The sequence below is a fragment of the Henckelia pumila genome, chromosome 3, assembly GCF_033568475.1.
Source record: "Henckelia pumila isolate YLH828 chromosome 3, ASM3356847v2, whole genome shotgun sequence".
NCBI classification, from domain to species: Eukaryota; Viridiplantae; Streptophyta; class Magnoliopsida; order Lamiales; family Gesneriaceae; genus Henckelia; species Henckelia pumila.
Window position 1 is genome coordinate 117,750,723 of NC_133122.1, and position 144,179 is coordinate 117,894,901.

Below are 144,179 nucleotides of genomic sequence, written 5' to 3' on the forward strand. Positions count from 1 at the left end.
AACCTCTGGAAATCTCTCTCTCAATTCTGTATACAAGGAATAAAAATCACTTTCCTTGTATGCTTTTGCCACTCGAATGAATAGCTCGGCAGCTCCTTTTTTTTTGCTGCTCTTGCCTTTGATGTTTTGTGACATGTGGCACATACAAAACACATGATGTGCACGATTGTATAAAGATGCAACTGCATTTATGATTCACTGGTGTCTATCTGATATTATCACCAATTCGTCATCGTCCTCTACTATGATTTTCAATCTTCTTAGAAATGAAGACCATGACTCAGAGCTTTCCTTGTCGACAACACCCCATGCAATAGGAAATTGGTGGTGATTTCCGTCCTGTGCGATTGCTACAAGTAGCACACCGTCATACTTTCCTTTTAAGAATGTACCATCAATGCAGACAACTTTTCTCATGAATTTGTATACCGTAATACATGCACCATATGCCAAGAACATGTATTTAAATCTTTTTTCTTCATCCACTTCTAAATCCATGAAACTACCAACAGTTACTTTCTCAACCATTTTAAAAAATGATGGAAACTTCCTAAAATTCTCAATAGAATCGCCCATCATGGTGTTAAGGGCCAGTTCTTTACCTCTACGTGCCTTGAAGTATGATACTTGAACTCCCTGATTACGCATCATTGTGATTATTGATTTTGGCACAGGTGTAGTCCTTTGACCACCGAAATTTTCAAGCAACACAGCTCACACTAACCCAGAAGTAGCCTGTCGATTTTTTATACTCATGCGCATCAAGTCACAGGTGTGAATGTTACAATATGTTCGAACGTTAAAACATGTTGAGTGTGGATCTTTCTTTGCACCTCGAATCCTCCAAGTACAACTATCAGCAGCACATCGTGAAAGAGTGGGTGCCCGGTTAGCCAACTTGTGGCTAAGGGCTTTTGTGACTCTATGTATAAACAATTTTTTGTTTAATATAATTTACACTTTTATAATGGCATTGACTTTATCTTTCTTCATAATGTTATATTATGATATACTATTGTTGTTTTGATAAAGACCTTGAATATACTATAGTGTATGTAAGATGTGGTAGCACATGGGGATGGCTATCATGAAACACATCTTATAGTCACTGTATATTCTAAACAGTTCCTAGTCAATTGAGCCATCCGCAAATAAGGATAAGGATCGCTCGAGATTGAGACTAGCATTTGCGATGCCGAGTACCACGTTTCATTGTTATGAAACATAGAGATGTTCAAAGCATGCAAATGGATATTCATACGATGAATGATCGAACTACCCTATTCGGACTTTCCAAGTGGTTATCACTTATCGAGTGGATAAAGTCCGTGGTTTTGGTTGTACACCATTAGTCCTTATTACTTGAAACATCATTGAGACTCTATATACTAGTACTGTACTTTGACTCGTTTACCGACTCTATTGGGGTCATCAGGTGTCGGGATTGGGTACAGTTACGACACATATAGGAGTCGATGATTTGTTGTCAAGGATTCACCACATACTCGCGAGTGTGCATATCCTATGCGATCTGAGGAGATATTAGTGTGACGAATATCTGGCCAGAGTACATGATGTGTTTTAGGTTACTTGGTGTTCCTAGTAACACATGCGATGTCACTAATAGATCTCCAAGATGTTATGCATAGTTATCGAATCTCGAACGACTCTCGATGCACCAATGGTTGTTGATTCGATCGGGATATATGGTTGAAGGGACCGTACTGTACGCTAACCAAAATCTACTGGTTCTTGCAGGCACTATCAGTAATACCTAGGGAATCATGGGGCGATGTTGCTAGGCGCTCTTACCATGATTCGATGGGTAAGTCGAAAATTGTTGTTCCGAGTCACAAGGAGTTGTGAGCCCACGGCTAGCTGTATTCCTAAACCATTGAGGATTACACAAGTAATGGATTACTAAAACCCCATAGAGATAGTTAAATTTAAAGAGTTAAATTTAATGAAAGAGAAGTTGGACTTCTTAATTAAAAAGGAGTGGGATTTCCTAAAATGACATAGGGATGAACATTTTTGGAAATCACTGAATTCAGATTCAGAAAAATTATCTGGACTTTAAAAGATGCAGAAATGGTTTTTGTGCACATTGGTAAAATCAGTTTATCAATTGGAGTCACGATTAATTTTATATTAATTTATAGAACAACGGGCTTGGCTTGTTGGACTAAGTTATGGATTGTGGGCCCTAAGGAGTTAGAGTCCTAATATAATTATAACTTAATCTAGTCTAGAAATTATCTATAAATATGTAAGCAGTGTTCAAAATTCATCAGAGAATTCAGTCTAGAAATTTCGAACACTACATATAATTTTCAAGAGGATTTTCGAAAATTCCTCTGTCCCTTTTGGAGAAAATTTGACTTGTGATTTTTGTGAAAAATTACAAATCGAATTAACAGATCATATATGTTTATTCTCTACGTAAAACTTCTGATCGATTTCTAGTGCAGTCAATCAGAGGGTTTCTGTTTTTCATTCGTGGACCTAATTCCGGAGTTAGATCGTGACTGTCATCGGTTCTCGGGATTTACAAGAAGAGCAGATTAAATTCTGTTGGAATCCACAATCAAGACTTTGCTTGACGAGGTAAAAATTTAACTGTGTTTTATTTTTACTTGAACAAATTTAATCGTAAAAGTTTTGATACCCATATATGGAATCGTTCCATATAATAAAATAAAATTTTTAAACTTCCGCTGCACCGGGTATCAATTCTTAATTGATCTGAACACGTTTTTCAACAGTGGTATCAAAGCCAGGTTTCTCAGATCAAACGATTAAATTAATCGATAGTACAAAATTTTTAAGCCTCGATTTTTGAAACAAAAAAAAAATTTTAAAATTGAATTTTAATGGGCAAATCGGGCAGCGATTGTCGCTGCCCGGGGCAGTGAACGTCGCTGCCCAGGGCAGCGATTGCAGCGAGTTCATCGCTGCCCAGGGCAGCGACGGGCTGCCCTGCCCGGGCCCCTCTTTGGGGCACGGGCTGCCCAGGATTGTCCCGGGCAGCCCGGAAAAATTATTTTTAATTTTTAATTAAAATTTTAATTTTTTGAAATTCTAGTTTTTGATCCGATCGAAAATTGTTTTTGATTGGTTCACAAGGCATCGGATCGAATTGTTCGAGTTCGAAAATTTTAAAATTGATTTTTGGATAAATTTGAATTTTTGGAAAATTTATAAATTTTATCCGTGAAATTAAATTTTATAAAATTAATTATTTTGGTACAATTGATGATAAGATATGATATTATGGTTGGATAAGATAAAATATGATTTTATCTTTTAAATTATGATGCCTTTTCATGTTTATCCAATTATTTAATTATTGAATTAATTATTGGATAAAGGATGATCGATTGCCAAGACCAATGTTTTAGGTGTATGTTAGATAATTTACATTTGTCTTATTGTTGTTGGATTTTATTAATGGGCTTGGTTTATAGTCCAATATGATTGTCATATGTAATAAAAGTGGGCCTGGTTTATGGCCCGTTCCCACCCCTAAAAATGTATCCCATATTTTTCATCGAAATTTATTGTAAATTTATTATACTTAGTGGGAGACAAAGATTTGAAGAAATGGTGGGCCCAGCAGACAATGAAGACCGAAAAATGTAAATTGGAAGCTCAATGTAATAGGATTGCATTGCATACTTGCATATCATCTAGGATTGGACTTAGACTCGTGATTGGCAACCACGGGTCGATTAGTTAATGGGATTGATCATCCTTAAATAATATATGATATTATTGATGTATGCATGTTTAGACTAAATTTTATGAATCCCTCAAGCATACATAAATTGCATGATGAGACAAATTTTCAAAATTAAAAATCCCTCATTTTAAATATGATTTAAAATTGATATCAAGATTAATAAAAAGGGAATTTAAATATTGTTTAAATATTCCTACCTTCCATCAACGATCAATGTATGAGATGCTACCAGCGGATACGGTTCGGCTCATATTATTGGGGGGGCCCGTTCGTCGGAAAGCTGTACATTAGATTGACACATGTTGTAAATTGGGTGGAACTCCCATGGGATTGGCTCATATTATTGGGGATCCACATGGCGACCGTCCATCACAACTTAATATTGATGGATTATCTTGACATGTCACAATAAACAGCGTCATATTATTGGTCCCTTATTGGACATGAGGTAAAAACATGGGGGTTACTTTGGAAGTAATTGGGCTCTACTTTTTGAAAATTATGGTTGACTTATATTATTCGGGATCATGATTTGTCAATTGGACTCCATGTTCTCACTAAGGAAAACAGTTTCCCGTTTTCACTAGAGGGTAGTGATTCGTTAAAATAGTGGGAGTGTAATTCATAAAATTAAAATTCGCCATATTTTATGTCTTAGTAAATTAATTAAACAATCATTGATTATTGTCTGTTTCCTTTTCAGTATACTATTACAATGACTTCTCGCAATCCACTGTTTTCAATTCTCGAACAAAACAAATTGACTGGCGCAAACTATACAGAATGGTTCCGTAAGTTGAAAATTATTCTTACTTCGGAAAAAGCTTTCTACGTGTTAGAAAAGCCGCCTTCGAAGGAAGCCCCGGCTAATACAAGTCCGGAAGAGTTGGCCAAACTTGATTTATGGTGGGACCAAGATATCAAGGCCAAATGCTACATGCATGCTTTGATGTCTGATGAGCTTCAAAGGAGATTCGAGGATGCCGTGAATGCTGCTGACATTCACAAGAACCTCAAGGAACTCTTTGGAACTCAGTCAAGGTTGGAGAGGTATGCCACCTTCAGAGAGCTCATGACGAGCCGCATGCGAGATGGGACTTCGGTCCATGAGCATGGGGTGCGCATGATTGGGCTCATTGAAAAGTTGGTAACACTCGACTTGACTTTGGAGCATGAACTTAGCGCGGACTTGTTGCTTCTATCACTTCCTTCATCGTTTGACGGTTTTGTGATGAACTTTAATATGAACAAGATAGAGGCCACTCTTGAAGAGATGGTCAATATGCTTGTCACATATGAAGCCACACTAAAGAAGGATAAACCGGTACTCTTGGTTGGCTCCTCTTCTAACTCTAAGAAAGGACCAAGTGGAAAGGGTAAGAAACGTTCTGCCCCGCCCAAGAAGATTGTACCAAATAAGAAGGGAAAGGCCAAGGCTTCAATTGGGATAAAAGATGAAAAAGTTTGTCATTACTCCAAGAAACCCGGTCATTGGAAACGTAACTGCAAGGAATACCTCGAACAGTTGCGAACTGCAAAGGGTATGTTTTACATTGAAATAAATGTTTCGCTTAATACTTCTTCTTAGGTATTGGATACCGGATGTGGATCTCACATTTGCAATGATTTGCAGGTGATGACAAGAAGTCGTAAGCTAAGGATGGGTGAGACCCAGCTAAGGCTCGGGAATGGTTCTAGACTCGAAGCCAAAGCTATAGGAGACATTTATTTAGTTTTGCAGAACAATTTTAAGTTATTTTTGAGAGATGTTTTATATGTTCCGGATTTGGTCAAAAACATTATATCTATTTCTATGCTTGATAGAGATGGTTTTTCTTGCAATTTTGTGAATGAGATTTGCAATATTTACAAGAATGAATGTTTGATTGGAAATGGACAACTTGAAAATGATCTATATAGCTTAAAATTAAAAGACGTTCCAATTAATTATGTTGATAAACTGGTAACAACAATTAAAAGGAAAAACGATAGTCAAAACCCGGCAAACCTTTGGCATGCTAGGCTAGGTCATATTTCCTCAAGGAGGATGAACAAGCTAGTGGGAGAGGGCATGTTTGATATGTCTGATATTAACTCTCTACCTACTTGTGAGTCCTGCCTAAAGGAAAAAATGACTAAATCTCCTTTCAAAGGAAAACCTGAGCGTAGTCAAAATCTGTTGGATTTGATCCATACAGATGTTTGCGGTCCATTTAGGATTGGTACTAAATTTGGCAACACCTACTTCACTACCTTTACCGATGATCATTCTAGGTATGGGTATTTATATTTAATGAAATATAAGTCTGAAGCATTTGAAAGGTTCAAAGAATTCAAGGCTGAATTAGAAAACAAACTAGGTAAAAGTATTAAGGCACTTCGATCGGATCGAGGTGGAGAATACTTAAGTACCGAGTTTTTGGACTATCTAAAAGAGAATGAGATTCTCTCTCAGTGGACTCCTCCGATGACACCTCAGCTGAATGGTGTTTCGGAGCGTTGCAATCAAACTTTGTTGGACATGGTTCGATCCATGATGAGCTTCACTGAGCTCCCACCTTCATTTTGGGGCTACGCGCTTAAAACGGCGGTATAGGATTCCTTGGCAACCAAAAACAGTCACATTAGATTAAAAAATATGACATAAATGTATAAATCAAAATCTCAGTCTCAAGACATCACAGTGAAAACACACACATGCACTTTCAGTCGGGAAAAGTTTTCGAAATGGTTCGAAAATAATAATCAAGTTTGTTGTGAGCATCACATCTAGGGATATTGACATATTCCTGATGGAACATAGCTTAGGTTGTTATTCTAACTGATAAAAGGATTAGATAAACTTAAATACCTGGACTACAGAGGGGAAATATAATTGAGCTATACACAATTTATCTTCTAGCTTTTGATAACAAACATCAAACTCATGCTTGCACAAAAGAAACACCAAAATTCTAGCAGCCTGCGTATCCTCATAAAGACATATTTTGATTAGGCATTAGAGAATAAGGGGCGAACATAATAGAAACAATAGCATACCTTACTCTTGGTAACAGAATCATTCACATTAATAGCGGGGAAGAGCAATTTTCCATTAACTTGCATCTGGTGCAACCTCTTCACACAAGTAGATCATTGCAAAATCTGTGCCCCTGTATTCAGAGAAACATAATAAAAAATTGTATTTGTTTAGTCGTTTTGAGAGCACATAAGAACATTTTAAGTAGTTTCACTGAATCCTTAACTTTCAAAAGCACATAAACAAAGAAAATGGAATGATAATTGATATTATTATGCTCAAAGGAGTTTTCACAATTCAAGTAAAACTATCCAATTAACTACGAATAGATAATATCGTCTATAATCGTTAAAAACGAATTAACCTTAGCAAGAGTAATCTCGAGTATCCATTCTGATTTCTACTGGCCAGAGAGTCAACCGATGTACCAAAAGTAACACTCCACAAGTCCATCCCTCACGAAAGGTAGCTTTTCAGTATGCCCAGTACTCTTCCACCACCTGAGAAAAAGGCCAATGGCTAAAATGTCCTACATTATATAAACTCAAGATATCAGTATGGTCATGATTGGGGAGATCAGTTTAATTTAAATGGAAATGGCTTCATTCCTCTTAGGTTAGTGAAAAGAAGGCAATCAAGTCCTTTAAGGTTCAAAGTTGAAAACAACACCAGAGTGTTTGACACCACAAATTCTACAATCTTCCTATGTTTATTGTACATAAATCTTTGGAGAAGCTGAAACAAGACTGAAAATTAGCAAGCCCAAGCTCGCTACAAGGAAATCATCAATCCTCAAGATAGATCTACACATTTAATTAATTTAATCCCAATACACAAATTTGTTCTTGAAAATCAATTACAGAAAACATACTCTAGAGATGTAAGTACTTCGATTACCTCTCCTCACTTGCCATTTCTGCACGTGCCTTAAACTTGGAAGAGTTCTCCGCATAAAGATTTTTCTTCTGCTCCATCTTCCTCTGGAGTGCCTCTTTGAGAGGACTGTTGGCAATCCTTTCACAACCATAAATGGAATCGACGTGTACTACTACCACGACCCGAAGGAGAAAATCAATTTCCCGAACGAGATCATCTGCTGTGGGCTTAAAGACCTCTCGACCGACTCCATACGGAAGAAGGCGGCAGAGGTGGGATCCAGCATAAGACAACGGTTTTACGAAACCGTTGTCTTTGACATACATAAGACAACGGTTTTTTAAAAACCGTTGTCTTTTTTCAACAAAAAATAGGCTTTAACAACTGTTTTACTAAAAACCGTTGTTAAAAATGAAAAAAGACAATGGTTTTTCCCAAAACCGATGTCTATTACATGTTGATGAATCTCATATTTCTTGTAGTGTCCGATCCTGTTCGGAGCTTTCGATCGTGCCTTCGGAGCTTTCGATCCATCCAATATCCAATTTATTTAATTAGCATTAATCCTTTAATTACTCAATTAGGGTATGGGCTACTACATTCTCCCCCACTTAAGATATTTCGTCCTCGAAATCAGATCTTAAGTACCGAATGCAATATAGAAATCATAAACATTCTTTATTCAAATCAAACGTTTACAGGCTTTGCAACTGAATACCACTTAAGAATGAAATCAAAACAACTCAGGATGGTCTTCACGCATCCTGTCCTCAAGCTCCCAAGTAGCTTCCTCAGTGCCTCGGCGCTGCCACTGAACTAAAACCAAATAAATGACTTTGTTCCATAAAACCTTATCCTTATAATCCAGGATACGAATAGGTTTCTCAACATTAGTCAAATCATTGTTCACCTGAACCTCAGACCGCTGCAGAATATGAGATTCATCCGCCACATACCGTCGCAACAGAGATATGTGGAACACGTCGTGAATACTGGATAGATGCGGTGGTAAAGCTAGTCGATAAGCCAAATCGCCAATGCTCTCCAAGATCTCAAACGGACCGATAAACCTGGGAGACAACTTGCCCTTAAGGCCAAATCTGAGAATCTTGCGGAAAGGTGACACTCTCAGAAACACTTTCTCCCCGACATCGAACTGCAAAGGTCTACGCTTGATATTAGCATAGCTGGCCTGACGATCCTGTGCAGTCTTAATCCGTTTCTTGATCTGATCAACAATGTCTATCGCCTACTGGATAAACTCCGGTCTCTCAGCCTGTCTCTCCCCCACTTCTTCCCAAAAGAGTGGAGTACGAAAACGTCGCCCGTACAATGCCTCAAAAGGTGCTATCCCAATACTAGTATGATAGCTATTATTGTATGCGAACTCGATCAACGACAAATGATCCTGCCAGGCTGAACCAAAATCCATGACGCACGCTCTAAGCATATCCTCCAAAGTACGGATAGTGCGCTCTGACTGAACATCAGTCTCCGGATGATAGGCAGTAAACTGAGAGTAGTACCCATCACACGCTGAACACTCCCCCAGAATCTAGAAGTGAACCTGGGGTCCCGATCGCTGACAATGCTCACAGGCACTCCATGAAGTCGAACGATCTCCTGAATGTACATCCGTGCCATGCGATCCATAGAGTACTCTCGGCTATAGGCAATGAAATGCGCTGACTTGGTGAGTCGGTCCACCACAACCCAGATAGCATCATAGTTCCTCGGGGATAACGGCAAATGGGTCACAAAGTCCATTGTGATAAACTCCCATTTCCATTCAGGAATAGGCAGACTGTGAAGCAATCCTCCAGGTCATCGGTGCTCTGCCTTGACCTGTTGACACACCAAACATCTCGAAACAAACTGATAAACATTGCGTTTCATTCCCTTCCACCAGAAACGAGTACGTAGATCCTTGTACATCTTGTTGCTCCCAGGATGAATACTCAACTTAGTGCGATGCGCCTGAGACAAAATCTCCTCTCGCAACTCTTCATCCTGCGGAATCATAAGCCTACCAGACAAACACAGAAAGCCATCTGACTGATAATGAAATCCAGACGAGCTACCCTCGTTAGCTAGACAAGCTATACGCTGGGTCTTCGAATAAGACATCTGAGCATCTCGGATCCGCGAATACAAGGCTGGCTCAGATAATATCGCAAACATCTGGATACTCTGCATACCTTTCTTATGCTTGAAGGTATAACCTGAAGTACAACAGTCACTGATCGCACTAGACATCGAACAAGTCTGAAGTGCGGATAGTCGCACCTTGCGACTCAAGGCATCAGCGGTGAGATTAGCAGCTCCCGGATGGTACTTAACTCGCAATCATAGTCCTTAAGCAAGTCCATCCAACGTCTCTGCCTCATGTTCAACTCCGCCTGAGTGAACAAATACTTGAGACTCTTATGGTTGGTGAAGATCTCAAATTTCTCGCCATACAGATAATGACGCCAGATCTTCAAAGCGAACACAATGGCTACCAATTCCAAATCATGGACTGGGTAGTTGTCCTCGTGAAGCTTCAGCTGTCTAGAAGTGTATGCGATCACATGCCCATTCTGAGTCAGGACACAACCTAACCCCTGAAGAGAAGCATCCGTGTAAACTACATACCCTCCAGATCCTGACGGTAATGCCAACACCGGCGCAGAAGTCAACCGCCGTCGAAGCTCACAGAAATTCTCCTCACACTCGGAGGAACACTCAAAATCCACACCCTTGCGGGTAAGCTGCGTCAAAGGTTGAGCTAGTTGAGAGAAGTTCAGAATTAAGAGACGATAATACCCTGCTAGACCCAGAAAACTACGGATCTCAGCAACTGTCGTTGGACACGACCAATTAAGTACCGCTTCAATCTTGCTTGGATCAACAGAAATCCCCTCCCTGGATATGATATGGCCAAGAAAGACCACTCTACATCCAGAACTCACACTTGCTCAGCTTGGCGTACAACTGCTCATCTCGAAGAGTCTGCAGTACCAACCGCAAGTGAGAAACATGCTCTTCCGTATTACGCGAATACACCAAGATGTCGTCAATGAATACCACGACAAACTTGTCCAAACAGTCCCTGAAGACACGGTTCATCAGATCCATGAATATAGCCGGCGCATTAGTCAAACCAAATGGCATTACTAGAAACTCGTAATGCCCATAGCGAGTACGGAATGCAGTCTTGGCTACGTCCTGATCACGGACTCTCACTGATGATACCCAGATCTCAAGTCAATCTTGGAGTAAACTGACGTGCCCTGCAGCTGATCAAACAAGTCATCAATACGAGGCAACGGATACTTGTTCTTCACAGTGACTCGATTCAGCTGCCGATAGTCAATGCACAACCGCATTGACCCATCCTTCTTCTTTACAAAGAGAACAGGAGCTCCCCAAGGAGATACACTAGGACGAATGTACCCCTTGTCCAAAAGATCCTGTAGCTGATTCTTCAACTCACGCATCTCTGACGGAGCCAGACGATACGGTGCTCGAGAAATAGGTGAAGTACCCGGCATCAACTCTATGCCAAACTCGACTTCCCTAGCAGGAGGAAAACCCGGAATCTCATCAGGAAATACATCTGGAAATTCATCCACAATAGGAATGCTCTCTATCCCAATACTCTCAGCGGACAAATCAACTGCATAGATAAGGTAGCCTTCCCCGCCAGACTCTAGAGCTCGACAGGCTCTCAAAGCTGATACCAAAGGCATCGGGGGTCGCGCTCCCTCACCATAAAAAAACCAGCTCTCACTCCCCTCCGGATGAAAGCGTACTAATCTCTGATATCAGTCTACTGAAGCTCGATAGGTAGTCAACATATCTATTCCCAGAATGCAATCAAATTTGTCCATCGCCAGGACCATGAGATTCGCTAACAGAATGTTCCCTTCGAACTCTAAAGGGCAACCCATCACTAGACGCTTAGCCAACGCAGATTGGCCCGTCGGAGTAGAAACAGACATCACTACATCTAGTGCAATACATGGTAACTTATGTCTCTTAACAAAACGTGCAGAAATGAAGGAATGAGATGCACCAGTGTCAATAAGTACAAGAGCAGGTATACCATAAAGCAGAAATGTACCTGCAATGACTTTCTCATTCTCCTCCACTTCCTGATCATGTCTCAGGGCAAACACCTGGCCAGAAGCTCGTGGCCTCAAATGAGAACTCCCAGCAGGCTGTCCCTGCGACCTCTGCTGAACGGTGGGTTGAGAACCAGATCCTGAACCAGAACCAGAACCGCCTCCCCCAGATAGTGGAAAATCCCTCCGGATATGACCAGTCTCTCCACAATGGAAACAAGCTCCAGAAGCTCTACGGAACTTGTCGGATGGATGGTTCTTCTCATAGTGATCACACTTGTCCTTCTTACCGAAACGGACAACACCTCCAGAACAAGAGGAAGAAGTAGATCCAGACTTCTTGAAAGATTGGGCACGGGGACCCAAAGAACTAGCAGGCCTCGACTGAGGGAAAGACCTGTTCCACCGAATGCTGTCCTCCGCCTGGTGACAACGGCTCACCAAACCCTCGTAGGACATGTCGTCGCCAACCACCACACGGTCATGGATCTTAGGGTTAAGGCCCTGAAGGAACATATTATACTTCATCTCTGAGCTATCAGCAATCTCGGGGCAATAGGATAGCAGATCAAAGAACCTCTGCTGATACTCATCAATAGTCATGGCTCCCTGTCGCAGACTCAGTAGCTCGCCTGCCTTCGACTGACGGAGTGCAGGAGGAAAATACTGCTTTTGGAGAGCTGTGCGGAATTCGGCCCAGGTGGCCACTCCTCTTGCCGCAACAAAATGTGCAGAAGTAAACCTCCACCACCTGCGCGCACGTCCATCCAGAAGATAACCCAGGGTCTCCATCTTCTGCTCCTCGGTGCAATGGAAAGTCTGAAAAGTCGTCTCCATGCGGTCTAACCAGTTCTCCACATCCTCCTGAGACTCACCTCCAACTAAGGGCTTAGGACCCATAGCTAAGAATTGACGCACAGTGAAATGCTCGTCGTCATGATGACGATGACGCCGTTCTCTACGAGGCTCCCGGTCGGCATCACCCCAACGCCCACCAATACTGCCATGAGAACTCTGGTCATCACGATTTTCCATCTACAAAAATACCTCATGATGAGACTAAATCCCAAGAATTCTTTTGCATGCTCTGATACCATAAATGTAGTGACCCTTCCCGGATCACCTACTAAACAGAACTTAGGCATGCAATTAACTTAATAAAACAGATATCAGAATAAACTGCGGAACCATAAACATTATACAATCCCTAAGTAAAGGAATCTGTAATTTATCCAAATAATACACAACCAAATCGAATAGCTGTATCAGCCTCAAAACAACAGAAATAAACCTAGACGAAGCTCCAGCCGATCAACCACTGACTAGCCCCTCCTGGATCCACCCTCCTCGTCCAATCGCAAACCTGCCCCATGCAATAGGGTGTCCAGAAACACAGAGTACGAGACATGAGCATAAGACGCTTAGTACGAGAGTATTAGTATACATGCATGCAAAGTGAACTCCCTATAAACTCGAGGTCAAGGATCAGATAACAGAGACAGACCGGGCCCTGGTATGTAGCACGCTGTGCCGTCGCTTCAGGAGGTGGCTCCCATACCATAATACCAGTGGATATGCCGGACCCAAATCGATGGAAGTCCAACCACTAACAGGATAGGGAAAAACCCTACTAACAGACATCTCGAAGGAGATAGCTCAGTATGCAAATGAATGCAGCATAAATCAATGACATATAAATCATGCAGTCACATAATACATGCATACTCAGTCAGGATATCTCGAACAGTACTTCCGTACCTCAAATCAGTGCAAGCTCTACCAACTCTAGGTCCACGCCTATAGTCTGCTCTACACTGCCAAATGATACTACTATCATTAAAGTGCTCTAAAAGCCTTAACTAAGCTATTGCATACTCCTAAATATTTATAGGAAGCAAAAGCTATACCTTCGTCCGTCGTTAGCCCTTTGATGTCGATGCCTTCAGAACTTGGGCACAACTCCGCTACGACTCCCGAATGTCTCGCCGACCTCCGGGCCAAGCCTAAAAAGACTAGAATAGCTCCAAAAGGACTAGAATAGAAAGGAAAACTCGGAATTGGCAAATGAAAGTGAAGCCTCGGCCTTCTATTTATAGACAACGATCGGAACTTTTGATCCTTGATCGGAACATCCGAACCTCGATCGGAACGTCCGATCCTGCCATCGGAGCTTCCGAAGATCCTGATCTGACACGTGTCAAAATATCAATTGTTGACTTCGGATAGGGGTGATCGGAGCTTCCGATCCAACCACACGTCATGCCTGACGTAATATTATCGGTGCCTCCGATCGCTCATCGGAGCTTCCGATCCTGTTCGGAGCTTCCGATCGTGCCTTCGGAGCTTCCGATCCATCCAATACCCAATTTATTTAATTAGCATTAATCCTTTAATTACTCAATTAGGGTACGGGCTACTACATTTTATATGTTTTGAATGCAGAAATGGCTAGACAAAAAGAGAATATGGATGCGAATGCGTCTTATAGGTGGAGGAGCAAGGAAGCGAAACCATGATGTTCTTTATCTATTTAAAAAACTTTATGAAGAAAATTGAATCGAAACTCGGAGAGGATCAATAACCAAAGATTACAAGTGCAACATCAAATAGTGTTGTGTTCATTTCACTTGTTAATTATTTGTTGTTATTTTGTAAATTAGTCTTATATATAAAAACGTTGATGCATTCTATAGAATCATTTGCACAATTAAGTATGATGCAGTACCTACAATTGATATATGTACGAACTAAGTTGTAGTTTCATCATTTATTATAATTAACAAACTATGAAGACTATTTTATCAAGTTATCTTGTCACGTTGCCACAATTTAACCATTTTTAACATTTAATTTTATTTTTTTTCAAACGAGAAAAGGAGAAGTTGTTACAAATCATTTGAACTTTGTTAATATTAATGTTATGATATCATACGTTTGGAAAAATGATATATATGAGATGTACCACATGCTGGTGTTTATTGTACTACAAATCAGCCTTTATTGTACTCCATCGATTGTTAACATGTACCACATATTTTATGAAATATTATGATTCATACTTCAAAATGCGTACATAGTATACCATATATAGTGTATTTGTTACCACATATTAAATAGCCCTATACTACAAAGCATATTTCATTAATACTTCCCATAACTTACAAGAGTAAAGATCAATTAGTACGTAAGCTCGTCGTACCGCACATTGCTACATATAATACCACAAATAACGTATGTTGTACTATTTATTAAGTAAGTATATACGACAAATCATATGTCATTTATAATTCTCATAACTTACAAAAATGGAGATCAATAACTAGTGAATATGCTTGTTGTACTGCACAATGCATATATAGTATACCACATATAATGTATATGCTACTATATTTGAAGCCAATATATACGACAAAGCATATGTCATTTATACTTCTGATAACGTCTTACAAGAATGAAGATCAATAACTAATGCATGTGCTCGTGATACCACACATTCGAAACATGTAATACCACCGATTGCGAGTTTGGTACCCTCAATTAAAGGATACGTTCGACACAATATATTTCATTCGTAGTGTGTATATGCATTACAAAAATGGAGGTCAATAACTAATGATTAACACATGTTTATGTATCAAGTGAATAATTTTATAGTATCAATGATGATTGACACATGTTTATGCATGAAATGGCTAATTTGGTAGCATATATGTTGATTACCAAACACCTGTATATGTGTCTATTGTACATATTGTAACATCTATGATTAAAATAACCTTATGTATGCATCCAGTGTCTTAATTTTACAACATCAATGATGATTAATATATGTTTACACATTAAATATCTAATTTTTTAGAATCAATACTGATTATCACATGTTTATGCATTATAATGTCTAATTTGATAGCATATTTGGTGATTAACAAACACATGTATATGTATCCATTGTATATGTTTATAACATATATGATTAAAACAACCTTATGTATGCATCCTTTGTTCTAATTTTGTAACATCAATGGTGGCATTGGTGCGAAGTCATAAATGTAGTACCAGGTATATTAAAAAGTAGTACAATGGATGAAATATGTGGTATAATAGATGCTATTTGCTGTATGTTGTCATGTTAAATTTGGTACATCTTCAATACATGTTTATCATGGTGGTGTTGGTGCATGATCAAAAACGCGATATCGGTTATATTTTTCAGTAGTACAATAGATGAAACATGTGGTATAATAAATACTATTTGCGGTATGATGTGTTGTTAAATTTGATACAGCTTCCATTCATGTTTACCATGGTGGTGTTGGTGCGTGTCAAAAATGCAGTACCGGTTTTATTGATCCATAGTACAATAGATGGAAAACAAAGTATAATAAACACTATTTGCGGTATGAAGTTTTTTTAAACTTAGTACATCTTCCATACATGTTTACCATGGTGGTCTTGGTGCATGGTCATAAACGCAATACCAATTATATTAATCATGTAGTACAATAGATTGGAATATGAGGTATAATAGATGTTATTTGCGGTATGTTGTACTGTTAAATTTGGTACATCTTTCATACATTACCATGGTGGTGTTGGTGCGTGGTCAGAAATGCAGTACTAGGTAGTACAATAAATGGAAAGGTTAGTATAATCAAGACTATTTGCGGTATGATGTTTTGTTGAATTTGGTACATTTTTTACATGTTTACCATGGCGGTGTTGGTGTATGGGCAGAAACACGATACCAGTTATATTGACTAGTAGTACATTAGCTGGCAAATGAAGCACAATACGGTCTTATTGTGGTATAATTTTATGTTAAATTTGGTACATCTTCCATACATTTTTACCAAGGTGGTGTGTATTAAAAAATTGAGTACCAGAAATGCAGTACTGATTATATTTCACAGTGGTACAATATATGGAAAATGAGGTACAATAGAGGCTATTTGCGGTATTATGTGTTGTTAAATTTGGTACATCTTCCATACATGTTTATCATAGTGGTGTTGGTTCATGGTAAGAAATACAGTACCGGTTATATTGAGCAGTAGTACAATAGATGGAAAAATGAAGTAAAATAGAGTATATTTGCAATATGATGTTGTATTAAATTTGGTACTTCTTTCATACATTTTTACCAGGGTGTTGTTGGTGCAAGGTCAGAAATGCAGTACCGGTTATATTGATCAGTAGTACATTAGCTGGTGAATGAAGTATAATACTGTCTTATTGTGGTATAATGTTATGTTAAAGTTGGTACATCTTCCATACATTTTTACCATGGTGGTGTTGGTGCATGTGTATTAAAATACTTGGTACCAACTATATTAATGTGTAGTACATTAATAGACAAATGTAGTATAAACATGGTTTTACTTGATATAATATTTTGGTGCTAGGTCAGAAACTTAATACTAGTTGTATTGACTCGTGGTACATTAACATATAAATGTAGTATAACATTGGCTATATACATGAAGTATCATTTCTTGTCAAATTTTGTACAAAAGTGCGAGACAATCAACTTATAAGTGGTTAAAACCATAAGTAGTCAACCGACACATATTAACGATTCAATAAATGGAAATTACACATCCATTCTAACAAAATACAGTACCAACTTTTCTATGTCCAATTGCTTCTCACTAAGTTTTGGTTCTTGCTTGTTCATCACTTTTCTAAAATAGGTTGAAGAACATCGTGACATTACATCCTTTCCAATCGACTCATTTCGCTCGTTTTCATCAATATAATTTTTATTTTCAACAATCTGTGCATAAAAAGAAATAAAATAATATCACTAAATATCATCACAAATTTTTCCAAAAATGTGACAAATAAAATAAAACAAGTACAAACCAGCTTTTTCCATGGTCGGGGGAATTTGTTGGTTGGTGAGCTTCCTCGGAGCCATCATTGTAGTTCTCGATCGTGTTATATGACAATCTTGATAAATAAAGAATACTTTTTCAGAAAATAATGAATAGAAAAAAAATTGTTCGAAAGATGGGTAAAAAACATGGACGTAGAGTAAATTATGCAAGTTTTTTTTTCAAATATCGAACAATACACGACAACAAAAAATCGATCAAACAAACCAACACAAATAAAATTCAACGAAAAACAAAAAGTGCACATAAACTTGCAAAATAAGACGATAACCAGAATTTTTATATAAAATAAATTCAAATATAAACACCAAAAAACCAATAACATTATAGGGACTGGATACCATTTTACATTTTCTGCTAGAGATTAATCATCAATTTTTTCAATTTCATATCTTCTGGTAGCTCACAATTTATATTGACAATTGCAGAAAAACTACTTGCAACTTCTACTATCTAAAAAAAAGTAATTATCCAAGGAATTAAGTATCTTTATTAATCCACTTAGATCTTCTAGTCTTCTTGACCGTATGGATAATAAAAGAAATTATATCGATAACCAACAAAAAAATCGTATAAACTTAGCCCTAATCAAAGAGCGACACATTGACCAACACCACCAAAAAAAAAAAAAAGCTGACAAATATAACCAATGATCGTTATATTCATCCAAACTACCCATTTTTATTCCATAAATTTTTAAGGACGAAAGACATTTCTTACTAGAAATACTGATGCCCATACAATCTTGCGACAAAAAATTTGTTCCATTTTTTGCATCGTATATGAATACCAAATGACTTGTAATAATCGAATGCTCAATGCTCATCGCAAGAATTGCTTTTACAATGAACGGGAAGTTTTTCCATAAAAAATTTCAAAAATATCTTAAAGTCACGTGTATGATCAACTCAACATAATTTCATCATGAAGCCTGAATACAATCCGAGGAGTGAATAAATGTGTACCGTGGCAGTGGCTCCACAAGCTTCAGTCGCCTTCGTCGTCCGAGGGGTAGAAATTGTGAAATAGAGGAGAAGAGAAAATTTTGAAGGGCAGATCGTATCGAGAGAGACAAAAATGACATGAAGGAGGGGAGAAAAATACACAAATTGAATGGGGTACCATAAATCAATAAAAAAATTTACTGACACATATCCAATTAATGTACAAATTAATTGAGCCAAAAATAAGAATAAGAAGAAGAAAGAGCACAAACCGGCTTGAAAGCGATTAATGACGATTGACTGCGGTGGCGGCGAGCTACGGTGATTGTTAGGGATCGGAGAGAAGTGGAGGCAAGAGGAGAGATAGGGTGAAACGATCTTGAGTTCTAACCAACGCAAAGACAATCAAATAGAGCTGACTTCGCCGATAGAGTCGGCCGGTTGTGGGCAAAGTCGGCCAATAAATGATTTGGGATAGGGATTTCTCTCTGAGCCGTGAAGAGGAGGGGAGGAAGAGAAATGGGGAGGAAAGAGGAACAAAGGGGAAATAAAATAATAATTAAAAGAATTTATATTATAATGAATATAAAATAAAATAAAAAAGAGAAATGAGTAAAGAGATGAAATAGGGAGTGAGGAAAAGGGATTTGGATGCAAGAGGGAGTGCAGACCAAAATATTCTGATCTAGGTACTGAATTTAAACTTGTGTTTTGGATTAGGGATTTATCCCCAATTTTCCGTTTTATGTATATATATATATATATATATATATATATATTGTTACACAAGCAACGCGTGTGCTGCGGTAACTAATATTATATTAAGTGTGAGACCACGCCAAATTTGTATGGATTTTTTGTTTTAATTTTTTTTTACAATTAATTACTTATTTTTTTTATTTTTTACATTTATTCAATAAAACAATCGATTGGTACAAGCACGTAACGTGTACACAAAAATGGATTATACATGCACGCGTTTCTATTCTATTATATTAAGTGCGAGATCACATCAAATTTATACGTTAGTGTCGATTTTTTGTTTTTTGATTTAATTTTTTTTACAATTATTTAATATTTTTTTATTTTTTACATTTATTCAATAAAAAAACCGATTGTACAAGCACGTAAAAATGAACTATAGAAACTCGCAATGCGTGTAATTCAGTATTAAGTATATAACAAAGGGATCCCTTAATACTAGTCTTCTTCGGCTTAGTTTGAGAAAAGGGGCCAGTCGAGAATTTAAAGATAATTTTAAATATGTTCTTTCTGAAAATTTATATAATTTTTTACTTGAGGAACATGGAATCAAACTTTAGATTTTTTTATTAAAAGAAAAAGAAAAAAAAAAAGACTCTGGTTGCATGTTTTGAAAGAAAATATATATAAAAAAAAACATTCAACCATGCATTATTTATTACATATATACTACTTAAAAAGAGTTAATAAGGATCTCAGAATATTGATAATGGGATCCTAATCCTTTCATTTGCAGCAAATTCAGTTAATCTTGTTGAAAATGGCAATATTATTCCCCCTGCTATTTCTTGTTTTAAGATAATTATCGTCCGCACAGCCTATACAAAGCGCAATTATATTGTCTCGATCGTTGTGGCGACATAGGCATCCCATATTCTTTCAACACTACCCAAGACTGTTACCAAACCTTTAGTTTCTGGCCTCTGGGTCACTTGTAAGTTTGTAACCAAACTTTTAACCCCCCGAAACTTTTCAACCAAAACTCCCAAGTAGAAATCTTGAACATTCACTCCATGGCCAGCTTCGTATCTTGCAATACATAGCGCGCGACTGTACGTTATGCTCTCAACCGGACAAGAACTATCCGGACATTAGGGGCGAAACTATATGGGGGGCTTCAGCCCAGTCTAGCCCAGCCTATATAGTTAGTGTGTATGTATATATATATATATATATTGAGTTAATTATATATATTAATTATTATTTGTAATTAATTGGATTTTTTAATTTATTGATATATATGAGTTTTATTTCAAAATATTTAGGCTTCTAAATTTTGTGTATATATAGATCATTTTATAGAAGATTCAATATATTGAACATTATATGCTATTAAGTAGAAAATAATATCATAAATACAAAGTTAATATATAATTATGTACATTATCAAATTCAAAAATTTATACTTATAAAATATAAAACAATTATTCAACTTATTTTAAAGAGAAATTTTTTGATTCATTAACCCATTAAATTTTCATGAATTTTTTTATAAAATATAATTTAATTATTGAAATACATTCACTATTGAATATAGAACATATTTATAAGGATATTGATATATTAAAATTTTGTGTCATTACTAGCATGATTGATGTTCAAACTTTTTTAAATCATAAAAACAAGTTGAAAGATATATGAATAATAAAATATTAACATATATCTAATATGTATATTGATCCTATGATTTTCATTCATATATTTTTTCATGTAAAATTAGCCCCCTATGACAAAATTCTGGGTCCGCCCCTGCCGGACATCCATAAAGGCCTTGATAAGCTTGCCCACATGCATAACACATGTGAACAATACTCACAACAAGTTCACTATTGTGGGATGTGACACCAATGACTTTGTATACAGAAGAGGGATCAACGGGACATATGCAACCAGGTACTGCAATCTGTTATGCTGAAAATGATTTGGAACGAGCGAGGGTCTTGCTCGGGCTCGGGTATAGGTTGTTGTCAAACTTCTATTCATAAGAAAGTTTGGAGCGTGAGGTGACTCGCTATAATAATTATACTGATATTTGGGTTCTGTCAACAACAGGATAACTTAAATGAACTCACAACAGAACATCTGGATGCATTTCCTAGCTTATCTGTATGTTTTGGCAGATTCGTGTAGCACAAAGCTTCTATCTACGTCACGAGGTTTTATTAAATCAAAGATTCTCATAAAACCGAGCAGGCATTGGTAATCTATGAAGTTTCCTATTTTTGCTCGAATTTTGTGATGTATACGATCTTTTGAAAGCTTTCCCTGTTGCGTAAAAATTTAATTTTCTTGTGGATTAGTACTTATTATATTTCTTTTTCTTTTTTTTTTTGGTAAATGGGATTACTGAATTTCAGTATTATCTTTGTTACTATATATGTTTCTGGGATTGAATCTTGTTCTCTTTGGTTACTTTGTACTGCTCTTGTATCTGGGACTGGTAATTTTGTATGATAATTTGATGTATATTCCATTTTTTGTGAGTAAATGTGCTTAATGTGTAACAATTATGGATTCATCGTTTTCTTGTAATAGCATATCTTTACATGCATTAGTTTAGTTATTTCTTGCCAAATTAAGTTATAGAGATTATGAACCAAATCATAGATCCGTATATTTAGTTATTCTTGGTTATGATTTCAATTCAGTGGGGAACTCGTATTGTTTGAGTTTATATGTGTGTTGCTAGTGCTTGGCTTTGTTCTTGATTCTTTGTTCTTTTTCTGCTGATCGAAATAACAAATAAGCAGAAATAGACCGATGCTTATTTTTTTGGCGGATGATCTGAACTGGATTGAATAAAAGATCGTTTTTTTTTTCTTGATACCCAATATTGAATGAAAGAAATTCAAGTTATAATAACATGTGAGATTGTAGTGAGAGCCGAGAAATCTTAGGTGAAGAAAGCGATCAAATACTTGGTAAATACTGAGGAGTTGAGAAAGTAATTGGCGACAAATTACAACGGTATTCATCATATTTTTTAAGTTCAAGTGTTTCTTTGTGTTTTGACAATGAGATTTGGGTAAATCGTGACTGAGGAGAGCATGTTTTTTACGCCAGTTGGATTATTTTCAGCAAAGCGGCGGAAGATAAATTGCCATATTCTAGGATATCCCTATGTTTAACTAATTGATCGGGAAATTTTAAGGATAAAATTGATGGGAATAAATCTTGGACTAAGTTTTATTTAATTTATAAGGGAAAGGAGAATTTTTTTACGAATCACATGTATTTGGTATTTTTTCACATCAAGTACAGTGTTATCTTGCAAGCTCTCAAAGCTTCGGCGACTTGTCTTCTCAACTTATCTCATGCTTTCTAAAATTTATTTTCTGATTAGTGGATGCCCTACAACAAATTGCCAATGAACTTGGCGCAACATTTTGGAGATTCAATGCTGAGTTATGTGAAGTTGACATGGTTGGGATTAATTTCACAAACTAATCCAATTAAGTGGCTTCGATGGTTAAGTTGATTGTGATCGATTGCAGTTTTGCCAAAAACAATGTCTACCATGTTATAAGAATGTATGGTGCTCAAATTTTCAGTTTCTTAGCCTCTACGTTGATTTAAATGTTCGCAATTATTATCTTAATTGATGCATCTGTGAATGTGAGTTTCATATTGTTAGAGTAGATGTCTTGCAAGCCAAATGTTGGTCAGGGATTTTATTGACTCAAGTGTAATAACAATCTTTATTTTAATATAATTAATCTTTTATCTGACATTTTCTTTATCTATATACTAATGCAAGTTGCATAGATAAAGACCTTGAATATACTATAATAAGATATGAGGTTGTACATATGATGACAATCATGAAACACATATTATTAATTACTGTATATTCTAAATAAAATTCCTAGTCGATTGGGCCGTCCAAAATAAGGATAAGGATCGCTCGAGCTCGAGACTAGAATCTGTGATGATGTGTACCACGTTTCATTTGTATGGACATAGAGATGTTCAATCATACAGATTGGTGCTCATACGATGAGTTCACTGAACTACCCTCCCTCGCACTTCCCAAGTGGTCATCATTCATCGAGTGGATAAGTCCGTGGTTATGGTTGTACACCATTAGTCCTTACGACCCGGGACAACACTGAGGCTATACATGCTAGGACTTTACTTTGACTCGTTTACCGACTCCATGAGGGTCATCAGGTGGCGAGGTTGGGTACAGTTGCGACACATGTAGGAGCCAATGCATTGTAGTCGGGGATTCACCGCTCACCTATGGGTGTGGATATCCTATGTGATAAAATGAGATAATAGTGCATGGAATCTCTGGCCAGAGTATAAGATGTGTAGTAGAGTAAAGTGTTTACCAAGTTACACATGCGATGCCTCTATGTATTCTCAAAGACATCACATCGTTATCGAAATTCACATGCGACCCTCGATGAACCAATGGTTGCAGTTTCGATCAGGATATATGAGATGAAGGGAATGTACTGTACGTTAACCATAATCGACTGGTTCTTGCAGGCACTATCAGTGATACCTAGGAAATCATTGGACGGTGCTACTTAACGCTCTTACCATGATTCGATGAGTTAAATCAGAAATGAGTTCTGACATTTTATTATCAAGAAGTTGATGCATAGAATGAGGCTAATAAGGGTAAGCCTGGACCCACAGCTAGTTGTATCCCTAAACCATTGAGGGTTACACAAGTACTGGTTTTCCTGTTCCCGTTGAGATAATAAATTCAAAGAGTTGAATTTATGATAAACAAATTTGACTGGATCGATAGATAAGCTTTATAAATGGCTAATCAAGGCTTATAGAAATTTTTGAGAGCAAAATTAATTAAAAAAATTTAATTAATTTTTTCAAGTAGGACTTGGAGATAAGGATCCATAATATATATATATAGATATATATATATATATATATATATAGATATATAATATAATATATTTATATATTATATTATTGTGGGACCTTATGTTTATATTATATTATTATATAATATATATTAAAAAAAATGAATTAATGAGTTGTCGGGAGACAACTCATTAAATCACATCAATTGCAATTGGGATTGTAATAATTGAAAGCATTCAGCTTTCTTTCTTCGGCTCGAATTGTTCGAAGTTCTCTCTGCAAGCTCTTCTGTCCAGTCTTCTTTTTGTTTTCTCCTCGATAAATTTCTTCTTCTTTTAAGTGCAAATTAGAAGAGGAACAGGAAATCCGGTCGTGGACCTGATTTGAAGAAAGGAGGAAAAAAATTCAGTTGATTGTTCGTAGTGATTTACAACAAGAGCTATTTTCGAAATAGTTGGAGTCATGGTCAATCTTTTAAGATTGATAGGTATAAATCTCTTAACTCCCTACGTACATTAATTTAAACCATACGAGTGTCCAAGAAAATTTTGAACGTCAAAATTAAATTTAAACTTCCGCTGCGTTTTGGGCACAATAGAGATCCGAGATCCAACAGTAGTATCAGAGCCAAGTTCTCTATATCGTATGGTTTATTTCATGTTGAGTATTTTTAATTTCTAACCGCATAAGAAAATATTACAAAATCGCTTCACCATAAAATTTAATTTTATAGAATTTAAAATATATATATATATAGATATATGTATGTATATATATATTACGATATATATATATATATATATATATATATGTACGTATATAGATATATATTATAAAATATATAGATATATGTATGTATATATATATTACGGTATATATATATGTACGTATATAGATATATATTATAATAATATATATAAGGATATATATTATTATTATTATTATTATTATTATCATATATATGTATAGATATATGTATATATTTATTACGATATATATATACATATATAGATATATATATATGCATTATTGTTATTATATATATTATTATATATATAGATATGTGTATATATATGCATTACGACATGTATATATAAACATATATATATATATATATATATATATATATATATATATAATATAATAATAGTAATCATGCTTTGCATTAAATGCAAAGCATGATTGCCGAAACAGTGCCCAATTGCTGACTGTCCGAATTTAATTCGGGCAGTGTTCGGTCAGTAGGTGTAGGGGTGAGTCTGAAAATATTTCGGGCAGCCTTACACATATACATATTTTTCGAAAAGAGTTTCGGATCCGATTTTATAAAATATTTTCTTATGAAATAAATAATTAGAATGTGATTTTAATTATTTATAGTAAAATGAGTTTTACAAGAAAATCAATTATTATTTAATTAATTAGAAATTAAATAAAGGAGTTTATTTAATTTGTTAATTCATTTAATAATTGTGGCGGTTAGTGATAAAATTACAAGATACATGAAATTGATTAGTTATATAATATGTGATATTATATGCATGAAGGATGATCGAGAGCCATAACCAATGTGCTAGGTGTATGCTAGGATATTTTTTCATGTCTCAACTTGTATAATTTTATTTGATAAAATTAAAGTGAGCCTGGTTTATGGCTCGTTCCCATCCCTTGATATGTATCCCTTATATGCCATGACTATTCAAATGTAAATATTTGTAATAGTGGGAGATCAAGATTGGAAGATGGTGGACCCGATGATCAAGATGATGACATGTAAAATATTGGAAGCTTATGTAATAAGTTGCATTTGCATCCCTACATTTACCTAGGATTTGGACCTTGATCCATGCTTGGCTCGCATGAATCAAATAGTATTGGCAATCGATCATCCTTATTTAATTGTCATATTATGATATATGCGATATATAGTAATATGCATGTATGTATATTATTCGATAATATAGTTGCATGAATCTGGCAAACATACAAAATCATGGCACACGATTTTAAATAAAATGATAAGACAATTTCAAAATTAAAATCCCTCATTTTGAATATGATTCAAAATTTATATCAAGCCATAAAAGTAAAAATTAAAAGAGTTTAATTTATTCTTGTCTTCCATCAACGGTGGTTGCATGATGAACGCTACCCGCGGTCAGTGTCTGGCTCATATTATTGGGAAGACCTGGACGCCAGAAAGCTGTGACTTCCACTGACATTTTTGATGTGAATTGGGTGGAACTCCCATGACTTCGGCTCATATTATTGAGGGAACGCATGGTGACCGTCCACTACGATTCAACATTGATGGGTCGGCTTGATACTCGAAGATAAACGACGTCATATTATTGGGTCCTTATCAAGAGTGAGACGAAACATGTAGAGGTTGCATGGGGATGCAATTGGGCTCTACCTTTTAGAAATTATGATTGACTGATATTATTCGGGATCATAGTTGTCTAGATTGGACTCTACGTGCTCACTAAGGAAATACGATTTCCCGTTTTCATCAAAGGGTGGTGAAAATGTAAAAATAGTGGGAGGAAATTTATAAAATTAATGTCCATATTTTATATCTTATAATTATTTTAAAATAATTAGTAACGATTATCTGTTTTCAATTTCAGTATGTTTAAGATGTCGACACGCAATCCACTTTCTGCTATTCTCGAACAAAATAAGCTAACCGAACCTAATTATCAAGACTGGCTAAGAAATCTAAAGATTGTTCTAAACTCTGAGAGGATTGCGTATGTGCTTGAAAAGAAGTCACCGAAGTAAGCAGCTCCTAACATCAGTGAGACTGAGTTAGCCAAGCTTGAGAAATGGTGGGACCATGATCTCCAAGCTAAGAGCTACATCCTGGCTTCTATGTCGAATGAACTGCAAAGGCGGTTCGAGGATGCTGCGAATGCTGCTGACATTCACTTTCATCTGAAAGAGTTATACGGTGTTCAAACTTGATCAGAAAGACACGCAACTGTGAAAGAACTCATGACTACACGCTTGCGAGAAGGGGCTTCGGTCCATGAGCATGGTGTTAGGATGATTGGGTTAATTGAGAAATTAGTGGGACTCGATATGGCTATGCCTCATGAGCTCTCGACTGATATTCTCTTGTTGTCTTTACCTTCCTCGTTCGATGGATTTGTGGTTAATTTTAATATGAACAAGATAGAGGCCACCCTTGAAGAGTTGGTCAATATGCTTGTTAATTATGAGGCCACAATCAATAAAGAAAAGACTGTTCCGCTTTTGGGCTCGTCGTCTGGGACGAAAAAGGGAGCCCAAAACAAGGGAAAGAAGCGTTCTGCCCCTGTAGTTAAGAACAAGCCTAATAAAAAGCAATACAAGAAACCTGCTCAAGGGCCCAAAAGGCAAAATAAATCAGAACAAGTCTGTTTCAACTGCAACAAGCCTGGACATTGGAGGCGTAATTGCACTGAATATCTTGCCCAGAAGCGTTCTGGCCATGGTATGTTTTATATTGAAATTAATATCTCAATGAATTCTTCTTCTTGGGTATTGGATACCGGATGTGGTTCTCATCTATGCAATGATTTGCAGGTGATGACAAGAAGCAAGAAACTTAGAGAAGGTGAGACCTTTCTAAGACTTGGAAATGGAGCAAGGGTTGCTGCCAAGGCCAAAGGAGATATTATTTTAATATTAAACAATGATTTTAAGTTGCTTTTGAGAGATGTTTTGTATGTTCCTGATTTGGTTAAAAACATTATTTCTATTTCTATGCTTGATAGAGATGGTTATTCTTGTATTTTTGCAAAAGGTGTTCGCACTATATATAAGAATGAATGTTTGATTGGAACGGGTGAATTACAAAACGATCTCTATAACTTAAAATTAAAAGATATTCCATTAAACAATGTCCAAACAATAACAACAAACAAAAGAAGACAAGATAGTCAAAACCCTGCACATATATGGCACGCTAGACTAGGTCATATTTCTCAAAGAAGGATGCACAAGTTAGTGGGAGAGGGCATGTTCGACATGTCAGATATAAACTCTCTACCTACTTGTGAATCTTGTCTGAAAGGAAAAATGACCAAGACTCCCTTTAATGGGAATGTAGAATGTGCACATGGTCTTTTGGATTTGATTCACACAGACATATGTGACCCGCTAAATGTTAGCACTAAATATGGGCAGTCCTACTTCATTACCTTTACTGATGATTTTTCGAGGTATGGGTATGTGTATTTGATGAAATACAAGTCTAAAGCATTTGAAAAGTTCAAAGAATTCAATTTCGTTGATTCACTCATTCCTTGTTTACACAGAACTTGGGTGGGCTTTTGGCTGACTCCTCTTCCTGTTCTATTGATCAAAAAAAAGGGCAGCGCAAGCGCTAAGTAAGCAAAATCCCTTATGTAAAAACCGAGGAAGTAAAGTAAAAACGAACAAGGTCTTACGGTTTGAAGTAGAGAAACAATTGGGTAAAAGTATTAAAACACTCCGATCTGATCGAGGTGGATAATACTTGAGTACTGAATTTTTGGACTATCTTAAAGAGAATGAGATTCTCTCACAGTGGACTCCACCAGGAACACCACAATTGAATGGTGTTTCTGAATGTCGAAATCGAACTTTGATGGGCATGGTTCGATCTATGATGGGATTCACTGAATTGCCTAGATCGTTTTGGGGCTTTGCGCTTGAAACTACGACAATGTTGTTGAATAATGTCCATACAAAGGCAGTGGATAAAACACCATATGAGATATGGATGGGAAAGGTTCCCAAATATTCTTATCTAAGAATATGGGGATGTCCTGCTTCCGTGAATCCATTTTGTGCTACTTCGTGGGATATCCAAAGAACTCTGTTGGATATTATTTCTATCATCCAAAAGAAACAAATGTGTTTGTTTCTAGAAATGCCACCTTCTTGGAGAAGGAGTTTCTATTAGATAGAAAAGGCAAAATGATAGAACTCGAGGAAATTCGAGATACACCCACGACTGTAGAAGTTGAACTCAATCTCCAACAGCCAGTAGTTGAATCACACATACCTAGAATGTCTGAAAGAATAATCAGACCGCCTGCAAGATATACGCTTCTTCATGAACAAGGCCATGATGAGCCTAGTGATGGACGTGATCCACGAAACTTCAAAGAAGCAATATCTGATGCTGAATCATCTAAATGGCTTGAAGCTATGTAGTCCGAAATGGACTCCATGTATTCGAACCAAGTATGGACTTTAGTAGATCCACCAAAGGGAATTGTTCCTATAGGATGCAAATGGATTTACAAGAGAAAACTTGGGGCAGATGGGAAGGTATTGACCTTCAAAGCAAGACTAGTGGCAAAAGGCTATACTCAAAGACAAGGAGTTGACTATGAGGAAACCTTTTCACCAGTCCCTATGTTCAAGTCAATTAGAATATTGCTAGCCATAGCTGCATGGTATGACTATGAAATATGGCAGATGGATGTGAAAACAGCATTCCTCAATGGAGACATTAAAGAAGAAATCTATATGTCTCAACCTGAGGGTTTCACATCAGTGGAAAGTGAGCATAAAATATGCAAACTTCAGAGATCGATCTACGGTCTCAAGCAGGCATCTAGGAGTTGGAATCTCAGATTTGATAACACTATCAAAGAGTTTGGTTTTGTTAAAAATCCTGAGGAACCATGTGTGTACAAGAAAGTTAGTGGAAATGCAGTGACATTCCTAGTACTTTATTTTGATGATATCCTCCTCATTGGAAATGATATAGGATTATTGCAATCAACTAAAGTATGGTTAGCAAGTAAATTCTTCATGAAAGACATGGGTAAAGCATCCTATGTATTGGGAATACAAATCTATAGAGATAGATCGAAAAGGATGTTGGGGCTCACCCAAGTCACGTATATTGATACCATACTTAAAAGATTCTCTATGGAAGAGTCCAAGAGAGGATACTTACCAATGTGTCAAGGTGTTACTCTATCTAAATCAATGTGCCCTAAGACTGATGTAAGAAATAGAGATGATGACACGTGTTCCCTATGCATCAGCAATTGGTAGTATCATGTATGATATGATCCCAACGCGTCCTGATATAGCATATGCTTTGAGTGTTGCAAGCAGATATCAGGCTAACCCTGGTCCATTGCATTGGAAAGCCGTGAAAGATATTCTTAAGTACTTGAGAAGGACTAAGAATTTGTTCATGGTTTATGGGGGTGGAGAATTAAAATTAGAAGGCTATACTGATTCTAGATTCCAATTTGACGTGGATGATTCGAAATCGACTTTTGGTTTTGTATTCATGCTTAATGGTACTGCTGTCTCTTGGAAAAGTTCCAAGCAAGACACAGTTATGGATTCCACCACTGAGGCCGAATACATAGTAGTATCTACTGCAGCCAAAGAGGCAGTTTGGATGAGGAATTTTGTCCAAGAGTTGGGCGTTATTCCAAATGGAGTTGATCCAGTCCCGGTGTACTGTGACAACACTGGTGCCATTGCTCAGGCAAAAAAACCAAGGTCTCATCAGCGATCCAAACACATACTGAGGAAATTCCACATCATTCGGGAGATTGTGGGAAGAGGAGACATATTAATCGAGAGAGTTGCCTCTACAGATAATGTTGCTGATCCACTAACAAAGCCCTTGCCAGGACCATTGTTTGAGAAGCATCGCGAAACAATGGGATTAAAACTAATGAGTAGTTGGCTTTAGGGCAAGTGGGAGATTGTTAGAGTAGATGCCCTGCAAGCCAAATTTTGGTCAGGGATTTTATTGAATCTAGTGTAATAACAATCTTTATTTTAATATAATTAATCTTTTATCTGGCATTTTCTTTATCTGTATACCTATGCAAGTTGCATAGATAAAGACCTTGAATATACTATAGTAAGATATGAGGTTGTACATATGATGACAATCATGAAACACATATTATTAATTACTGTATATTCTAAATAAAGTTCCTAGTCGATTGGGCCGTCCAAAATAAGGGTAAGGATCGCTCGAGCTCGAGACTAGAATCTGTGATGATATGTACCACGTTTCATTGGTATGGACATAGAGATGTTCAATCATACAGATTGGTGCTCATACGATGAGTTCACTGAACTACCCTCCCTCGGACTTCCCAAGTGGTTATCATTCATCGAGTGGATAAGTCCGTGGTTATGGTTGTACACCATTAGTCCTTACGATCCGGGACAACACTGAGGCTCTACATGCTAGGACTTTACTTTGACTCGTTTACCGACTCCATGAGGGTCATCAAGTGGCGAGGTTGGGTATAGTTGCGAAACATGTAGGAGCCAGTGCATTGTAGTCGGGGTTTCACCGCTCACCTATGGGTGTGGATATCCTATGTGATAAAATGAGATAATAGTGCATGGAATCTCTGGCCAGAGTATAAGATGTGTAGTAGAGTAAAGTGTTTACCAAGTTACACATACGATGCCACTATGTATTCTCAAAGACATCACATCGTTATCGAAATTCACATGCGACCCTCGATGAACCAATGGTTGCAGTTTCGATCAGGATATATGAGATGAAGGGACTGTACTATACGTTAACCATAATCGACTGGTTCTTGCAGGCACTATCAGTGATACCTAGGGAATCATGGGGCGGTGCTACTTAACGCTCTTACCATGATTCGATGGGTTAAATTAGAAATGAGTTCTGACATTTTATGATCAAGGAGTTGATGCATAGAATGAGGCTAATAAGGGTAAGCCTGGACCCACAGCTAGTTGTATCCCTGAACCATTGAGGGTTACACAAGTACTGGTTTTCCTGTTCCCGTTGAGATAATAAATTCAAAGAGTTGAATTTATGATAAACAAATTTGACTGGATCGATAGATAAGCTTTTTAAATGGCTTATAAAGGCTTATAGAAATTTTTGAGAGCAAAATTAATTAAAAGGGTTTAATTAATTTTTCCATGTATGACTTGGAGATAAGGATCCATAATATATATATAGATATATATATATTCGATATATATATATATAGATATATAATATAATATATTTATATATTATATTATTGTGGGACCTTATGTTTATATTATATTATTATATAATATATATTAAAAAAAAAAGGAATTAATGAGTTGTTGGGAGACAACTCATTAAACCACATCAATTGCAATTGGGATTGTAATAATTGAAAGCATTCAGCTTTCTTTCTTCGGCTCGAATTGTTCGAAGCTCTCTCTGCAAGCTCTTCTGTCCAGTCTTCCTTTTGTTTTCTCGTCGATAAATTTCTTCTTCTTTTAAGTGAAAATTAGAAGAGGAACAGGAAATTCGGTCGTGGACCTGATTTGAAGAAAGGAGAAAAATCCAGTTGATTGTTCGTAGGGATTTACAACAAGAGCTATTTTCGAAATAGTTGGAGCCATCGTCAATCTTTTAAGATTGATAGATATAAATATCTTAACTCCTTACGTACATTAATTTAAACCATACGAGTGTCCAAGAAAATTTTGAACGTCAAAATTAAATTTAAACATCCGCTGTGTTTTGGGCACGATAGAGATCCGAGATTCAACACATTTATCATTACATTTTCTAAAAAATTAAGCACATAGTACAAGTTATGATGGGTTAGTTGCAGCAGGTGACATCATACCATTTTAAATTAAATTTGTCATCTTTGGATATTTTTCATTTTGGATTGGATAAGATTTTGTTGGTTCCCCAGGAGTGAATATATACATGTGCATGAAATCCTAGGTGCTTAATTTTGCAATTCTCAAATCCTAGCTGATTCAAGTTTTTTTTTCTGTCTGGTTTTCATTTTTTTCCCTTTATTTATGTTTGAATTAAAGATATAGACCTCTGTTTTCATTTTTTTTTTCATTTTTCAGTAGAGATTGTATGCACATGGCCTGCACACCACCCTCAAGTTTGAATTTTTCTGGTGAGTTTTATACTTTAGTACTTTCAAATTAAGAAGCTTCAGTGTTACATGCTTTTCTTGTCATTCATACTCTTTGATGGAATTCCTTTATTGGAATTTGAAATTCCTACCACGTAGCCTAATTATAATAATTAGAACTAAATTCTCAACTGTGCACCTAGGTAATTATCTTCAATGAATATGGTGTTCTTACGGATCATGGTCTGGCCATGGTGAGAGAACAGGGAGGTTTCGATGCTTGCAATCGTTATGTGAAATATTTTTATCCTCTTGATTGATTGATACTACTAATCCAAAAATGCATTAACCAGATCTGCATCTGAAAACCTTGATGAGAAACCAAACTTGAATAAGTTGTCTATCACAAGAAAAGGAATTATAGGTTTAGAAGCAAGGGCAGAACGCATGGCTGATGCTGATTCAAACTTACAGTTGCTTGGTGTGTAGCAGAACGAGAGAGACAGCTGCAGAAGAGATGTAGGCGCCAAGGACAAGAAGATGAATTATGCTAAGGGGGAGGGTTTTAAGTTGATCAAGATATTAACATAGTTTTATTTTCTAGTGTGCATGAAATGATGATTCAAATTTAGAATTTTGAGTAATTTATAATATTAAAAATTTATATTAAATTATATTTTTGAATTTTTTTTAATTTATAATATTGAAAAATTTTATATTATTTTTTTGGTTTTATATTTGAAAAAAAAACAAGGGTGAAAAATGTTGTCTATTACATTTTTGAAACTGATGTTAATAGTGCACTTGTTAAAAGTGTTGTAAAAGACAATGGTTTTTCACCGTTTTCTTTTAAGAAAACAACAATAGTTTTTCATTTAAATGACAAGGGTGAAAAAATATTGTCGTAGGCTCAAAATAACAACGGTGGAAAATCGTTGTCTTTGACCGTACTTTTAACAACAGGGGATTTAACATCGGTTTTAGTGAAAGAGTGGGTGCCCGGTGAGCCAACTTGTGGCTAAGGGCTTTGATGACTCTTTGTATAAACAATCTTTTGTTTAATATTATTTACACTTTTATTAATGGCAATGACTTTGTCTTTCTTCATATTGTGATATTGTGATATACTATTGTTGTTTTGATAAAGACCTTGACTATACTATAGTGTATGTAAGATGTGGTAGAACATGGAGATGTCTATCATGAAACACATCTTATAGTCACTGTATATTCTAAACTGTTCCTAGTCGATTGAGCCGTCCGATAATAAGGATAAGGATCTCTCGAGTTTGAGACTAGCATTTGCGATGCAGAGTACCACGTTTCATTGGTAAGGAACATAGAGATGTTCGAAGCATGCAAATGGATATTCATATGATGAATGATCGAACTACCCTATCCGGACTTTCCAAGTGGTTATCACTTATCGAGTGGATAAAGTCCGCGGTTTTGGTTGTACACCATTAGTCCTTACTACTTGAGACATCATTGAGACTCTATATGCTAGTACTGTGCTTTGACTCGTTTACCGACTCTATTGGGGTCATCAGGTGTCGTGATTGGGTACAGTTACAACACATATAGGAGTCGATGCTTTGTTGTCAAGGATTCACCACATACTTGCGAGTGTGGATATCCTATGCGATCTGAGGAGATATTAGTGTGACGAATCTCTGGCCAGAGTACATGATGTGATTTAAGAAATGGTTTCTTAGTAGCACATGCGATGTCACTATTTGATCTTCAAGATGTATTGCATAGTTATCGAATCTCGAACGACTCTCGATATACCAATGGTTGTTGATTCGATCGGGATATTTGGATGAAGGGACCGTACTGTACGCTAACCAAAATCTACTGGTTCTTGTAGGCACTATCAGTGATACCTAGGGAAACATGGGGCGATGTTGCTAGGCGCTCATACCATGATTCGATGGGCAAGTCGGAAATTGTTGTTCCGAGTCACAAGGAGTTGTGAGCCCACGGCTAGCTGTATCCCTGAACCATTGAGGGTCACACAGTGTAATGGATTTTTAATTCCCGTTGAGATAGTTAAATTTAAAGAGTTAAATTTAATGAACGAAGAAGTTGGACTTCTTATTTAAGAGTAGAGGAGTAAGATTTCTTAAAATGACATAGGGATGGCCATTTTTGGAAATCACTGAATTCGGATTCAGAAAAATTTATCTTGACTTTAAAAGGTGCAGAAATGGTTTCTGTGCAAATTGGTGAAATCGGTTTATCAATCGGAGTCACGATGAATTTTATATTAATTTCTTAACCTGCGGGCTTTGCTTATCGGGCTTGAACTTATGACTAATGGGCCCTAAGTTGTTAGTGGCCTACATTATAAATAAGTTATTGCAGTACAGAAATTACACACAACAAGGTCACAATTTTCGAAAACCTAAGTATTTTTCTAACAAGTGTGGCCGCCCCCCTCCCTGTCTACTCGAGAAAAATCCAGCCTGTGATTTTGAATTACAGTCTGGTTTAACGGATCAAATTCGTTAATCTCTTAGTAGAAACTTCTGATAGATTTTCTAGTGCAATCTATCAGAGGGATTGAATATCCGTTCGTGGACTTGATTGAAGAACAGTTCGTCCATCAGTTCCAGGGATATACAACAAGAGCAGAGAAATCTGTTGGTGTCCAAAATCTCGATTCGAGATTAAAGGTAAAAATTTTATAATTGTTATTTAATTTTTACACACACAATTTAATCGTAAGGTTGATACCCATTATGGAATCGTTCCATACAAAAATTTTAAACTTCCGCTGCACCGGGTATCAATCATAATTGATCTGAACACCGCGTTCTCCAACATTTAGCCCCCCTTTTAACAATTATTTTTCACCCTTGCCTATGAGAATTTTTTTTGTAGTGTGGTTAAAGATTTTGGTAATAGCAGCCATGCTTTTGTTGTCGAGGAAACCCTCCCATGATTTCCTAATCATCTTTTTTTATGTCAAATCATCTCTTTGTAAGTCCTTCCTTTTACCTTTGTAGATCTAAGGATAAAAATGCCTTCTCCTGATGAGTCAATAGTTAGGGAGTTAGCAAAGTTTGTAGACATCCCCTATTCCCCTGTAGAGATGCCCGGACCATTTGACCCCAAGGATCAAAGTCCGACCCTAGCCCTATTGAGTCTCGGAAGCTAAAATTCTAAGATTTCATAGACTTAGGATTGACGAAGCCCGATTGAGAGGAGAGGTTCGAATATGGTGTAAGATCATGTCTTCTTACCTTAGTCTGGACATGGCCCGACCATCAGGACCAGATCGGGTATGCCCAAAACCTTTGACTTGATGATTCCGAAGCGTCGTGACCAAGCACATAAACCCCCCAAGGGTTTCCATAGTTTTAGTATATACCAAGTAAGAATGGGTCTGAGGTTTACCGTCCCTTATATTGTACAGTCCGTGTATGAATATTTCCATGTGTTTCCGAACCAACTCTCCCCCAATTCTTTCAGTTCAATTCTCTCTTTAGGTGTTCTTTTTAGCATTTTCCAAATCCCCCTAGATGTAGGGAATTTCTGAAATTTATCCAGATCAAAAGAACCATGTCAGTTTTATATATCTATTTGACCCGAGCACCAAATTTTTTAAAGGGAAGTCAAGCTCCCATAAGGGTTGGACAACCAAGTACTTATTTGTTCGGTCCAATCAACCATGGTTATGTGGGATGAATTGGGCCATGAAGTTTAAAACCTCGTCCGTTCCAACCCAGCCAACCCATGATTTTACCAAATTCCTTGCCATCATGAGTGTAAAAACCTTCGACATTGAGAACTTGATTGAAGATGACCTGCTATGCAAGTATGGATTCTGCAAAAAAAAGGATAGAGGTTTTGGGAGATCTGGGTAGGGACCTCTACTCTTCTTAACCTTTCACTCATTCATGTTATGTGCTTTTATTGAGCCTCTTTCTTTTATGTTTTAAAATTTGCACAAACGAAAAGGTAGGCAGAGCTAAGATGCTAGCAGACATACGAGAAGCCATAAGGAGGTTAAAGAGGAAAAAACCTGAGGCTTCCACAGAAACTACCGAGTCCGAGAAGCTGGTGCGGAGGTCTTCAAAGAAGGCCCTAAAAGAGGGTGTCTCGGGCAACTAGCAATCATCCATTCTTGGAGATTTTGAGGCCTCGTCCCAAAAAAAAATCCCCATCGGTGGAGGTCAGATCAACTGTTGGAGAACGCGGCGTTCAGATCAATTATTATTGATACCCGGTGCAGCGAAAGTTTAAAATTTTTGTATGGAACGATTCCATAATGGGTATCAACCTTACGATTAAATTGTGTGTGTAAAAATTAAATAACAATTATAAAATTTTTACCTTTAATCTCGAATCGAGATTTTGGACACCAACAGATTTCTCTGCTCTTGTTGTATATCCCTGGAACTGATGGACGAACTGTTCTTCAATCAGGTCCACGAATGGATATTTTAATCCCTCTGATAGATTGCACTAGAAAATCTATCAGAAGTTTCTACGAAGAGATTAACGAATTTGATCCGTTAAACCAGACTGTAATTCAAAATCACAGGCTGGATTTTTCTCGAGCAGAGGGAGAAAGGGGGACGGCCACCTTTAAAAATTAGCTAGGGTTTTCGAAAAATCCTTGTGACCTGTTGTGTGTAATTTCTGTACTGCAATAACTTATTTATAATGTAGGCCACTAACAACTTAGGGCCCATTAGTCATAAGTTCAAGCCCGACAAGCAAAGCCCGCATGTTAAGAAATTAATATAAAATTCATCGTGACTCCGATTGATAAACCGATTTCACCAATGTGCACAGAAACCATTTCTGCACCTTTTAAAGTCAAGATAAATTTTTTTGAATCCGAATTCAGTGATTTCCAAAAATGGCCATCCCTATGTCATTTTAGGAAATCTTACTCCTCTACTCTTAAATAAGAAGTCCAACTTCTTCGTTCATTAAATTTAACTCTTTAAATTTAACTATCTCAACGGGGATTAAAAATCCATTACACTGTGTGACCATCAATGGTTCAGGGATACAGCTAGCCGTGGGCTCACAACTCCTTGTGACTCGGAACAACAGTTTCCGACTTGCCCATCGAATCATGGTATGAGAGCCTAGCAACATCGCCCCATGATTCCCTAGTTATCACTGATAGTGCCTACAAGAACCAGTAGATTTTGGTTAGCGTACAGTACGGTCCCTTCATCCATATATCTCGATCGAATCAACAACCATTGGTATATCGAGAGTCGCTCGAGATTCGATAACTATGCAATACATCTTGAAGATCAAATAGTGACATCGCATGTGCTACTAAGAAACCATTTCTTAAATCACATCATGTACTCTGGCCAGAGATTCGTCACACTAATATCTCCTCAGATCGCATAGGATATCCACACTCGCAAGTATGTGGTGAATCCTTGACAACAAAGCATCGACTCCTATATGTGTTGTAACTGTACCCAATCCCGACACCTGATGACCCCAATAGAGTCGGTAAACGAGTCAAAGCACAGTACTAGCATATAGAGTCTCAATGATGTCTCAAGTAGTAAGGACTAATGGTGTACAACCAAAACCGCGGACTATATCCACTCGATAAGTGATAACCACTTGGAAAGTCCGGATAGGGTAGTTCAATCATTCATCATATGAATATCCATTTGCATGCTTCGAACATCTCTATGTTCCTTACCAATGAAACGTGGTACTCTGCATCGCAAATGCTAGTCTCAAACTCGAGCGATCCTTATCCTTATTATCGGACGGCTCAATCGACTAGGAACAGTTTAGAATATACAGTGACTATAAGATGTGTTTCATGATAGACATCTCCATGTTCTACCACATATTACATACACTATAGTATATTCAAGGTCTTTATCAAAACAACAATAGTATATCACAATATAACAATATGAAGAAAGATAAAGTCATTGCCATTAATAAAAGTGTAAATTATATTAAACAAAAGATTGTTTATACAAAGAGTCATCAAAGCCCTTAGCCACAAGTTGGCTCACCGGGCACCCACTCTTTCAATCTCCCACTTGCCCTAAAGCCAACTAGTCATACTACGTAGACCCATTGCTTCGCGATGTTTGTCAAATAATGGTCCTGGCAAGGGCTTAGTAAGTGGATCAGCGATATTGTCTGCAGAGGCCACTCTTTCGACAGTGATGTCTCCTCTTTCCACAATCTCCCGGATGATGTGGTATTTCCTCAGTACGTGTTTGGATCTTTGATGAGACCTTGGTTCCTTTGCCTGAGCAATGGCACCCGTGTTGTCACAGTACACCGGGACTGGACCAACAACTTCAGGAATGACGCCCAACTCTTGGACGAAATTCCTCATCCAAACGGCCTCTTTAGCAGCAGCTGATGCTGCAATGTATTCTGCTTCAGTGGTGGAATCCGCTGTGGTGTCCTGCTTGGAACTCTTCCAAGAGACAGCACCGCCATTGAGCATGAACACAAATCCAGAGGTTGACTTCGAGTCATCCACGTCACTTTGGAAGCTAGAGTCGGTATAGCCTTTCAATTTTAGTTCTCTTCCTCCATATACCATGAACATATTCTTAGTCCTTCGTAAGTACTTAAGAATGTCCTTCACGGCTTTCCAATGCATTTGACCGGGATTAGCTTGATATCTGCTCGTGACACTCAGAGCAAATGCTACATCCGGTCTGGTAGATATCATCCCATACATGATACTACCTATGGCTGACGCATATGGTACATGTGTCATTTTCTCTATCTCTTCATCAGTCTTGGGAAACATAGACTTGGATAGAGAAACTCCATGACACATGGGTAGATGTCCTCTCTTGGACCCATCCATTGAAAACCGTTTCAATATGGTGTCGATGTAGGTTGACTGAGTGAGTCCTATCATTCTCTTAGATCTATCTCTATAGATCTGTATCCCTAGAATATAGGATGCCTCACCCAAATCCTTCATCGAGAATCTACCTGATAACCATATCTTTGTTGACTGCAACATCCCTACATCATTTCCAATGAGTAGGATGTCATCAACATAAAGTACTAAGAATGTCACAGCATCCTTAACTACTTTCTTGTACACGCATGGTTCCTCCGGATTCTTGATGAAACCAAAATATTTTATTGTTTCATCAAATTTCTGGTTCCAACTTCTTGATGCTTGTTTTAGACCATAAATTGATCTCTGAAGCTTGCATACCTTATGCTCGCTTCCCATGGATGTGAACCCCTCAGGCTGCTTCATATAGATTTCTTCCTTAATGTCTCCATTAAGAAAAGCAGTCTTCACATCCATTTTCCATATCTCATAGTCATACCATGCAGCTATGGCAATAAGGATTCTTATGGACTTGAACATTGCAACTGGTGAAAAGGTTTCATCATAGACAACTCCTTGTCTTTGAGTATAACCTTTTGCCACCAATCGCGCCTTGTAGGTCAATACCTTACCATCAGGCCCAAGCTTTCTCTTGTAGATCCATTTACACCCTATTGGAACAATTCCATCGGGAGGATCTACTAGAGACCAAACTTGGTTTGTATGCATCGAATCTATTTCCGACTGCATAGCTTCAAGCCATAAATTTGAATCCGCATCAGAAATTGCTTCCTTGAAGTTTCTTGGATCACATCCAACATCGGGTTCATCTTGATCCCCTTCAAGAAGAAGACCATATCGAATAGGAGGTCTAGAAGTCCTCTCGGATCTTCTAGGTATAGGCGTGTCCAGCAATGGTTCCTGAGGTGTAGGATCGTTATTTTGTATTTCGGGTTCTTCTCGAATTTCTTCGAGTTCCATCATCTCGCCTTTCTTATCCAATAAGAACTCCTTCTCCAAGAAGGTGGCATTCCTTGAAACAAACACTTTTGTTTCAGCAGGATAATAGAAATAATATCCGATTGAATTCTTCGGATACCCTACAAAATAACATAAGCTGGATCGACTATCCAACTTATCTCCCACTGTCCGCTTCACGTAAGCAGGACATCCCCAAATCCTCAAGTACGAATACTTAGGAGCTTTGCCATTCCATAACTCGTATGGTGTTTTGTCCACTGCTTTAGTGTGGATGTTGTTCAACAACAATACCGCCGTTTCAAGCGCATAACCCCAAAACGAAGGTGGAAGCTCAGTGAAGCTCATCATGGACCGAACCATGTCCAACAAAGTTCGATTACGACGCTCCGATACACCATTAAGCTGTGGTGTCATAGGAGGAGTCCACTGAGAGAGAATCCCATTCTCTTTTAGATAGTCCAAAAACTCGGTACTCAAGTATTCTCCACCTCGATCCGATCGAAGTGCTTTAATACTTTTACCTAGCTTGTTTTCTACTTCAGCCTTGAATTCTTTGAACTTTTCAAATGCTTCAGACTTATATTTCATTAAATATAAATACCCATACCTTGAATAATCATCAGTAAAGGTAATGAAGTAGGTGTGGCTATATTGAGTCCCAACTCTAAATGGACCACAAACATCTGTATGGATCAAATCCAACAGATTTTGACTACGTTCAGGTTTCCCCTTAAAAGGAGATTTAATCATTTTTCCTTTTAGGCAGGATTCACAAGTAGGTAGAGAGTTAATATCAGACATATCAAACATGCCCTCTCCCACTAGCTTGTTCATTCTCCTTGAGGAAATATGACCTAGCCTAGCGTGCCAAAGGTTTGCCGGGTTTTGGCTATCGATTTTCCTTTTGTTTGTTGTTGCCGGTTTATCAACATAATTTATTGGAACGTCTTTTAGTTTTAAGTTGTATAGATCGTTTTCAAGTTGTCCATTTCCAATTAAACATTCATTCTTGTAAATATTGCAAATCCCATTCACAAAATTGCAAGAATAACCATCTCTATCAAGCATAGAAACAGAAATAATGTTTTTAAACAAATCCGGAACAAATAAAACATCTCTTAAAAGTAACTTAAAACCGTTCTGCAAAATTAAATAAACATCTCCCACGGCTTTTGCTTCAACTCTGGAACCATTTCCGAGCCTCAGCTGGGTCTCACCCATCCTAAGCCTGCGACTTCTTGTCATCACCTGCAAATCATTGCAAATGTGAGATCCACATCCGGTATCCAATACCCAAGAAGTAGTATTAAGTGAAACATTTATTTCAATATAGAACATACCCTTCCCAGTTCGCAACTGCTCTAGATATTCTTTGCAGTTACGCTTCCAATGACCGGGCTTCTTGCAGTAATGGCAAACATCCTTGGATTTTTCCATGTTTGAAGCCTTTGTCTTGTACTTCTTCTCGGGTTCGATTTTCTTGGGTGGGGCAGAACGTTTCTTACCCTTTGTACTTGGCCCCTTCTTAGCAGAAGAAGAGGAGCCCACCAAGAAAGCCGGTTTATCCTTCTTTAATGTGGATTCATATTTCACAAGCATATTGACCATCTCTTCAAGGGAGGCCTCTATCTTGTTCATATTGAAATTTACCACAAATCCGTCAAACGAAGAAGGAAGAGACATAAGTAGTAAGTCCACGTTGAGTTCATGCTCCAACACCAAATCAAGGGTTACCAACTTCTGTATGAGCCAAATCACTCGTACCCCATGATCACGGACCGAAGTCCCTTCACGCATGCGACACGTCATTAGCTCCTTTACAGTAGCGAACCTTTCAGCCCTCGATTGAGCCCCAAAAAGTTCCTTGAGTTGAACGTGAATGTCAGCAGCATTCACGGTGTCCTCAAATCGCCTCTGGAGTTCATCAGACATCGAGGCTTGCATATAGCATTTGGTCTTGATATCATGGTCCCACCATGTATCAAGCTTGGCTAACTCCTCCGGACTTACGTCAGCTGGTGCTTCCTTCAGAGGAGATTTTTCTAACACGTAGAGCATCTTCTCCGAAGTCAAGACAATCTTCAACTTACGGAACCATTCCGTATAGTTTGCGCCAGTCAACTTATTTTGTTCGAGGATCGAGAAAAGTGGATTACGCGAATTCATCGTATGAAATACTGAAAAGAAACAGACAAATATCAGTGATTTTTTAAGCAATTTACTAAGACATAAAATAGGCGAAATTTATTTTATGAATCTCACTCCCACTATTTTAACGATTTCACTACCCTCTAGTGAAAACGGGAAACCGTTTTCCTTAGTGAGAACATGGAGTCCAATTGACAAACTTATAGTCCCGAATAATATCAGCCAACCATAATTTTCAAAAGGTAGAGCCCAATTGCTTCCAAAGCAACCTCCACATTTTTTACCTCATGTCCAATAAGGGCCCAATAATATGACGCCGATTATTGTGACATGTCAAGATGACCCATCAATATTAAGTTGTGATGGACGGTCGCCATGTGGATCCCCCAATAATATGAGCCGATCCCATGGGAGTTCCACCCAACTTACAACATGTGTCGATCCAATGTACAGCTTTCCGACGAACGGGCCCCCCCAATAATATGAGCCGGACCGTATCCGCGGGTAGCATCTCATACATTGATCGTTGATGAAAGGTAGGAACATTTAAACAAATTTAAATTTCCTTTATTTATCTTGATATCAATTTTAAATCATATTTAAAATGAGGGATTTTTAATTATAAAAATTTGTCTCATCATTTTTAAAATTTTGTATGCTTGTCGGATTCACACAATTATGTCTAAAACATGCATACAACTATAATATCACATATTATATAGGATGATCGATTCCATTTCTAATCGACCCGTGGTTTCCAATCACGAGTCTTAGTCCAATCCTAGGTTATATGCAGTATGCAATGCAATCCTATTACATTTGCTTCCAATTTACATTTCTTCTGTCTTTATTGTCTGCTGGGCCCACCTCCATCTTCAAATTTTGATCTCCCACTAAATCTAATGTATTTACAATAAATAACAATGACAAGTAGGGGATACATTTTTAAGGGGTGGGAACGGGCCATAAACCAAGCCCACTTTTATTACATATGACATTCATATTGGGCCATAAACCAGGCCCATTAATAAAACCAACAACAATAAAAACAAATGTAAATTCCTAACATACACCTACAAAATTGGTCATGGCAATCGATCATCCTTATCCAATAACATTTAATTCAAAATTAATTTATTGGATAACATGCAATGGCAATTTAAATTTAAAAAGAATAAAATCATATTTCATATATAAAATCTTATTTTACATACAAAATCATATTTTATCTTTTTATCAAATAAAATTATATTTTATCTAATATATCCATAAGATCATATCTTATCATCAATTGTACCAAAAATAATTAATTTTAAAATTCAATTTAACGGATAAAATATTAAAATTTTCCAAAAATTCAAATTTATCCAAAAATCAATTTAAAAATTTTTGGACTCGAACAATTCGATCCGACGCCTCGTGGACCAATCAAAAACAATTTTCGATCGGACAAAAAATAGAATTTTAACATATTAAAATTTAATTTAAAAAATTAAAAATAATTTTTCACGCGGGCCGCCCGGGACATTCCCAGGCCGGGCAGCCCGGCTGCCCCTAGGGCAGCGACGATCGCTGCCCCTGCCCCGGGAAGCAATCCAATCGCTGCCCGGGTTTGTGCCCGAAAAAATATTTTTATTTTTAAAATATTTATTTTGTTTCAAAAACCAAGGCCTAAAAAATTTTTGTACAATCGATTAATTTAATCGTTTGATCTGAGCAACCTGGCTCTGATACCACTGTTGGAGAACGCGGCGTTCAGATCAATTATGATTGATACCCGGTGCAGCGGAAGTTTAAAATTTTTGTATGGAACGATTCCATAATGGGTATCAACCTTACGATTAAATTGTGTGTGTAAAAATTAAATAACAATTATAAAATTTTTACCTTTAATCTCGAATCGAGATTTTGGACACCAACAGATTTCTCTGCTCTTGTTGTATATCCCTGGAACTGATGGACGAACTGTTCTTCAATCAGGTCCACGAATGGATATTTTAATCCCTCTGATAGATTGCACTAGAAAATCTATCAGAAGTTTCTACGAAGAGATTAACGAATTTGATCCGTTAAACCAGACTGTAATTCAAAATCACAGGCTGGATTTTTCTCGAGCAGAGGGAGAAGGGGGGGACGGCCACCTTTAAAAATTAGCTAGGGTTTTCAAAAAATCCTTGTGACCTGTTGTGTGTAATATCTGTACTGCAATAACTTATTTATAATGTAGGCCACTAACAACTTAGGGCCCATTAGTCATAAGTTCAAGCCCGACAAGCAAAGCCCGCATATTAAGAAATTAATATAAAATTCATCGTGACTCCGATTGATAAACCGATTTCACCAATGTGCACAGAAACCATTTCTGCACCTTTTAAAGTCAAGATAAATTTTTCTGAATCCGAATTCAGTGATTTCCAAAAATGGCCATCCCTATGTCATTTTAGGAAATCTTACTCCTCTACTCTTAAATAAGAAGTCCAACTTCTTCGTTCATTAAATTTAACTCTTTAAATTTAACTATCTCAACGGGGATTAAAAATCCATTACACTGTGTGACCCTCAATGGTTCAGGGATACAGCTAGCCGTGGGCTCACAACTCCTTGTGACTCGGAACAACAATTTCCGACTTGCCCATCGAATCATGGTATGAGCGCCTAGCAACATCGCCCCATGATTCCCTAGGTATCACTGATAGTGCCTACAAGAACCAGTAGATTTTGGTTAGCGTACAGTACGGTCCCTTCATCCATATATCTCGATCGAATCAACAACCATTGGTATATCGAGAGTCGCTCGAGATTCGATAACTATGCAATACATCTTGAAGATCAAATAGTGACATCGCATGTGCTACTAAAAAACCATTTCTTAAATCACATCATGTACTCTGGCCAGAGATTCGTCACACTAATATCTCCTCAGATCGCATAGGATATCCACACTCGCAAGTATGTGGTGAATCCTTGACAACAAAGCATCGATTCCTATATGTGTTGTAACTGTACCCAATCCCGACACCTGATGACCCCAATAGAGTCGGTAAACGAGTCAAAGCACAGTACTAGCATATAGAGTCTCAATGATGTCTCAAGTAGTAAGGACTAATGGTGTACAACCAAAACCGCGGACTATATCCACTCGATAAGTGATAACCACTTGGAAAGTCCGGATAGGGTAGTTCGATCATTCATCATATGAATATCCATTTGCATGTTTCGAACATCTCTATGTTCCTTACCAATGAAACGTGGTACTCTGCATCGCAAATGCTAGTCTCAAACTCGAGCGATCCTTATCCTTATTATCGGACGGCTCAATCGACTAGGAACAGTTTAGAATATACAGTGACTATAAGATGTGTTTCATGATAGACATCTCCATGTTCTACCACATATTACATACACTATAGTATATTCAAGGTCTTTATCAAAACAACAATAGTATATCACAATATAACAATGTGAAGAAAGATAAAGTCATTGCCATTAATAAAAGTGTAAATTATATTAAACAAAAGATTGTTTATACAAAGAGTCATCAAAGCCCTTAGCCACAAGTTGGCTCACCGGGCACCCACTCTTTCATCAACCCATCTTGCCTTCCCTTGATTCTTGTATGGCTGTACCGGAGGTTGCATCTTGAGGCCAATACCAGAGCGGTGCATTATATCCATGGTACTCTTGTGTTTAGCCACTGGATGGGGTAGTATGGGCTCCCATTGGCCCATGGAGCATACTTCACATCCCCTTGGGGTGCCCACCAACCCTTGAGCAGTGACACAAGTACCTCTCCGATATGATTGTTCCGTACTTGTGTAATGACATACATACATGCATCCACACATTTACATTGTTTTAATACTATCATGATTCTTTGATAATATGTATGTACGAACTGTTTTGCTTCGGAGGGGCAGGTTTGAAACCTGACAGTGAAGGCCATCTAGAGGGAGGCGGTGGTATACGTCCTGGAGGTGAGACTTGAGGATGTTTGTTATTTTTGTTTTGTTAGTGTAGTGTCTATTAGGTTTAAAAATCAAACACCGTACCAAATCAGTATGTATTTTGATTTTGTTTTTAATCTGTCATGTTTTGTTATTGTTTGTCATAAACATTTTATCACGTGCCCACGAATTAATTAAAATGATTAATTAACTTGTTTTTGCATTAATCATCTGGACAGGATGAATGGCACTACAAGTACCACTAAGTATCATTAGTGCTAGAGATCTGATGTTCATATCACCTCGCGGTTTTGGGGTAGCTTTCAGTAAGCCTTGAGTACTACTTTGAGTTTGAGTACATCGTATCCTCTAGAGACTGACGGTCAGCCCGAAAGGACTATTTGGACATAGAGGTTATGTTGAGGACTTCCATGATGGATTTTAGTTTATCTTGCCAGGATCATTTTCCGATGACAAGAAGTGTGATCACCATCAAGGACACTGTCACCATCTTGATGAGCACCGAAATTTTGATATGCACAAGTTCGTACAGATAGGACCCAAGCCATTTGTGAGAGGCAAATCTCCAGAGGATGCAGAGAAATAGTTGGAGCGTATGGAGAGCTGCCTCCATGTGTTCCAATGTACCAAGGAGCAGTGGATTGAGGCTGTTAACTTCTTCTTGGAGGGGAGTGCTTTCAAGTGGTAGAATTCCACGTTTGTCCCCATGAAGTTTTTTGTGCGAGGCGTACCTACTTGGGCTGAGTTTCGTACAGAATTTCAGAAGCTGTACTTTCCTCCTGCACTTTTCCAGGCCAAGACCAACGAGCTCCTGAATCTAAAGCAGAAAATATGTCTGTTGATGAGTATGAGCAGAAGTTCGTTGAGTTGTTGCCGTTTTCCTACATATCACCGCTAGTTCGGAGGCCAAGTATGATAATTTCCTCCAGGGACTCAACCAAGAGATTCATGACTAAGTTTCTGTTTGCGACGATCTAACCGTATGAGGGATTAGTGAACCAGTGTCTACAACGGGTGGGGAATAATTTCCAGTGCAATAGGTCTTTTTCTTCTTCTCGACCGGCTATTTCTCTGGGGCCCAAGGCTCAATCTTTCAAGAAACCTGATGCGTCTTTTTATTATTCGAGTTTTGGTGGTGTTTTACATTTTGGGAGGAAGAAAGGTCAGTGTGAACATTGTGGAGGTCATCACCAGTCAAACAAGTGCCTTAGGGCTGCAGCAGCTTGCTTCTATTGTGGCGAGGTTGGCCACATGAATTGAGATTGTTCGCAGCCTGTTGGGGGAGCAGCATGTGGTTCAGAGTATCAGGCTTCTATTCGACAGAGGTCGCAGGGACAGTCCTTAGGGAGCACCAATCAAAAACCTCGTATTCCAGGGCAGGTTTTTGCACGAGCGAAGATCAAGTTTTGAAGGAGAACGAGAAGGTCATCACAAGTACATTTATTTTATGTGGTGTTCCTACATTCATTCTCATTGATACAGGTGCTTCGCATTCTTTCATTTCTACACAATTTGTTAAGCGTCATAGATTTCCGTATGTGTCTCTAGACGTAATGTTTTCTGTATCTTCACTGACCTACCATTCAGCTTTGTCTAAGAGTATAGTCATGGATTGCTCTCTAGAGTTTGATGGTTTTGACTTTTGAGATTGTAGTAATCCGTATCCGAAATTAATGATTAATGGATAATTAATCGAGTGATCATGTTTAAATTAGATAAAACATGATTAAAGGATTTCCAAAAGAGTCTAAGGAGTTCAAAAATTGATCCAGAACAATCAAAATGGTTGGAAAGGTGCCGAGGGGACCGGATGCTCCGAATAAAGTTCGGAGGGTCCGAACCTAGAACGGAGCCAATGCCTAAAGAACGGACGCTCTGATGAGTTCGGAGGCTCCGAACTTAGATCGGAGCTCCGATCTTGTATGGCCAATTGTCCGGAATTAATTCGTTGTTGATGACGTCATTGAGGAGACTTCGGATGCTCCAAAGGTGGATCAGACGCTCCGAAGAAGTGTCGGCAGGCATCCTCAAGAAGCTAGACATGTGGTTGGCTAAAGAAGTTTGGACGGAGGGTTCAGATGCTCCGATCAATATCAAAGGCTCCGAACGTGTGATCGGACGGTCCGATCGCTGTCTGTGTAAGAGGCAACCAAGATCATTTCTCAGTGCACCAATTCCTCTCTTCTGTTCTTTTTCTTGTAGTATTTTAGCTATGTAGGGGATATTTGGCATCCTATTGGCAAGCCTGAAGTGGCCAGGTGCTACGGGGCTAGTAGCGGAGCTATGCCTAAGTTTTGGGACTATCGCCATCAGCGGGCTGACGACGAACGAAGATATATCTTTGGCTTCATAAAGATATTTAAGAGTATGCAATAGCTTAGTTAAGACTTTTAGATCTTAATTATTGATGCATGGGTATTTGCATTGTAGAGCTGATGATAGGCTTGAGAACCTAGAGTGGGACTGCTAGGATTCCCTTTAGTAAGGTACGTAAGTACTAACTGAAATGGCCAGCATGATATATGATATATGTGTTGCATTGTAGCGACCCAACCCGGATCAACTACCTAATCATAGTTAGAGCATAATTAAGCATGCATTTAAAATAAATCACTGCGGAAGGCTTAAAATAAAAACAGACCAACAGAATACAACAGATTAAATAAGCCGATATACAACCCAATCGAATTACAAATAATCTTAAGAGTAAAGACCTACAGCTAATCTTGTTGTCTTCACTGTTCACTGGCTACTCCAAGCTCCTGGAGCTCAATCCTGCACCTAAACCTGCCCCGTAGAATGTCGTGTCCAGACATATAGAAAATACTGGACTAGAGCTCTAAGCTCAATACATAAGCAATGATATATATAATATATGCAACACATAAGTGTATTTAAAACGAGGGTAAAAACAGTACTCAAAGGCGCCATGAATATACAGGGCAATATCGGATAGCAAGTCCGTGGTGCCGCTCCTATATTCACCTACCAACTATAGCGTCTGCCCCACCATCGTGGTCGCTCCTAGTGATAGAAAAACCCAGGGACTGAGTTTCCCCAGACACGAATCCATAGAGAGTAACTCATCACCGATGGAAACTGTCTAGACTCACATCATACCAGATGCAGTCTATTGTAAAAACATGCATGTGCTAAATCCGTAAAACATATAAAACAAGTAGCACATACTCATGCAACACATATAATATATATCATGCTGGCCATCCCAGTCAGTACTTACGTACCTTACTACATGCAGTCCTAGTAGTCCCACTCTAGGTTCCAAGCCTATCATCAGCTCTACAATGAAAATACTCATGCATCATTCATTAAGCTCTAAAATCATTAACTAAGCTATTGCATACTCCTAAATAATTTAAAGAGACCATAGCTATACCTGTGTCCTTCATCAGCCCGCTGATGGCGACTGTCTCAAAACTAGCCACAGCTCCGCTACGACGCCTGGATCATTATGCCACTTCCAGAAGCCCAAAAGGACGCCTATAATTTCCTAGATCTAAGTTAGAAGGCTAAGGAACTGAGACAGAAAAGAGGAGAGGTGCGAGTGAAAATGAAATCTTGGCCCCCTATTTATAGGCGAAGTTCGGAGCCTCCGAACCCTACATCGGATCCTACTATCCGGTTTGTATCCTCCGTTCCTGACTTTGGATCCTCCGAAGTCCCATCAGTGACATCACCAATGACGTATTATTCTCGGACAGATGGCCATGCAAGTTCGGAGCCTCCGATCTCAGGTTCGGAACCTCCTAACCTGGTTCGGATCCTCCAAACCCTCCGAACCCTCGGAACCTTCCCGGCCATTTTGAGTGTCCTGGATCCATTTCTGAACTCCGTTAATCCATTTGTAATTTCCTTAATCATGTTTTACTTAATCTATACATGATCACATTATTAATTACTCCTTAATCATTACTTCTGGATACGGGTCACTACATTCCCCCCCCCCCCCCCCGAAAAGATTTCGTCCTCGAAATCTTGGGTTGAACCTCAAGAACATATTAAAAATCGTTATTGCGCGTCTGGTCGAAATAGCTTTCGACACACTCAGACTCTTGTCTAAATTCTTGTAAGCTCCATTAATGCATAACCGCATTAGCATTCTCCCCATTTAAGATTACTACGCTACTCGACGATAGTCGAACTTTTCTGGAAATAATGTATCACAACACTGATACATCTTCCATCCTAACCACGATCTCACTGATCACGAAGGATACAAACACCCGCTTGATCGAGATCATCGTCCCAAGGAAAAGTCTTAGACTCACGAAGACCAAGTCATAACCTGACTAGCTTACGGAATTCATCGAATCACTAACTGAATTTAACCATTCTAATGGTTCCAAAGGCTCTTATTGCATAACACATCTAGTCAGGAAATACCGATCCCAACACTGTGTCGTGAAGGAACTCTCATCACATGACAATCATGTTACAAAATCCTCCCTTGAACCATTGGTCTGCAAAGTCATATGCATATTCCGCAATGGCAATCATCGCATCTCTGATGATCTACATCATCTCAACCATAGGTTATTCACCTATGAATTCCAATCGATGGACATCCTCCTGATAGTTATACATACTCGCAATAACTGTACACATATCAAGACTAAGGCAAGCATCCACAAATATGATCGACTGGGACATTCCACAGTGCACTGGAATATGGAAACGCTTCCTATTCTGTCTCGAAACTCGACAGTCATTGCACCTGGTATAACTCACCTTGGAGTCTCCGATGACACCATCATTACTAGCTACTTATCATGCATCCGATCATTTTCCATTGCTAAAATGCAATATCCTTGACAAACAGTCTGCATGGATGTGACTCACTGACTGGAAAGAACGAATTCGATCCGTCCCGATCTTGCAAAGTCTTCAATCCCAAAGGAAAACCTCGTTGGCTACTAAGTCGATCATCAACTATCTCAACAGCAACACACACCTTATGCTTGAAACTAGTGATATATCCTGCTAGATCTTGAGAATTAGATCTTAGCTAATGTCGCATATCACGATCAGACAACTGATGTCTTCTTGCTAATATCCATTAGCTCCTCCAACACTCGTCGGATTCAACATTACGGTTTAACAAAAGAACACTTCATATAAATGTTCTGTTGAAACTCTTGATATCTTGTTAGTGGACAACTCTCACACGAAGCAGAAATCTTGATCCCTTCCGTTACTCAGTCCCGAGTACGCGATTACTATCACTAAGAAATAGTCAGAATCAATATCATTCTCTTCTTAGCAAAAGACACTATCCTGGGAAACTACCAACTCCCTTGCTTGTCACTACTGTGAAGTTATCGCCTAACTTGACCATACTAGTCCAATTGCAATCGTCCTCGATTACAGCAATCCCGAATTATACATCTCCGGAAACGCTAGAGACTAAATTACCCAAATTGCTGACTGCTTTGAGATCGTACCAAGTACCAATTCCCTTAAGCACTACGCGACAAAATACCATCCAAAGTATTTCTTAATTGCTACAACCTGATCATCACAGACTGGGCTCGACTAATCGAACTCATTGATTCTACTGTGGCTCACACTTAGCTCAATAGTGAAACTCAAATCAGACCACCACTGATAATCAAAACCTACATGGATCGATCAATAGTCTTGACTCAGCTGCCACAAATCTACTATTACCAAACACTTGGAATAACCAAATCGCTCTGGTTCCAATACACTTATATTCGATGGCCAAAAAATAGCTATTAGTAGTCTATTGGCACCATCTCGCGCCTTACTACTGACAGTTATCTCATTCACTGGACTAATTCTTCCTAACTCCGACAGAGTTAGCCAATAGCCACTAGTGGTCATTAGCACAATTCCCGTGCCACCTTATCACTACTAATCGCTGTCTTGTTCACCCAAGGCGAACATCAAAATGAACTAAGCCCAAGAATTGTTCGTGATCTATCAACCTAGATAATTTCCATCCCCTTGGAATCCTACGCTCAACCTCTGAAAACATCAGACAGTACTTAACGCAATCACTGGACTCATTATCCTTTGCCTCATACATTCGGAATGAACTCCATGGCTCGTCGAGTCAAAGAATTATATCTAATGAATCCCAAAGATTCCTAAAGTCTCCGGACACGCTCCTGATTATATCCCTCGCTAAGATTGTGCAACAATTCAATACTGAGGTTTCTTACCAGGATTACCCACCTGGAAAACCACCACGGCTTCACGGGTATAGGCCATGCTTCCCTCGCGCCTTAAATAGTTCTGTACAATCCTTAGCATCTGATATAATCCATTACTGATGAAATCAATCATCATGGTGAAATTCTCATATTCGAGTCGAAGTCTCGAAACAACATCCCATCCAGGATTTTGGATAACTCCTGTCATAAGGAAATCCTTAATCGTGACTCTTATGACAATCTCTAGTCATCGCTGGTAAGAATCCGTCTACCTACTAGATCGATTCATCTAGCATTATCTTCTAGGTCAAACCTATATGCTCAAAACACACGCTCGTCAAGGAATTCCCTCCAAGACTGATCCTCATGGTAGAAACTCACACAAATATCTCTGACACAAGCCAGACGACATCTAAATCATGATACCAAACTAGGCCTCTACTCCAAGGTCATACCCCTTCGTGACTGTTACCAATACTCTAGACTGAGTAGCCTTCCTACCTCCATCCCCTGAAGCACAAAGGCTCCCAGGTAATCCTCTGAAGTACAAAGACTCCCAGAGTAACACTGGCATAGGGTCGCGCTCCATCACGTCTAGTCATGATCATAGTCCACAACTCTTGGCATATACTCGACATGGCCTCCTGATGAAAACTCATCATGACAAAGTCTCAACCTAAGAAGGTTAACATACTACTGTTCTAAGGAAACAACCTAGAACAAAACTCATGTCCCAAACTAAACAATATTCCCATTCCTCTAGATGAATCACCTCATCACAGGCACTAACTCAGTGATAAGTGTGTTTAGTATGCATTATTTTATAGCATTTTTTGTTTAGTTTGCATGCATTTAGGTTAATTTTGTATGTTTTATTAGTGTCTTTTGTTATGTGTTTGCATTAGACTCACCTGGTTGAATTTTGTAGGAAATTAAGCAAAAAATGGGAATTATGTTCGTCAAAGGCGAGCGCGCGCGAGACCCTTTCTCGCGTGTGCGCCGGAGGAAAATCCAGAGGGAAGCAAGAAGATGCGCGCGCGCGAGCCACTTGCTCGCGCGTGCGCAGAAGAGAAATTCAGAACATGAATAGAAGAGGCGCGCGCGGGCGAGCTCATGCCCCACACGCGCGCCGTAGAGATGTCCAGAGAGTTACAGAGAAGCCGCGCGTGCGCGATCTCTCTCACGCACGCACGCGAGACAATCGAGGATGCACTGTTTGTTTACGTTACGTGCACGCGAGACTTCCTAGGCGCGCGCGCGCGTGCCCGCATAACCTAATTTTGAGTTTTTTTAAGTTTGAAAAGGACTCTAATTGGCGCGGCCGTATAAATAGAATTTTTATACTCTTTTCAAGGACTTTTGATTTTTTTTGGAGTACGGGCAAAGCTTACGGTGGCTGTGGAGAAAATTTCTTCAGAATTTATTCTATTCTAGTATTTTTATTTTATGTTTTTAAACTTGATTTATTGAATCATGTTTGTTAGTGAGTAGGTTCTTTTCTTCGATCAAGGCCACGTGATTGGGCCAGACAGTTTATGTAAAAACTTGATTTGTTTATTTGAGATTTTCAGACTTAATTGATTTTATTGATTATCAAATTTATCTTCGTCTTACAAATTTCTTGGCCAGTTATTTGTTTGCTTGTTAATCGAGTCTAAATCAACAGAGGAGGTCTCGAATTCGATCACTTTGATTTTCAACATAGTGTAAAGCTGACTAGAAATAAAATTCGGTTTCATTATGCGGTTTAGGTGTCTACTCATTCAAATTTGATTAGAATTACGAAAGATTAGTTCATCAATATTTGAATAGATTTGATTGTTCTAGAAATAGACCTTCGAATAAATTAGGAAAATTCCCGTAAATTAAGATTAAGTCTGATATCTTAGATCGATTACTTGTTGCATGAATTGTCTGGTACCTACGTGTGTCCTTGATCGAACTTTTCCCAAATTTTAAGTAATCCAAAGTTTTCTGCTGCGTTTTTATTTAATTTAATTTTATTTGCAATTTTATTCATTAGTTTAAAATCTGAAATCATTTTTTTTTCATTAGTCTAGATTAATTAGAAATAAATAGATTTTGGTAATCATATTATTACAGTCCCTGTGGGTTCGACATCTGGACCTTTGTCCACTTTATTATAATTTGACCTGGTTCGCTTGCCAGTAGAATTTATTCATACCGAAATAACCGGTCAAGTTTTTGGCGCCGTTGCAGGGGACTGTGTTGATATCAGATTTTTTATTTCGCTTGAGATTGGACATTACTTATCTTCTGAATTTCTGACTATAATTTCTTGGTGATTTTCAGGTACTTTCTGTTGTGCATGCATAGAACTCGATCAAGGAAACTACTACCACTTGATTTGGAGATCGAGCGCACACTTAGCAGGATCCGAAAAGACAAGAAATCTTTCAATCTTGAACTAGAGTCAGAATCTAAATCTGAAGTAGAGATGGCAGACAACCGTACTGTATGGGATATCATCCGTCCACCAACTGAAGGTTATGGAACTAGCATAGTTTGCCCCTCTGTTGAGGCGAACAATTTCAAGCTGAAGCCCTCTACTATTCAGCTGATTCAATTGCAAGCTTGATTCGGGGGCTCATCTGTAGAAGACCCCTACGCTCATCTGGAGCGTTTTCTGTCGATCTGCGACACGTTCAAAGTGAATGGGGTAACATCTGATGCAATAAGACTGCGGTTATTATCATTCTCTCTACAAGGAGAAGCTGCTGAATGGCTAGGTGATCTGCCTGCTGGGTCTATTACTACATGGGATCAACTTGTTCAGACCTTTTTGAATAAATATTTTCCTCCCACAAAGATGGCGAAAATGTTTTCAGATATCATCTCATTCAGGCAGAAGGAAGCTGAATCTTTAAATGCTGCTTGGACTAGATTTAAAAAGATGTTGAGGATGTGTCCTCAACATAATCTCACTCAGAGCCAGCAGACTCAGACTTTCTACAATGGGGCTGATCAATCTGTCCGATCCATGTTGGATGCCACTGCTAACGGAAGTCTATTTAGGAAGACACCAGCAGAGGCATGGGAAATCATTGGAAATATGGCTGAAAGCAACATTGGATGGCCAGATGCTAAAAAGGAAAGAAAAGCTGGAGTTCTAGAAGTCGATGCACTAACATCACTTAATGCCAAGATCGATGCACTTACTCATCAGATGGACATCTTCAGCCAATCAAGTGCAAGTCCAACAGCCTGACGAACAGCAAGTATTTGAAGTTGATGCTGCGAACTTTATGGGAAATCAAGGGAGACAGCAGTACAATCCCTACAGCAACACTTACAATCCTGGCTGGAAGAACCATCCAAACTTCTCTTGGAAAGCTACAGATCCTACAGTTAATACATCGAAGCCAGTAGAGAAGAAGCCCTCCTTTGAAGAAATTATGATGAAATATGTAGCTGGTACTGAGACCCGTCTATAGAATCAGGAGGCAATGTTGCAGAAGTTAGAGACACAGATGAGCCAGATAGCAACACAGCTATCAACTAGGCCAGCAGGATCGTTGCCTAGCAATACTGAGAGGAATCCAAAGGATGTCAATGCTATTCAGGCGGTAACTAGATCGCAAGCAGATACTGAAGCAAACAATACTGAGGATGAAGAAGCAAGTGAGCTAGTCAAGGAAAAAGAGCCGGAGGAAGCATCAAAGCCATCAGACTCGATTCCTATGGGCAAGAAAGGTAATTCATCTCACCCTGTTATTAATGAAAATATTGACTTGAGTAAACTTCCCTTCCCCCAGAGAGCAAAGCAACTGCAATTGGACAATCAATTTGCAAAATTCCTAAAGATTTTCAAAAATCTTCATATTAATATTCCCTTTGCAGACGCTTTAGCTCAAATGCCTAGTTATGCAAAATTTTTAAAAGAGATTTTGTCTAAAAAAAGAAAACTGGTGGATTTTGAAACTGTGAAGTTGTCGGAGGAGTGTTCTGCCATTTTACAAAATAAACTCCCTCTGAAACTTAAGGATCCCGGTAGCTTTTCAATTCCATGCACTATTGGAAAATCCTTTTTTAATAAGGCTTTATGTGATCTAGGTGCAAGTATTAATCTTATGCCTTATTCATGTTTTGAAAAGCTAGGAATTGGTGAAGTTAAGCCAACTACTATCTCCTTACAAAATTAGCTGATAGATATATAAAATATCCAAGGGGGATTGTAGAGGATGTGTTGGTAAAAGTTGATAAGTTTATATTTCCAGTGGATTTTGTTGTGCTTGATATGGAAGAGGATCGTGAGATGCCTCTTATTTTGGGTAGACCATTTTTAGCCACTGGAAAGGCATTGATTGATGTGCATAAGGGAGAGTTGATATTGCGTATGAATGATGAGAAATTAATTTTTAATGTTTTTCATGGCATTCGATATCCTGCAGACAATTCTGATTGTTTCAGAATTGATGTTACTGATGATTTGGTTGAGTGTTCTCTGCAGGAACAGTTGTCGGTGGATCCATTAGAAATATGTTTGACAGGTACAACTTATGAAGAGCTTGTTAGTGAGGAAGTTCATGAAGTAGCACGGTATTTGGACTGGAGTCTACCCTTTGACAGACTCATCAATACCAAGATGGGGGAGCTCAACCATACTCCAAAACCGTTGAAGCCATCCACCAAAGAGCCCCCTACTCTTGAACTTAAACCACTTCCTTCTCACTTAAAATATTTGTATTTATTAAAGAACGATAAACTGCCAATAATTTGTTCATCTTCTTTGACAGGTTGCGAGGAGGAAAAGCTGTTGCGAGTGATTCGAGAACACACAAGAGCCATAGGATGGAGCTTGGCCGATATCAAGGGGATTAGTCCAACCATGTGCATGCACAAAATCTTGATGGAGGCAGAGCACAAGACATCGACTCAACCACAGAGGCGACTCAACCCAGCAATGCAAGAGGTAGTGAAAAAGGAGGTAATCAAGCTCCTTGATGTAGGTATTATCTACGCTATATCTGATAGTGAATGGGTTAGTCCAATTCAAGTAGTGCCTAAAAAGGGAGGGATAACTGTTATTAAAAATGCCAATGATGAATTAATTCCGACGAGAACTGTTACGGGGTGGCGGGTTTGCATTTATTATAGGAAATTGAATGATGCTACCCGTAAGGATCACTTTCCCCTTCCCTTTATTGATCAGATGGTTGAGCGACTTGCAGGACATGCATTTTATTGTTTTTTGGACGGTTATTATGGATATATGCAAATTCCTATAGCACCTGAGGACCAACACAAAACCACTTTTACTTGTCCTTATGGTACTTTTACATATAAACGGATGTCGTTTGGTTTGTGTAATGCACCTGCTACTTTTCAGCGTTGTATGATGGCTATTTTTCATGATATGGTTGAAAAGTTTATAGAAGTGTTTATGGATGATTTCTCTGTGATTGGATCGTCATTTGATGCATGTTTATTAAATCTGAAAAAAGTGTTGCAGAGATGTGAGGAGAGCAATCTTGTGCTGAATTGGGAAAAATGTCATTTCATGGTGAAAGAGGGCATTGTTTTAGGACATAAGGTATCTGAGGTAGGTGTGGAGGTGGACAGAGCAAAACTTGAAGTAATTGAAAAACTTCCACCTCCCACGAATTTGAAAGGAATTCGAAGTTTTTTTGGGCATGTGGGTTTCTATCGGAGATTTATTAAGGATTTTTCTTCTATTGCTAAACCCCTTAATAATTTGTTAATCAAAGAGGTGCCTTTTAATTTTTTTGCTGAGTGCTTGCAGGCCTTTCAGATTTTAAAGCAGAAATTAACAACTGCACCAGTGATAGTAGCGCCTGATTGGAATCTGCTGTTTGAATTGATGTGTGACGCCAGTGATACTGCATTGGGAGCCGTGCTTGGACAAAAGAAGGACAAAGTACTTCATGTGATTTACTACGCTAGTATCACCTGAAAGAGTGGGTGCCCAGTGAGCCAACTTGTGGCTAAGGGCTTTGATGACTCTTTGTAAAAACAATCTTTTGTTTAATATAATTTACACTTTTATTAATGGCAATGACTTTATCTTTCTTCATATTGTTATATTGTGATATACTATTGTTGTTTTGATAAAGACCTTGAATATACTATAGTGTATGTAAGATGTGGTAGTACATGGGGATGTCTATCATGAAACACATCTTATAGTCACTGTATATTCTAAATCGTTCCTAGTCGATTGAGCCATCCGTTAATAAGGATAAGGATCGCTCGAGTTTGAGACTAGCATTTGCGATGCAGAGTACCACGTTTCATTGGTAAGGAACATAGAGATGTTCGAAGCATGCAAATGGATATTCATACGATAAATGATCGAACTACCCTATCCGGACTTTCCAAGTGGTTATCACTTATCGAGTGGATAAAGTCCGCGGTTTTGGTTGTACACCATTAGTCCTTACTACTTGAAACATCATTGAGACTCTATATGCTAGTACTGTGCTTTGACTCGTTTACCGACTCTATTGGGGTAATCAGGTGTCGGGATTGGGTACAGTTACAACACATATAGAAGTCGATGCTTTGTTGTCAAGGATTCACCACATACTTGCGAGTGTGGATATCCTATGCAATCTGAGGAGATATTAGTGTGACGAATCTCTGGCCAGAGTACATGATGTGTTTTAAGAAATGGATTCTTAGTAGCACATGCGATGTCACTATTTGATCTTCAAGATGTATTGCATAGTTATCGAATCTCGAACGACTCTCGATTTACCAATGGTTGTTGATTCGATCGGGATATATGGATGAAGGGACCGTACTGTACGGTAACCAAAATCTATTGGTTCTTGTAGGCACTATCAGTGATACCTAGGGAATCATGGGGCGATGTTGCTAGGCGCTCTTACAATGATTCGATGGGCAAGTCGGAAATTGTTGTTCCGAGTCACAAGGAGTTGTGAGCCCACGGCTAGCTGTATCCCTGAACCATTGAGGGTCACACAGAGTAATGGATTTTTAATCCCCGTTGAGATAGTTAAATTTAAAGAGTTAAATTTAATGAACAAAGAAGTTGGACTTCTTATTTAAGAGTAGAGGAGTAAGATTTCCTAAAATGACATAGGGATGGACATTTTTGGAAACCACTGAATTCGGATTCAGAAAATTTATCTTGACTCTAAAAGATGCAGAAATGGTTTCTGTGAACATTGGTGAAATTGGTTTATCAATCTGAGTCACGATGAATTTTATATTAATTTCTGAACATGCGGGCTTTGCTTGTCGGGCTTGAACTTATGACTAATGGGCCCTAAGCTGTTAGCAGCCCACATTATAAATAACTTATTTCAGTACAGAAATTACACAACAGAGGTCACAAAATATTTTTGAAAACCCTATCCTTGTTTTCTCTAAAGTGGCCGCCCCCCTCCCCTCTGCTCGGGAAAAATCCAGCCTGTGAATTTTGAATTTTCAGTCTGGTTTAACGGATCAAATTCGTTAATTCTCTTCGTAGAAACTTCTGATAGATTTTCTAGTGCAATCTATCAGAGGGATTAAATCTCTGTTCGTGGACCTGATTGAAGAACAGTTCGTCCATCAGTTCCAGGGATATACAACAAGAGCAGAGTAATCTGTTGGTGTCCATAATCTCGATTCGAGATTGGAGGTAAAAATTTATAATTGTTATTTAATTTTTACACACACAATTTAATCGTAAAGTTTTGATACCCATTATGGAATCGTTCCATATAAAATTTTTAAACTTCCGCTGCACCGGGTATCAATTCTGATTGATCTGATCGCCGTTCTCCAACAGTGGTATCAGAGCCAGGTTGCTCAGATCAAGCGATTAAATTAATCGATTGTACAAAAATTTTTTAAGCCTCGGTTTTTGAAATATAATAAATTTTTTAAATTAAAATTTTTTCGGGCAAAAACACGGGCAGCGATTGGATCGCTGCCCATGGGCAGCGACGTGATCGCTGCCCAGGGCAGCCGGGCTGCCCGGCCCGAGCCCCTTTGGGGCGCGGGCATCCCGGGAGCGTCCCGGGCGGCCCGCGGAAAAATTAATTTTTAATTTTAAAATTAAAATTTTAATATGTTAAAATTCTATTTTTGGTCCGATCGAAAATTGTTTTTGATTGGTCCACGAGGCGTCGGATCGAATTGTTCGAGTCCGAAAATTTTAAAATTGATTTTTGGATAAATTTGAATTTTTGGAAAATTAATAGATTTTATCCGTTAAATCAGATTTTATGAAATTAATTATATTTGGTACAATTGATGATAAGATATGATCTTATGAAAATATTGAGTAAAATATGATTTTATGTATAAAATTGGATTTTATATGTAAAATATGATTTTATTTGATAAAAAGATAAAATATGATTTTGTATGTAAAATAAGATTTTATATATGGAATATGATTTTATCCTTTTAAATTTAATTGCCATTGCATGTTATCCAATAAATTAATTTTGAATTAAATGTTATTGGATAAGGATGATCGATTGCCATGACCAATTTTGTAGGTGTATGTTAGGAATTTACATTTGTTTTTATTGTTGTTGGATTTATTAATGGGCCTGGTTTATGGCCCAATATGAATTGTCATATGTAATAAAAGTGGGCCTGGTTTATGGCCCGTTCCCACCCCTTAAAATGTATCCCCTACTTGTCATGGTTATTTATTGTAAATACATTAGACTTAGTGGGAGATGAAGATTTGAAGACGGAGGTGGGCCCAGCAGACAATAAAGACAGAAGAAATGTAAATTGGAAGCTCAATGTAATAGGATTGCATTGCATGCCTGCATATTACCTAGGATTGGACTAAGACTCGTGATTGGCAACCACGGGTCGATTAGAAATGGAATCGATCATCCTATATAATATTTGATATTATTGTTGTATGCATGTTTTAGACTAAATTGTGTGAATCCGGCAAGCATACAAATTTTAAAATGATGAGACAAATTTTCAAAATTAAAATTCCTCATTTTAAATATGATTTAAAATTGATATCAAGATAAATAAAGGAAATTTAAAATTGTTTAAATGTTCCTACCTTCCATCAACGATCAATGTATGAGATGCTACCCGTGGATACGGTCCGGCTCATATTATTGGGGGGGCCCGTTCGTCGGAAAGCTGTACATTAGATCGACACATGTTGTAAGTTGGTTGGAACTCCCATGGGATCGGCTCATATTATTGGGGGATCCACATGGCGACCGTCCATCACAACTTAATATTGATGGGTCATCTTGACATGTCACAATAAATGGCGTCATATTATTGGGCCCTTATTGGACAAGAGGTAAAAACGTGGAGGTTGCTTTGGAAGCAATTGGGCTCTACCTTTTGAAAATTATGGTTGGCTGATATTATTCGGGACCATAGTTTGTCAATTAGACTCTATGTTCTCACTGAGGAAAACAGTTTCCCATTTTCACTAGAGGGTAGTGAAATCGTTAAAATAGTGGGAGTGAGATTCATAAAATAAATTTCGCCTATTTTATGTCTTAGTAAATTAATTAAACAATCACTGATTATTGTCTGTTTCTTTTCAGTATTTCATAAAGATGAATTCGCGTAATCCACTATTCTCTATCCTCGAACAAAATAAATTGACTGGCGCAAACTATACGGAATGGTTCCGTAAGTTGAAGATTGTCTTGACTTCGGAGAAGATGCTCTACGTGTTAGAAAAATCTCCTTCGAAGGAAGCACCAGATGATGTAAGTCCGGAAGAGTTGGCCAAACTTGATACATGGTGGGACCATGATATCAAGGCCAAATGCTATATGCAAGCCTCGATGTCTGATGAACTCCAGAGGCGATTTGAGGACACCGTGAATGCTGCTGACATTCACGTACAACTCAAGGAACTTTTTGGGGCTCAATCGAGAGCTGAAAGGTTCGCTACTGTAAAAGAGCTAATGACGTGTCACATGCGTGAAGGGACTTCGGTCCGTGATCATGGGGTACGAGTGATTTGGCTCATACAGAAGTTGGTAACGCTTGATTTGGTGTTGGAGCATGAACTCAACGTGGACTTATTACTTCTATCTCTTCCTTCTTCGTTTGACGGATTTGTGGTGAATTTCAATATGAACAAGATAGAGGCCTCCCTTGAAGAGATGGTCAATATGCTTGTAACATATGAATCCACTTTAAAGAAGGATAAACCGGCTTTCTTGGTGGGCTCCTCTTCTTCTGCTAAGAAGGGGCCAAGTACAAAGGGTAAGAAACGTTCTGCCCCACCCAAGAAAATCGAACCCAAGAAGAAGTACAAGACAAAGGCTTCAAACATGGAAAAGTCCAAGGATGTTTGCCATTACTGCAAAAAGCCCGGTCATTGGAAACGTAACTGCAAGGAATATCTAGAGCAGTTGCGAACTGCGAAGGGTATGTTCTATATTGAAATAAATGTTTCACTTAATACTACTTCTTGGGTATTGGATACCGGATGTGGATCTCACATTTGCAATGATTTGCAGGTTATGACAAGAAGTCGCAAGCTTAGAATGGGTGAGACCCAGCTGAGGCTCGGAAATGGTTCTAGAGTTGAAGCTAAAGCTATAGGAGACGTTTATTTAATTTTGCAGAACGATTTTAAGTTACTTTTGAGAGACGTTTTATTTGTTCCAGATTTGATTAAAAACATTATTTCTGTTTCTATGCTTGATAGAGATGGTTTTTCTTGCAATTTTGTGAATGGGATTTGCAATATTTACAAGAATGAATGTTTGATTGGAAATGGACAACTTGAAAACGATCTATATAACTTAAAATTAAAAGACGTTCCAATAAATTATGTTGATAAACCGGTAACAACAAACAAACTTTTGACATGCTAGGCTAGGTCACATTTCCTCAAGGAGGATGAACAAGCTAGTGGGAGAGGGCATGTTTGATATGTCTGATATTAACTCTCTACCTACTTGTGAGTCCTGCCTGAAAGGAAAAATGACTAAATCTCCTTTTAAGGGGAAACCTGAGCGTAGTCAAAATCTGTTGGATTTGATCCATACAGATGTTTGTGGTCCATTTAGAATTGGTACTCAATATGGCCACACCTACTTCATTACCTTTACTGATGATTATTCTAGGTATGGGTATTTATATTTAATGAAATATAAATCTGAAGCATTTGAAAAGTTCAAAGAATTCAAGGCTAAAGTAGAAAACAAGCTAGGTAAAAGTATTAAAGCACTTCGATCGGATCGAGGTGGAGAATACTTAAGTACCGAGTTTTTGGACTATCTGAAAGAGAATGTGATTCTCTCTCAGTGGACTCCTCCTATGACACCACAGCTGAATGGTGTATCGGAGCGTCGTAATCGAACTTTGTTGGACATGGTTCGATCCATGATGAGCTTCACTGAGCTTCCACCTTCGTTTTGGGGCTATGCGCTTGAAATGGCGGTATTGTTGTTGAACAACGTCCACCCCAAAGCAGTGGACAAAACACCATACAAGTTATGGAATGGCAAAGCTCCTAAGTATTCGTACTTGAGGATTTGGGGATGTCCTGCTTACGTGAAGCAGACAGTGGGAGATAAGTTGGATAGTCGATCCACCTTATGTTATTTTGTAGGGTATCCGAAGAATTCAATCGGATATTATTTCTATCATCCTGCTGAAATAAAGGTGTTTGTTTCAAGGAATGCCACCTTCTTGGAGAAGGAGTTCTTATTGGATAAGAAAGGCGAGATGATGGAACTCGAAGAAATTCGAGAAGAACCCGAAATACAAAATAACGATCCTACACCTCAGGAACCATTGATAGACACGCCTATACCTAGAAGATCCGAGAGGACGTCTAGACCTCCTATTCGATATGGTCTTCTTCTTCAAGGGGATCAAGATGAACCCGACGTTGGATGTGATCCAAGAAACTTCAAGGAAGCAATTTCTGATGCGGATTCAAATTTATGGCTTGAAGCTATGCAGTCGGAAATAGATTCGATGCATACAAACCAAGTTTGGTCCTTAGTAGATCCTCCCGATGGAATTGTTCCAATAGGGTGTAAATGGATCTACAAGAGAAAGCTTGGGCCTGATGGTAAGGTATTGACCTACAAGGCGCGATTGGTTGCGAAAGGTTATACTCAAAGACAAGGAGTTGACTATGATGAAACCTTTTCACCAGTTGCAATGTTCAAGTCCATAAGAATCCTTATTACCATAGCTACTTGGTATGACTATGAGATATGGCAAATGGATGTGAAGACTGCATTTCTTAATGGAAACATTAAGGAAGAGATCTATGTGACGCAGCCTGAGGGATACACATCCATGGGAAGCGAGCATAAGGTATGCAAGCTTCAGAGATCAATCTATGGTCTAAAACAAGCATCAAGAAGTTGGAACCAGAAATTTGATGAAACAATAAAGGATTTTGGTTTCATCAAGAACCCGGAGGAACCATGCGTGTACAAGAAAGTAGTTAAGGATGCTGTGACATTCTTAGTACTTTATGTTGATGACATCCTACTCATTGGGAATGACGTAGGGATGTTGCAGTCAAGAAAGATATGGTTATCAGGTAGATTCTCAATGAAGGATTTGGGTGAGGCATCCTATATTCTAGGGATACAGATCTATAGAGATAGATCTAAGAGAATGATAGGACTCACTCAAGCAACCTACATCGACACCATATTGAAACGGTTTTCAATGGATGGGTCCAAGAGAGGACATCTACCCATGTGTCATGGAGTTTCTCTATCCAAGTCTATGTGTCCCAAGACTGATGAAGAGATAGAGAAAATGACACATGTACCATATGCGTCAGCCATAGGTAGTATCATGTATGGGATGATATCTACCAGACCGGATGTAGCATTTGCTCTGAGTGTCACGAGCAGATATCAAGCTAATCCCGGTCAAATGCATTGGAAAGCCGTGAAGGACATTCTTAAGTACTTACGAAGGACTAAGAATATGTTCATGGTATATGGAGGAAGAGAACTGAAATTGGAAGGCTATACCGACTCTAGCTTCCAAAGTGACGTGGATGACTCGAAGTCAACCTCTGGATTTGTGTTCATGCTCAATGGTGGTGCTGTTTCTTGGAAGAGTTCCAAGCAGGACACCACAGCGGATTCCACCACTGAGGCAGAATACATTGCAGCATCAGCTGCTGCTAAAGAGGCCGTTTGGATGAGGAATTTCGTCCAAGAGTTGGGCGTTATTCCGGAAGTTGTTGGTCCAGTCCCGGTGTACTGTGACAACACGGGTGCCGTTGCTCAGGCAAAGGAACCAAGGTCTCATCAAAGATCCAAACACATACTGAGGAAATACCACATCATCCGGGAGATCGTGGAAAGAGGAGACATCACTGTCGAAAGAGTGGCCTCTGCAGACAATATCGCTGATCCACTTACTAAGCCCTTGCCAGGACCATTATTTGACAAACATCGCGAAGCAATGGGTCTACGTAGTATGACTAGTTGGCTTTAGGGCAAGTGGGAGATTGAAAGAGTGGGTGCCCGGTGAGCCAACTTGTGGCTAAGGGCTTTGATGACTCTTTGTAAAAACAATCTTTTGTTTAATATAATTTACACTTTTATTAATGGCAATGACTTTATCTTTCTTCATATTGTTATATTGTGATATACTATTGTTGTTTTGATAAAGACCTTGAATATACTATAGTTTATGTAAGATGTGGTAGTACATGGGGATGTCTATCATGAAACACATCTTATAGTCACTGTATATTCTAAATCGTTCCTAGTCGATTGAGCCGTCCGTTAATAAGGATAAGGATCGCTCGAGTTTGAGACTAGCATTTGCGATGCAGAGTACCACGTTTCATTGGTAAGGAACATAGAGATGTTCGAAGCATGCAAATGGATATTTATACGATGAATGATCGAACTACCCTATCCGGACTTTCCAAGTGGTTATCACTTATCGAGTGGATAAAGTCTGCGGTTTTGGTTGTACACCATTAGTCCTTACTACTTGAAACATCATTGAGACTCTATATGCTAGTACTGTGCTTTGACTCATTTACCGACTCTATTGGGGTCATCAGGTGTCGGGATTGGGTACAGTTACAACACATATAGGAGTCGATGCTTTGTTGTCAAGGATTCACCACATACTTGCGAGTGTGGATATCCTATGCAATCTGAGGAGATATTAGTATGACGAATCTCTGGCCAGAGTACATGATGTGTTTTAAGAAATGGTTTCTTAGTAGCACATGCGATGTCACTATTTGATCTTCAAGATGTATTGCATAGTTATCGAATCTCGAACGACTCTCGATTTACCAATGGTTGTTGATTCGATCGGGATATATGGATGAAGGGACCGTACTGTACGCTAACCAAAATCTATTGGTTCTTGTAGGCACTAACAGTGATACCTAGGGAATCATGGGGCGATGTTGCTAGGCGCTCTTACCATGATTCGATGGGCAAGTCGGAAATTGTTGTTCCGAGTCACAAGGAGTTGTGAGCCCACGGCTAGCTGTATCCCTGAACCATTGAGGGTCACACAGAGTAATGGATTTTTAATCCCCGTTGAGATAGTTAAATTTAAAGAGTTAAATTTAATGAACAAAAAAGTTGGACTTCTTATTTAAGAGTAGAGGAGTAAGATTTCCTAAAATGACATAGGGATGGGCATTTTTGGAAACCACTGAATTCGGATTCAGAAAATTTATCTTGACTCTAAAAGATGCAGAAATGGTTTCTGTGAACATTGGTGAAATTGGTTTATCAATCTGAGTCACGATGAATTTTATATTAATTTCTGAACATGCGGGCTTTGCTTGTCGGGCTTGAACTTATGACTAATGGGCCCTAAGCTGTTAGCAGCCCACATTATAAATAAGTTATTGCAGTACAGAAATTACACAATAGAGGTCACAAAATATTTTTGAAAACCCTATCCTTGTTTTCTCTAAAGTGGCCGCCCCCCTCCCCTCTGCTCGGGAAAAATCCAGCCTGTGAATTTTGAATTTTCAGTCTGGTTTAACGGATCAAATTCGTTAATTCTCTTCGTAGAAACTTCTGATAGATTTTATAGTGCAATCTATCAGAGGGGTTAAATCTCTGTTCGTGGACATGATTGAAGAACAGTTCGTCCATCAGTTCCAGGGATATACAACAAGAGCAGAGTAATCTGTTGGTGTCCATAATCTTGATTCGAGATTGGAGGTAAAAATTTATAATTGTTATTTAATTTTTACACACAATTTAATCGTAAAGTTTTGATACCCATTATGGAATCGTTCCATATAAAATTTTTAAACTTCCGCTGCACCGGGTATCAATTCTGATTGATCTGATCACCGTTCTCCAACATCACCCTGCCAGCCGCTCAACTGAATTACGCAACAACTGAAAAAGAGCTTATCGCAGTCGTGTTTGCCTTGGACAAGTTCAGATCTTATTTAGTGGGAAGCAAAGTCATAGTTCACACAGATCACTCGGCATTGAAATATTTGATGACCAAAAAGGATGCTAAACCCAGGTTAATTCGTTGGGTTTTACTGTTGCAAGAATTTGATTTAAAAATTGTTGACAGGAAAGGCGCGGAGAATCAAGTTGCAGACCACCTTTCACGCTTGGAAAATCAAGGAGCTAAAACGCAAATAATTCATGATGATTTTCCAGATGAGCAGTTGTTTGAGGTAACGAAACTACCATGGTATGCTGACATAGTAAATTACATCTCAAGTAAGTTTCTTCCCTCACACTTAACTTATCAACAGAAAAAGAAATTTTTCGCTGAGTTGAAATATTTTTTTGTGGGAAGACCCTTTTCTGTTTAAGATATGTGCAGATGGCATAATTTGTAGGTGTATTCCAGCGGAGGAGGTAAGCCCTATACTCTCACACTGTCACATAGGTCCGACAGGAGGTCACTTCGGCGCGGGTCGTACTGCCGCTAAAGTACTTCAGTCGGGATTTTATTGGCCTTCATTGTTTAAGGATGCGTATACCTATGTACTTGCATGTGATGCTTGTCAGAAAGTGGGTAATATTTCTAGGAGACACGAGATGCCCCTTAATAATATTCTTGTGTGTGAAGTTTTTGATGTATGGGGTATAGATTTCATGGGACCGTTTCCTATGTCTGAAGGGAACAAGTATATTTTGGTTGCGGTCGATTATGTGTCTAAATGAGTTGAAGCACTGGCTTGTAGGACAAATGACTATTGGGTAGTTATAAAATTTTTGAAAAAATTCATATCTTCTAGATATGGAACCCCTAGAGCCATAATCAGTGATGGAGGAATCCATTTTTGTAACCAGCAATTTGAGAAGCTTTTGACAAAGTATGGGGTCACTCACAAGGTGGCAACACCTTATCATCCCTAGACTAGTGGGCAAGTTGAAATTTCTAATAGGGAGTTGAAAATAATTATGGAGAAAACTGTGAATGCAAACAGGAAAGAGTGGTCGAATAAATTAGATGATGCGTTATCGGCCTATCGAACTGCTTTCAAAACACCTATAGGAACTTCTCTCTTTAGGTTGTTATATGGTAAAACATGTCATCTTCCTGTTGAACTTGAGCATAAAGCACTATGGGCTACTAAATTTCTGAATTTTGATGTGCAGGCTACAGGTGAAGAATGGTTGCTATAATTGAATGAACTTGAAGAGCTTAGGTTGGAGGCCTATGAAAATGCCAGAATCTACAAAGAAAAGACAAAGAAGTGGCATGATCAGCGCATTGTCTCACGTGAGTTCGAGGTAGGCCAGGCTGTTTTATTATATAACTCACGCTTGAAGCTCATGCCAGGAAAGCTTCGTTCGAAATGGTCAGGACCGTATACTATTAAGAAAGTGATGCCGTATGGTACGGTAGAAATTTTTAGTCCGGCCACAGGAGCATTCAAAGTTAATGGGCAAAGAATAAAAGTCTATCATGGTGGTATCGTGGATAACACACAGACCATTGTTGACTTGCAAGACCCATTAAATTAAAAAGGGAGGTACAGTCGGGCTATAGACTTTAAATTTAGCGCTGGCTGGGAGGCAACCCAGCATTTATTTTTATGCTTTATTTTTTTTTTTAGTTTGGCTTTGTTTTTCGTTCATTTGGTTTTTGGTTTTGTTTTGCAGATAATTAGTCTGTTCGAATGCACTGCGCCCGCGCGAGGGTCCCTCCTCACGCGCGCGCAGGCTGACTCTCCTATGAGGCAAAAGGAAAACGTGCACGCGCGCGAGCCCCTAGCTCGCGCGTGCGCATGTCAAGCTTCCAGAGCCCGCACTAAAGCCGCGCACGCGCGAGCTTACTTCTCGCGCGCGCGCGAGAGGCGTAGATGGAATAAAAAAAAAAACGAGTCTTTCTCCTTCTTTTTTCTTACTTTCTTCTCCTTCTTTTCTCCTTCTCCCCTCTAAACCCTAAATTCCCAAATCTTTCTCCTCCAATTTCTCCATTGATTCTTGATATTATTGCTCTTAAATTGCAGATTTGTGGAGTACATCATCGCACTTTCATTTGGGTCCGTCAATTTCTGTCGGAATCCTCCATTTGTGCACTCCTCCTTGCATCGCCACCGTTCACCACCGCTTGCCGTCGTTCTTCCGGTCCTATCGTCGCTAGCTCCTCGTCCTCCGCTGAATTCTCCAATAAGTTCATCTCTCGGGAAGCCCAAGAAAGGTACGAACATGCTCAACTAAATCGAAATCCTATTGCTGAGCATGGGATTACTATGGATTGTAATGAATTTGTTGCCTTGGGGATTATTAAGAGGAAATGGTATGTGTTTTTTCGAGTGCCCGAACCCGCCATTATTCCGGTGGTTCGAGAATTTTATGCTAATGCACCTTCCCGAGAGGATTCGAAAGCTTTTGTCAGAGGCAAACTGGTATCATATGATGCAGATACATTGAATAGATTCTATGATACTCCTGATGTGGATGACAGTAAATTTAGGAGTTTTAAGGCTAATCCGGATTATTCTTTGATGTTGAGAGAGTTGTGTTACACGGGATTTCATTGGCACGATCCTCTTCGGGTCACTCATTTTCCGGAGAGATTTCTGAAACTTGAGCCGGCGTTGTGGTATGCTTTCATTGCCCGATGACTTCTACCCGTGCTCCATACTGTTGACGTGCAAGCCGATAGGGCTATACTGGTTTATGCTATCATGAAAAGGTGGCCGGTTGATGTGGGCACCCTTGTCCACGATTCCATTCAGTATTCGATGATGAATCCGACGGTGGGTCTCTATTTTCCCCACACCATCACAGCCCTATGTCGCCAGGCAGGTGTACCGATTAGTTCCGATGAGGAGTGGCTCCCACCTTTCAAGACCGTCGACGAGTAGCTTGCTACATCTAAGCAAGCGAAGCGCAATTTGGAATTTTGTAGCGGTCAGCCTCAAGTGGGGAGCTCTTCTAGCAGTCGACCACCGCCTCAGGCCTCTCCTCCTCGCCGCACCGCGCATGACATGGCCATCGAGAGCTCGGCTTTTGATCACTATTCCATGAGTTATTTTCAGGCTACTTCCACTCATCTACATAATGTGGAAGACATTATGCGCAGCATGGCGACGCAATTGGGACTTGATACTTCGGGCTTTCGAGCGGCTCCTCATTACCCACCTCTATTCCCATTCCAGTCCACCGTACCACCTCCGTATGCTCCGGTCGCCCCACATGATCCATCCATTCCCGATTAGGAAGACAACGACTAGTCACCAGGGGAGTCTCTTTTTACGTTTTTGCATTTTGTGTTCTGTTTTGTATTACCGTTGTTCGTAGTTTCTTTGTTGTTTATGTGTTTTTGTATTTCTGAAGCATTGAGGGCAATGCTTTGGATAAGTTTTGGGGGGTGTCTAATTATTTGTTTGTCGTGAGTTGTGTTCATTCTGTTTGCATTCATTTTGTTTCGTTAGTTGCATCTAGTTCGTACATAGCATATCATTTTGTTGCTAGTGTGTTGAGTCAAGAAAGAATTGGATAGCATGGCCAATGATGACACTGTTTGATCTGTTTTGAAAACTATAATCCATGACCGTCTGCCTGTCTGATCAATTTGAACTGGTGAAACCAATTAGATGTATGATCTCTAATATACTCGGTGACTTGTGCTAGAATCTGAGTTTGAAAAATGCAAACATAGAGATGATTGAGGCGTCGTTGTGAATCTTGGACCTAATTTTCTTTGAATTCATTATCTCTAGTTGCCCCTTTGAGACTACACATATATCAGTACGTGAGGTACATTTTCTGAATTTGTCAATAATCATCGTTCACTGTTGATGATTGGTTGTTTCTGCACTGATTGAATTTGTATGAGTTGATGGTGAATTGAAACGTGTCTAGAACTAGTTCGAACACTCTTCGAGGCGCAATACGGGCAAAAACTGTGATTAGGGATGATTTAGGCAATTTTTCTATGAATCGATTGAGCTTTTCAAGCTACCCATTGATACATTCTATCCCTAGTACCTTATTTGAGCTTTAATGAAATCGAATGGCATGCGTGAACACGTGTGGTAGACCCTATTCATCATCTTTTCACGGACCTACATTCACTACCAACTACTAGCTTAAACACTAATTCCCACCTTAAAAGGAGTAAATTGCATGTGTAAATGATATGTCCTCCTGTGTTTGAATTTGAATAGTGGAGTAGTGTGAAAAAAAAAATGTGTAGTTGTGAAAAAGAGAAAAAAGAAGAGAATTGATAGAATGGGTGGAAAAGAGAAATCGGAAAATATGTGAATCAATGGTTTAATGAGGTGATTTAAAATGAAACAAGAAAAATGAGGTGAATAAAAATGGTGTAGTCATAATTTACTCCTTGCTTTGAACTATTGTCCTTCATTTGTAGCCATAATCCAGGCCTAACGTTACAAGCTTATTAAGTCCTCTTGACCGAGTCACAGTTGCCCAATATACTAGTGGAAAAGAGTTGTGAGAATTTAGCATATGGACCGTTGACAAACACTGTTGATAAATATGAATTTGTGATCAAAACACGCACGCACTATTTTTCTTGGTATTAAATTGCTTATGAGTGTGTTTATTTCATATGTTTGATCCCCTGTTTACCTTTAAGAAGTCCTCATGATTTAGGAATGTATGGATTGAATTTGGATGAAGGTACTTTGGAACATGAGTTGAAGAGATTATAAGTTTATGCGGTGAACTAGTTTATTTATAAAATTTACGTGTTAGTAGGTTTGATGGGATTGGATGTGAATTTTTGTTTTAAATTTTTTTTTCTGAGGCCATTGCTCTATAGTATTTCTTGATTCTTGTGTGTGTGTTGTTTAATCTTGCTCGAGGGCGAGCAAGGTTTAAGTTTGGGGGTGTTGATAAGCGTGTTTAGTATGCATTATTTTATAGCATTTTTTGTTTAGTTTGCATGCATTTAGGTTAATTTCGTAAGTTTTATTAGTGTCTTTTGTTATGTGTTTGCATTAGACTCACCTGGTTGAATTTTGTAGGAAATTAAGCAAAAAATGGGAATTATGTTCGTCCAAGGCGCGCGCACGCGCGAGACCCTTTCTCGCGTGTGCGCCGGAGGAAAATCCAGAGGCAAGCAAGAAGATGCGCGCGCGCGCGAGCCACTTGCTCGCGTGTGCGCAGAAGAGAAATTCAGAGCATGAATAGAAGAGGCGCGCGCGGGCGAGCTCATGCCCCGCGCGCGCGCCAAAGAGATGTCCAGAGAGTTACAGAGAAGCCGCGCGCACGCGAGCGAGACAATCGAGGATGCACTGTTTGTTTACGTTACGCGCACGCGAGACTTCCTAGGCGCACGCGCGCGTGTCCGCATAACCTAATTTCGAGTTTTTTTTAAGTTTGAAAAGGACTCTAATTGGCGCGGCCATATAAATAGAATTTTTATACTCTTTTCAAGGACTTTTGATTTTTTTTGGAGTACGGGCAAAGCTTACGGCGGCTGTGGAGCGAATTTCTTCAGAATTTCTTCTATTCTAGTTTTTTTATTTTATGTTTTTAAACTTGATTTATTGAATCATGTTTGTTAGTGAGTAGGTTCTTTTTTTCGATCAATGCCACGTGATTGGGCCAGAAAGTTTATGTAAAAACTTGATTTGTTTATTTGAGATTTTCATACTTAATTGTTTTTATTGATTATCAAATTTATCTTCGTCTTACAAATTTCTTGGCCAGTTATTTGTTTGCTTGTTAATCGAGTCTAAATCGACAGAGGAGGTCTCGAATTCGATCACTTTGATTTTCAACATAGTGTAAAGCTGACTAGAAATAGAATTCGGTTTCATTATGCGGTTTAGGTGTCTACTGAATTTTCACGGTGATTTATGCATTCAAATTTGATTAGAATTACGAAAGATTAGTTCATCAATATTTGAATAGGTTTGATTGTTCTAGAAATAGACCTTCGAATAAATTAGGAAAATTCCCGTAAATTAAGATTAAGTCTGATATCTTAGATCGATTACTTGTTTCATGAATTGTCTGGTACCTACGTGTGTCCTTGATCGAACTTTTCCCAAATTTTAAGTAATCCAAAGTTTTCTGCTGCGTTTTTATTTAATTTAATTTTATTTGAAATTTTATTCATTAGTTTAAAATCTGAAATCATTTTTTTTTCATTAGTCTAGATTAAGTAGAAATAAATAGATTTTGGTAATCATATTTTTACAGTCCCTGTGGGTTCGACATTTGGACCTTTGTCCACATTATTATAATTTGACCTGGTTCGCTTGCTAGTAGAATTTATTCATACCGAAATAACCGGTCACTCAGCCTGCTGACTAACTAGGTCAATCCTAGAAAAACACCTAGACTAACCACAAGTCAAAAAGTTACAGTTGGCTTACTCAAAATCCATGAATTACAGTAGTTGAACACTTAATCAACTAGAACCATGTCAATCTTAGCAAGATCACTTGCAATCATTCACGAATTATTGGATAAATAATACATGTATCATTACTTCAAGTTATGTACAATTTTTTTATTACAATCCCATGTAATACATACAATATTCAAAATACAATGAAAATGTACAACCATTAACTTGAAATGATACAACCAAAGTATGATGGCTCATTACAACTGAAATACTGTTTACAACTACAACAATACAATATTTAAAATCATCGTACTAGTCTTCGTTTCTTTGAGCATGAAGCTTATAATCGACATGTGCATCAATGCAAGCGTAATCCTGCCCAATATCTCTCGGTATCTTGTCCTGCCACGAATTCCAGAGAAATAACTCGAGCTCGCTAACCAGCTATGCTCTGCATCAGTGCCTGTCAGTCGACCTCTTCTGCTCACGATCTACCATCAGCGTTCTTCTTGTATTCATATCATGCTTTTGAACATGAAGTTTCCCATGTGCCTACCGAACGAATCGATACATGCGTACCGGCAAAATCATGTTCTACATGAGTTTAAAGACCTTACCTTTGAAACCAGTCATACCTTAGCCGCTTGAGGCATTCCCTGGTGAAGGTCTTTATGAAAATCTCTCCAACTATGAGTGGAGAATCTCTTCGGACTGGAACCACATGGGCTATTACACACCATTCGTTCCAAAAAGTCCCCAGAGGTATCTGATGCAATATACTCGTTCTTCTCTTCTAGTCTTCCCCGGCTAGAATCTATATGATCTTCGATCAGCATCCCAATGCATCGAATTATGAACCGCCCACAACAGTCAACCTATCTATCGATATGCTACTACTGGTGTTCCCATCACTATTGCATTTCTTATAGTAAAGAATTCTGCCTCAAACCTCGGAAATGAAGAACCAAATCATCCTTCGTTAGCTCTCACCAATCCTACAAAGATATTCCAAAGTCTCAGTACTATATCCCAAGTCTCTAGCATGCAGCTCTGATACCAATAAATGTAGCGAATCAACCTGGATCCACTACCTAATCAGAGTTAGAGCATAATTAAATATTCATTTAAAATAAATCGCTGTGGAAGGCTTAAAATAAAAGCAGACCGGCATAATACAACCGGTTAAATAAGCCGATATACAACCCAATCGAATTACAAATAATCCTAAGGGTAAAGACCTACAGCTAATCCTGCTGTCTTCACTGGTCACTAGCTACTCCAAGCTCCTGGTGCTCAATCCTGCACCTACACCTGCCCCGTCGAATGGGGTGTCCAGACATACAAAAAATACTGGATGTGAGCTCTAAGCTCAATTCATAAGCAATGATATATATAATATATGCAACACATAAGTGTATTTAAAACGAGGGTATTAACAGTACTCGGAGGCGCCATGAATATACAGGGCAATATCGGATAACAAGTCCGTGGTGCCGCTCCTATATTCACCTACCAACTATAGCGTCTGCCCCACCGTCGTGGTCGCTCCTAGTGATAGCAAAACCCAAAGGCTGAGTGTCCCCATACACAAATCCATAGGGAGTAACTCATCACCGATGGAAACTGTCTAGACTCATATCATACCAGATGCAGTCTATCGTAAAAACATACATGTGCTAAAGCCGTAAAACTTATAAAACAAGTAGAACATACTCACGCAACACATATAACATATATCATGCTGGCCATCCCAGTCAGTACTTATGTACCTTACTACAGGTAGTCCTTGTTGGAGAACGCGGCGTTCAGATCAATTATGATTGATACCCGGTGCAGCGGAAGTTTAAAATTTTTGTATGGAACGATTCCATAATGGGTATCAACCTTACGGTTAAATTGTGTGTGTAAAAATTAAATAACAATTATAAAATTTTTACCTTTAATCTCGAATCGAGATTTTGGACACCAACAGATTTCTCTGCTCTTGTTGTATATCCTTGGAACTGATGGACGAACTGTTCTTCAATCAGGTCCACGAATGGATATTTTAATCCCTCTGATAGATTGCACTAGAAAATCTATCAGAAGTTTCTACGAAGAGATTAACGAATTTGATCCGTTAAACCAGACTGTAATTCAAAATCACAGGCTGGATTTTTCTCGAGCAGAGGGAGAAAGGGGGAACGGCCACCTTTAAAAATTAGCTAGGGTTTTCGAAAAATCCTTGTGACCTGTTGTGTGTAATTTCTGTACTGCAATAACTTATTTATAATGTAGGCCACTAACAACTTAGGGCCCATTAGTCATAAGTTCAAGCCCGACAAGCAAAGCCCGCATGTTAAGAAATTAATATAAAATTCATCGTGACTCCGATTGATAAACCGATTTCACCAATGTGCACAGAAACCATTTCTGCACCTTTTAAAGTCAAGATAAATTTTTCTGAATCCGAATTCAGTGATTTCCAAAAATGGCCATCCCTATGTCATTTTAGGAAATCTTACTCCTCTACTCTTAAATAAGAAGTCCAACTTCTTCGTTCATTAAATTTAACTCTTTAAATTTAACTATCTCAACGGGGATTAAAAATCCATTACACTGTGTGACCCTCAATGGTTCAGGGATACAGCTAGCCGTGGGCTCACAACTCCTTGTGACTCGGAACAACAATTTCCGACTTGCCCATCGAATCATGGTATGAGCGCCTAGCAACATCGCCCCATGATTCCCTAGGTATCACTGATAGTGCCTACAAGAACCAGTAGATTTTGGTTAGCGTACAGTACGGTCCCTTCATCCATATATCCCGATCGAATCAACAACCATTGGTATATCGAGAGTCGCTCGAGATTCGATAACTATGCAATACATCTTGAAGATCAAATAGTGACATCGCATGTGCTACTAAGAAACCATTTCTTAAATCACATCATGTACTCTGGCCAGAGATTCGTCACACTAATATCTCCTCAGATCGCATAGGATATCCACACTCGCAAGTATGTGGTGAATCCTTGACAACAAAGCATCGACTCCTATATGTGTTGTAACTTTACCCAATCCCGACACCTGATGACCCCAATAGAGTCGGTAAACGAGTCAAAGCACAGTACTAGCATATAGAGTCTCAATGATGTCTCAAGTAGTAAGGACTAATGGTGTACAACCAAAACCGCAGACTATATCCACTCGATAAGTGATAACCACTTGGAAAGTCCGGATAGGGTAGTTCGATCATTCATCATATGAATATCCATTTGCATGCTTCGAACATCTCTATGTTCCTTACCAATGAAACGTGGTACTCTGCATCGCAAATGCTAGTCTCAAACTCGAGCGATCCTTATCCTTATTATCGGACGGCTCAATCGACTAGGAACAATTTAGAATATACAGTGACTATAAGATGTGTTTCATGATAGACATCTCCATGTTCTACCACATATTACATACACTATAGTATATTCAAGGTCTTTATCAAAACAACAATAGTATATCACAATATAACAATATGAAGAAAGATAAAGTCATTGCCATTAATAAAAGTGTAAATTATATTAAACAAAAGATTGTTTATACAAAGAGTCATCAAAGCCCTTAGCCACAAGTTGGCTCACCGGGCACCCACTCTTTCAATCTCCCACTTGCCCTAAAGCCAACTAGTCATACTACGTAGACCCATTGCTTCGTGATGTTTGTCAAATAATGGTCCTGGCAAGGGCTTAGTAAGTGGATCAGCGATATTGTCTGCAGAGGCCACTCTTTCGACAGTGATGTCTCCTCTTTCCACAATCTCCCGGATGATGTGGTATTTCCTCAGTACGTGTTTGGATCTTTGATGAGACCTTGGTTCCTTTGCCTGAGCAACGGCACCCGTGTTGTCACAGTACACCGGGACTGGACCAACAACTTCAGGAATGACGCCCAACTCTTGGACGAAATTCCTCATCCAAACGGCCTCTTTAGCAGCAGCTGATGCTGCAATGTATTCTGCTTCAATGGTGGAATCCGCTGTGGTGTCCTGCTTGGAACTCTTCCAAGAGACAGCACCGCCATTGAGCATGAACACAAATCCAGAGGTTGACTTCGAGTCATCCACGTCACTTTGGAAGCTAGAGTCGGTATAGCCTTCCAATTTTAGTTCTCTTCCTCCATATACCATGAACATATTCTTAGTCCTTCGTAAGTACTTAAGAATGTCCTTCACGGCTTTCCAATGCATTTGACCGGGATTAGCTTGATATCTGCTCGTGACACTCAGAGCAAATGCTACATCCGGTCTGGTAGATATCATCCCATACATGGTACTACCTATGGCTGACGCATATGGTACATGTGTCATTTTCTCTATCTCTTCATCAGTCTTGGGAAACATAGACTTGGATAGAGAAACTCCATGACACATGGGTAGATGTCCTCTCTTGGACCCATCCATTTAAAATCGTTTCAATATGGTGTCGATGTAGGTTGACTGAGTGAGTCCTATCATTCTCTTAGATCTATCTCTATAGATCTGTATCCCTAGAATATAGGATGCCTCACCCAAATCCTTCATCGAGAATCTACCTGATAACCATATCTTTGTTGACTGCAACATCCCTACATCATTCCCAATGAGTAGGATGTCATCAACATAAAGTACTAAGAATGTCACAGCATCCTTAACTACTTTCTTGTACACGCATGGTTCCTCCGGATTCTTGATGAAACCAAAATCTTTTATTGTTTCATCAAATTTCTGGTTCCAACTTCTTGATGCTTGTTTTAGACCATAAATTGATCTCTGAAGCTTGCATACCTTATGCTCGCTTCCCATGGATGTGAACCCCTCAGGCTGCTTCATATAGATTTCTTCCTTAATGTCTCCATTAAGAAAAGCAGTCTTCACATCCATTTGCCATATCTCATAGTCATACCATGCAGCTATGGCAATAAGGATTCTTATGGACTTGAACATTGCAATTGGTGAAAAGGTTTCATCATAGTCAACTCCTTGTCTTTGAGTATAACCTTTTGCCACCAATCGCGCCTTGTAGGTCAATACCTTACCATCAGGCCCAAGATTTCTCTTGTAGATCCATTTACACCCTATTGGAACAATTCCATCGGGAGGATCTACTAGAGACCAAACTTGGTTTGTATGCATCGAATCTATTTCCGACTGCATAGCTTCAAGCCATAAATTTGAATCCGCATCAGAAATTGCTTCCTTGAAGTTTCTTGGATCACATCCAACATCGGGTTCATCTTGATCCCCTTCAAGAAGAAGACCATATCGAATAGGAGGTCTAGAAGTCCTCTCGGATCTTCTAGGTATAGGCGTGTCCAGCAATGGTTCCTGAGGTGTAGGATCGTTATTTTGTATTTCGGGTTCTTCTCGAATTTCTTCGAGTTCCATCATCTCGCCTTTCTTATCCAATAAGAACTCCTTCTCCAAGAAGGTGGCATTCCTTGAAACAAACACTTTTGTTTCAGCAGGATAATAGAAATAATATCCGATTGAATTCTTCGGATACCCTACAAAATAACATAAGCTGGATCGACTATCCAACTTATCTCCCACTGTCCGCTTCACGTAAGCAGGACATCCCCAAATCCTCAAGTACGAATACTTAGGAGCTTTGCCATTCCATAACTCGTATGGTGTTTTGTCCACTGCTTTAGTGTGGACGTTGTTCAACAACAATACCGCCGTTTCAAGCGCATAGCCCCAAAACGAAGGTGGAAGCTCAGTGAAGCTCATCATGGACCAAACCATGTCCAACAAAGTTCGATTACGACGCTCCGATACACCATTAAGCTGTGGTGTCATAGGAGGAGTCCACTGAGAGAGAATCCCATTCTCTTTTAGATAGTCCAAAAACTCGGTACTCAAGTATTCTCCACCTCGATCCGATCGAAGTGCTTTACTACTTTTACCTAGCTTGTTTTCTACTTCAGCCTTGAATTCTTTGAACTTTTCAAATGCTTCAGACTTATATTTCATTAAATATAAATACCCATACCTTGAATAATCATCAGTAAAGGTAATGAAGTAGGTGTGGCCATATTGAGTCCCAACTCTAAATGGACCACAAACATCTGTATGGATCAAATCCAACAGATTTTGACTACGTTTAGGTTTCCCCTTAAAAGGAGATTTAGTCATTTTTCCTTTTAGGCAGGATTCACAAGTAGGTAGAGAGTTAATATCAGACATATCAAACATGCCCTCTCCCACTAGCTTGTTCATTCTCCTTGAGGAAATATGACCTAGCCTAGCGTGCCAAAGGTTTGCCGGGTTTTGGCTATCGATTTTCCTTTTGTTTGTTGTTGCCGGTTTATCAACATAATTTATTGGAACGTCTTTTAGTTTTAAGTTGTATAGATCGTTTTCAAGTTGTCCATTTCCAATTAAACATTCATTCTTGTAAATATTGCAAATCCCATTCACAAAATTGCAAGAATAACCATCTCTATAAAGCATAGAAACAGAAATAATGTTTTTAATCAAATCCGGAACAAATAAAACATCTCTTAAAAGTAACTTAAAACCGTTCTGCAAAATTAAATAAACATCTCCCACGGCTTTTGCTTCAACTCTGGAACCATTTCCGAGCCTCAGCTGGGTCTCACCCATCCTAAGCCTGCGACTTCTTGTCATCACCTGCAAATCATTGCAAATGTGAGATCCACATCCGGTATCCAATACCCAAGAAGTAGTATTAAGTGAAACATTTATTTCAATATAGAACATACCCTTCGCAGTTCGCAACTGCTCTAGATATTCCTTGCAGTTACGCTTCCAATGACCGGGCTTCTTGCAGTAATGGCAAACATCCTTGGATTTTTCCATGTTTGAAGCCTTTGTCTTGTACTTCTTCTCGGGTTCGATTTTCTTGGGTGGGGCAGAACTTTTCTTACCCTTAGTACTTGGCCCCTTCTTAGCAGAAGAAGAGGAGCCCACCAAGAAAGCCGGTTTATCCTTCTTTAATGTGGATTCATATCTCACAAGCATATTGACCATCTCTTCAAGGGAGGCCTCTATCTTGTTCATATTGAAATTTACCACAAATCCGTCAAACGAAGAAGGAAGAGACAGAAGTAGTAAGTCCACGTTGAGTTCATGCTCCAACACCAAATCAAGGGTTACCAACTTCTGTATGAGCCGAATCACTCGTACCCCATGATCACGGACCGAAGTCCCTTCACGCATGCGACACGTCATTAGCTCCTTTACAGTAGCGAACCTTTCAGCCCTCGATTGAGCCCCAAAAAGTTCCTTGAGTTGAACGTGAATGTCAGCAGCATTCACGGTGTCCTCAAATCGCCTCTGGAGTTCATCAGACATCGAGGCTTGCATATAGCATTTGGTCTTGATATCATGGTCCCACCATGTATCAAGCTTGGCTAACTCCTTCGGACTTACGTCAGCTGGTGCTTCCTTCGGAGGAGATTTTTCTAACACATAGAGCATCTTCTCCGAAGTCAAGACAATCTTCAACTTACGGAACCATTCCGTATAGTTTGCGCCAGTCAACTTATTTTGTTCGAGGATCGAGAAAAGTGGATTACGCGAATTCATCGTATGAAATACTGAAAAGAAACAGACAAATATCAGTGATTGTTTAAGCAATTTACTAAGACATAAAATAGGCGAAATTTATTTTATGAATCTCACTCCCACTATTTTAACGATTTCACTACCCTCTAGTGAAAACGGGAAACCGTTTTCCTTAGTGAGAACATGGAGTCCAATTGACAAACTTATAGTCCCGAATAATATCAGCCAACCATAATTTTCAAAAGGTAGAGCCCAATTGCTTCCAAAGCAACCTCCACGTTTTTTACCTCATGTCCAATAGGGGCCCAATAATATGACGCCGATTATTGTGACATGTCAAGATGACCCATCAATATTAAGTTGTGATGGACGGTCGCCATGTGGATCCCCCAATAATATGAGCCGATCCCATGGGAGTTCCACCCAACTTACAACATGTGTCGATCCAATGTACAACTTTCCGACGAACGGGCCCCCCCAATAATATGAGCCGGACCGTATCCGCGGGTAGCATCTCATACATTGATCGTTGATGGAAGGTAGAAACATTTAAACAAATTTAAATTTCCTTTATTTATCTTGATATCAATTTTAAATCATATTTAAAATGAGGGATTTTTAATTATAAAAATTTGTCTCATCATTTTTAAAATTTTGTATGCTTGTCGGATTCACACAATTATATCTAAAACATGCATACAACTATAATATCACATATTATATAGGATGATCGATTCCATTTCTAATCGACCCGTGGTTGCCAATCACGAGTCTTAGTCCAATCCTAGATTATATGCAGTATGCAATGCAATCCTATTACATTTGCTTCCAATTTACATTTTTTCTGTCTTTATTGTCTGCTGGGCCCACCTCCATCTTCAAATCTTGATCTCCCACTAAATCTAATGTATTTACAATAAATAACAATGACAAGTAGGGGATACATTTTTAAGGGGTGGGAACGGGCCATAAACCAAGCCCACTTTTATTACATATGACATTCATATTGGGCCATAAACCAGGCCCATTAATAAAACCAACAACAATAAAAACAAATGTAAATTCCTAACATACACCTACAAAATTGGTCATGGCAATCGATCATCCTTATCCAATAACATTTAATTCAAAATTAATTTATTGGATAACATGCAATGGCAATTTAAATTTAAAAAGGATAAAATCATATTTCATATATAAAATCTTATTTTACATACAAAATCATATTTTATCTTTTTATCAAATAAAATCATATTTTATCGAATATATCCATAAGATCATATCTTATCATCAATTGTACCAAAAATAATTAATTTCAAAATTCAATTTAACGGATAAAATATTAAAATTTTCCAAAAATTCAAATTTATCCAAAAATCAATTTTAAAATTTTCGGACTCGAACAATTCGATCCGACGCCTTGTGGACCAATCAAAAACAATTTTCGATCGGACCAAAAATAGAATTTTAACATATTAAAATTTAATTTAAAAAATTAAAAATAATTTTTCCCGCGGGCCGCCCGGGACATTCCCGGGCCAATCGCTGCCCGGGTTTGTGCCCGAAAAAATATTTTTATTTTTAAAATATTTATTTTGTTTCAAAAACCGAGGCCTAAAAAATTTTTGTACAATCGATTAATTTAATCGTTTGATCTGAGCAACCTGGCTCTGATACCACTGTTGGAGAACGCGGCGTTCAGATCAATTATGATTGATACCCGGTGCAGCGGAAGTTTAAAATTTTTGTATGGAACGATTCCATAATGGGTATCAACCTTACGATTAAATTGTGTGTGTAAAAATTAAATAACAATTATAAAATTTTTACCTTTAATCTCGAATCGAGATTTTGGACACCAACAGATTTCTCTGCTCTTGTTGTATATCCCTGGAACTGATGGACGAACTGTTCTTCAATCAGGTCCACGAATGGATATTTTAATCCCTCTGATAGATTGCACTAGAAAATCTATCAGAAGTTTCTACGAAGAGATTAACGAATTTGATCCGTTAAACCAGACTGTAATTCAAAATCACAGGCTGGATTTTTCTCGAGCAGAGGGAGAAGGGGGGGACGGCCACCTTTAAAAATTAGCTAGGGTTTTCGAAAAATCCTTGTGACCTGTTGTGTGTAATTTCTGTACTGCAATAACTTATTTATAATGTAGGCCACTAACAACTTAGGGCCCATTAGTCATAAGTTCAAGCCCGACAAGCAAAGCCCGCATGTTAAGAAATTAATATAAAATTCATTGTGACTCCGATTGATAAACCGATTTCACCAATGTGCACAAAAACCAATTCTGCACCTTTTAAAGTCAAGATAAATTGTTCTGAATCCGAATTCAGTGATTTCCAAAAATGGCCATCCCTATGTCATTTTAGGAAATCTTACTCCTCTACTCTTAAATAAGAAGTCCAACTTCTTCGTTCATTAAATTTAACTCTTTAAATTAAACTATCTCAACGAGGATTAAAAATCCATTACACTGTGTGACCCTCAATGGTTCAGGGATACAGCTAGCCGTGGGCTCACAACTCCTTGTGACTCGGAACAACAATTTCCGACTTGCCCATCGAATCATGGTATGAGCGCCTAGCAACATCGCCCCATGATTCCCTAGGTATCACTGATAGTGCCTACAAGAACCAGTAGATTTTGGTTAGCGTACAGTACGGTCCCTTCATCCATATATCCCGATCGAATCAACAACCATTGGTATATCGAGAGTCGCTCGAGATTCGATAACTATGCAATACATCTTGAAGATCAAATAGTGACATCGCATGTGCTACTAAGAAACCATTTCTTAAATCACATCATGTACTCTGGCCAGAGATTCGTCACACTAATATCTCCTCAGATCGCATAGGATATCCACACTCGCAAGTATGTGGTGAATCCTTGACAACAAAGCATCGACTCCTATATGTGTTGTAACTGTACCCAATCCCGACACCTGATGACCCCAATAGAGTCGGTAAACGAGTCAAAGCACAGTACTAGCATATAGAGTCTCAATGATGTCTCAAGTAGTAAGGACTAATGGTGTACAACCAAAATCGCGGACTATATCCACTCGATAAGTGATAACCACTTGGAAAGTCTGGATAGGGTAGTTCGATCATTCATCATATGAATATCCATTTGCATGCTTCGAACATCTCTATGTTCCTTACCAATGAAACGTGGTACTCTGCATCGCAAATGCTAGTCTCAAACTCGAGCGATCCTTATCCTTATTATCGGACGGCTCAATCGACTAGGAATAGTTTAGAATATACAGTGACTATAAGATGTGTTTCATGATAGACATCTCCATGTTCTACCACATATTACATACACTATAGTATATTCAAGGTCTTTATCAAAACAACAATAGTATATCACAATATAACAATATGAAGAAAGATAAAGTCATTGCCATTAATAAAAGTGTAAATTATATTAAACAAAAGATTGTTTATACAAAGATTCATCAAAGCCCTTAGCCACAAGTTGGCTCACCGGGCACCCACTCTTTCAGTCCTAGTAGTCTCACTCTAGGTTCCAAGCCTATCATCAGCTCTACAGTGCAAATCTCATGCATCATTCAATAAGCTCTAAAAGTCTTAACTAAGCTATTGCATACTTCTAAATAATTTAAAGAGAACATAGCTATACCTGCGTCCGTCATCAGCCCGCTGATGGCGACTGTCTCAAAACTAGGCCACAGCTCCGCTACAACACCTGGATCGCTATGCCACTTTCGAAATCCCAAAAGGACGCCTAGAATTTCCTAAATCTAAGTTAGAAGGCTAAGGAATTGAGAGAGAAAAGAGTAAAGGTGCGAGTGAAAATGAAATCTCGGCCCCTATTTATAGGCGAAGTTCGGAGCCTCCGAACCCCACTTCGGAGCCTCCGATCCGGTTCGGATCCTTCGATCTGGTTCGCATCCTCTGTTCCTGACTTTGGATTCTCCAAAGTCCCATAAGTGGCGTTAACAATGATGTATTATTCTCGAACAGCTGGCAATGCAAGTTCGGAGCCTCCGATCTCAGGTTCGGACCCTCCGAACCCTCCGAATCCTCGGAACCTTCCCGGCCATTTTGAGTGTCCTGGATCCATTTCTGGACTCCGTTAATCCATTTGGAATTTTCTTAATCATGTTTTACTTAATTTAAACATGATCACATGATTAATTACTCCTTAATCATTACTTCTGGATACGGGTCACTACATGCATGAAGTATGTGCTATGTGTTTTACCATATTTTACTGCTTTAGCACATGCATGTTTTTATACTAGACTGCATCTCGTGAGAGGTGTGTCATTGACTATTTTTATAGGGAGTATGTGAAACGACTACTAGTACAATTTTTTTTAAAGATAATTTAATGTTTTATACCTACAACGTGTAAAAAAAAATAATTATATATAAATATGTTTAAACTCAAAATAAATTTTCCATAAATATTCTACTTAAAAAAATTTCACAATATTGCATGCTATTAAATATTTTTAAGATAAACATAAATTCATGCATAAAATATTCAAACCAAGCACCCTTAGGATTCTCCACATAACATCCTTAACTCATAAATAAATATTAAAACTTGTGCAAAAAATGTATTAATATTCAAATCCACTCAAAACATAAACTTGAGCAAAGGTCACGGGCTAGCCGGCTGCAGGGAGGCTCATAGGTCTTCACCGCCAGTCGGAGCAATATACTCTATTTCAATTGCTTGCTCACCTGCATCATTTATGTCTAGTGAGCCTAGAGGCTCAACACGTTCTATCTCATAATAACACATGCTAAAATCCATGCATCATAAAATACATGCAATATACATAATATATAGTATTATATACATGCATGTTCTTAATATTTCTATTTTATGATCATAACATAAAATATCATACATGATCTTAACATAATATGTAATACATGATCATAACACAACATATCATAACATAACTTGCTCATCATATATCATATTTAGGGCATATCATAATTTAAAATCTCTGAAGGTTATATACATCTCTGAAGGGCATATCATATGCCACGATTCCAGCCTATTCCACCTTAAACCTCTGACCCAGCTCAATCCTAAGGACCCTTAGACCATGAGCCATGAGCCAACCGACCTTGAAATTTCCAATCAAGAAAAACGTGAGGAAAAGCTTGAAGAGGTAAGAAAACGAATCTGCTCAACATAAAAATGAAAATTTCATATCTAAGCCATATCCAACATTCATGGTTAAATATTTCATGATGAAAGCAAAATACTACAACTTAAATGGTGCCCAAGGAGAGAATTCAAATGTGCCTTTGTGAAGATTTCAATCGAAATACGATACGAATGCGTATAATTTTTTCGGGACAAACGGGACTTCACCACCTTGATTTTATTCAATGGAAGTCATGTAGTGTGTGTTCACTGATGGAGAGGAGTTTTTGAATGGTGAAGAAGATTTTTCACGAAGGGGACAAGAGCAAATGGGGTGTGAGTGATTGTAGGAAACAAATGGAATCTTTAAGGAAGAAAAATGTATGGTGAGTGGCCTCCTCGGAATAAATACACCTAGATAACCAATCCAACTTATATCTGTATAATAAAATTTATTATTTTTGTAATATATATTTGTGGATTTTTGAAAGTCTAATAAAAACCTTTAAAATGACTCATTTTGGTGAACATTGGTTTTCTATGCATGTATATTTAATAAAATTATTATTTTCTGGAAATAAAATTTAAAATAATAATTTATGGCCCATAAAACCTCCATAAAATAATTTTGGTAAAAACACTTCACCTCGTTCGTCCACGGTCCCGATTACACGATCAAATAAAACATTTTCTCAAAAATCTATAAATTTCATCATTGTGGTTTAATTGCTAAAATAAAATTTAAAACATGTGAAAAATTTCACAAAATTCACATAAAATCATTTAACACTTTTTTTAAAAAAATTTAAATTAATTATTTTCCTAATTATGCATGCGAAATTCACGTAGAAAAATTTTGGATGTTACGACATGTATCTCATTATGGACTCGAGTCAGTTATTGACAATTTCCATATGGGACTTGTATCCTATTTTGGATTCGGGTCAGGTTTGGGGAGGCTCAGCCCCTGGTTTTCTATCACTAGGAGCGACCACGACGGTGGAGTAGAAGCTATAATTGTAGTAGCCTGTACCCTAATTGAGTAATTAAAGGATTAATGCTAATTAATTGAATTGGGTATTGGACGGATCGGAAGCTCCGAAGGCACGATCGGAAGCTCCGAACAGGATCGGAAGCTCCGATGAGCGATCGGAGGCACCGATGTTATTACGTCAGGCATGACGTGTGGTTGGATCGGAAGCTCCGATCAGGACCGGAGGCTCCGATCACCCCTATCCGGAGTCAACAAGTGATATTTTGACACGTGGCAGATCAGGATCTTCGGAAGCTCCGATGGCAGGATCGGACGTTCCGATCGAGGTTCGGACGTTCCGATCAAGGATCGGAAGTTCCGATCGTTGTCTATAAATAGAAGGCCGAGACTTCACTTTCATTTGCCAATTCCGAGTTCTCCTTTCCATTCTAGTCCTTTTGGAGCTGTTCTAGTCTTCTTAGGCTTGGTCCGGAGGTCGGCAAGGCGTTGAGTAGTCGTAGCGGGGTCGTGCCCAAGTTCTGGAGGCATCGACATCAAAGGGCTAACGACGGACGAAGGTATAGCTTTTGCTTTCTATAAATATTTAGGAGAATGCAATAGCTTAGTTAAGGCTTTTAGAGTACTTTAATGATAGTAGTATCATTTGGCAGTGTAGAGCAGACTATAGGCGTGGACCTAGAGTTGGTAGAGCTTGCACTGTATTGAGGTACGAAAGTACTGTTCGAGATATCCTGACTGAGTATGCATGTATTATGTGACTGCATGATTTATATGCCATGATATTATGCTGCATTCATTTGCATCTTGCTGTATCTCCTTCGAGATGTCTGTTAGTAGGGTTGTACCCTATCCTGTTAGTGGATGGACTTCCATCGAGTTGGGTCCGGCGTTTCCACGGTTATCTCGGTATGGGAGCCACCTCCTGAAGCGACGGCACAGCGTGCTACATACCAGGGCCCGGTCTGTCTCTGTTATCTGATCCTTGACCTCGAGTCTATAGGGAGTTCACTTTGCATGCATGTATACTCATACTCTCGCACTGAGCGTCTTATGCTCACGTCTCGTACTCTGTGTTTTTGGACACCCTATTCCATGGGGCAGGTTTGCGATTGGACGAGGAGGGTGGATCCAGGAGGGACTAGTCAGTGGTTGGCCAGCTGGAGCTTCGTCTAGGTTTTATTACTGTTGTTTGGGTTTATACAGCTATTCGATTTGGTTGTATATTATTGGATAAATTACAGATTCCTTTACTTGGGATTGTATAATGTTTATGGTTTCCGCAGTTTTATTCTGATATCTATTTTAATTAAGTTAATTGCATGCCTAAGTTCTGTTTAGTAGGTGATACGGGTAAGGGTCACTACATTTATGGTATCAGAGCATGCAAAAGATTTCTTGGGATTTAGTCTCATCTTGAGGTATTTTTGTAGATGTCAAATCGTGACGACCAGAGTTCTCATGGCAGTGTTGGTGGGCGTTGGGGAGATGCCGACCGGGAGCCTCGTCGAGAACGGCGTCATCATCACCATGACGACGAGCGTTTCACTGTGCGCCGATTCTTAGCTATGGGTCCTAGGCCCTTAGTTGGAGGTGAGTCTCCGGAGGATGCGGAGAACTGGTTAGACCGCATGGAGACGACTTTTCAGACTTTCCAATGCACCGATGAGCAGAAGGTGGAGACCCTTGGCTATCTTCTGGATGGGCGTGCGCGCAGGTGGTGGAGGTTTACTTCTGCACCTTTTGTTACGGCGAGAGGAGTGGCCACCTGGGCCGAGTTCCGCACAGCTTTCCAAAAGCGGTATTTTCCTCCTGCACACCGACAGTCGAAGGCGGGCGAGCTACTGAGTCTGCGACAGGGAGCCATGTCTATCGATGAGTATCAGCAGAGGTTCTTTGATCTGCTATCCTATTGCCCCGAGATTGCTGATAGCTCAGAGATGAAGTATAATCTGTTCCTTCAGGGCCTTAACCCTGAGATCCATGACCGTGTGGCGGTTGGCGACGACATGTCCTACGAGGGTTTGGTGAGCCGTTGTCACCAGGCGGAGGACAGCATTCGGCGGAACAGGTCTTTCTCTCAGTCGAGACCTGCTAGTTCTTTGGGTCCCCGTGCCCAAACTTTCAAGAAGTCTGGATCTTCTTCTTCCTCTGGTTCTGGAGGTGTTGTTCGTTTCGGTAAGAAGGACAAGTGTGATCGCTGTGGGAAGAACCATCCATCCGACAAGTGCCGTAGAGCTTCTGGAGCTTGTTTCCGTTGTGGAGAGACTGGTCATATCCGGAGAGATTGTCCACTGTCTGGGGGAGGCGGTTCTGGTTCTGGTTCAGGATCGGGTTCTCAGGCCACCGTTCAGCAGAGGTCGCAGGGACAGTCTGCTGGGAGTTCTCATTTGAGGCCACGAGCTTCTGGCCAGGTGTTTGCCCTGAGACATGATCAGGCTGTGGAAGAGAATGAGAAAGTCATCGCAGGTACATTTCTGCTTTATGGTATACCTGCTCTTGTACTTATTGACACTGGTGCATCTCATTCCTTCATTTCTGCACGTTTTGTTAAGAGGCATAATTTACCATGCATTGCACTAGGCGTAGTGATGTCTGTTTCTACTCCGACGGGCCAATCTGCTTTGGCTAAGCGTCTAGTGATGGGTTGCCCTTTAGAGTTCGAAGGGAACATTCTGTTAGCGAATCTCATGGTCCTGGCGATGGATGACTTTGATTGCATTCTGGGAATAGATATGTTGACTACCTATCGAGCTTCAGTGGACTGCTATCAGAGATTAGTACACTTTCATCCAGTGGGGAGTGAGAGCTGGTTTTTCTATGGTGAGGGAGCGCGACCCCCGATGCCTTTGGTATCAGCTTTGAGAGCCTGTCGAGCTCTAGAGTCTGGCGGGGAAGGCTACCTTATCTATGCTGTTGATTCGTCCGCTGAGAGTATTGGGATAGAGAGCATTCCTGTTGTGGATGAATTTCCAGATGTGTTTCCTGATGAGATTCCGGGTTTTCCTCCTGCTAGGGAAGTCGAGTTTGGCATAGAGTTGATGCCGGGTACTTTGCCTATCTCTAGAGCACCGTATCGTCTGGCTCCATCAGAGATGCATGAGTTAAAGAATCAGCTACAGGATCTTTTGGACAAGGGGTACATTCGTCCTAGTGTGTCTCCTTGGGGAGCTCCTGTTCTCTTCGTAAAGAAGAAGGATGGGTCGATGCGGCTGTGCATTGACTATCGGCAGCTGAATTGAGTCACTGTGAAGAACAAGTATCCGTTGCCTCGTATTGATGACTTGTTTGACCAGCTGCAGGGCACGTCAGTTTACTCCAAGATTGACTTGAGATCTGGGTATCATCAGTTGAGAGTCCGTGATCAGAACGTAGCCAAGACTGCATTCCGTACTCGCTATGGGCATTACGAGTTCCTAGTGATGCCATTTAGTTTGACTAATGCGCCGGCTATATTCATGGATTTGATGAACCGTGTCTTCAGGGAGTATTTGGACAAGTTTGTCGTGGTCTTCATCGATGACATCTTGGTGTATTCGCGTAATACGTAAGAGCATGTTTCTCACTTGCGGTTAGTACTACAGACTCTTCGAGATGAGCAGTTGTACGCCAAGCTGAGCAAGTGTGAGTTCTGGATGGATAGAGTGGTCTTTCTTGGCCACATCATATCCAGGGAGGGGATTTCTGTTGATCCAAGCAAGATTGAAGCGGTACTTAATTGGTCGCGTCCGACGACAGTTGCTGAGATCCGTAGTTTTCTAGGTCTAGCAGGGTATTATCGTCGCTTTATTCTGAACTTCTCTCAGTTAGCCCGACCGTTGACGCAGCTTACCTGCAAGGGTGTGGATTTCGAGTGGTCCTCCGAGTGCGAAGATAATTTCCGTGAGCTTCGACGGCGGTTGACTTCTGCGCCGGTGTTGGCATTACCGTCAGGATCTGGAGGGTATGTAGTTTACACGGATGCTTCTCTTCAGGGGTTAGGTTGTGTCCTGACTCAGAATGGGCATGTGATCGCATACGCTTCTAGACAGCTGAAGCTTCATGAGGACAACTACCCAGTCCATGATTTGGAGTTAGCAGCCATTGTGTTCGCTTTGAAGATCTGGCGTCATTATCTGTATGGCGAGAAATTTGAGATCTTCACCGACCATAAGAGTCTCAAGTATTTGTTCACTCAGGCAGAGTTGAACATGAGGCAGAGACGTTGGATGGATTTGCTTAAGGACTATGATTGCGAGATTAAGTACCATCCGGGAGCTGCTAATCTCACCGCTGATGCTTTGAGTCGCAAGGTGCGACTATCCGCACTTCAGACTTGTTCGATGTCTAGTGCGATCAGTGACTGTTGTACTTCAGGTTATACCTTCAAGCATAAGAAAGGTATGCAGAGTATCCAGATGTTTGCGATATTATCTGAACCAACTTTGTATTCGCGGATCCGAGATGCTCAGATGTCTGATTCGAAGACCCAGCGTTTAGCTCGTCTAGCTAACGAGGGTAGCTCGTCTGGATTTCATTATCAGTCATATGGCTTTCTGTGTTTGTCTGGTAGGCTTGTGATTCCGCAGGAGGAAGAGTTGCGAGAGGAGATTTTATCTCAGGCACATCGCACTAAGTTGAGTATTCATCCTGGGAGCAACAAGATGTACAAGGATCTACGTACTCGTTTCTGGTGGAAGGGAATGAAACGCAGTGTTTATCAGTTTGTTTCGAGATGTTTGGTGTGTCAACAGGTCAAGGCAGAGCACCGACGACCTGGAGGATTGCTTCACAGTCTGCCTATTCCTGAATGGAAATGGGAGTTTATCACTATGGACTTTGTGATCCATTTGCCGGTATCCCCGAAGAACTGTGATGCTATCTGGGTTGTGGTGGACCGACTCACCAAGTCAGCGCATTTCATTGCCTATAGCCGAGAGTACTCTGTGGATCGCATGGCACGGATGTACATTCAGGAGATCGTCCGACTTCATGGAGTGCCTGTGAGCATTGTCAGCGATCGGGACCCCAGGTTTACTTCTAGATTCTGGGGGAGTGTTCAGCGTGCGATGGGTACTACTCTCAGTTTGAGTACAGCCTATCATCCGGAGACTGATGGCCAGTCAGAGCGCACTATCCGTACGCTAGAGGATATGCTTAGAGCGTGCGTCTTGGATTTTGGTCCAGCCTGGCAGGATCATTTGCCGTTGATCGAGTTCGCTTACAACAACAGCTATCATACTAGTATTGGGATGGCACCTTTTGAGGCGTTGTATGGGCGACGTTGTCGTACTCCACTCTTCTGGGAAGAAGTGGGGGAGAGACAGGCTGAGGGACCGGAATTTATACAGCAGGCGTTTGACATTGTTGATCAGATCAAGAAACGGATTAAGACTGCGCAGGATCGTCAGGCAAGCTATGCTAATATCAAGCGTAGGCCTTTGCAGTTCGAGGTCGGGGAGAAAGTGTTTCTGAGAGTGTCACCTTTCCTCAAGATTCTCAGATTTGGCCTTAAGGGCAAGTTGTCTCCCAGATTTATCGGTCCGTTTGAGATCTTGGAGAGCATTGGAGATTTGTCTTATCGACTAGCTTTGCCACCACATCTATCCAGTATTCACGACGTGTTCCATGTATCTCTGTTGCGACGGTATGTGGCGGATGAATCTCATATTCTGCAGCGGTCTGAGGTTCAGGTAGACAAGGATTTGACTTATGTTGAGAAACCTCTTCGTATCCTGGATTATAAGGATAAGGTCTTATGGAACAAAGTCATTCCTTTGGTTTTAGTTCAGTGGCAGCGCCGAGGCACTGAGGAAGCTACTTGGGAGCTTGAGGACAAGATGCGTAAAGACCATCCTGAGTTGTTTTGATTTCATTCCTTAAGTTGTATTCACTTGCAAACTTTGTAACGTTCGATTTGAATAAAGAATGTTTCTGATTTATGTATTTGCATTCGGTACTTAAGATCTTTTTCGAGGACGAAATATCTTAAGTGGGGGAGAATGTAGTAGCCCGTACCCTAATTGAGTAATTAAAGGATTAATGCTAATTAATTGAATTGGGTATTGGACGGATCGAAAGCTCCGAAGGCACGATCGGAAGCTCCGAACAGGATCGGAAGCTCCGATGAGCGATCGGAGGCACCGATGTTATTACGTCAGGCATGACGTGTGGTTGGATCGGAAGCTCCGATCAGGACCGGAGGCTCCGATCACCCCTATCCGGAGTCAACAAGTGATATTTTGACACGTGACAGATCAGGATCTTTGGAAGCTCCGATGGCAGGATCGGACGTTCCGATCGAGGTTTGGACGTTCCGATCAAGGATCGAAAGTTCCGATCGTTGTCTATAAATAGAAGGCCGAGACTTCACTTTCATTTGCCAATTCCGAGTTCTCCTTTCCATTCTAGTCCTTTTGGAGCTGTTCTAGTCTTCTTAGGCTTGGTCCAGAGGTCGGCAAGGCGTTCAGTAGTCGTAGCGGGGTCGTGCCCAAGTTCTGGAGGCATCGACATCAAAGGGCTAACGACGGACGAAGGTATAACTTTTGCTTCCTATAAATATTTAGGAGTATGCAATAGCTTAGTTAAGGCTTTTAGTGTACTATAATGATAGTAGTATCATTTGGCAGTGTAGAGCAGACTATAGGCGTGGACCTAGAGTTGGTAGAGCTTGCACTGTATTGAGGTACGAAAGTACTGTTCGAGATATCCTGACTGAGTATGCATGTATTATGTGACTGCATGATTTATATGCCATGATATTATGCTGCATTCATTTGCATCTTGCTGTATCTCCTTTGAGATGTCTGTTAGTAGGGTTGTACCCTATCCTGTTAGTGGATGGACTTCCATCGAGTTGGGTCCGGCGTTTCCACGGTTATCTCGGTATGGGAGCCACCTCCTGAAGCGACGGCACAGCGTGCTACATACCAGGGCCCGGTCTGTCTCTGTTATCTGATCCTTGACCTCGAGTCTATAGGGAGTTCACTTTGCATGCATGTATACTCATACTCTCGCACTGAGCGTCTTATGCTCACGTCTCGTACTCTGTGTTTCTGGACACCCTATTCCATGGGGCAGGTTTGCGATTGGATGAGGAGGGTGGATCCAGGAGGGGCTAGTCAGTGGTTGGCCAGCTGGATCTTCGTCTAGGTTTTATTACTGTTGTTTGGGTTTATACAGCTATTCGATTTGGTTGTATATTATTGGATAAATTACAGATTCCTTTACTTGGGATTGTATAATATTTATGGTTTCCGCAGTTTTATTCTGATATCTGTTTTAATTAAGTTAATTGCATGCCTAAGTTCTGTTTAGTAGGTGATCCGGGTAAGGGTCACTACAATAATAAATAGGGAGTAGCCTACTCCAACTCATAAAATATTAGTACCCAAAAGATATTAAAATCGAGAAAACATGGGCTAAGGAGAGGTTTCATTGAAATTCAAAGAGGCCTCGAACCCCTATTTATAGGGTACAATTGGACGCTTCGATTGGCCAGATCAGACGGTCTGATCTGCATGCCCTGCCACGTGTCGTGATCTTGTTAACACCTGTCCCGCCAACACATCGGACACTCCAATCTTTGCCACGCGTCAGCTACGACTTGACACCTCATCGGATGCTCCGATCTTAGAACAGACAGTCCGATCCTGTCCTAGTACATTGTGCAATTTAGTCTCTTAATCAATTCCTTAATAACACTTAAGTCCCTTAATCTTGTAAAATGAAACCGGACTACTACATGTTCTTCATACTTAAGATATTTTGTCCTCGAACAATATTAAGTACTTGATGCGGCAAAATACTGAATTAACATATTTTATTCAAACTAATCATTTTACAAGATGAATCTTGAATACAACAATTTTTAAAACAACTCTGGATAATCTAAACGCATACGACTCTCAAGTTCACAATTGGCTTTTTCAGTACCTCGGTGCTGCCAATGAACTAGAACAAGAGTAATGATCTTATTGCGTAATATCTTATCCTTATAATGATCTATGATACGCAAAGGTCTCTTCACATACGTCAAATTTGTATCCAACTGTACTTCATGTAGTAGCCCGTACCCTAATTGAGTAATTAAAGGATTAATGCTAATTAATTAAATTGGGTATCGGATGGATCGGAAGCTCCGAACAGGATCCGAAGCTCCGATGAGCGATCGGAGGCACCGATGATATTACGTCATCAATGACGTGTGGTTAGATCGGAAGCTCCGATCACCCCTATCCGGAGTCAACAAGTGATATTTTGACACGTGGCAGATCAGGATCTTCGGAAGCTCCGATGGCAGGATCGGACGTTCCGATCAAGGATCGGAAGTTCCGATCGTTGTCTATAAATAGAGGGCCGAGGCTTCATTTCCAACTGCCAATTCCGAGTATTTCCCTCTCCTTTCTAGTCTATTCGAGTAGTGCTAGCCTTCCTAGGCTTGACCCGGCGGTCGGCAAGGCGTTCGGTAGTCGTAGCGGAGTTGTGCCCAAGTTCTGGAGGCATCGACATCAAAGGGCTAACGACAGACGAAGGTATAGCTTTTACTTCCTATAAATATTTAGGAGTATGCAATAGCTTAGTTAAGGCTTTTAGAGCACCATAATGATAGTAGTATCATTTGGAAGTGTAGAGAAGACTATAGGCGTGGACCTAGAGTTGGTAGAGCTTGCACTGTTTTGAGGTACGGAAGTACTATTCGAGATATCCTGACTGAGTATGCATGTATTACGTGACTGCATGGTTTATATGTCATTGATTTATGCTGCATTTATTTGCATCTTGCTGTATCTCTTTCGAGATGTCTGTTAGTAGGGTTGTACCCTATCCTGTTAGTGGATGGACTTCCATCGATTTTGGTCCGGCGTATCCACGGTTATCTCGGTATGGGAGCCACCTCCTGAAGCGACGGCACAGCGTGCTATATACCAGGACCTGGTCTGTCTCTGTTATCTGATCCTTGACCTCGCGTTATAGGGAGTTCACTTTGCATGCATGTATACTCATACTCTCATACTGAGCGTTTTATGCTCACGTCTCGTACTCTGTATTTTTTGGACACCCTATTCCATGGGGCAGGTTTGCGATTGGACGAGGAGGGTGGATCCAGGAGGGGCTAGTCAGTGGTTGGCCAGCTGGAGCTTCGTCTAGGTTTTATTACTGTTGTTTGGGTTTATACAGCTTTCGATTTGGTTGTATATTATTTGGATAAATTACAGATTCCTACTTGGGATTGTATGACTTTTATGGTTTTTGCAGTTTTATTCTGATATCTATTTAATTAAGTTAATTGCATGCATAAGTTATGTTTAGTGGGTGATTCGGGTAAGGGTCACTACATTACGGCTTTAGATATGAGACTCATATGTCACATACCGTTGCAACAGTAAAACATGGAACACATCGTGGATACTTGAAAAATACGGTGGTAATGCCAACCTATAAGCCAGATCTCCCACACTTTCCAAAATCTCAAATGGACCAATAAACCTAGGAGATAGCTTACCATTGAAACCAAATCTCAAAATCCTGTGAAATGGTGAGACTTTCAAGAACACTTTCTCGCCCACCTCAAACTTCAAAAGCTTGCTCTTAATACTCGCATAACTAACCTGCCAATCATGTACAGTCTTAATTCGTTTTTTGATATGTCCAACAATATAAACATCCTGCTGGACTAACTCTGGTCCCTCTAACTGGTTCCCCTAATTTTTAGCTGTAGTAGCCCGTAACAGAAATCAGTGATTAAGGGATTAATCAACGCTAATTAAATAGATTGGGTGCCGAACGGATTGGAAGCTCCGATGTAGGATCGGACGTTCCGATCGAGATCAGAAGCTCCGATGGTATTACGTCAGGCATGACGTGTGGCGGGATCGGAAGCTCCGGTCACCCCTATCCGAAGTCAACCAGTGATAGTTTGACACGTGGCAGATGAGGATCTTCGGAAGCTCCGATGGCAGGATCGGACGTTCCGATCGAGGAACGGAAGTTTCGATCGAGGATCGGAGGTTCCAATCATGGTCTATAAATAGAAGGCCGAGGCTTCATTTTGATTTGCCAATTCCGAGAATTCCCTCTCCTTTTAGACGTTTTCGAGTTATTCTAGTCTTCTTAGGCTTGGCCCGGAGGTTCGCGAGGCATTCGGGAGTCTTAGCGGAGTTGTGCCCAAGTTTTGGATGCATCGACATCAAAGGGCTAACGACGGACGAAGGTATAGCTTTTGATTCCTAAAAATATTTAGGAGTATGCAATAGCTTAGTTAAGGCTTTTAGAGCACTTTAATGATAGTAGTATCATTTGGTAGTGTAGAGCAGACTATAGGCGTGGACCTAGAGTTGGTAGAGCTTGCACTGATTTGAGCTACGAAAGTACTGTTCGAGATATCTTGACTGAGTATGCATGTATTATGTGACTGCATGGTTTATATGTCATTGATTTATGCTGCATTCATTTGCATACTGAGCTATCTCCTTCGAGATGTCTATTAGTAGGGTTGTACCCTATCCTGTTAGTGGATGGACTTCCATTGCTTTGGGTCCGGTAAATCCACTAGTATTATGGTATGGGAGCCACCTCCTGAAGCGACGGCACAACGTGCTACATACCAGGGCCCGGTCTGTCTTTGTATCTAATCCTTGACTTCGAGTTATAGGGAGTTCACTTTGCATGCATGTATACTCATACTCTCGTAATGAGCGTTTTATGCTCATGTCTCGTACTCTGTGTTTCTGGACACCCTATTCCATGGAGCAGGTTTGCGATTGGATGAGGCGGGTAGGGGCTAGGCAGTGGTTGGCCAGCTGGAGCTTCGCCTAGGTTTTATTCTGTTGTTATTTGGATTGATACAGCTGTTCGATCTGGTTGTATAATATTTGGGTATTTTACAGATTCCTTGCCTTGGGATTGTTTATTGTTTTTGGTTTCCGCAGTTTTATTCTGATATCCATTTAATTAAGTTAATTGCATGCCTAAGTTCTGTTTAGTAGGTGATCCAGGTAAGGGTCACTACATTTATGGTATCAGAGCATGCAAAGTATTCTTGGGATTTAGATTCTACATAAGATAACCGTTAGGTTAATTTTGTAGATGGCAGATCGTGATGACCAGAGTTCTCATGGCAGTATTGGTGGGCATTGGGGTGATGCCGACCGGGAGCCTCTTTGGGAATGCTGTCATCGTCATCAAGATGAGGACCATTTCAGTGTACGTCGATTCTTGCAGATGGGGCCGAAGCCCATGTGCGGAGGCGAGTCTCCGAAAGAGGCAGAGAACTGGTTAGACCGCATGGAGACGACTTTCCGGACGTTTCACTGCACCGAGGACTAGAAGATGGAGACACTGGGTAATCTTCTGGATGAACGTACGTGCAGGTGGTGGAGGTTTACTTCTGCACCTTTTCTTGCAGCGAGAGGAGTGGCCACCTCGGCCGAATTCCGCACAGCTTTCCACAAGCTATATTTTCCTCCTGCAATCCGACAGACGAAGGCAGGTGAGCTTCTGAGCTTGCGGCAGGGAGCTTTGTCTATTGACGAGTACCAGCAGAAGTTCTTTGATCTGTTAGCCTATTGCCTAGAGATTGCCGACAGCTCCAAGATGAAGTATAATCTGTTCCTTCAGGGCCTTAACCCTGAGATCCATGATCGTTTGGCGGTTGGTGACAATATGTCCTACGAGGGTTTGGTGAGCCGTTTTTACTAGGAGGGAATAGAATTCGACGGAACAGGTCTTTCTTTTAGTCGAGACCTGCTAGTTCTTTGGGTCCCCGTGCCCAATCTTTCAAGAAGCCTGGATCTACTTCTTCTTCCTCTATCTCTGCTGGTGTTGTCCGTTTTGGTAAGAAGGACAAGTGTGATCACTGTGGGAAGAACCATCCGACCGACCATTGACGTAGAGCTTCTGGAGCTTGTTTCCGTTGTGGAGAGACTGGTCATATCCGGAGGGATTGTCCACTATCTGGGAGAGGCGGTTCTGGTTCTGGTTCAAGATCTGGTTCTCAGGCCACCGTTCAGCAGAGGTCGCAGGGATAGCCTGCTGGGAGTTCTCATTTGAGGCCACGAGCTTCTGGCCAGGTGTTTGCCCTGAGACATTATCAGGAAGTGTAGGAGAATGAGAAAGTGTGAGACCCCGATTCTAAACTCGAAATAATTAAACATAATCGAACACGGTAAGTCGCGGGAACAAATCAAATTTTTATTTTTATTTTTTAGAAGACAGCCTCGCGCCCGCGCGAGCTATCGCCTCGCGCGTGCGCAGGAGAAAGGGCCAGTGGCCTCGAGGGAAGCTCGCGCCCGCGCGAGGAAGGGGCTCGCGCGCGCGCGGGCAAAAATACCCGAGCCACTCCAGGCAGCTCGCGCGCGCGCGAGGACAAGCCTCGCCCGCGCGCAGGCCAAACGGACAGAAAACAGGGGAACCTGGAGAAAATCAAGCCAAACACGAATCAAATCAAATCCAAGCTCCAACATACAATACAACACGAAATCAGAACATACAACAAGTTCTAAATCCTTCCCGCAATACAAAACAAGTCGAGTTCTAAAATCAGAGTTCCAACGACTCAACAAAACTAATACAAGTTCAAAAGACTCGACCCTACGACGCGGAGTCTCACTTCTATCCATCTCACCCCAAGCTAACCAAGACGACTCGGTCCATCTCCTGATCCTCCTGTTGCCAAGTTACACATACAAAACAAAGACAACAGCCGGAATAATCCAGTTAGAAATATAATTTCTAAGTAAAAGAGACAGGCATGCAATATCAAATAAACACCTGGTATCAAAATCCACAAACATCAACAACTTCAAAGAAAAGGAATGTATGCATGACTTTAAAACTCGGGACTATCAAATCAGATAATCGAAATGTCAATCGATACTCGGTTGGGATCCCGGGGATAAGTATTCACAACAACTCACCGACACACCCATTCGGGGTGGATGTCGCTCAACTCAACCCCTAGACTTCAGAGCAACTATAAGAAGTATTCTGGTACTTAGAAAAACTCGAAATCTAAGCCCACTTCAATATAGCTCTCTAAATCGTCTAAATTCAAACGAATTGAATAATCGGCTCAATATGAATGCAAGTGTAACAAGATACTCAAACAAGTTCACACAAGCAATTAAACATGTAGTATGTGATTTTCGGGGCTCGAGAATCAATCGAACTCGAGTATTCAACCCCATTCAATTCAAAGTCATCTTTTACCTTTCGAGTCCGTCGAAGATTCAAATCTGAAAATAATAACGAACTCAAATAAATAATCAATCGAATCACAAAACTTCATAACAAGGAAATTCAATCAATATACCGTCTTCAATTCTCGACACGACTCAACTTCCAAGTTCAATCCAATTCCAAGACTCCAATCGAATCTGAAAATGAAGAATATACGGATTCGGTAACAATCTACCAATTCAATCAAACCCAGAAGTCAAACCGAAACAAAACAACCAATAATCCAAACTCGATTCCGACGGCATAACGGCTATAATCGGTCAAACCAAAAATCTCCGATAACAACTAACAATCCCAAATCATCCAAAACAACTCCTCAATCAACAAAACAAATCAAAACCATCAAAATCCAACAAAATCTCACAACCCCATTTTCGAATTTAACTCCAAAAAATCATATAAAATCCAAACTTCGTTCTTTTTCCAAACCGACTTCGAATACACGATCTATACTAGCTCAAGAACGACATACTCCAATATTATCAAATTCTGACAACTCAACAAAATTGAAGTTCAAGAGATCGAAGTAAAACTTACGTCTAAACGAAGCCCTCGTTGTGGTGATCGTGAATCTCAACTCGGAAATGAAATCTAACGGTCGGATCGAGCGAATCGAACGGAAAGAAAAGCTTAGAAGTCGCCTCTCATGGCTTCCGGGAGAGAGAAATCGAGAGGGAGAGAGTGGGGAGGAAGGAGAGGTATGGGGTGAGGTGATGGGTATACCAACTTGCATCTATTAATAATATATAAATCCAACTTTTGCATTTCAGTCCTTTATTTCTCAAATCTTGCAAAGTAACCCCCTGCTAAATAACAAAACAATCCTCAATAAATAATTTCAGGGCCTTACAATTCTCCTCCTCTAAGATTCTATTTCGTCCTCGAAATCTGACAGATCAAAACTGAAACAAGTAAGAACAAACTGAAGACGGACTCACCTCAATCGAACAACTCGGGAAAACATTTCCTCATATCGGATTCGGTCTCCCAGGTTGCTTCTTCAACTCCGTGACGACTCCACCGAATCTTCACCAACGGAATTGACTTGTTTCTGAGCTGCTTTTCTTTTCTGTCGAGGATCTGAATCGGTCTCTCGAAGTAACTCAGAGTCTCATCCAACTCGGCCTCATCTGGCTGAAGAACGTGGGACGGATCTGGATGATATTAACGAAGCATGGAAACATGAAACATGTCATGGATTCCGGACAAAGAAGGGGGAAGAGCCAATCTGTAGGCAAGATCGCCTAACTTCTCCAGAATCTCATAAGGACCAATAAAACGAGGCGACAACTTCCCTCACTTCCCGAATCTGACAGTACCTCAAAAAGGAGAGATCTTCAAGAAAACTCGGTCTCCTACTTCAAAACTCAGAGGTCGACGTCGAACATTCGCATACTTGGCCTGCCGATCCTGGGCTGTCTTCATCCTCATCTGAATAATCTTCACCTGATCGGCCATGTCACGAATCATATCGGGACCTAACTCAGGTGACTCTGAAATCTCATCCCCGAACAACGGAGATCTGCACTTCTTCCCGTACAAAGCTTCAAACGGTGCCATCCCAATACTCGTCTGAAAACTGTTATTGTACGAAAACTCTACTAAAGGCAAAGAATCCTGCCATCCTGAGCCAAAATCAAGTACCACGGCTCGAAGAATATCCTCCAAAGTCTGGATCGTACGCTCGGACTGACCGTCGGTTTGAGGGTGATACGCTGTGCTCAAGTGCAAACGAGTACCCAATGCCGCCTGAAGACTGTGCCAAAAGTGAGAAGTGAACCTCGGATCTCTGTCTGATACGATCGACTTCGGCACACCGTGCAATCTCACCACCTCTCTAACATACAACTCGGCCATCTGGTCGTGGTGGTACGTCATGCGGTACGGAATGAAACAAGCAGACTTCGTCAACCGGTCAACCACTACCCAAACTGCATCGCAACCTCTGAATGAACGTGGTAGCTTCGTGACAAAGTCCATAGTGATGTGATCCCACTTCCATTCCGGAACAGGCAAACTGTGCAATAAACCTCCGGGCTTCTTCCTCTCGGCTTTCACCTGTTGACAATTCAGACAACGGGACACAAACCTTGTGACGGCTTCCTTCAACTGCTTCCACCAAAACTGAGTCTTCAAGTCGTTATACATCTTTCGGCCTCTAGGATGAACACTGAACCGACTGCAATGCGCCTCTCGAAGAATACGTTGTCTCAACTCAGAAACATCGGGCACAACAATACGGCTATTCACAAACAAAACATCATCCCTGACCTGAAACTTGGACTGGTGGCCTGATCGGACTCTCTCTATCGAACTCTGAATACTCGGATCTGACCTCTGTGCCTCTCTGATCAACTGAAACAACTCCGGCTCGGCCTGAATCGCAAAAACTCTTATGGATCTCCTATCGGTCTCAAACTCCAACCCAAAAGTACAACAATCTTCAATCAAACGAGAGACACCAATCGTAGAAAGAGATAAAGAACAAAGCTTCCTACTAAGAGCGTCTGCAGCTGCATTCGATTTTCCAGGATAATACTTGATCTCACAGTCAAAATCCTTCAGCAGATCCATCCATCGCCTCTGTCTCATGTTCAGCTCGGACTGGGAAAACAAGTACTTGAGGCTCTTATGGTCAGAAAATATCTCAAACGACTCGCCATACAGATAATGGCGCCAAGTCTTCAAAGCAAACACGATTGCAGCTAGCTCAAGATCGTGGATTGGATAACGAGTCTCGTGAGGCTTCAGCTGCCTTGACGCATAAGCTATGACGTGCTTCCTCTGCATCAGAATGCATCCAAGACCACGGTGAGAAGCAACGCAATACACGGAGAAACCTCCAGTACCTGATGGAATAGACAAGATCGTAGCGCTGGTCAATCTCTTCTTCAGCTCAATGAAACTGGCCTCACACTGCTCGGACCAAACAAACGGTGCATTCTTCTGGGTCAACTGGGTAATCGGCTTTGCAATGGAAGAGAAACCCTCGATAAATCGACGGTAATACCCTGCTAAACCCATGAAACTGCGAATCTCTGGCACTGATGTCGGTCTCGGCCAATTCATAACTGCCTCGATCTTGCTGGGGTCAACAGATATTCCCTCTCCTGATAAAAGGTGGCCTAGAAAGACGACTCGGTCCAACCAAAACTCGCACATTGATAACTTTGCATACAACTGCTCGGATCTCAAAATCTGCAACACAGTCCTCAAATGCTCGGCATGATCTGAACGGTTCTTCGAATAGACCAGAATATCGTCGATAAAGATAATGACGAACTCATCTAGATACCGCTGGAAGACACGGTTGATCAAATCCATAAAAATCGCTGGAGCGTTCGTCAAACCGAAAGGCATGACTAAGAACTCAAAATGCCCATATCTGGTTCTGAAAGCTGTCTTAGGCACATCCTCGTCGCGAACTCTTAGCTGATGATACCCTGATCTCAGATCTATCTTCGAGTACACTGCAAAACCCTGTAACTGGTCAAAAAGATCATCAATTCGAGGGAGAGGATATCTGTTCTTAAAGGTAGCCTGATTCAACTGGCGATAATTGATACAAAGTCGCATAGAACCGTCTTTCTTCCTCACAAAAAGGACTGGGGCACCCCAAGGCGATACGCTAGGTCGGATGTATCACTTGGAAATCAGATCCTCCAACTGTTCCTTCAACTCTTTCAATTCTAAAGGAGCCATTCGGTAAGGTGCCTTGGAAATAGGCTGAGTACATGATGCAAGCTCAATGCTGAATTCGATCTCTCGAATCGGCGGCAATCCGGGAATCTCTTCTGGAAAGACATCAGGAAACTCGCTAACCACTGGTATCTCTGTCAACTCAGGGCTAGACCTCATAACATCCACTGCATAGATCAAATATCCCTCTGCTCCTTTCTGTAACAAACGAGTCATGGACAAAGCAGAAATCAAAGGGATTCGGGATCGAGAACCCTTACCGAAAAACTTCCACTCGTCTGCCATAACAGGTCTAAATCGGACTACTTTCTGAAAGCAATCTACCGTTGCCCTGTACTTGGTCAGTGCGTCAATCCCAATGATACAGTCAAAATCAGATAACTCAAGTACAATGCAGTCAATCTCAATCGAATTCCCCTCGGATTCTAAGACGCAGTTACGGACTAATCTCACCGAAACAATTCCTCCACCCAAAGGTAAAGTTATAGAAACAACATCATATAAAGACTCAGCAAATAAATCATGCATCAAGACAAACCTTTCAGAAATGAAACAGTGAGAAGCTCCCGTATCAATCAACACAAACGCAGGATAACCAAAAATCGAACAATTACCTGCTATCACGTCATTCGGGGCTGCATTGGCTTGATCCTCTGTCAATGCAAACACTCTAGACTGTTGTCGAGGAGGTTGGTTCTGATTCTGATTACCTCCCTGACGAGTCTGCTACTGGGGCTGAAAGGAATGAACTGCAGAAGATGTCCTCTCGGGCTGAGCGGACGGTCGGGAAGAACTACCGCTCTGAGCTCTATCGGATCCCCATTGAGGACAGACTCTAGCAAAATGACCCAGTTGCTGGCAGATGTTGCAACTACCAAACACACCACGACACTGATCCGATGGATGGCGTCCTCCACACTTGCTGCATGATACTCCAGAGAACCCTGAACTCTGCCCAGAACTGAACTGTCTAGAACCACTGGAACTCGAGGAACTGTTCCCAGACTTCTTAAAAGTCTTCCCCTTCGGTCGATACTGATCTCGCCGGTTTCTGCCACTGTTGCCTCCATCAACCCTCTGAGACTGATTCGGTTGCGGAGAAGGTTGGTACTGATACTGAGACTGTTGAGGCTGAAACTGAACAGGCGGATTATGAAAAAATCTCTGCTGCTGCTGAGGAGCTGCCTGATTTCCTCGTTGCATCAAAATCCCAGCTTCGGCATCCTTCGCCTGATCCATGGAATCTGCAAAGTTGTTGGGTCTCCCGGTATTGACTAAGGTAAAGATCTCCGGGTTCAAGCCATTAATGAAATGGTCGGCTTTGGCTTCCTCGTTATTGGCAACATGAGGTGCGAACCTCAAAAGGCTGTCAAACTTGCTCACATAGTCCTCGATGCTCAAATTTCCTTGCTTCAGATTCGAAAATTCGGCACCTTTCTCCTTACGATACGAGACAGGAAAGAACCGCTTGTAGAACTCAGTCTTGAATACACCCCAAGTAATCACGGTGCCTCGGTCCTCGTTCGCCCTCTTGGTCATAGTCCACCATTTCTTGGCAACACCCTGCAACTGATGACTGACTAACCTGATTCTGCGGTCATCGTTGTAGTCAAGAGAATCGAAGAGTTCATCCATGTCATCTAGCCAACTCTCACAGTCGATGGAGTTCTCGGTACCAGTCAAGGTAGGCGGTCGAAACGATCGGAATCTTTTCAAAAGAGTCTCCATCGGGGTTGCAGTAGCATCAAACTCATCCACTCCTGTACTGTCCTGATCATTCGGAGGAGTTATCACTGGCGGCGGATTCTCAGTCGAAGGAGGAGTCAAAGGTGGTTGGTTCCTTCTCAAAGATCGTCGAGGTGCCATCTGATACCAAAGGGTTAGGACACAAAATCTCAAACACAATCTCAAACACATAACCTCGGTGTCCAAAACTCTGCTCTGAGTACCCAAGAATCTCAACAATATTCGGAAATGGATAATAGCACAAGGACAAATATATCTCACGAAATTCATGCTTTATAACTTAATCACAACTCATGTAATTTTAATTAATTCAAGAATCGATAAAGCATGCTCGCACGTATTTAAAATAATCATTTAAATAAATCAAACACATGCGAGAATTCAATTCATGCGGACTCGATCTACCCCGCTCACTCTAGTTCGACTCCAAGAATCTTATCGCTCTGATACCACTTAATGTGAGACCCCGATTCTAAACTCGAAATAATTAAACATAATCGAACACAGTAAGTCGCGGGAACAAATCAAAAATTTTATTTATTTATTTTTTTTTAGAAGACAGCCTCGCGCCAGCGCAAGCTATCGCCTCGCGCGTGCGCAGGAGAAAGGGCCAGTGGCCTCGAGGGAAGCTCGCGCGCGCGCGGGCAAAAATACCCGAGCCACTCTAGGCAGCTCGCGCGCGCGCGAGGACAAGCCTCGCCCGCGCGCAGGCCAAACGTGAAAGAGTGGGTGCCCAGTGAGCCAACTTGTGGCTAAGGGCTTTGATGACTCTTTGTATAGACAATATTTTGTTTAATATAATTTACACTTTTATTAATGGCAATGACTTTATCTTTCTTCATATTGTTATATTGTGATATACTATTGTTGTTTTGATAAAGACCTTGAATATACTATAGTGTATGTAAGATGTGGTAGAACATGGGGATGTCTATCATGAAACACATCTTATAGTCACTGTATATTCTAAACTGTTCCTAGTCGATTGAGCCGTCCGATAATAAGGATAAGGATCGCTCGAGTGTGAGACTAGCATTTGAGATGCAGAGTACCACGTTTCATTGGTAGGGAACATAGAGATGTTCGAAGCATGCAAATGGATATTCATATGATGAATGATCGAACTACCCTATCCGGACTTTCCAAGTGGTTATCACTTATCGAGTGGATATAGTCCGCGGTTTTGGTTGTACACCATTAGTCCTTACTACTTGAGACATCATTGAGACTCTATATGCTAGTTCTGTGCTTTGACTCGTTTATCGACTCTATTGGGGTCATCAGGTGTCGGGATTGGGTACAGTTACAACACATGTAGGAGTCGATGCTTTGTTGTCAAGGATTCACCACATACTTGCGAGTGTGGATATCCTATGCGATCTGAGGAGATATTAGTGTGACGAATCTCTGGCCAGAGTACATGATGTGATTTAAGAAATGGTTTCTTAGTAGCACATGCGATGTCACTATTTGATCTTCAAGATGCATTGCATAGTTATCGAATCTCGAGCGACTCTCGATATACCAATGGTTGTTGATTCGATCGGGATATATGGATGAAGGGACCGTACTGTACGCTAACCAAAATCTACTAGTTCTTGTAGGCACTATCAGTGATACCTAGGGAATCATGGGGCGATGTTGCTAGGCGCTCATACCATGATTCGATGGGCAAGTCGGAAATTGTTGTTCCGAGTCACAAGGAGTTGTGATCCCACGGCTAGCTGTATCCCTGAACCATTGAGGGTCACACAGTGTAATGGATTTTTAATCCCCGTTGAGATAGTTAAATTTAAAGAGTTAAATTTAATGAACGAAGAAGTTGGACTTCTTAATTAAGAGTAGAGGAGTGAGATTTCCTAAAATGACATAGTGATGGGCATTTTTTGAAATCACTGAATTCGGATTCAGAAAAATTTATCTTGACTTTAAAAGGTGCAGAAATGGTTTCTGTGCACATTGGTAAAATCGGTTTATCAATCGGAGTCACGATGAATTTTATATTAATTTCTGAACATGCGGGCTTTGCTTGTCGGGCCTGAACTTATGACTAATGGGCCCTAAGCTGTTAGTGGCCTACATTATAAATAAGTTATTGCAGTACAGAAATTACACATAACAAGGCACAAAATTTTCGAAAACCCTAAGCTATTTTCTTAAAGTGGCCGACCCCTCTCCCCTCTGCTCGAGAAAATCCAGCCTGTGATTTTGAATTACAGTCTGGTTTAACGGATCAAATTCGTTAATCTCTTCGTAGAAAACTTCTGATAGATTTTCTAGTGCAATCTATCAGAGGGATTAAATCTCTATTCGTGGACCTGATAGAATAACTGTTCGTCCATCGGTTCCAGGGAGATACAACAAGAGCAGAGAAATCTGTTGGTGTCCAGAATCTCGATTCGAGATTAAAGGTAAAAATTATATAATCGTTATTTGAATTTTTACACACACAATTTAATCGTAAAGATGTGATACCCAATATGGAATCGTTCCATATAATAAAAATTTTAAACTTCCGCTGCACCGGATATCAATCTTGTTTGATCTGAACGCCGCGTTCTCCAACAGTGGTATCAGAGCCAGGTTGCTCAGATCAAGCGATTAAATAAATCGATTGTACAAAATTTTTTTTTTTTTCGGGCAAAAACCCGGGCAGCGATTGCGATGGTCGCTGCCCCGGGCAGCGCACGGCGCTGCCCTGCGCAGCGATCGTCGCTGCCCGGCCCAGGAACGTCCCGGGCGGCCCGCGGGAAAAATTATTTTTAATTTTAAATTAAATTTTAATATGTTAAAATTCTATTTTTGGTCCGATCGAAAATTGTTTTGATTGGTCCACGAGGCATCGGATCGAATTGTTCGAGTCCGAAAATTTTAAAATTGATTTTTGGATGAATTTGAATTTTTGGAAAATTTTAATATTTTATCCTTTAATTGAATTTTGAAATTAATTAATTTTTGGTACAATTGATGATAAGATATGATCTTATGGATATATTGAGTAAAATATGATTTTATGTATAAAATTGGATTTTATAGATAAAATATGATTTTATTTGATAAAAAGATAAAATATGATTTTATATGTAAAATAAGATTTTATGTATGAGATATGATTTTATCTTTTTAAATTTAAATTGCCATTGCATGTTATCCAATAAATTAATTTTGAATTAAATGTTATTGGATAAGGATGATCGATTGCCATGACCAATTTTGTAGGTGTATGTTAGGAATTTACATTTGTTTTATTGTTGTTGGTTTTATTAATGGGCCTGGTTTATGGCCCAATATGAATGTCATATGTAATAAAAGTGGGCTTGGTTTATGGCCCGTTCCCACCCCTTAAAAATGTATCCCCTACTTGTCATTGTTATTTATTGTAAATACATTAGATTTAGTGGGAGATCAAGATTTGAAGATGGAGGTGGGCCCAGCAGACAATAAAGACAGAAGAAATGTAAATTGGAAGCAAATGTAATAGGATTGCATTGCATACTGCATATTACCTAGGATTGGACTAAGACTCGTGATTGGCAACCACGGGTCGATTAGAAATGGAATCGATCATCCTATATAATATGTGATATTATGGTTGTATGCATGTTTTATACTAAATTGTGTGAATCCGACAAGCATACAAAATTTTAAAAATGATGAGAAAAATTTTTATAATTAAAAATCCCTCATTTTAAATATGATTTAAAATTGATATCAAGATAAATAAAGGAAATTTAAATTTGTTTAAATGTTCCTACCTTCCATCAAAGATCAATGTATGAGATGCTACCCGCGGATACGGTCCGGCTCATATTATTGGGGGGGCCCGTTCGTCGGAAAGCTGTACATTGGATCGACACATGTTGTAAGTTGGGTGGAACTCCCATAGAATCGGCTCATATTATTGGGGGATCCACATGGCGACCGTCCATCACAACTTAATATTGATGGGTCATCTTGACATGTCACAATAATCGGCGTCATATATTGGGCCCTTATTGGACATGAGGTAAAAACGTGGAGGTTGCTTTGGAAGCAATTGGGCTCTACCTTTTGAAAATTATGGTTGGCTGATATTATTCGGGACTATAAGTTTGTCAATTGGACTCCATGTTCTCACTAAAAAAAATAGTTTCCCGTTTTCACTAGAGGGTAGTGAAATCGTTAAAATAGTGGGAGTGAGATTCATAAAATAAATTTCGCCTATTTTATGTCTTATTAAATTGCTTAAACAATCACTGATATTTGTCTGTTTCTTTTCAGTATTTCATACAATGAATTCGCGTAATCCACTTTTCTCGATCCTCGAACAAAATAAGTTGACTGGCGCAAACTATACGGAATGGTTCCGTAAGTTGAAGATTGTCTTGACTTCGGAGAAGATGCTCTACGTGTTAGAGAAATCTCCTCCGAAGGAAGCACCAGCTGACGTAAGTCCGGAGGAGTTAGCCAAACTTGATACATGGTTGTACCATGATATCAAGACCAAATGCTATATGCAAGCCTCGATGTCTGATGAACTCCAGAGGCGATTTGAGGACACCGTGAATGCTGCTGACTTTCACGTTCAACTCAAGGAACTTTTTGGGGCTCAATCGAGGGCTGAAAGGTTCGCTACTGTAAAGGAGCTAATGACGTGTCGCATGCGTGAAGGGACTTCGGTCCGTGATCATGGGGTACGAGTGATTTGGCTCATACAGAAGTTGGTAACCCTTGATTTGGTGTTGGAGCATGAACTCAACGTGGACTTGCTACTTCTGTCTCTTCCTTCTTCGTTTGACGGATTTGTGGTAAATTTCAATATGAACAAGATAGAGGCCTCCCTTGAAGAGATGGTCAATATGCTTGTGACATATGAATCCACATTAAAGAAGGATAAACCGGCTTTCTTGGTGGGCTCCTCTTCTTCTGCTAAGAAGGGGCCAAGTACGAAGGGTAAGAAACGTTCGGCCCCACCCAAGAAAGTCGAACCCAAGAAGAAGTACAAGACAAAGGCTTCAAACATGGAAAAATCCAAGGATGTTTGCCATTACTGCAAGAAGCCCGGTCATTGGAAGCGTAACTGCAAGGAATATCTAGAGCAGTTGCGAACTGCAAAGGGTATGTTCTATATTGAAATAAATGTTTCACTTAATACTACTTCTTGGGTATTGGATACCGGATGTGGATCTCACATTTGCAATGATTTGCAGGTGATGACAAGAAGTCGCAGGCTTAGGATGGGTGAGACCCAGCTGAGGCTCGGAAATGGTTCCAGAGTTGAAGCAAAAGCCGTGGGAGATGTTTATTTAATTTTGCAGAACGGTTTTAAGTTACTTTTAAGAGATGTTTTATTTGTTCCAGATTTAATTAAAAACATTATTTCTGTTTCTATGCTTGATAGAGATGGTTATTCTTGCAATTTTGTGAATGGGATTTGCAATATTTACAAGAATGAATGTTTAATTGGAAATGGACAACTTGAAAACGATCTATACAACTTAAAAACAAAAGAAAAATCGATAGCCAAAACCCGGCAAACCTTTGGCCCGCTAGGCTAGGTCATATTTCCTCAAGGAGGATGAACAAGCTAGTGGGAGAGGGCATGTTTGATAAGTCTGATATTAACTCTCTACCTACTTGTGAATCCTGCCTAAAAGGAAAAATGACTAAATCTCCTTTTAAGGGGAAACCTGAGCGTAGTCAAAATCTGTTGGATTTGATCCATACAGATGTTTGTGGTCCATTTAGAGTTGGGACTCAATATGGCCACACCTACTTCATTACCTTTACTGATGATTATTCAAAGTATGGGTATTTATATTTAATGAAATATAAGTCTGAAGCATTTGAAAAGTTCAAAGAATTCAAGGCTGAAGTAGAAAACAAGCTAGGTAAAAGTATTAAAGCACTTCGATCGGATCGAGGTGGAGAATACTTGAGTACCGAGTTTTTGGACTATCTGAAAGAGAATGGGATTCTCTCTCAGTGGACTCCTCCTATGACACCACAGCTGAATGGTGTATCGGAGCGTCGTAATCGAACTTTGTTGGACATGGTTCGATCCATGATGAGCTTCACTGAGCTTCCAACTTCGTTTTGGGGCTATGCACTTGAAACGGCGGTATTGTTGTTGAACAACGTCCACACTAAAGCAGTGGACAAAACACCATACGAGTTATGGAATGGCAAAGCTCCTAAGTATTCGTACTTGAGGATTTGGGGATGTCCTGCTTACGTGAAGCAGACAGTGGGAGATAAGTTGGATAGTCGATCCAGCTTATGTTATTTTGTAGGGTATCCGAAGAATTCAATCGGATATTATTTCTATTATCCTGCTGAAACAAAGGTGTTTGTTTCAAGGAATGCCACCTTCTTGGAGAAGGAGTTCTTATTGGATAAGAAAGGCGAGATGATGGAACTCGAAGAAATTCGAGAAGAACCCGAAATACAAAATAACGATCCTACACCTCAGGAACCATTGTTGGACACGCCTATACCTAGAAGATCCGAGAGGACTTCTAGACCTCCTATTCGATATGGTCTTCTTCTTGAAGGGGATCAAAATGAACCCGATGTTGGATGTGATCCAAGAAACTTCAAGGAAGCAATTTCTGATGCGGATTCAAATTTATGGCTTGAAGCTATGCAGTCGAAAATAGATTCGATGCATACAAACCAAGTTTGGTCTTTCGTAGATCCTCCCGATGGAATTGTTCCAATAGGGTGTAAATGGATCTACAAGAGAAAGCTTGGGCCTGATGGTAAGGTATTGACCTACAAGGCGTGATTGGTGGCGAAAGGTTATACTCAAAGACAAGGAGTTGACTATGATGAAACCTTTTCACCAGTTGCAATGTTCAAGTCCATAAGAATCCTTATTGCCATAGCTGCATGGTATGACTATGAGATATGGCAAATGGATGTGAAGACTGCTTTTCTTAATGGAGACATTAAGGAAGAAATCTATATGAAGCAGCCTGAGGGGTTCACATCCATGGGAAGCGAGCATAAGGTATGCAAGCTTCAGAGATCAATTTATGGTCTAAAACAAGCATCAAGAAGTTGGAACCAAAAATTTGATGAAACAATAAAAGATTTTGGTTTCATCAAGAATCCGGAGGAACCATGCGTGTACAAGAAAGTAGTTAAGGATGCTGTGACATTCTTAGTACTTTATGTTGATGACATCCTACTCATTGGGAATGATGTAGGGATGTTGCAGTCAAAAAAGATATGGTTATCAGGTAGATTTTCGATGAAGGACTTGGGTGAGGCATCCTATATTCTTGGGATACAGATCTATAGAGATAGATCTAAGAGAATGATAGGACTCACTCAATCAACCTACATCGACACCATATTAAAACGGTTTTCAATGGATGGGTCCAAGAGAGGACATCTACCCATGTGTCATGGAGTTTTTCTATCCAAGTCTATGTGTCCCAAGACAGATGAAGAGATAGAGAAAATGACACATGTACCATATGCGTCAGCCATAGGTAGTATCATGTATGGGATGATATCTACCAGACCGGATGTAGCATTTGCTCTGAGTGTCACGAGCAGATATCAAGCTAATCCCGGTCAAATGCATTGGAAAGCCGTGAAGGACATTCTTAAGTACTTACAAAGGACTAAGAATATGTTCATGGTATATGGAGGAAGAGAACTAAAATTGGAAGGCTATACCAACTCTAGATTCCAAAGTGACGTGGATGACTCGAAGTCAACCTCTGGATTTGTGTTCATGCTCAATGGCGGTGCTGTCTCTTGGAAGAGTTCCAAGCAGGACACCACAGCGGATTCCACCACTGAGGCAGAATACATTGCAGCATCAGCTGCTGCTAAAGAGGCCGTTTGGATGAGGAATTTCGTCCAAGAGTTGGGCGTCATTCCTGAAGTTGTTGGTCCAGTCCCGGTGTACTGTGACAACACGGGTGCCGTTGCTCAGGCAAAGGAACCAAGGTCTCATCAAAGATCCAAACACGTACTGAGGAAATACCACATCATCCGGGAGATTGTGGAAAGAGGAGACATCACTGTCGAAAGAGTGGCCTATGCAGACAATATCGCTGATCCACTTACTAAGCCCTTGCCAGGACCATTATTTGACAAACATCGCGAAGCAATGGGTCTACGTAGTATGACTAGTTGGCTATAGGGCAAGTGGGAGATTGAAAGAGTGGGTGCCCAGTGAGCCAACTTGTGGCTAAGGGCTTTGATGACTCTTTGTATAGACAATCTTTTGTTTAATATAATTTACACTTTTATTAATGGCAATGACTTTATCTTTCTTCATATTGTTATATTGTGATATACTATTGTTGTTTTGATAAAGACCTTGAATATACTATAGTGTATGTAAGATGTGGTAGAACATGGGGATGTCTATCATGAAACACATCTTATAGTCACTGTATATTCTAAACTGTTCCTAGTCGATTGAGCCGTCCGATAATAAGGATAAGGATCGCTCGAGTGTGAGACTAGCATTTGCGATGCAGAGTACCACGTTTCATTGGTAGGGAACATAGAGATGTTCGAAGCATGCAAATGGATATTCATATGATGAATGATCGAACTACCCTATCCGGACTTTCCAAGTGGTTATCACTTATCGAGTGGATATAGTCCGCGGTTTTGGTTGTACACCATTAGTCCTTACTACTTGAGACATCATTGAGAATCTATATGCTAGTTCTGTGCTTTGACTCGTTTACCGACTCTATTGGGGTCATCAGGTGTCGGGATTGGGTACAGTTACAACACATGTAGGAGTAGATGCTTTGTTGTCAAGGATTCAACACATACTTGCGAGTGTGGATATCCTATGCGATCTGAGGAGATATTAGTGTGACGAATCTCTGGCCAGAGTACATGATGTGATTTAAGAAATGGTTTCTTAGTAGCACATGCGATGTCACTATTTGATCTTCAAGATGCATTGCATAGTTATCGAATCTCGAGCGACTCTCGATATACCAATGGTTGTTGATTCGATCGGGATATATGGATGAAGGGACCGTACTGTACGCTAACCAAAATCTACTAGTTCTTGTAGGCACTATCAGTGATACCTAGGGAATCATGGGGCGATGTTGCTAGGCGCTCATACCATGATTCGATGGGCAAGTCGGAAATTGTTGTTCCGAGTCACAAGGAGTTGTGAGCCCACGGCTAGCTGTATCCCTGAACCATTGAGGGTCACACAGTGTAATGGATTTTTAATCCCCGTTGAGATAGTTAAATTTAAAGAGTTAAATTTAATGAACGAAGAAGTTGGACTTCTTAATTAAGAGTAGAGGAGTGAGATTTCCTAAAATGACATAGTGATGGGCATTTTTGGAAATCACTGAATTCGGATTCAGAAAAATTTATCTTGACTTTAAAAGGTTCAGAAATGGTTTCTGTGCACATTGGTAAAATCGGTTTATCAATCGGAGTCACGATGAATTTTATATTAATTTCTGAACATGCGGGCTTTGCTTGTCGGGCCTGAACTTATGACTAATGGGCCCTAAGCTGTTAGTGGCCTACATTATAAATAAGTTATTGCAGTACAGAAATTACACATAACAAGGCACAAAATTTTCGAAAACCCTAAGCTATTTTCTTAAAATGGCCGACCCCTCTCCCCTCTGCTCGAGAAAATCCAGCCTGTGATTTTGAATTACAGTCTGGTTTAACGGATCAAATTCGTTAATCTCTTCGTAGAAAACTTCTGATAGATTTTCTAGTGCAATCTATCAGAGGGATTAAATCTCTATTCGTGGACCTGATAGAAGAACTGTTCGTCCATCGGTTCCAGGGAGATACAACAAGAGCAGAGAAATCTGTTGGTGTCCAGAATCTCGATTCGAGATTAAAGGTAAAAATTATATAATCGTTATTTGAATTTTTACACACACAATTTTAATCGTAAAGATGTGATACCCAATATGGAATCGTTCCATATAATAAAAATTTTAAACTTCCGCTGCACCGGGTATCAATCTTGTTTGATCTGAACGCCGCGTTCTCCAACAAAACGGACAAAAAACAGGGGAACCTGGAGAAAATCAAGCCAATCACAAATCAAATCAAATCCAAGCTCCAACATACAATACAACACGAAATCAGAACATACCAGAAGTTCTAAATCCTTCCCGCAATACAAAACAAGTCGAGTTCTAAAATCAGAGTTCCAACGACTCAACAAAACTAATACAAGTTCAAAAGACTCGACCCTACGACGCGGAGTCTCACTTCTATCCATCTCACCCCAAGCTAACCAAGACGACTCGGTCCAGCTCCTGATCCTCCTGTTGCCAAGTTACACATACAAAACAAAGACAACAGCCGGAATAATCCGGTTAGAAATATAATTTCTAAGTAAAAGAGACAGGCATGCAATATCAAATAAACACCTCGTATCAAAATCCACAAACATCAACAACTTCAAAGAAAAGGAATGTATGCATGACTTTAAAACTCGGGACTATCAAATCAGATAATCGAAATGTCAATCGATACTCGGTTGGGATCCCGGGGCTAAGTATTCACAACAACTCACCGACACACCCATTCGGGGTGGATGTCGCTCAACTCAACCCCTAGACTTCAGAGCAACTATAAGAAGTATTCTGGTACTTAGATAAACTCGAAATCTAAGCCCACTTCAATATAGCTCTCTAAATCGTCTAAATTCAAACGAATTGAATAATCGGCTCAATATGAATGCAAGTGTTACAAGATACTCAAACAAGTTCACACAAGCAATTAAACATGTAGTATGTGATTTTCGGGGCTCGAGAATCAATCGAACTCGAGTATTCAACCCCATTCAATTCAAAGTCATCTTTTACCTTTCGAGTCCGTCGAAGATTCAAATCTGAAAATAATAACGAACTCAAATAAATAATCAATCGAATCACAAAACTTCATAACAAGGAAATTCAATCAATATACCGTCTTCAATTCTCGACACGACTCAACTTCCAAGTTCAATCCAACTCCAAGAATCCAATCCAATCTGAAAATGAAGAATATACGGATTCGGTAACAATCTACCAATTCAATCAAACCCAGAAGTCAAACCGAAACAAAACAACCAATAATCCAAACTCGATTCCGACGGCATAACGGCTATAATCGGTCAAATAAAAAATCTCCGATAACAACCAACAATCCCAAATCATCCAAAACAACTCCTCAATCAACAAAACAAATCAAAACCATCAAAATCCAACAAAATCTCACAACCCCATTTTCGAATTTAACTCCAAAAAATCATATAAAATCCAAACTTCGTTCTTTTTCCAAACCGACTTCGAATACACGATCTATACTAGCTCAAGAACGACATACTCCAATATTATCAAATTCTGACAACTCAACAAAATTGAAGTTCAAGAGATCGAAGTAAAACTTACGTCTAAACGAAGCCCTCGTTGTGGTGATCGTGAATCTCAACTCGGAAATGAAATCTAACGGTCGGATCGAGCGAATCGAACGGAAAGAAAAGCTTAGAAGTCGCCTCTCATGGCTTCCGGGAGAGAGAAATCGAGAGGGAGAGAGTGGGGAGGAAGGAGAGGTATGGGGTGAGGTGATGGGTATACCAACTTGCATCTATTAATAATATATAAATCCAACTTTTGCATTTCAGTCCTTTATTTCTCAAATCTTGCAAAGTAACCCCCTGCTAAATAACAAAACAATCCTCAATAAATAATTTCAGGGCCTTACAATTCTCCTCCTCTAAGATTCTATTTCGTCCTCGAAATCTGACAGATCAAAACTGAAACAAGTAAGAACAAACTGAAGACGGACTCACCTCAATCGAACAACTCGGGAAAACGTTTCCTCATATCGGATTCGGTCTCCCAGGTTGCTTCTTCAACTCCGTGACGACTCCACCGAATCTTCACCAACGGAATTGACTTGTTTCTGAGCTGCTTTTCTTTTCTGTCGAGGATCTGAATCGGTCTCTCGAAGTAACTCAGAGTCTCATCCAACTCGGCCTCATCTGGCTGAAGAACGTGGGACGGATCTGGATGATATTAACGAAGCATGGAAACATGAAACACATCATGGATTCCGGACAAATAAGGGGGAAGAGCCAATCTGTAGGCAAGATCGCCTAACTTCTCCAGAATCTCATAAGGACCAATAAAACGAGGCGACAACTTCCCTCACTTCCCGAATCTGACAGTACCTCAAAAAGGAGAGATCTTCAAGAAAAATCGGTCTCCTACTTCAAAACTCAGAGGTCGACGTCGAACATTCGCATACTTGGCCTGCCGATCCTGGGCTGTCTTCATCCTCATCTGAATAATCTTCACCTGATCGGCCATGTCACGAATCATATCGGGACCTAACTCAGGTGACTCTGAAATCTCATCCCCGAACAACGGAGATCTGCACTTCTTCCCGTACAAAGCTTCAAATGGTGTCATCCCAATACTCGTCTGAAAACTGTTATTGTACGAAAACTCTACTAAAGGCAAAGAATCCTGCCATCCTGAGCCAAAATCAAGTACCACGGCTCGAAGCATATGCTCCAAAGTCTGGATCGTACGCTCGGACTGACCGTCGGTTTGAGGGTGATACACTGTGCTCAAGTGCAAACGAGTACCCAATGCCGCTTGAAGACTGTGACAAAAGTGAGAAGTGAACCTCGGATCTCTGTCTGATATGATCGACTTCGGCACACCGTGCAATCTGACCACCTCTCTAACATACAACTCGGCCATCTGGTCGTGGCGGTACGTCATGCGGTACGGAATGAAACAAGCAGACTTCGTCAACCGGTCAACCACTACCCAAACTGCATCGCAACCTCTGAATGAACGTGGTAGCTTCGTGACAAAGTCTATAGTGATGTGATCCCACTTCCATTCCGGAACAGGCAAACTGTGCAATAAACCTCCGGGCTTCTTCCTCTCGGCTTTCACCTGTTGACAATTCAGACAACGGGACACAAACCTCGTGACGGCTTCCTTCAACTGCTTCCACCAAAACTGAGTCTTCAAGTCGTTATACATCTTTCGGCCTCCAGGATGAGCACTGAACCGACTGCAATGCGCCTCTTGAAAAATACGTTGTCTCAACTCAGAAACATCGGGCACAACAATACGGCTATTCACAAACAGAACATCATCCCTGACCTGAAACTCGGACTGGTGGCCTGATCGGACTCTCTCTATCGAACTCTGAATACTCGGATCTGACCTCTGTGCCTCTCTGATCAACTGAAACAACTCCGGCTCGGCCTGAATCGCAAAAACTCTGATGGATCTCCTATCGGTCTCAAACTCCAACCCAGAAGTACAACAATCTTCAATCAAACGAGAGGCACCAATCGTAGAAAGAGATAAAGAACAAAGCTTCCTACTAAGAGCGTCTGCAGCTGCATTCGATTTTCCAAGATAATACTTGATCTCACAGTCAAAATCCTTCAGCAGATCCATCCATCGCCTCTGTCTCATGTTCAGCTCGGACTGGGAAAACAAGTACTTGAGGCTCTTATGGTCAGAAAATATCTCAAACGACTCGCCATACAGATAATGGCGCCAAGTCTTCAAAGCATCTACGATTGCAGCTAGCTCAAGATCGTGGATTGGATAACGAGTCTCGTGAGGCTTCAGCTGTAAGAGTGGGTGCCCAGTGAGCCAACTGTGTGGCTATGGGCTTTGTTGACTCTTTGTATAAAACAATCTTTTGTTTAATATTATTTACACTTTTATGGCAATGACTTTATATTACTTCATATTGTTATATTGTGATATACTATTGTTGTTTTGATAAAGACCTTGAATATACTATAGTGTATGTAAGATGTGGTAGAACATGGAGATGTCTATCATGAAATACATCTTATAGTCACTGTATGTTCTAAAACCGTTCCTAGTCGATTGAGCCGTCCGATAACTGTTGGAAAACTGGCGAGTTCCCAGACCAATTACGATTGATACCCGGTGCAGCGGAAGTTTAAAAATTTTTCATGGAACGTTTCCATGGTCTGGGTATCAACCGTTCATCAATTGAATTACGTGTGTGTAAAATTTAAATAACAATTAAATAAATTTTACCTCAAATCTCGCAACGAGATTAATGGACACCAACAAAACAATTCTGCTCTTGTTGTCTCTCCCTGGAACCGATGAACGCCTTCAATCAGGTCCACGAACAGAGGTTTAATCCCTCTGATAGATTGCACTAGAAAATCTATCAGAAGTTTTCTGCGAAGAGAATACACGAATTTGATTCGTTATTCCTTACTGCGATTCAAAATCACAGACCGGAATTTCTCGGGCAGAGCAGGAAGGGGACGGCCGAAAATTCTTTGAGAGAGAAGGGTTTCGATTTTTTTCTGTCTCAAAAATTATGACCTGTTGTGTGTAATTTCTGTACTGAAATAACTTATTTATAATGCAGGCCACTAACACCTTAGGGCCCATTAGTCATAAGCTGGGGCCCGACAAGCAAAGCCCGCTCGTTCAGAAATTAATATAAAATTCATCGTGACTCCGATTGATGAAACGATTTCACCAATGTGCACAGAAACCATTTCTGCACGTTTTAAAGTCAAAATAAATTTTCCTGAATCCGAATTCAGTGGTTTCCAAAAATGTCCATCCCTATGTCATTTTAGGAAATCCTACTCCCTTACTCTTATTTAAGAAGTCCAACTCCTTAGTTCATTAAATTTAACTCTTTAAATTTAACTATCTCAACGGGGATTAAAACTCCATTACACTGTGTGACCCTCAATGGTTCAGGGATACAGCTAGCCGTGGGCTCACAACTCCTTGTGACTCGGAACAACACTTTCCGACATGCCCAACGAATCATGGTAAAGCGCCTAGCAACATCGCCCCATGATTCCCTAGGTATCACTGATAGTGCCTACAAGAACCAGTAGATTTTGGTTAGCGTACAGTACGGTCCCTTCATCCATATATCCCGATCGAATCAACAACCATTGGTATATCGAGAGTCGCTCAAGATTCGATAACTATGCAATACATCTTGAAGATCAAATTAGTGACATCGCATGTGCTACTAAGAAACCATTTCTTAAATCACATCAATTACTCTGGCCAGAGATTTATCACACTAATATCTCCTCAGATCGCATAGGATATCCACACTCGCAAGTATGTGGTGAATCCTTGACAACAATGCATTGACTCCTATATGTGTCGTAACTGTACCCAATCTCGACACCTGATGACCCCCTCAGAGTCGGTAAACGAGTCAAAGCACAGTACTAGCATATAGAGTCTCCATGATGTTTCAAGTCGTAAGGACTAATGGTGTACAACCAAAACCGCGGACTTTATCCACTCGATAAGTGATAACCACTTGGAAAGTCCGGATAGGGTAGTTCGACTATTCATCCTATGAATATCCATTTGCATGCTTCGAACATCTCCATGTTCCCTACCAATGAAACGTGGTACTCCGCATCGCAAATAAAATCATATTTTATCTATAAAATCCAATTTTACAAATAAAATCATATTTTATCTAATATATCATAAGATCATATCTTATCATCAATTGTACCAAAATAATTGATTTCAAAATTCAATTTACGGATAAAATATTAAAATTTTCCAAAAATTCAAATTTATCCAAAATCAATTTTAAAATTTACGGACTCGAACAATTCGATCCGAAATCTCGTGAACCAATCAAAAACAATTTTTGACCGGACCAAAAATAAAATTTTAACATATTAAAATTAATTTTTAATAAAATATTAATTTTTCCCGCGGGCCACCCGGGACACTCCCGGGTTGGCCCGCACCCGGGGCGCGGGCCGGGGGCAGCCCGGCTGCCCCCTTAGGGCAGCCCGGCTGCCCCCTTAGGGCAGCGCCTGGCGCCGCCCCTGGGCGGCGCCGAGCGCCGCCCTGCGCAGTTGCGATGCGGAGTACCACGTTTCATTGGTAGGGAACATGGAGATGTTCGAAGCATGCAAATGGATATTCATAGGATGAATAGTCGAACTACCCTATCCGGACTTTCCAAGTGGTTATCACTTATCGAGTGGATAAAGTCCGCGGTTTTGGTTGTACACCATTAGTCCTTACGACTTGAAACATCATGGAGACTCTATATGCTAGTACTGTGCTTTGACTCGTTTACCGACTCTGAGGGGGTCATCAGGTGTCGAGATTGGGTACAGTTACGACACATATAGGAGTCAATGCATTGTTGTCAAGGATTCACCACATACTTGCGAGTGTGGATATCCTATGCGATCTGAGGAGATATTAGTGTGATAAATCTCTGGCCAGAGTAATTGATGTGATTTAAGAAATGGTTTCTTAGTAGCACATGCGATGTCACTAATTTGATCTTCAAGATGTATTGCATAGTTATCGAATCTTGAGCGACTCTCAATATACCAATGGTTGTTGATTCGATCGGGATATATGGATGAAGGGACCGTACTGTACGCTAACCAAAATCTACTGGTTCTTGTAGGCACTATCAGTGATACCTAGGGAATCATGGGGCGATGTTGCTAGGCGCTTTACCATGATTCGTTGGGCAAGTCGGAAAGTGTTGTTCCGAGTCACAAGGAGTTGTGAGCCCACGGCTAGCTGTATCCCTGAACCATTGAGGGTCACACAGTGTAATGGAGTTTTAATCCCCGTTGAGATAGTTAAATTTAAAGAGTTAAATTTAATGAACTAAGGAGTTGGACTTCTTAAATAAGAGTAAGGGAGTAGGATTTCCTAAAATGACATAGGGATGGACATTTTTGGAAACCACTGAATTCGGATTCAGGAAAATTTATTTTGACTTTAAAACGTGCAGAAATGGTTTCTGTGCACATTGGTGAAATCGTTTCATCAATCGGAGTCACGATGAATTTTATATTAATTTCTGAACGAGCGGGCTTTGCTTGTCGGGCCCCAGCTTATGACTAATGGGCCCTAAGGTGTTAGTGGCCTGCATTATAAATAAGTTATTTCAGTACAGAAATTACACACAACAGGTCATAATTTTTGAGACAGAAAAAAAATCGAAACCCTTCTCTCTCAAAGAATTTTCGGCCGTCCCCTTCCTGCTCTGCCCGAGAAAATTCCGGTCTGTGATTTTGAATCGCAGTAAGGAATAACGAATCAAATTCGTGTATTCTCTTCGCAGAAAACTTCTGATAGATTTTCTAGTGCAATCTATTAGAGGGATTAAACCTCTGTTCGTGGACCTGATTGAAGGCGTTCATCGGTTTCAGGGAGAGACAACAAGAGCAGAATTGTTCTGTTGGTGTCCATTAATCTCGTTGCGAGATTTGAGGTAAAATTTATTTAATTGTTATTTAAATTTTACACACACGTAATTCAATTGATGAACGGTTGATACCCAGACCATGGAAACGTTCCATGAAAAATTTTTAAACTTCCGCTGCACCGGGTATCAATCGTAATTGGTCTGGGAACTCGCCAGTTTTCCAACATCAGCTGCCTTGACGCATAAGCTATGACGTGCTTCCTCTGCATCAGAATGCATCCAAGACCACGGTGAGAAGCATCGCAATACACGGAGAAACCTCCAGTACCTGATGGAATAGACAAGATCGGAGCGCTGGTCAATCTCTTCTTCAGCTCAATGAAACTGGCCTCACACTGCTCGGACCAAACAAACGGTGCATTCTTCTGGGTCAACTGGGTAATTGGCTTTGCAATGGACGAGAAACCCTTGATAAATCGACGGTAATACCCTGCTAAACCCATGAAACTGCGAATCTCTGGCACTGATGTCGGTCTCGGCCAATTCATAACTGCCTCGATCTTGCTGGGGTCAACAGATATTCCCTCTCCTGATACAATGTGGCCTAGAAAGACGACTCGGTCCAACCAAAACTCGCACTTTGATAACTTTGCATACAACTGCTCGGATCTCAAAATCTGCAACACAGTCCTCAAATGCTCGGCATGATCTGAACGGTTCTTCGAATAGACCAGAATATCGTCGATAAAGACAATGACGAACTCATCTAGATACCGTTGGAAGACACGGTTCATCAAATCCATAAAAACCACTGGAGCGTTCGTCAAACCGAAAGGCATGACTAAGAACTCAAAATGCCCATATCTGGTTCTGAAAGCTGTCTTAGGCACATCCTCGTCGCGAGCTCTCAGCTGATGATACCCTGATCTCAGATCTATCTTCGAGTACACTGCAGAACCCTGTAACTGGTCAAAAAGATCATCAATTCGAGGGAGAGGATATCTGTTCTTAACGGTAGCCTGATTCAACTGGCGATAATCGATACAAAGTCGCATAGAACCGTCTTTCTTCCTCACAAAAAGGACTGGGGCACCCCAAGGCGATACGCTAGGTCAGATGTATCCCTTGGAAATCAGATCCTCCAACTGTTCCTTCAACGCTTTCAATTCTAAAGGAGCCATTCGGTAAGGTGCCTTGGAAATAGGCTGAGTACCTGATGCAAGCTCAATGCTGAATTCGATCTCTCGAATCGGCGGCAATCCGGGAATCTCTTCTGGAAAGACATCAGGAAACTCGCTAACCACTGGTATCTCTGTCAACTCAGGGCTAGACCTCATAACATCCACTGCATAGATCAAATATCCCTCTGCTCCTTTCTGTAACAAACGAGTCATGGACAAAGCAGAAATCAAAGGGATTCGGGATCGAGAACCCTTACCGAAAAACTTCCACTCGTCTTCCATAACAGGTCTAAATCGGACTACTTTCTGAAAGCAATCTACCGTTGCCCTGTACTTGGTCAGTGCGTCAATCCCAATGATACAGTCAAAATCAGATAACCCAAGTACAATACAGTCAATCTCAATCGAATTCCCCTCGGATTCTAAGACGCAGTTACGGACTAATCTCACCGAAACAATTCCTCCACCCAAAGGTGAAGTTATAGAAACAACATCATATAAAGGCTCAGCAAATAAATCATGCATCAAGACAAACCTTTCAGAAATGAAGCAGTGAGAAGCTCCCGTATCAATCAACACAAACGCAGGATAACCAAAAATCGAACAGTTACCTGCTATCACGTCATTCGGAGCTGCATTGGCTTGATCCTCTGTCAATGCAAACACTCTAGCCTGTTGTCGAGGAGGTTGGTTCTGATTCTGATTACCTCCCTGACGAGTCTGCTACTGGGGCTGAAAGGAATGAACTGCAGAAGATGTCCTCTCGGGCTGAGCGGACGGTCGGGAAGAACTACCGCTCTGAGCTCTATCGGATCTCCGTTGAGGACAGACTCTAGCAAAATGACCCGGTTGCTGGCAGATGTTGCAACTACCAAACACACCACGGAACTGATCCGATGGATGGCGTCCTCCACACTTGCTGCATGATACTCCAGAGAACCCTGAACTCTGCCCAAAACTGAACTGTCTAGAACCACTGGAACTCGAGGAACTGTTCCCAGACTTCTTAAAAGTCTTCCCCTTCGGTCGATACTGATCTCGCCGGTTTCTGCCACTGTTGCCTCCATCAACCCTCTGAGACTGATTCGGTTGCGGAGAAGGTTGGTACTGATACTGAGACTGTTGAGGCTGAAACTGAACAGGCGGATTCTGAAAAGATCTCTGCTGCTGCTGAGGAGCTTCCTGATTTCCTCGTTGCATCAAAATCCCAGCTTCGGCTCCCTTCGCCTGATCCATGGCATCTGCAAAGTTGTTGGGTCTCCCGGTATTGACTAAGGTAAAGATCTCCGGGTTCAAGCCATTAATGAAATGGTCGGCTTTGGCTTCCTCGTTATTGGCGACATGAGGTGCGAACCTCAAAAGGCTGTCAAACTTGCTCACATAGTCCTCGATGCTCAAATTTCCTTGCTTCAGATTCGAAAATTCGGCACCTTTCTCCTTACGATACGAGACAGGAAAGAACCGCTTGTAGAACTCAGTCTTGAATACACCCCAAGTAATCACGGTGCCTCGGTCCTCGTTCGCCCTCTTGGTCATAGTCCACCATTTCTTGGCAACACCCTGCAACTGATGACTGACTAACCTGATTCTGCGGTCATCGTTGTAGTCAAGAGAATCGAAGAGTTCATCCATGTCATCTAGCCAACTCTCACAGTCGATGGAGTTCTCGGTACCAGTCAAGGTAGGCGGTCGAAACGATCGGAATCTTTTCAAAAGAGTCTCCATCGGGGTTGCAGTAGCATCAAACTCATCCACTCCTGTACTGTCCTGATCATTCGGAGGAGTTATCACTGGCGGCGGATTCTCAGTCGAAGAAGGAGTCAAAGGTGGTTGGTTCCATCTCAAAGATCATCGAGGTGCCATCTGATACCAAAGGGTTAGGACACAAAATCTCAAACACAATCTCAAACACATAACCTCGGTGTCCAAAACTCTGCTCTGAGTACCCAAGAATCTCAACAATATTCGGAAACGGATAATAGCACAAGGACAAATATATCTCACGAAATTCATGCTTTATAACTTAATCACAACTCATGTAATTTTAATTAATTCAAGAATCGATAAAGCATGCTCGCACGTATTTAAAATAATCATTTAAATAAATCAAACACATGCGAGAATTCAATTCATGCGGACTCGATCTACCCCGCTCACTCTAGTTCGACTCCAAGAATCTTATCGCTCTGATACCACTTAATGTGAGACCCCGATTCTAAACTCGAAATAATTAAACATAATCAAACACGGTAAGTCGCGGGAACAAAACAAAATTTTTTTTTTTTTTTTTTTTTTAGAAGACAGCCTCGCACCCGCGCGAGCTATCGCCTCGCGCGTGCGCAGGAGAAAGGGTCAGTGGCCTCGAGGGAAGCTCGCGCCCGCGCGAGGAAGGGGCTCGCGCGCGCGCGGGCAAAAATACCCGAGCCACTCCAGGCAGCTCGCGCGCGCGCGAGGACAAGCCTCGCCCGCGCGCAGGCCAAACGGACAGAAAACAGGGGAACCTGGAGAAAATCAAGCCAAACACGAATCAAATCAAATCCAAGCTCCAACATACAATACAACACGAAATCAGAACATACCACAAGTTCTAAATCCTTCCCGCAATACAAAACAAGTCGAGTTCTAAACTCAGAGTTCCAACGACTCAACAAAACTAATACAAGTTCAAAAGACTCGACCCTACGACGCGGAGTCTCACTTCTATCCATCTCACCCCAAGCTAACCAAGACGACTCGGTCCAGCTCCTGATCCTCCTGTTTCCAAGTTACACATACAAAACAAAGACAACAGCCGGAATAATCCGGTTAGAAATATAATTTCTAAGTAAAAGAGACAGGCATGCAATATCAAATAAACACCTCATATCAAAATCCACAAACATCAACAACTTCAAAGAAAAGGAATGTATGCATGACTTTAAAACTCGTGACTATCAAATCAGATAATCGAAATGTCAATTGATACTCGGTTGGGATCCCGGGGCTAAGTATTCACAACAACTCACCGACACACCCATTCGGGTGGATGTCGCTCAACTCAACCCCTAGACTTCAGAGCAACTATAAGAAGTATTCTGGTACTTAGAAAAACTCGAAATCTAAGCCCACTTCAATATAGCTCTCTAAATCGTCTAAATTCAAACGAATTGAATAATCGGCTCAATATGAATGCAAGTGTAACAAGATACTCAAACAAGTTCACACAAGCAATTAAACATGTAGTATGTGATTTTCGGGGCTCGAGAATCAATCGAACTCGAGTATTCAACCCCATTCAATTCAAAGTCATCTTTTACCTTTCGAGTCCGTCGAAGATTCAAATCTGAAAATAATAACGAACTCAAATAAATAATCAATCGAATCACAAAACTTCATAACAAGGAAATTCAATCAATATACCGTCTTCAATTCTCGACACGACTCAACTTCCAAGTTCAATCCAATTCCAAGACTCCAATCCAATCTGAAAATGAAGAATATACGGATTCGGTAACAATCTACCAATTCAATCAAACCCAGAAGTCAAACCGAAACAAAACAACCAATAATCCAAACTCGATTCCGACGGCATAACGGCTATAATCGGTCAAACCAAAAATCTCCGATAGCAACCAACAATCCCAAATCATCCAAAACAACTCCTCAATCAACAAAACAAATCAAAACCATCAAAATCCAACAAAATCTCACAACCCCATTTTCGAATTTAACTCCAAAAATCATATAAAATCCAAACTTCGTTCTTTTTCCAAACCGACTTCGAATACACGATCTATACTAGCTCAAGAACGACATACTCCAATATTATCAAATTCTGACAACTCAACAAAATCAAAGTTCAAGATATCGAAGTAAAACTTACGTCTAAACGAAGCCCTCGTTGTGGTGATCGTGAATCTCAACTCGGAAATGAAATCTAATGGTCGGATCGAGCGAATCGAACGGAAAGAAAAGCTTAGAAGTCGCCTCTCATGGCTTCCGGGAGAGAGAAATCGAGAGGGAGAGAGTGGGGAGGAAGGAGAGGTATGGGGTGAGGTGATGGGTATACCAACTTGCATCTATTAATAATATATAAATCCAACTTTTGCATTTCAGTCCTTTATTTCTCCAATCTTGCAAAGTAACCCCCTGCTAAATAACAAAACAATCCTCAATAAATAATTTCAGGGCCTTACAGAAAGTCATCGCAGGTACATTTCTGCTTTATGGTATACCTGCTCTTGTACTTATTGACACTGGTGCATCTCATTCCTTCATTTCTGCACGTTTCGTTAAGAGGCATAAGTTACCTTGCATTTCACTAGACGTTGTAGTTTCTGTTTCTACTCCGGCGGGTCAGTCTACTTTGGCCAAGCGCCTAGTGATGGGTTGCCCTTTAGAGTTCGAGGATAACATTTTGATTGCGAATCTCATGGTCCTTGCGATGGATGATTTTGATTGCATTCTGGGGATAGACATGCTGACTACCTATCGAGCTTCAGTGGACTGCTATCAGATATTAGTACGCTTTCATCTGGAAGGGAGTGAGAGATGGTTTTTCTATGGTAAGGGAGCGCGACCCCCGATGCCTTTTGTATCAGCTTTGAGAGCCTGTCGAGCTCTAGGGTCTGGCGGGGAAGGTTATCTTATCTATGCAGTTGATTTGTCCGCTGAGAGCGTTGGGATAGAGAGCATTTCGGTCGTGATTGAATTTCCAGATGTATTTCCCGATGAGATTCCGGGTTTTCCTCCTGTTAGGGAAGTCGAGTTTGGCATAGAGTTGATGCCGGGTACTTCACCTATTTCTCGAGCACCGTATCGTCTGGATCCGTCAGAGATGCGTGAGTTGAAGAATCAGCTACATGAACTTTTGGAAAAGGGGTACATTCGTCCTAGTGTATCTCCTTGGGGAGCTCCTGTTCTCTTTGTGAAGAAGAAGGATGGGTCGATGCGGCTGTGCATTGACTATCGGCAGCTGAATCGAGTCACTGTGAAGAACAAGTATCCTTTGCCTCGTATTGATGGCTTGTTTGATCAGCTGCAGGGCACTTCAGTTTACTCCAAGATTGACTTGAGATCTGGGTATCATCAGTTAAGAGTTCGAGATCAAGACGTAGCCAAGACTGCATTCCGTACTCGCTATGGGCATTACGAGTTTCTAGTGATGCCATTTGGTTTGACTAATGCGCCGGCTATATTTATGGACCTGATGAACCGTGTCTTCAGGGAGTATTTGGACAAGTTTGTCGTGGTCTTCATTGACGACATCTTGGTGTATTCGCGTAATATGGAAGAGCATGTTTCTCACTTGCGGTTGTTACTGCAGACTCTTCGGGATGAGCAGTTATACGTCAAGCTGAGCAAGTGTGAGTTCTGGATGGATCGAGTTGTTTTTCTTGGCCATATCATATCCAGGGAGGGGATTTCTGTTGATCCAAGCAAGATTGAGGTGGTGCTTAATTGGTCGCGACCGACGACGGTTGCTGAGATCCGTAGCTTTTTGGGTCTAGCAGGATCGTCGCTTCATTCTGAACTTCTCTCAGTTAGCTCGAGCGTTAACGCAACTTACCCGCAAGGGTATTGATTTCGAGTGGTCCTCCGAGTATGAGGAGAATTTCTGTGAGCTTCGACGGCAGTTGACTTCTGCACCGGTGTTGTCATTACCGTCAGGATCTGGAGGGTATGTGGTGTACACTGATGCTTCTCTTCAGGGGTTAGGTTGTGTCCTGACTCAGAATGGGCATGTGATCGCATACGCTTCTAGACAGCTGAAGCTTCATGAGGACAACTACCCAGTCCATGATTTGGAATTGGCAGCCATTGTGTTCGCTTTGAAGATCTGGCTTCATTATCTGTATGGCGAGAAATTTGAGATCTTCACCGACCATAAGAGTCTCAAGTATTTGTTCACTCAGGCGGAGTTGAACATGAGGCAGAGAAGTTGGATGGACTTGCTTAAGGACTATGATTTCGAGATTAAGTACCATCCGGGAGCTGCTAATCTCACCGCTGATGCATTGAGTCGCAAGGTGCGACTATCCGCACTTCAGACTTGTTCGATGTCTAGTGCGATCAGTGATTGTTGTACTTCAAGATATACTTTCAAGCATAAGAAAGGTATGCATGGTATCCAGATATTTGCGATATTATCTGAGCCAGCTTTGTATTCGCGGATTCAAGATGCTCAGATGTCTGGTTCGAAGACCCAACGTTTAGCTCGTCTAGCTAACGAGGGTAGCTCATCTGGATTTTATTATCAGTTAGATGGCTTTCTGTGTTTGTCTGGTAGGCTTGTGATTCCGCAGGATGTAGAGTTGCGAGAGGAGATTTTGTCTCAGGCGCATCGCACTAAGTTGAGTATTCATCCTGGGAGCAACAAGATGTACAAGGATCTACGTACTCGTTTCTGGTGGAAGGGAATGAAACGTAGTGTTTATCGGTTTGTTTCGAGATGTTTGGTGTGTCAACAGGTCAAGGCAGAGCACCGACGATCTGGAGGATTGCTTCACAGTCTGCATATTCCTGAGTGGAAATGGGAGTTTATCACGATGGACTTTTTGACCCATTTGCCGGTATCCCCGAGGAACTGTGATGCTATCTGGGTTGTGGTGGACCGACTCACCAAGTCAGTGCATTTCATTGCCTATAGCCGGGGGTACAATGTGGATCGTATGGCTCGGCTGTACATTCAAGAGATCGTTTCGACTTCATGGAGTACCTGTGAGCATTGTCAGCAATCGGGACCCCAGGTTTACTTCTAGATTCTGGGGTAGTGTTCAGCGTGCGATGGGTACTACTCTCAGTTTGAGTACTGCCTATCATCCGGAGACTAATGGTCTGTCAGAGCGCACTATCCGTACTTTGGAGGATATGCTTAGAGCGTGCGTCATGGATTTTGGTTCAGCCTGGCAGGATCATTTTGCCATTGATCGAGTTCGCGTACAACAACAGCTATCATACTACTATTGGGATGGCACCTTTTGAGGCGTTGTACGGGCGACGTTGTCGTACTCCACTCTTCTGGGAAGAAGTGGGGGAGAGACAAGCTGAGGGACCGGAGTTTATCCAGCAGGCGGTAGACATTGTTGATCAGATCAAGAAACGGATTAAGACTGCACAGGATCATCAGGCCAGCTATGCTAACACCAAGCGTAGGCCTTTGCAGTTCGATGTCGGGGAGAAAGTGTTTCTGAGAGTGTCACCTTTTCGCAAAATTCTCAGATTTGGCCTTAAATGCAAGTTGTCTCCCAGATTTATCGGTCCGTTTGAGATCTTGGAGAGCATTAGAGATTTGTCTTATCGACTAGCTTTGCCACCGCATCTTTCCAGTATTTATGACGTGTTCCACGTATCTCTGTTGTGACGGTATGTGGCAGATGAGTCTCATATTCTGCAGTGGTCTGAGGTTCAGGTGAGCAAGGATTTGACCTATGTTGAGAAACCTATTCGTATCCCGGATCATAAGGATAAGGTTTTGCGGAACAAAGTCATTCCTCTGGTTTTAGTTCAGTGGCAGCGCCGAGGCACTGAGTAAGCTACTTGGGATCTTGAGGACAGGATGTGTGAAGACCATCCTGAGTTGTTTTGATTTCATTCTTAAGTTGTATTCAGTTGCAAACTCTGTAAATGTTTGATTTGAATAAAGAATGTTTCTTATTTCTGTATTACATTCGGTACTTAAGATCTGATTTCAAGGACGAAATATCTTAAGTGGGGGAGAATGTAGTAGCCCGTAATCAAAATCAGTGATTAAGGGATTAATCAATGATAATTAAATAGATTGGGTACCAAACGGATCAGAAGCTTCGATGCAGGATCGGAAGCTCCGATGGTATTACGTCAGACATGACGTGTGGCAGGATCGGAAGCTCTGATCAGGATCGGAAGCTCTGATCACCCCTATCCGAAGTCAACCAGTGATAGTTTGACACGTGGCAGATGAGGATCTTCGAAAGCTCCGATGGCAGGATCGGACGTTCTGATTGAGGAACGGAAGTTCCGATCGAGGATCGGAGGTTCCGATCGTGGTCTATAAATAGAAGGCCGAGGCTTCATTTTGATTTGCCAATTCCGAGAATTCCCTCTCCTTTTAGACGTTTTCGAGTGTTCTAGTCTTCTTAGGCTTGGCCCGAAGGTCGGCGAGGCATTAGGGAGTCTTAGCGGAGTTGTGCCCAAGTTCTGGAGGCATCGATATCAATTGGCTAACGACGGATAAAGGTATAGCTTTTGCTTCCTAAAAATATTTAGGAGTATGCAATATCTTAGTTAAGGCTTTTAGAGAACTTTAATGTTAGTAGTATCATTTGGCAGTGTAGAGCAGACTATAGGCGTGGACCTAGAGTTGGTAGAGCTTGCACTGATTTGAGCTACGAAAGTACTTTTCGAGATATCCTGACTGAGTATGCATGTATTATGTGACTGCATGGTTTATATGTCATTGATTTATGCTGCATTCATTTGCATACTGAGCTATCTCCTTCGAGATGTCTATTAGTAGGGTTGTACCCTATCCTGTTAGTGGATGGACTTCCATGGCTTTGGGTCCGGTAAATCCACTGGTATTATGGTATGGGAGCCACCTCCTGAAGCGACGGCACAGCGTGCTACATACCAGGGCTCGGTTTGTCTTTGTATCTGATCCTTGACCTCGAGTTAAAGGGAGTTCACTTTGCATGCATGTATACTCATACTCTCGTACTGAGCATTTTATACTCACGTCTTGTACTCTGTGTTTCTGGACACCCTATTCCATGGAGCAGGTTTGCGATTGGACGAGGCGGGTGGATCCAAGAGGGGCTAGGCAGTGGTTGGCCATCTGGAGTTTCGCCTAGGTTTTATTCTGTTGTTATTTGGATTGATACAGCTGTTCAATCTGGTTGTATAATATTTGGGTATTTTACAGATTCCTTGCATTGGGATTGTATATTGTTTTTAGTTTCCGCAGTTTTATTCTGATATCCGTTTAATTAAGTTAATTGCATGACTAATTCTATTTAGTAGGTGATCCAGGTAAGGGTCACTACATTTATGGTATCAGAGCATGCAAAGTATTCTTGGGATTTAGATTCTACATTAGATAACCGTTAGGTTAATTTTGTAGATGGCAGATCGTGATGACCAGAGTTCTCATGGCAGTATTGGTGGGTGTTGGGGTGATGCCGACTGGGAGCCTCGTCGGAACGCCTCCATCATCATCGAGATGAGGACCGTTTTAAGTGTACGTCGATTCTTGCAGATGGGGCCTAAGCCTTGTGCGGAGGCGAGTCTCCGGAAGAGGCAGAGAACTGGTTAGACCGCATGAAGACGACTTTTCGGACGTTTCACTGCACCGAGGACCAGAAGATGGAGACACTGGGTTATCTTCTGGATGGACGTACGCGCAGGTGGTGGAGGTTTACTTCTGCACCTTTTTTGCGGCGAGAGGAGTGGCCACCTGGGCCGAATTCCGCATAGCTTTCCACAAGCTATGTTTTCCTCCTGCACTCCGACAGACGAAGGCAGGTGAGCTTCTGAGCTTGCGGCAGGGAGCTTTGTCTATTGACGAGTATCAGCAGAAGTTCTTTGATCTGTTAGCCTATTGCCCGGAGATTGCCGATAGCTCCGAGATGAAGTATAATCTATTCCTTCAGGGCCTTAACCCTGAGATCCATGATCGTTTGGCGGTTGGTGACGACATGTCCTACGAGGGTTTGGTGAGCCGTTTTCACCAGGCGGAGGACAGCATTCGACGGAACAGGTATTTCTCTCAGTCGAGACCTGCTATTTCTTTGGGTCCCCTTGCCCAATCTTTCAAGAAGTCTGGATCTACTTCTTCTTCCTCTGGCTCTGCTGGTGTTGTCCGTTTCGATAAGAAGGACAAGTGTGATCACTGTGGGAAGAACCATCCGACCGACCGTTGCCGTAGAGCTTTTGGAGCTTGTTTTCGTTGTGGAGAGACTGGTCATATTCGAAGGGATTGTCCACTATCTGGGGGAGGCGGTTCTGGTTCTGGTTCAGGATCTGGTTCTCAGGCCACCGTTCAGCAGAGGTCGCAGGAACAGCCTGCTGGGAGTTCTCATTTGAGGCCACGAGCTTTTGGCCAAGTGTTTGCCCTGAGACATTATCAGGGAGTGGAGGAGAATGAGAAAGTCATCGCAGGTACATTTCTGCTTTATGGTATACCTGCTCTTGTACTTATTGACACTGGTGCATCTCATTCCTTCATTTCTGCACGTTTCGTTAAGAGGTATAAGTTACCTTGCATTTCACTAGACGTTGTAGTTTCTTTTTTCTACTCGACGGGTCAGTCTGCTTTGGCCAAGCGCCTAGTGATGGGTTGCCCTTTAGAGTTCGAGGATAACATTTTGATTGCGAATCTCATGGTCCTTGCGATGGATGATTTTGATTGCATTTTGGGGATAGACATGCTGACTACCTATCAAGCTTTAGTGGACTGCTATTAGAGATTAGTACGCGTTCATTCGCAAGGGAGTGAGAGCTAGTTTTTATACGGTAAGGGGGCGCGACCCCCGATGCCTTTTGTATCAGCTATGAGAGCCTGTCGAGCTCTAGAGTCTGGCGGGGAAGGTTACCTTATCTATGTAGTTTATTTGTCCGCTAAGAGCGTTAGGATAGAGAGCATTCCGGTCGTGGATGAATTTCCAGATGTATTTCCCGATGAGATTCCGCTTTTCCTCCTATTAGGGAAGTCGAGTTTGGCATAGAGTTGATGCCGGGTACTTTGCCTATTTCTCGAGCACCGTATCATCTGGCTCCGTCAGAGATGCGTGAGTTGAAGAATCAGCTACAGGACCTTTTGGACAAGGGGTACATTCGTCCTAGTGTATCTCTTTGGGGAGCTCCTGTTCTCTTTGTGAAGAAGAAGGATGGGTCGATGCGGCTATACATTGACTATCGGCAGCTGAATCGAGTCACTGTGAAGAACATGTATCCTTTGCTCGTATTGATGAATTGTTTGATCAGCTGCAGGCAATTCAGTTTACTCCAAGATTGACTTGAGATCTGGGTACCATTAGTTGAGAGTCCGAAATCAAGACGTAGCCAAGACTGCATTCCGTACTCGCTATGGGCATTACGAGTTTCTAGTGATGTCATTTGGTTTGACTAATGCGCCGGCTATATTCATGGACCTAATGAACCGTGTCTTCAGGGAGTATTTGGACAAGTTTGTCGTGGTCTTCATTGACGACATCTTGGTGTATTCGCGTAATACGGAAGAGCATATTTCTCACTTGCGGTTGGTACTGCAGACTCTTCAGGATAAGCAGTTATACGCCAAGCTGAGCAAGTGTGAGTTCTGGATGGATCGAGTGGTCTTTCTTGGCCATATCATATCCAGGGAGGGGATTTCTGTTGATCCAAGCAAGATTGAGGCGGTGCTTAATTGGTCGCGATTGACGACGGTTGCTAAGATCCGTAGCTTTCTGGGTCTAGCAGGATATTATCTTCGCTTCATTCTGAACTTCTCTCAGTTAGCTCGACCGTTAATGCAACTTACCCGCAAGGGTGTTGATTTCGAGTGGTCCTCCGAGTGTGAGGAGAATTTCTGTGAGCTTCGACGGCAGTTGACTTCTGCACCGGTGTTGGCATTATCGTCAGGATCTGGAGGGTATGTGGTGTACACTGATACTTCTCTTCAGGGTTTAGGTTGTGTCCTGACTCAGAATGGGCATGTGATCGCATACGCTTCTAAACAGCTGAAGCTTCACGAGGACAACTACCCAGTCCATGATTTGGAATTGGCAGTCATTGTGTTCTCTTTGAAGATCTGGCGTCATTATCTGTATGACGAGAAATTTGAGATCTTCACCGACCATAAGAGTCTCAAGTATTTGTTTACTCAGGCGGAGTTGAACATGAGGCAGAGACGTTGGATGGACTTTCTTAAGGACTATGATTACGAGATTAAGTAACATCCGGGAGCAGCTAATCTCACCGCTGATGCATTGAGTCGCAAGGTGCGACTATCCGCACTTCAGACTTGTTCGATGTCTAGTGCAATCAGTGACTGTTGTACTTCAAGATATACTTTCAAGCATAAGAAAGGTATGCAGGGTATCCAGATGTTTGCGATATTATCTGAGCCAACTTTGTATTCGCGGATTCGAGATGCTCAGATGTCTGATTCGAAGACCCAGCGTTTAGCTCGTCTAGCTAACGAGGGTAGCTCGTCTGGATTTCATTATCAGTCAGATGGCTTTCTGTGTTTGTCTAGTAGGCTTGTGATTCCGTAGGATGTAGAGTTGCGAGAGGAGATTTTGTCTCAGGCGCATTGCACTAAGTTGAGTATTCATCCTGGGAGCAACAAGATGTACAAGGATCTACGTACTCCTTTCTGGTGGAAGGGAATGAAACGCAGTGTTTATCAGTTTGTTGTGATATGTTTGGTGTGTCAACAGGTCAAGGCAGAGCACCGACGACCTGGAGGATTGCTTCATAGTCTACCTATTCCTGAGTGAAAATGAGAGTTTATCACGATGGACTTTTGACCCATTTGCCGGTATCCCCTAGGAACTGTGGTGCTATCTGGGTTGTGGTGGACCGACTCATCAAGTCAGCGCATTTCATTGCCTATAGCCGGGAGTACAATGTGGATCGTATGGCTCGGTTGTACATTTAGGAGATCGTTCGATTTCATGGAGTGCCTGTGAGCATTGTCAGCGATCGGGACCCCAGGTTTACTTCTAGATTCTGGGGGAGTGTTCAGCGTGCGATGGGTACTACTCTCAGTTTGAGTACTGCCTATCATCCGGAGACTGATGGTCAGTCAGAGCGCACTATCCGTACTCTAGAGGATATGCTTAGAGCGTGCGTCATGGATTTTGGTTCAGCCTGCAGGATCATTTGACATTGATCGAGTTCGCGTACAACAACAGCTATCATACTAGTATTGAGATGGCACCTTTTGAGGCGTTGTACGGGCAACGTTGTCGTACTCCACTCTTCTGGGAAGAAGTGGGGGAGAGACAGGCTGAGGGACCGGAGTTTATCCAGTAGGCGGTAGACATTGTTGATCAGATCAAGAAACGGATTAAGACTGCACAGGATCGTCAGACCAGCTATGCTAACACCAAGCGTAGGCCTTTGCAGTTCGATGTCGGGGAGAAAGTGTTTTTGAGAGTGTCACTTTTTCGCAAAATTCTCAGATTTGGCCTTAAGGGCAAGTTGTCTCCCAGATTTATCGGTCCGTTTGAGATCTTGGAGAGTATTGGCGATTTGGCTTATCGACTAGCTTTGCCACCGCATCTTTCCAGTATTCACGACGTGTTCCACGTATCTCTGTTGCGATGGTATGTGGCGGATAAGTCTCATATTCTGCAGCGGTCTGAGGTTCAGGTGAGCAAGGATTTGACCTATGTTGAGAAACCTATTCGTATCCTGGATCATAAGGATAAGGTTTTGCGGAAAAAATTCATTCCTCTGGTTTTAGTTCAGTGGCACCGCCGAGGCACTGAGGAAGCTACTTGGGAGCTTGAGGACAGGATGCGTGAAGACCATCCTGAGTTGTTTTGATTTCATTCTTAAGTTGTATTCAGTTGCAAACTCTGTAAATGTTTGATTTGAATAAAGAATGTTTCTGATTTCTGTATTACATTCGGTACTTAAGATTTGATTTTGAGGACGAAATATCTTAAGTGTGGGAGAATGTAGTAGCCGATAACCAAAATTAGTGATTAAGAGATTAATCAATGCTAATTAAATAGATTGGGTACCGGACGGATCGGAAGCTCCGATGCAGGATCGGATGTTCCGATCGAGATCGGAAGCTCCGATGTAGGATCGGAAGCTCCGATGGTATTACGTCAGGCATGAAGTGTGGCAGGATCGGAAGCTCCGATCAGGATCGGAAGCTCCGATCACCCCTATCCGAAGTCAACCAGTGATAGTTTGACACATGGCAGATGAGGATCTTCGGAAGCTCCGATGGCAGGATCGGACGTTCCGATCGAGGAACGGAAGTTTCGATCGAGGATCGGAGGTTCCGATCGTGGTCTATAAATAGAAGGCCGAGGCTTCATTTTGATTTGCCAATTCCGAGAATTCCCTCTCCTTTTAGACGTTTTTTAGTTGTTCTAGTCTTCTTAGGCTTGGCCCGGAGGTCGGCGAGGCATTCAGGAGTCTTAGCGGAGTTGTGCCCAAGTTCTGGAGGAATCGACATCAAAGGGCTAATGACGGACGAAGGTATAGCTTTTGCTTCCTAAAAATATTTAGGAGTATGCAATAGTTTAGTTAAGGCTTTTAGAGCACTTTAATGATAGTAGTATCAGTTGGTAGTGTAGAGCAGACTATAGGCGTGGACCTAGAGTTGGTAGAGCTTGCACTGATTTGAGGTACGAAAGTACTGTTCGAGATATCCTGACTGAGTATGCATGTATTATGTGACTGCATGGTTTATATGTCATTGATTTATGCTGCATTCATTTGCATACTGAGCTATCTCCTTCGAGATGTCTATTAGAAGGGTTGTACCCTATCCTGTTAGTGGATGGACTTCCATGGCTTTGGGTCCGGTAAATCCACTAGTATTATGGTATGGGAGCCACCTCTTGAAGAGACGGCACAGCGTGCTACATACCAGGGCCCGATCTATCTTTGTATCTGATCCTTGACCTCGAGTTATAGGGAGTTCACTTTGCATGCATGTATACTCATACTCTCGTACTGAGCGTTTTATGCTCACGTCTCGTACTCTGTGTTTCTGGACACCCTATTCAATGGAGCAGGTTTGCGATTGAATGAGGCGGGTGGATCCAAGAGGGGCTAGGCAGTGGTTGGCCAGCTAGAGCTTCGCCTAGGTTTTATTCTGTTGTTATTTGGATTGATACAGCTGTTCGATCTGGTTGTATAATATTTGGGTATTTTACAGATTCCTTGCCTTGGGATTTTATATTTTTTTTGGTTTCCGCAATTTTATTCTGATATCCATTTAATTAAGTTAATTGCATGCCTAAGTTCTGTTTAGTAGGTGATCTAGGTAAGGGTCACTACATTAGCGAGCACCATTCGGTATCATGATTTTTCTAACTTTTCTCTCCTTAAAATTTTTCTTAATGGTTTGGATGCAATGACAAGGAGATGGGTAATTGATGGAGCTTTGCGAACTGGTTGTCCACTATTTTGCCGATATAATGACAGTACGATACACATATTAGATGATATGGCAGAATTTGAATACCACCGGTATTGAGATCTTACACCATAGATTTGGAGCCACAAATACCCACAAGATACTCACGATTACCCAGATTTTATAGACCAACCATTCGAGTTTCAAACGGAAGAGGTAAATTGTTCTCAATTGATCTTAATTTCATTAGAGGATATGGTGGACAAATATGTGTCATTGACTGAGCGAGCTATAGAAGATCAAATCAAGTCTCAGGGCCACTTTGTTGAAAGAGTGGGTGCCCAGTGAGCCAACTTGTGGCTATGGGCTTTGATGACTCTTTGTACAAACGATCTTTTGTTTAATGTAATTTACACTTTTATTAATGGCAATGACTTTATCTTTCTTCATATTGTTATATTGTGATATACTATTGTTGTTTTGATAAAGACCTTGAATATACTATAGTGTATGTAAGATGTGGTAGAACATGGGATGTCTATCATGAAATACATCTTATAGTCACTGTATATTCTAAACTGTTCCTAGTCAATTGAGCCGTCCGATAATAAGGATAAGGATCGCTCGAGTTTGAGACTAGCATTTGCGATGCGGAGTACCACGTTTCATTGGTAGGGAAATGGAGATGTTCGAAGCATGCAAATGGATATTCATAGGATGAATAATCGAACTACCCTATCCGGACTTTCCAAGTGGTTATCACTTATCGAGTGGATAAAGTCCGCGGTTTTGGTTGTACACCATTAGTCCTTACTACTTGAAACATCATGGAGACTCTATATGCTAGTACTGTGCTTTGACTCGTTTACCGACTCTATGGGGGTCATCAGGTGTCGGGATTGGGTACAGTTACAACACATATAGGAGTCGATGCATTGTTGTCAAGGATTCACCACATACTTGCGAGTGTGGATATCCTATGCGATCTGAGGAGATATTAGTGTGACGAATCTCTGGCCAGAGTACTTGATGTGATTTAAGAAATGGTTTCTTAGTAACACATGCGATGTCACTAATTGGATCTTCAAGATGTATTGTATAGTTATCGAATCTTGAGCGACTCTCGATATACCAATGGTTGTTGATTCGATCGGGATATATGGATGAAGGGACCGTACTGTACGCGAACCAAAATCTACTGGTTCTTGTAGGCACTATCAGTGATACCTAGGAATCATGGGGCGATGTTGCTAGGCGCTTTACCATGATTCGTTGGGCAAGTCGGAAATCGTTGTTCCGAGTCACAAGGAGTTGTGAGCCCACGGCTAGCTGTATCCCTGAACCATTGAGGGTCACACAGTGTAATGGAGTTTTAATCCCCGTTGAGATAGTTAAATTTAAAGAGTTAAATTTAATGAATAAAGAAGTTGGACTTCTTAAATAAGAGTAAGGGAGTAGGATTTCCTAAAATGACATAGGGATGGACATTTTTGGAAACCACTGAATTCGGATTCAGGAAAATTTATCTTGACTATAAAATGTGCAGAAATGGTTTCTGTGCACATTGGTAAAATCGGTTTATCAATCGGAGTCACGATGAATTTTATATTAATTTCTGAACGTGTGGGCTTTGCTTGTCGGGCCTCAACTTATGACTAACGGGCCCTAAGCTGTTAGTGGCCTGCATTATAAATAAGTTATTGCAGTACAGAAATTAGACACAACTGGTCATAATTTTGAGAGCAAAATTTCGAAACCCTAGCCTCCTCTCAAGAATATTTCGGCCGACCCCTCCCTCTCTCTGTCAGAGAAATTCCGGTCTGTGATTTTGAATTGCAGTCTGGAATAAGCGAATCAAATTCGTTATTCTCTTCGCAGAAAACTTCTGATAGATTTTCTAGTGCAATCTATCAGAGGGATTAAACCTCCATTCGTGGACCTGATTGAAGGAGTTCATCGGTTCCAGGGAGAGACAACAAGAGCAGAGAAATCTGTTGGAGTCCAATAATCTCGATTCGAGATTGAAGGTAAAATTTAATAATTGTTATTTAAATTTTACACACACTTATAATTTAATCGTTGAACGGTTGATACCCACAATATGGAATTGTTCCATAATAATAAAATTTTTAAACTTCCGCTGCACCGGGTATCAATCGTGATTGATCTGAACGCCAGTTTTCCAACAGTGGTATCAGAGCCAGGTTGCTCAGATCAAACGATTAAATTAATCGATTGTACAAAAATTTTTGAGTCTCGGTTTTTGAAACAAAATAAATATTTTTAAATAAAAAAAAAAAAAAAAAAAATTTTCGGGGCAAAACCCGGGCAGCGATTGGATCGCTGCCCGGTGGGGCAGCAATTGTTGCTGCCCCGGGCGGCGCATGGCGCCGCCCAAAGTGGGCGCACGGCACCGCCCACGGCGGTGCACGGCGTCGCCCAGGGGGCGGCGCTCAGCGCCGCCAGGGCAGCGCTGGCGCTGCCCTAAAGGGGCAGCCGGGCTGCCCCGGCCCGCGCCCACGGGCGGGCCGGCCCGGAGAGTGTCCCGGGCGGCCCGCGGGAAAAATTAAATTTTTATTTTAAAATTAATTTTAATGTGTTAAAATTTTATTTTTGGTCCGGTCAAAAATTGTTTTTGATTGGTTCACGAGATTTCGGATCGAATTGTTCGAGTCCGTAAACTTTAAAATTGATTTTTGGATAAATTTGAATTTTTGGAAAATTTTAATATTTTTTCCTTAAATTGAATTTTGAAATCAATTATTTTTGGTACAATTGATGATAAGATTTGATCTTATGAATATATTGAGTAAAATATGATTTTATCCATAAAATTGGATTTTGTAGATAAAATATAATTTTATTTGATAAAGAGATAAAATATGATTTTATATGTAAAATGAGATTTTATATATAAAATATGATTTTATCCTGTTTAAATTTGAATTGCCACTGCATGTTATCCAATAAATTAATTTTGAATTAAATGTTATTGGATAAGGATGATCGATTGCCATGACCAATTTTGTAGGTGTATGTTAGGAATTTACATTTGTTTTTATTGTTGTTGGTTTTATTAATGGGCCTGGTTTATGGCCCAATATGAATGTCATATGTAATAAAAGTGGGTTTGGTTTATGGCCCGTTCCCACCCCTAAAAATGTATCCCCTACTTGTCATTGTTATTTATTGTAAATACATTAGATTTAGTGGGAGATCAAGATTTGAAGATGGTGGGCCCAGCAGACAATAAAGACAGAAGAAATGTAAATTGGAAGCACATGTAATAGGATTGCATTGCATACTGCATATTACCTAGGATTGGACTAAGACTCGTGATTGGCAACCACGGGTCAATTAGAAATGGAATCGATCATCCTATATAATATATGATATTATGATTGTATGCATGTTTTAGACATAATTGTATGAATCCGGCAAGCATACAATAAATTGAAAATGATGAGACAAATTTTCATAATTAAAAATCCCTCA

General features: G+C 40.4%; 2 protein-coding genes across 2 annotated transcripts in view; both read right to left on the bottom strand.

The window, feature by feature from the left end:
* LOC140889371 (uncharacterized) overlaps nt 1–135 on the bottom strand; it is a 768-nt gene extending 633 nt beyond the window's left edge. The window contains exon 1 of the mRNA XM_073297085.1: nt 1–135. This exon is cut by the window's left edge and continues 633 nt beyond it. Within this exon, the coding sequence (XP_073153186.1) occupies nt 1–135 (135 nt within the window).
* Nucleotides 136–195: 60 nt separating this feature from the next.
* LOC140889372 (uncharacterized) lies at nt 196–648 on the bottom strand. The gene has a single exon (XM_073297086.1). It carries the CDS (start codon nt 646–648, stop codon nt 196–198), a length of 453 nt encoding a protein of 150 aa, XP_073153187.1.
* Between the last annotated feature and the right edge of the window lie 143,531 nt (nt 649–144,179).

Excerpts from the sequence above, each read along its gene's own strand:
- LOC140889372 (XM_073297086.1), bottom strand. The coding sequence starts at position 648 with ATGCGTAATCAGGGAGTTCAAGTATCATACTTCAAGGCACGTAGAGGT.